The following is a 144,179-nucleotide window of genomic DNA, read 5'->3' as shown; positions in this document are numbered from 1 at the left end:
CATCGCGGGACCCACTCGGACCCTTTTGACCACGAAAACCAAAAACGACCAAAATGATCCAAATGAGTTTCTAAGGGTTTTAAACTTAAAGAAATATCTCAAACAAAAAGATCGTGACACATATCCCATGTATAAAAAAAATAAAATAAAAATATCCAAAAAAATATATCTATATTCAAAAAATTCCAGATGTCACATAAATATTCAGCACACACTAAGAAGTGAAACTGCACCATACCATTATCTACATATAAAAGCAAAACTTCACAAGACAAAGGAATCGTCTGAACTCCTTGGCTATCTTACACATGTCAGCCATTGACTCTGAATCTGTTCCATTTGATAAAGTAAATGAAATCAAGTACAGATTGCACAAAATGAAAACATAGAGAGAAACAACAAGTAATAATTTCCATAATTTAAGCCCAGAAGTTAGATGAGGGTGATACATTCAAAAATTGGACAATACTCTCAAATTTTCATTTTGTTTATTTATTTATTTATTTTTTTGCTGATTCCATATGCTATTCAAACCTTTACGTTTCTTGTGTGTGTGTGTGTAAACCTGCTTATTTTTTTAACAAAGTCAAATTTATATTCTTGCCTTGCTCTGAGGGAGCCTTACGGTGTGGTTGGCAAATGCTTTCTGGCTGCGTGTATACTTCACAATATATATACACATACATAGTAGCAATGTGAAGTCTGAAATGAAGATTGGAGTGTACTGAGACAGAAAAATCTCAGAAATCTTTCCACCTAGGCTCGGCAACTGTGGTGTTGCGACACAGGGGACTATCGGAATCCTAATTGACCCGCCTGTTAGGATATGTGTGCCCTAGCATAGCAAATTCTAATTTTGGATTGTAGAAGTCATGGTTTCTTGTCTGGATATTATTATTAAAGCATTATACAATTGGTGAATAGAATGTATTAGTTTTCGATTCTTTATGGAATTGATGGTGTCCGCTTGATTACAAAATATATTTATATATGTATGTAATGGCAATTAATACTATGATATAAATTAGTAATCATAAATGGTTTAAAGTCGGTAATTATGGATGGACATTTAATTAGTTAAGACTTAAACCGAGTCCACGATAGATTGAAATATATTGCGAGAGCTGTCGTATGCAATTGCTCTCTATCACAGTCATGGTTTTTGACTCTCAAGCATGAGAGAAGTATAGACTCTTTTATTAATTAATAATTACTTTGATTTGCTCGGCGGATACCTCGGGATCCTTAGATCGACACTTTGGGTAGTTATGTAATTAATAATTAGAGGTCTATATTCTCAATATTTGCATCAGTGCTATTTGTATTTATTTTGTTTTGATTATGGTTGATCACAAATTAAATTCGAAGGCCTTCGTATGTTTTAGACAAATGTTTTATATATATATTTATTTAATAAATTATTATTATTTTTTGTCAAATAAATATTTTATTGTGATCGAGCCGGAAATAATCAAAGGTAACAAAATAATTATATTAATTATGTTGTCGGATTGATGGCTTTAATTATCCGATAAATAATTAAGCATAGAGGGGTCAAAGTGCAACATTGACTTAGAGGTTATTTACTATTTAATTGGAGTGCAATTAATTTCTTTTAGTGGAGTAGAAATTAATTTATGAATTAATTGAATTGGGTCCATGGTTTAATGGACCGGACCAATTATTAATTTATAAGAGCCAAGAAAATAGTAAGCCCAAAAGGATTCTCACCAATAGCCCAAGTTGATATTGGAGTCATGTTAGGATTGAGAAAGTTGAATTAGAGATGGAGAATGATTTATTGTTTCCTTATTCTTATTTTATTTTGCCTATATATACATGAGTTCATGTATATTTTAGGTGTGACTTGGAGAACAAGAAAAAGGAATACACTTTCTCTCTCTAGATTTTAGGGTTTTGTTTCTCTTCTAAAGGAGGCTACCACCAGCCTAGATTCCAAGGTCATTCATCAAGGCATATTGGTGATTCCCAAAGGGAAGATAATAATCAAAAAGAAGGAGAAAGGATCTTGCTAAAGGAATCTACAATAAGTGAGAACATTCACTTTAGAGGAAAGTTCAAAAGGTTTACTCAGACCTTTGATGTGAGTATTCAATCTGTTTATTGAATTATGCATCATCTTTTATTTATCTTTGCATAAAACTTGTCTCCATGTAATGAATCAAGATCTATGATTGCAAATCCCTCAAAAAGTTTTAAAAATTTGCACGTTTCCCAACAGTGGTATCAGAGCACATGGTTTGATTCATTACTAGAGAACATGTGTTTATAAAAATCATATTCATGGATCCAAATTATATATACATATATAAAATTATTGATATATGTTGATGTATGATTTATTATGTTGATATATATTAATACATGTTGATGTATGTATAATTGTGAATGGATGATGATGTGTGTTTGGGCCATGGATGAAGCTTATAGGTATATGGAATGTAATTTTATTTTTGGATGAATGTAATTAAGGCTTTGTTTTAGCCGTTTGAAAATTCAATGATGTAATTTAATTTTTTCCATTGTATTTCAAATTGTAAGTATTAATTAAAGCCATGTAATATTCATCAAAGGATGCTATGAAGCTTCAAGAGGGTCCGAAAAGGTTAAATTATGCTTCAGTAATTTTCTGGAATTTTTTCGAATTTTTCGGGAATTTTTTGAGGCTTAATTTAATTTTCTGGGATTTTTTCGGATTTTTTGGAATTTTTTCGGCGTTTTTCCGGTAGCCGGAGCTTCGCCGGCGGCGAGAAGAGGCGTCGGAGGTGGCCTGGATCACGTGTGGCAGTGGCTTGGTGAGCCTGGCGCGTGTTCCACACGCGCCAGGAGTGGGCTGATCAATGACAAGCTGGCGCGTGGATCTCACGCGCCAGCCAAGGAGGAAGGCGCGTGGAGGCGCGTCCCACGCGCCCCAGGCGCGTGGGAGCGCGTGAGGGTGCATTCCACGCGCCCCAAGCGCGTGCCAGCGCGTGGAGGCGCGTGGGAGCGCGTGCAACTTGCCCTAGGCGCGTGCCAGCGCGTGTGGGGTCCTCCGGGCTCGTTCCGAGCGGCGTTTTGCTTCTCCTGACGCGTACAAGCTTCCTATGGGTGTTTACAGACAGTTGAAGGATGCCAGTACAGCAAGAATAGTTTTTAAATGTTAAAAGCTGAATCCATTGGCCATTTATATTGCTTCTGTCTATTATTTGATGCATGGAATAATTTAATAGTTGTTATAATTGTTCATGCATTGGATCCATGATTTTTAATTAAATGGCTTGATTTATATTAATTAAATTATGAAGATAAATTGGATTAGATTGCTAATTAATTTGAGGGCATTTATTGGGAAACAGAAAAATTATTTTTAAAAATTATTTTTTGCCTCAAATTAAAGATTAGTGAATCATTTAAAATCCATATATTTTCTAAATTTAATTGGATTAAAATCAAGGCGTTTTGCATGCATTAAATCATGAATTAAAAACCCTAGTTTTATATTATTAAAAATTGAGTGGGAGCGGGGATTTTTATACATTACCCCATGGCCTTCGTAATTATAACCATTATGATTAGATCTTTAAAAATAAGGCTCCACGCATGATTTAAAGAGTCTAGATTACAAGAATGGTTATCTCACGAAAATATATTTATTAAATAACCATTATAGTTAGATCTTTAAAAATAAGGCCCTACGCATGATTTAAAGAGTCTAAGCTATTAATGGCAATATATTTAATATTTGTGTTTCCGTTGGAGCATTAATTATGTTATACACTCAATCTAAAATCAATAGTATTAGCTCCCCAACGGAGTGGTCTATACTAGGTGATTTTAGAAAGGCTAAATCTAATCGGGAATTATTTCATATTTAGATAAGGCATTGTCTAAAGAGATATGGAAATAATGAGTTATTCTCGTCAATAAGCAATAATGAATTCCGCCAACCGGATAAGTTATTGGCATATTGATTGTCCGATTTTTCATGCAATGTGGTTAAGGGACCCACAATTAATTAATTGTTTTATACTTGCATGATTATTATTATTCACTTTATTTATTGTATGAATGTTTTTATTTTCAGATTTATCATGACTAGTCCATTCAGTCCACTTGCGAACATACTAAAAGAAAATCGATTAACTGGACCTAATTATATCGATTGGAAAAGGCAACTAGATATTGTACTCACATATGAGGGGTTGAATTATGTGCTTACTACTCCTAGACCTTCTCCACCTTTGCCTGAGGATCCTCCTGAGGAGCATGAAGTATTTAAGAAATGGAATAAAGCAGATGAGATGACTAGGTGCTACATTCTTGCTTCACTCTCGAATGTACTCCAAAGTCAACATCTTCAATATCTCACTTCTGCAGACATTATGCTTAACCTTAAGGAAATGTTTGGGCAAATTGGTAAGAGCGCACGCCAAAATGCTATGACAAATTTGATGACCATTAAGATGGTCCAAGGTACTTCAGTTCGGGAACATGCTTTAAAAATGATTGGTTTTTTAAATGAACTGGAGATCCTTGGATGCAACTTGGATGGTGAACTTCAGGTTGACATGATTATCGCTTCATTGCCAGACTCATTTAACTCTTTTAGGGTTAATTATTACATGAATAAGCTTGAGTACACACTCGCTGAACTATTGAATGAGTTGGTAACTTTTGAAGGGATAAACAAAAGCAAGGGTGCATCTATCAACTACACTCAGTCTGCTGGACCATCTACTTCTAGGCCCAAGAGGAGGGGCAAGAAAAAGAAGAAGGATGGTGCCAAAACTGTGGTTGTGCCAAACAAAGTAATCCAAAAGGATAAGGGAAAGAAGAAAGTGCGGGTTGAAGGCGAAGGAAACTGCTTCCATTGCGGTCAACCGGGTCACTGGAAACCTAACTGCCCAATACTTCGCACACAAGGCAAAGGAAAAGGTATATTCATTGTTGAGGCATGTAATGTGGTTGAATCTATAGATTCCTGGTGCATAGATTCTGGAGCCACTAATCATGTTTGCAATTCATTGCAGGGATTCCAGGAGTCCAGAAGCCTCAATGAAGGAGAGATATACTTGCATATGGGATCTAATGCCAAGGTGGAAGCTAAAGCAGTGGGAGTGGTTCATATGCAGTTTGATAGTGGGAGGAGTCTTATTTTAGAAGATTGTCTTTATGCGCCAAATGTTAGGCACAATTTAATTTCAGTTTCTTCGTTGGTTTGCAAAAATTATATTTTTACTTTTGGAAAAAATGTTTTAATTAAATTAAATGGTTGTGTTATAACTTCTGGTGCATTGAAAGATAATCTATATGTTTTAACTCCTAGCTCATATCAAATGCAAAATTATGAATTAAATGCAACTTCATCTAGATTGAATGTTAAAAGAAAAGCAGTTTCTCCAAACTCATTGTATCATTGGCATCTACGATTGGGTCACATCAATCAAAATAGGATTCAAAGGTTGGTTAAAGAAGGTTTATTACCTGGTGAGGCAGAGGAGCCTATGCCAACTTGTGAATCCTGTATTGAAGGAAAGATGACTCGAAGGGCTTACTCAGCCAAAGGAGATAGAGCCAAAGAACAATTAGAGTTGGTGCACACAGACGTGTGTGGTCCCATGAACACCCAAGCGAGAGGAGGGTTTGAGTACTTCATCACTTTCATTGATGATTATTCACGTTTTGGATATATTTACCTAATGCGACACAAGTCAGAAGCTTATGGAAAATTCCGTGAGTTTCAGGCGGAAGTGGAGCGTAAATTAGGTAAACTTATCAAAACACTTCGATCTGATCGAGGAGGTGAATACCTCTTGGGGGAGTTCAAGGATCATATGGTCAATGAGGGTATTGTGCGCCAGTTATCCGCACCTGATTGCCCTCAACAGAATGGAGTGGCAGAAAGGAGAAACAGAACTTTACTTAACATGGTTAGATCTATGATGAGTTTTGCTACATTACCTCTATCATTTTGGGGATTAGCCTTAGAATCAGCGATGTATATTTTGAACTGTGTTCCATCCAAGGCTGTTTCAGGAACGCCATATGAGCTGTGGTTTGGACGTAAACTTAGTTTAAATCACATGCATATATGGGGGTGTCCAGCACACGTGCGAAAGAAACAGGCAGACAAGTTGGAAGCAAGATCAGATGCATGCTTATTTGTTGGCTATCCTAAGGGCACTAGAGGTGGATTATTTTATGATCCCAGGGACAATAAGGTTATTGTCAGCACTCATGCTGTTTACCTGGAGGAGGATTATATTATGACTCACAAACCTAGTAGCCAGATAGTGTTAGAGGAGATGGTTGGCACGTCAGAGATACCCCCAGTGGACACACCTAATATAAATACTGAGAATGATGAGACACAAGAAGTCCCTGTTGAATTACCATCATCTAGTACATCGATTCCTGCACCGGTCCTTCGGCGTAGTGGGAGGACTATCATCCAACCGGAAAAACTCACACTTTTGGGTGAGGTCTATGAGGCCGTCCCCGATAAGCATGAGTCGGACCCAGTAAGCTATGCGGAAGCGTTGACCGATATAGATGCGAATCGTTGGAAAGATGCCATGAAATCAGAGTTGGAATCGATGTATTCTAACAAAGTCTGGGATGTTGTAGAACTTCCTAGTGGGGTTCAGCCCATTGGTTGTAAGTGGATCTACAAACGAAAGAGAGGAATGGATGGGAATGTTGAGACATTCAAAGCTAGACTGGTTGCCAAAGGCTTCACTCAACGTGAAGGTATTGATTATGAGGATACATTCTCACCAGTTGCAATGCTTAAATCTATTCGCATTCTTTTGGCCATTAGTGCTTATTATGACTATGAAATATGGCAGATGGATGTTAAGACGGCATTTTTAAATGGCCATCTTGAACAAGACATCTACATGAGGCAACCAGATGGTTTCGTGGTTAAAGGTCGTGAGGACTGTGTATGTAAGTTGAATAGGTCTATTTATGGACTTAAGCAAGCTTCACGCACATGGAACATTTGTTTTGATCAGGCAGTCAAATTATTTGGCTTTGAACAAAACGTGTTTGAACCTTGCGTTTACAAGAAAAAACAGGGTAATGTCATCATGATTCTCGTTTTATATGTTGATGACATCTTGCTCATTGGTAATGATGTAGAAGCATTGTCATCAGTTAAAAGGTGGTTGTTCAATAAATTTGAGATGAAAGATCTTGGAGAAGCAAGCTATATTCTTGGGATCAAGCTTATGCGAGATCGGGTTAAAAAGAAAATAGGCTTGTCTCAAGAGTCTTACATTGACAAAGTTCTGATCAGGTTTGGAATGGAAAACTCTAAGAAAGGGTTTTTGCCATTTAGACATGGGTTGGCTCTTTCTAATGACCAGTCTCCCAAGACTGATAAGGAAATTGAGCAAATGAGGCGGATACCATACGCTTCGGCAGTTGGTAGTCTCATGTATGCCATGGTCTGTACCAGACCGGACATCTGCTACTCAGTAGGGATTGTCAGTAGATATCAGTCCAATCCTGGACTTGATCATTGGTCAGCTGTGAAGAATATCTTAAAATACCTTAGAAGAACTAAGAATCTAATGCTCATTTATGGAGGTGATGATCTGGTTCCAGTCGGATATACGGATTCTGATTTTCAATCAGATCCAGATGCCAGGAGATCTACATCTGGATATGTGTTTAAGTTCAATGGAGGGGCAGTTAGTTGGAAGAGTGTCAAGCAGGGTTGTACTGCTGACTCAACCATGGAAGCAGAATACATTGCAGCCTCTGAGGCAGCAAAAGAAGCTGTTTGGTTGAGAAACTTTCTAATTGAACTGGAGGTTGTGGAGCATATAGATCGGCCTATGACGCTTCATTGTGATAATAGTGCAGCTATAGCCCAAACCAAGGACCCAAAATTTCATAAAGGAACAAGACACATTCAGAGGAAACATCATGTGGTCCGTGATATAGTAAAGCGAGGAGATATACTTGTGGCCAAGATTGCATCGGAACATAACCTTGCTGATCCATTCACAAAGGCTTTACCGATCAAGATGTTTGATCGTCATATGGAGAACATGGGAGTTAGATGTGATTTGAATTGGCTATAAGTGCAAGTGGGAGCTGTTAGGATATGTGTGCCCTAGCATAGCAAATTCTAATTTTGGATTGTAGAAGTCATGGTTTCTTGTCTGGATATTATTATTAAAGCATTATACAATTGGTGAATAGAATGTATTAGTTTTCGATTCTTTATGGAATTGATGGTGTCCGCTTGATTACAAAATATATTTATATATGTATGTAATGGCAATTAATACTATGATATAAATTAGTAATCATAAATGGTTTAAAGTCGGTAATTATGGATGGACATTTAATTAGTTAAGACTTAAACCGAGTCCACGATAGATTGAAATATATTGCGAGAGCTGTCGTATGCAATTGCTCTCTATCACAGTCATGGTTTTTGACTCTCAAGCATGAGAGAAGTATAGACTCTTTTATTAATTAATAATTACTTTGATTTGCTCGGCGGATACCTCGGGATCCTTAGATCGACACTTTGGGTAGTTATGTAATTAATAATTAGAGGTCTATATTCTCAATATTTGCATCAGTGCTATTTGTATTTATTTTGTTTTGATTATGGTTGATCACAAATTAAATTCGAAGGCCTTCGTATGTTTTAGACAAATGTTTTATATATATATTTATTTAATAAATTATTATTATTTTTTTGTCAAATAAATATTTTATTGTGATCGAGCCGGAAATAATCAAAGGTAACAAAATAATTATATTAATTATGTTGTCGGATTGATGGCTTTAATTATCCGATAAATAATTAAGCATAGAGGGGTCAAAGTGCAACATTGACTTAGAGGTTATTTACTATTTAATTGGAGTGCAATTAATTTCTTTTAGTGGAGTAGAAATTAATTTATGAATTAATTGAATTGGGTTCATGGTTTAATGGACCGGACCAATTATTAATTTATAAGAGCCAAGAAAATAGTAAGCCCAAAAGGATTCTCACCAATAGCCCAAGTTGATATTGGAGTCATGTTAGAATTGAGAAAGTTGAATTAGAGATGGAGAATGATTTATTGTTTCCTTATTCTTATTTTATTTTGCCTATATATACATGAGTTCATGTATATTTTAGGTGTGACTTGGAGAACAAGAAAAAGGAATACACTTTCTCTCTCTAGATTTTAGGGTTTTGTTTCTCTTCTAAAGGAGGCTACCACCAGCCTAGATTCCAAGGTCATTCATCAAGGCATATTGGTGATTCCCAAAGGGAAGATAATAATCAAAAAGAAGGAGAAAGGATCTTGCTAAAGGAATCTACAATAAGTGAGAACATTCACTTTAGAGGAAAGTTCAAAAGGTTTACTCAGACCTTTGATGTGAGTATTCAATCTGTTTATTGAATTATGCATCATCTTTTATTTATCTTTGCATAAAACTTGTCTCCATGTAATGAATCAAGATCTATGATTGCAAATCCCTCAAAAAGTTTTAAAAATTTGCACGTTTCCCAACACCGCCATGGTCGGCGAAAACAGCAAATTGGAGGAAAACGGATATGGTGCGGAACTGAGATGGCAAGCACGCGAACGGTAATGGCGATGACGGCATCGAACACTACAATTGAGCCATCGAAACCCATGGCGGCGACGGAACAATTTATTCAAACATTCTCTCTCTCTATATATATCCTCTCATACACACACATATGTACACACATATGGGTCTCTCCTTCAAAGACTTCAACTTTGCTATTAGTCTGGGTGGTTGTTGAAGATAAGTTACAGAGAGAGTGAGTAGAGAGAGTGGTAATTGGTGGTGGCCGGCGGCACTGGTGGTGGTGAGAGGGAGGGAGAAGAGGTATATATATACATTCTATATTCATATGGGTGGCCGAGCGGAAAAAAAACAACAATATGATGTACATGTAGAGTATATAACGTCCCGTACATTTTAAAAAGTCACTGACATTTAATTTCGGAGCAACTAGTATAATATATATATAGAGTGTATAACAATTTATGTATTATAAAAAGTACCTAACATTTAATTTAGGAGTAAGCAACGATCTCAATACTTAAAAGACTAAAGTGTTCCTTTATAATATAATTAAAAAATAAATAAAAAACTAATTAAATGTAAAATGACTAAACTATCCCTCTTTTCTTTGGAGTTTTTTCTTCATCATCGTTACTACCGGTAATGGAACAACGACGATGACAACTTGATATGTCCGGCGTCGATTTAGTGTGTGTCTATATATATATATATATATATATATATAAGGGTAATATATATAAAGGCATTATTAGAAGAGATATGAACATTTTTAGAAGAGATGTGTTATTTGCCCAAAATGTAAACATTGGGGGTGTTTTCCCACTTTACCCTATTCATATATATATTTAGAAATTTTTAGTCTTTTTATTTAATTCTTTAGATTATAGAGCTCTTTTGAAAAAGTCTAAAGGGTGTTTAAATCATTTTACAATATCTGATACTTGTGCAAGTGACGATTGGGGTAGGAGTGAAAGACTAACAGGTCGATTTTGTCAGAAAATGCAGATTATGACAATAAATCCAGCTTACTAATTGTAAAACAACAAACATTTGCACTATGAATGATAGTTTTTCTGAAAGTTATTTCAGTATGATATTTGGCGAAACCTTAGGAGGTGTAGTGAAATTAACCCTTTCTTTTCACTTTTTTTGTTAAATTTTAATTTATTATATATTAATGAGCAAAGTATAGAAAACCCCCCTCGACTTGTAATATTTTCATCCTCTAATTTTTTTACTAAAGAACCCCCCCCCAACTTGTAACCCTTTCCAATAAATCTTTCTTATCTAATTTTTTACCAAAGAGATCCCCCTCAACTATCTAAGGAGGTAAAAGAGTTGATATTTGAATCAAAATACCCTTTTATTTAAATCTTAATTTTCTTGAACTTCAGAAATTCATATCTCATAAACCGTGCATCAAAATATTGCAAATAATATATGCACAGAAAGTTTATACAATAAGAATTCCAGAAATATAAGATTTATTTATCAAAACTTCATAACTAGAAAGAAATAGACAATCTAAAAATCTACTGCAACAATCTTATTTTATTTTATTTTTTATAAAATACTCGGTTTATTTGCATGAAAATTTTCAGAATTATTCATTTTCATATAAAGCATAACATATAAAAAAATTAGCCCCAATAGAGACCGAATATTCATTTCTATTTTTTAAAAAATGGGGAGTCTATAAAAGAAGAGTAATGATACTTGCACCGATTTGTTGCAGTGAATTATCTAACCGAATGCTGCTGATTAGTTATTTATACACAATACATGTAAGTGGAGAGTCCACTTCTTTATTTATATATAAATGGATCAATTAAAAGAAGATTGGCATGTAAGGTACTCTCACTAGGCATCATTTTGTTTGAACTGGGCAACTAGATTTAGGAGGGATGGTCTTATAGGACTGTTGCTGTAATGAGTAATGACTGAGTTTTCTTAATCCCTAATTTCAATGAATCTGTTACTTAATAAGGTTTTTCTATTGAGCGTTTAAATTTCAAACCAATAAACGTCTTAGTAGCGGTAACTATCCTCCCACATTTGATCATATTCTCTAAACATATCATACTTGAAATAAATATATGACGTTAAACATGTTGGGAATACTCAATGCGGCCATTCAGACTGCTGTCATACCTATTACTTAGACTGTCTGCCTTCATCTTTTATTTTTGTTATATTTTAAAATAAAATAACACACCTAAATCAGTTCTAATTAGGTATAAAAATATTTAAATAGATATTTTATAAATTGATTTCTTTTAATTAATTTTTTTTAGATTTCTACTTGAGTTAGGGGACTGCATTTATAATGCACAGGTAGGAATCTCCAAAATGGAAATAGACAAAAAAATAATAAAACTGTATGTTTCATTCAAAAAGCTCACTGCTATGCAGCTATGCTGCAATTCCAACATTTTAGGATGACTAAAAACAGCCATTAGGTTTAAGTCTTCTGGCGAAAACAACCTAGACATGCACATAATAAAGGCCACATACTGGTTTCATTGAACAAAATTAACAAGTGGTACAAGCAGTCCTCCAGCAAACATAGAGAGGGTAACACACAACTAAAAGGCGCAAAGAAAAAAGAATGCCGAATAGAATACAAAGTAATGCATGTAGCCAAAAAAGAAAAAAAGAAAGCAATTTAGAGGGCTAATGAAGAATCTGATAAGCCAACCAAGAAACCAGCTAACAAAAGCAATACAGAGAAACTACAAGGTCTGCACCAGTAATACATATAAATGGGGCATCTGAAAGCCATAAACATTCATTCTAGTAGAATTAACCTTATGCCACCATAAAACATGACAAAAGCAAAGCATAACCAGGCTAGCATATGTGTAGGCAGAAGTTTCTAGGATCATCAGGAAGAATCCAGTTCTGTTTAGTACGTCTATTTACTTACTGAGCTTTCAGTAACCCCTTCCGAGCTTGAATGCCTAAATCTGATAAGAGTCTTCAATTACTCTGTTAACAATCCGAGTTTCTCTTGTAGTTTTAGAAAATAACCTATAATTTGATAAACAGTAGATGAAAGAGCCAGTATGCAAAGAGAAGATGGGATCATGGAACAGTAAATCAGCTAGCAAAGATGTGAAGTGTGATATTTGGTTGAAGGAAGTTAAAGACAAAAAATTGTTGGAAATATTATCTGCAACCTTGGCTGTCATGGGCAAAATCCAGAATCATCATCATCGCCTTAATCCCATATGAGCGGAGTCAGCCACATGAATTTTCTCTCTCCAACCTTTTTTATTATATGCCATTTATGTTCTAACTTTTTAAAGTCATTTTTAACAACCCCATCCCAGGGTAAACCAGAATCATAAATGATCCTACAACTGGTCCAAATTGCAACCAATTATCAAAGAAAAGAGATGCATTCCTGAGAATAAATTGGTCCATATTGCAACCAATTATCAAACCAATAAAATGTATTCTGACCATTACCCACTGTATGTTTTATACATAACCTAAATGGCTCTGTTAGCTACAACAACTTCCTCCAAAACCATGAGCAATTAGGAGGAATTTTAACATCCCATAGGCTCCTATCTTTAAGAATAATATGATGGACCCATTGCACCCAAAAGGAAGAAGAAGCTGACAGATTTATTCCAAAGAGACATTCTTAAGGCCTAAGCCACCCTCTTGAATATCACAAACAACTGAACTCCATGCCAATCTAGATAAAGGCAACGAACTTAAGTTCATATAGCATAACTTGCTACAGAAGAATCCTTTTGCATGCTAAAAATGAGACATTGTTGTCTTGCATGACGTCTCATGACATCATGTAACAGGTAGTAACAAGTAACGTTTGCTCCAATGATGAAAATAACATGATGAGACCCTGAATACAAACAGTCAGAACAGATAAGTAAATTCAGATGTGTATAAACTATAGAGAGTAATGCAGCCGGATATCATTAAGGAACAAAAAGGCTAAACCTTGTTCTTTGTCAAGGTTGGTAAAAATAGTTTTATTGCTTGTGTAATGAATGCAAATAAAACTCTCACTGGATTATGCAAGTAAATTGGTCAGGAATAACGAGTTTGATGCAGATGGATCTCTTGGAGGAGGAGAGATCTAGCTCTGTTGATTGCGGCAAAGCAGAGGCATATGTGTTCCTCAAGATCAATGAGCTGGCGGAGGAAATTCTCATGGTTCTTGTGGAGTTGCTTCACCACTTCCTGAATGGGCTGTCTGTCCCTGCCCCTCTCCAATCCAAGGCGAATGAGAAGCTTGTCACCCTCAACAGCTGTATACAAACGGACCACAAGGCGATCAATGGTGTCGAGGTCATTGTGCAGGACATAAGTACCCTTTGCTGCAGCTTCAAGCTGTGCCAGATGGGCCATCTCTTTCTTAGTTATCTTGCATGGAAGGAATGAACTAAAAAAGGGGCAAGCCACAAGGGTGACAAGTGCATGGGCAGCTATGACTGCAGCAGATATGGCAACACCTACGACAGTGCCAATGAGACAAATGGCGGAGCTAGTGGTGGCGTGGCGAAGGAGACGAACCCTGGAGCGTGACTTACTGAGACGGTGGTCGAGTTGTTGCTTAAGCTGGGAGAAACAACAGCGCATGTCATTGAAGTTGAAGGAGTCAGAGCAAGAGAAGGGGTTGTCAAGGCGGTCGAATTGGAGGAAAATGTCAAAGGCACAGTCGCACTGGGACTGGGTGAGGGTGTAGGAGTCAGAGTCTAGGGGAAGGACATTGAGGAGATTGTGGAGAGGAGCATAGAGGGACCGAGCATGGCGGACACTGTCATAGAGGAGGAGGCACAGATGGGAAGTGTGTTCACTATGATCAAAATAGGCAGAGACAAGGCGGGTAAGGGTGTTGGGCCGAATAGACTGAAGTGACTCTTGGACACAATCTCGGTTTGGCTGCAGGACCTGTGCCAACAGCTGGTGTCCTTCATTGCACTCTTCTTGTCCTGGATCTGGGTCATGGTAACAAGCGTTGCTCTGATGAATCTTATCCCGTATCTCGCTGTAGGAACTGGTCTGTACAGCAAGGGTGTATTCTCGAGTGAGGTTGATGGTGGGAGAAGGCTGTGTGCTCGACCTCGGTGTTTCCTCAGCCGAATTTCCTGCAGTTCATTCACACAATTGAGTAACAATTTGTCTACCTCTGATGAATGCCAGTGTGGAAGGCTAGTTACAGAGTTTACCTTGTGGGGATGATGAGGAGGGATGTTGATTTGTTGTCGCTGTCAACGATGATGGCCTCAGACAACGCATCATTTGACGGTGCCCTTCTAGCCGGGTGACCACTGAGTTCAGGCGCTGGCATTCAGAAGTCCAGTGAAAGCACAACAAATCTGAGGAATCTAAAAAACACAAGGTCAAGCTTTGAGTCCTCATCTTTTATAATGAATGCACAATAACATGGAAGACAATATAGTTATGTAGGAAGACAGAATGGTGGAGGTCAAGATAAATTAGGCTATGAATATGATGGCAGGTATAGATTCACCTCCTCAAGCGGTTAGAACTGAAAATCAGGAAATTGAAACTTCTGAATGAACAGAAAATTCTTAGGGGTTTCAGAACAAACCACATATAACCACACGTCAGTTTCTATAAGATTAGCATCAATAGTGTATCTAATCTGAACAAAAACATCTACATTATCCCAGATTTGGATGCTCAAGTGGAATTTGGGATGCAGTTAGTAATTCATGATCTGGCATGGGTGTCATAAAACTAACAATTCATGATCTGGCATGGGTGTCATAAAACTAACAATTTTTTCCTCCTTTCAAGATAAAGGTTTAATATAGAGATCATCATTCTGCTTCGAGCGTTCAAGTCGCATTACAATCTAGACCTATCAAATAAAAGAAAAAAAGGAGAAACAATGCCCTCGGAAAAAAGAAAAAGAAAGACAATGAACTGGAAAAACAACCACCCAAAATCTAGTTTACGGAGAACTTTCAAACTAGAAAAAACACAAATTGCACATAAGTTGAGAGGATTACCCCCAATTAGTTTCAATAATCAATTTAGTAAGTAAGGAAGACAGCTTGCACATATTTATTTATCTCTCAGTTAAGCAATGAATTTCTAAAGTATCTATGAAGAACACAGTGTATCCACATCATTTCAAAACAAATTTAAAACTGATCTCCTCCATCACCTCAAGCAAATGATAAATCAAACATGTGATTACTCCTTCTACCACACATCAATCAATAATTCTGGAACGTTTCACCAAAATAACGATTCTCCCCAAATATCAGAAAAATCCCAAATGAATTGATGCATATCCCTCTAATATACGTAGATGTAGACACACGAATTAAATTTGCCAGAATTGAAAGTAAAAATGGAATGGAGAAAAATTCATAGAGAACCCCAAAAAAATCCTTCAATTTGTGAAACTAACTATATATATGTTTGTAAGCACTAGCAAGTTTGTACCTAGTTCAACAGTGAATAAATGTATTCTGACAACAAAAAATTGAAGTTGAGTGGGCACTGATTGAAGCAACCGGGTATATGTGTGTGTATATATGTATGTCAATCTCGGAGAAGGTCCCTGAGGCGGTTCTTGACGAAGTCGTTTCGGGCTTTGGTGCGAGCTTGTTGAGGGGCTGCGTTGGCGAAAGAGAGGTGCGCTCCAACGGCGAAGAGGACGACGCCGGTGACGAAACAGACGCCGGTCACGGCAAGTTGCTTGGGCGTTGGTGGGTACGACCACACCACCATCTTCTTCTTCAACCCGCTATTGTGTACATACACTAGCGTTAGGCGTGTGTGACTCGCTCTTCTTTGTTGCCCACTCGCCAACCAATTAGGGTTACTCGGAAATGGGCCCGATTCTCATGGGCTAAACCTAAAGGCCAAGGCCCACAACTAGCATGTTAAAACTTCGCTTCTTAACCGAGATTCCGGGTTTGATTTCATTAGGCTTTGCATTGAAATTTGATAATTGATAGGAAATTGAAGAATTGTAGATGGTTGGATAGTAATGATCTCGAAGAATTCCAAGATACTTGTTTAGAAGAATAAATAGAAATGACAAATTTCAAATGGTCACTGTAGATTAACCAGACAAGAGTGTATATATATATACATATATGTACATATATTAATGTGTATGCTTAATCTTAATTTTTTATTTCACCTTACTAGTAATTAGTTATTAATTTGTTTTTATTAACGTATTTGTAAATTACTTCACCTTAATTGTCCCACATCAGAACAGAAATACATTATAGAAGGATAGTCCAGCTGCCAGTTCTGTTCTTGTACGAAGCCAAAGTAGGTTGCAAGAACATGAGATAAAATTAAACCGATGCTTGGGTGGGATCCATCTCTCGGTCTCTATTTCTTTTATCAACAGCATATTTACCACAACAAAGAATATATCTTATATATATATATATGTGTGTGTAATTATCTCCTGCTCATCGATGAGCAAGAAATTCATCACCACCACGTGCATATATCCAAGTAGTGAGTTCAATAACAAATAACAATCATAACAATGAAAAATATAAGTTTAAAAACTATAATTAAAAAGATACACTTGCATAATTTTTCTGCAATTAATTACTGTCAACTTATTTTGTTCTCACAGATCTGCATGATCTTTTTTAACAACTTTCTTTCTCATATGGTTTCTATTTCACAAGTGATGAGAGATCCAAATTCTAGATATAAAAAACATGGCTATCTAAGAAAGAGATTGCCACAACAGCATGAAACGCAGCTCCAATGGACAGAGCATCCTCATCAATAACAAAGTAAGGCGAGTGCAATGGCTCATCCGATTTTAGAGTCTCATTCTTTGTCCCTACCACAAACATTGCAGCGGGGAACTTCTAAGAGTAGAAGCTGAAATCTTCAGAACCCATGGTCACTGGGAGTAGCTGCATATTACCTTCCCAAGTAAGATCTCCCCAACTCTCTTCCCGTGTTCGTACAGTGCCTCGTCATTAACCACTACCGGATGAGGCATTGGTTTGTCTTCCAACACAGCACTACATTGATGCACAGCTGCTTGCATCTCTATCACCTGCAAGAGGATTAATTTTTCCTAAGCTCTTTCATTTTGTCATAAATACCGAAATATATTAAGGTTAGAACACGATCGAGCATTTTACCTCTTTGATCCTTTCCTGTAAGTAGGAGAGACCTTGAGAGGTTAAGCTTCTGTAAGTTCCTGTAATTTCAACCGTATGTGGGATCACATTTCCGGCTTGGCCTCCATGTATGGACCCAACTGTGACTACCTGCACAATTTGTGTAGGATGAAATTTATTGCTCTCTTTTGCTTCAAGAAGATCGACACCATTGTCAAAAAAGTATATATAGGAATGCAATACTAGAACCAAATATCAAGAAAGATCAGGATATGGCAAATGTAATTACAAATATTTGGACAATGTATATGAATTTACTTGATCTGATTAATTAGAGCATATATATCCATGCATGCACCTGTGTCCATATACTTGCATGCATACAAGCAGTCAACACAATACTACTAATGATATATATGTGAAACAAATCTAATTATGAAAAATTAGCAACAAAGTGTTGATGACCTTTAGACTCAGTGAGGACCTGGATCCAATAAATATAATTCAGGTCTTGTTGAATCTGCTTTGATGGATAAAACTCATTTTGGTTGACACAGGACAAACCCTTAATCCCACTCCCGCCCCTCCTAAGTGCCATTCCAAGTAACTTTTATGATAGCACAACTTGCAACAGTAAATCAGCTAGAAAAGACGTAAAGTGTGATATTTGGTTGAAGGAAGCTAAAGACAAAAAATTGTTGGAAATATTATTGGCAAGTTGGCAACCTTGGCTGCCCTGGGCAAAAACCAGAATCATCATCATCATCATCCTTGCCTTAATCCCATATGAGTGGAGTTGGCCACATGAATTTTCTCTCTCCAATCTTTTTTATTATATGCCATTTCACCAATTATGTTTAACTTTTTAAGGTCATTTTTAACAACCCCATTCCAGGGCAAATCAGAATCATAAATGATCCTACAATTGGTCCAAATTGCAACCAATTATCAAACAAAAGAGACGCATTCCTGAGAATAAATTGGTCCATATTACAACCAATTATCAAACCAAAGAATGTATTCTGACCATTACCCACTGTATGTTTTATACATAACCTAAATGGCTCTGTTAGCTACAACAACTTCCTCCAAAACCATGAGCAATTAGGGGGAATTTTAACATCCCATAGGCTCCTATCTTTAAGAATGTTATGATGGACCCATTGCACCCATAAGGAAGAAGAAGCTGACAGATTTATTCCAAAGAGACATTCTTAAGGCCTAAGCCAATCTAGATAAAGGTAACGAACTTGAGTTCATATAGCATAACTTGCAACAGAAGAATTCTTTTGCATGCTAGAGATGAGACGTCGTTGTCTTGCATGATGTCTCATGACATCATGTAACAGGTAGTAACAAGTAATGTTTGCTCCAATGATGAAAATAACATGATGAGACCCTGAATACAAAGAGTCAGAAGAGATAAGTAAATTCAGATGTGTATAAACTATAGAGAGTAATGCAGCCGGATATCATTAAGGAACAAAAAGGCTAAACCATGTTCTTTGTCAGGGTTGGTAAAAATAGTTTTATCGCTTGTGTAATGAATGCAAATAAAACTCTCACTGGATTATGCAAGTAAATTGGTCAGGAATAACGAGTTTGATGCAGATGGATCCCTTGGAGGAGGAGAGATCTAGCTCTGTTGATTGCGGCAAAGCAGAGGCATATGTGTTCCTCAAGATCAATGAGCTGGCAGAGGAAATTCTCACGGTTCTTGTGGAGTTGCTTCACCACTACCAGAATGGGCTGTCTGTCCCTGCCCCTCTCCAATCCAAGGCGGCGAATGAGACGCTTGTCACCGTCAACAGCTGTATACAATCTGGCCACAAGGCGATCAATGGTGTCGAGGTGATTGTGCAGGACATAAGTACCTATTGCTGCAGCATCAAGCTGTGCCAGATGGGCCAGCTCTTTCTTAGTTATCTTGCATGGAAGGAATGAACTAAAAAAGGGGCAAGCCACAAGGGTGACAAGTGCATGGGCAGATATGACTGCAGCAGATATGGCAACACCTACGACAGTGCCAATGAGACAAATGGCGGAGCTAGTGGTGGCATGGCGAAGGAGCCGAACCCTGGAGCGTGACTTACTGAGACAGTGGTCAAGTTGTTGCTTAAGCTGGGAGAAACAACAGCGCATGTCATTGAAGTTGAAGGAGTCAGGGCAGGAGAAGGGGTTGTCAAGGCGGTCGAATTGGAGGAAAATGTCAAAGGCACAGTTGCACTGGGACTGGGTAAGGGTGTAGGAGTCAGAGTCTAGGGGAAGGACATTGAGGAGATTGTGGAGAGGAGTATAGAGGGACCGAGCATGGCGGACACTGTCATAAAGGAGGAGGCACAGATGGGAAGTGTGTTCACTATGATCAAAATAGGCAGAAACAAGGCGGGTAAGTGTGTTGGGCCGAATAGACTGAAGTGACTCTTGGACACAATCTCGGTTCGGCTGCAGGACCTGTGCCAACAGCTGGTGTCCTTCATTGCACTCTTCTTGTCCTGGATCTGGTTCATGGTAACAAGCGTTTCTCTGATGAATCTTATCCCGTATCTCGCTGTAGGAACTGGTCTGTACAGCAAGGGTGTATTCTCGAGTGAGGTCGATGGTGGAAGAAGGCTGCGTGCTCGACCTCGGTGTTTCCTCAGCTGAATTTCCTGTAGTTCATTCACACAATTGAGTAACAATTTGTTTACCTCTGATGAATGCCAGTGTGGAAGGCTAGTTACAGAGTTTACCTTGTGGGGATGATGAGAAAGGATGTTGATTTGTTGTCACTGTCAACGATGATGGCCTCAGGCAACGCATCATTTGATGGTTCCCTTCTATCCGGGTGACCACTGAGTTCAGGAGTCCAGTCAAAGCACAACAAATCTGAGGAATCTAAAAAACACAAGGTCAAGCTTTGAGTCCTCATCTTTTATAATGAATGCACAATAACATGGTAGACAATATAGTTATGTAGGAAGACAAAATGGTGGAGGTCAAGATAAATTAGGCGATGAATATGATGGCAGGTATAGATTCACCTCCTCAAGCAGTTAGAACTGAAAATCAGGAAATTGAAACTTCTGAATGAACAGAAAATTCTTAGGGTTTTCAGAACAAACCACATATAACCACACGTCAGTTTCTATAAGATTAGCATCAATATTGTATCTAACCTGAACAAAAACATCTACATTAACCCAGATTAGGATGCTCAAGTGGAATTTGGGATGCAGTTACTAATTCATGATCTGGTATGTTCCTCTGGCTAATAAGAGTTTCAGTGGTCAAAATCAAATCCACCATGTGACCAAGACGTGATCGTATACAAGCTACTTGAAAAACCTAAATTATGGCATGTAAGGGTGTCATCAAACTAACAATTTTTTCTTTCTTTCAAGGAAAAGGTTTAATATAGAGATCATCAATCATCATTCAGCTTCGAGCATTCAAGTCGCATTACAATGAAGTCGCATTACAATCTAGACCTCTCAAATAAAAGAAAAAAGGAGAAACAATGCCCTCGAAAAAAAAAGAAAAAGAAAGACAAAATGAAACAGTGATTTATGAAGTCAGACATCAACTGGAAAAACCACCCCCCAAAATCTAGTTTACATAGAACTTTCAAACAAGAAAAAACACAAATTGCACATAAGTTGAGAGGATTACCCCCAATTAGTTTCAACAATCAATTTAGTAAGGAAGACAGCTTGCACATATTTATTTATCTCTCAGTTAAACAATGATTTTCTAAAGTATCTATGAAGAACACAGTGTCCCCACATCATTTCAAAACAAATTTAAAACTGATCTCCTCCATCACCTCAAGCAAATGATAAATCAAATATGTGATTACTCCCTCTACCTCACACCAATCAATAATTCTGGAACGTTTCACCAAAATAACGATTCTCCCTAAATATCAGAAAAATCCCAAATGAATTGATGCATATCCCTCTAATATACGTAGATGTAGACACACGTGTATGTTTTTAACAATATCAAAAATATTAGTCAATTAAATTTGCCAGAATTGATAGTAAAAATGGAACATTTCAGTATACCCTAATTCTATACATAGGGTATATATCAACAACAAATGAAATGGAGAAAAATTCATAGAAAACCTCAAAAAAAGCCTTCAATTTGTGAAACTAACTATATCTATGTTTGTAAATACTAGCAAGTTTGTACCTACTTGAACAGTGAATAAATGTATTCTGACAACAAAAAATTGGAGTTGAGTGGGCACTTATTGAAGCAACCGGGCATGTGTGTGTATAAATATGTATGTCAATTTCGGAGAAGGTCCCTGAGGCGGTTCTTGACGAAGTCGTTTCGGGCTTTGGTGCGAGCTTTTTGAGGGGCTGCGTTGGCGAAAGAGAGATGCGCTCCAACGGCGAAGAGGACGACGCCGGTGACGAAACAGACGCCGGTCACGGCAAGTTGCTTGGGCGTTGGTGGGTACGACCACACCACTATCTTCTCTTCAACCCGCTATGTCTACACACACTAGCGTTAGGCGTTGTTAGCGTGCGTGACTCGCTCTTCTCTGTTGCACACTCCCCAACTGATTAGGGTTAATCGGAAATGGGCCCGATTCTCATGGGCTAAACCTAAAGGCCAAGGCCCACAACTAGCATGTCAAAACTTCGCTTCTTAGCCGAGACTCGGGGTTTTATTTTTTGCATTGAAATTTGACAACCGATAGCAAATTGGAGAATTGTAGATGGTTGGATAGTAATGACCTCTAAGAATCCTAAGAGATTTGATTAGAAGAAGAAATAGAAATGACAAATTTCCAATTGTCACTATAGATTAACCAGAGTATATATATATACATATATGTAATTATATATTGATGTGTAATATGTAATTATATATTGATGTGTATGCTCAATCTTAATTTTTTATTTCACCTTACTAGTAATTAGTTATTAATTTGTTTTTATTAACGTATTTGTAAATTACTTCACCTTAATTGTCCCACATCAGAACAGAAATACACTATAGAAGGTTAGTCCAGCCGCCAGTTCTGTTCTTGTATGAAGCCAAAGTAGGCTGCGAGAAGATGAGATAAAATTAAACTGAGGCTTGGGTAGGATCCATCTATGGGTCTCTATTTCTTTTATCAGCTGTATATTTACCACAACAAAGAATATATATACATATGTGTGTGTGTGTGTGTGTGTAATTATCTCTTGATTCATCACCGCCATGTGCATATATCCAAGAAGTGAGTTCAATAACAAATAACAATCATAACAATGAAAAATGTAAGTTTAAAAACTGTAATTAAAAAGATACACTTGCATAATTTTTCTGCAATTAATTACTGTCAACTTATTTTGTTCTCACAGATCTGCTTGATTTTTTTTTACAACTCTCTCATATGGTTTCTATTTCCCAAGGATTGAGAGATCCAAATTCTAGATATAAAAAACATGGCTATCTAAGTAAGAGATTGCTACAGCAGCATGAAAAGCAGCTCCAATGGACAGAGCATCCTCATCAATAACAAAGTAAGGCGAGTGCAAAGGCTCATCCGATTTTAGAGTCTCATTCTTTGTCCCTACCACAAACATTGCAGCGGGAAACTTCTGTGAGTAGAAGCTGAAATCTTCAGATCCCATAGTCACTGGGAGTAACTGCATATTACCTTCCCCAAGTAAGATCTCCCCAACTCTCTTCCCGTGTTCATACAGTGCCTCATCATTAACCATCACCGGATGAGGCATTGGTATGTCTTCCTTGAAGTCCAACACGGCACTACATTGATGCACAGCTGCTTGCATCTCTATCACCTGCAAGAGGATTAATTTTTCCTAAGCTCTTTCATTTTGTCATAAATACCGAAATATATTAAGGTTAGAACACGATCGAGCATTTTACCTCTTTGATCCTTTCCTGTAAGTAGGAGAGACCTTGAGAGGTTAAGCTTCTGTAAGTTCCTGTAATTTCAACCGTATGTGGGATCACATTTCCAGCTTGGCCTCCGTGTATGGACCCAACCGTGACTACCTGCACAATTTGTGTAGGAAGAAATTTATTACTCTCTTTTGCTTCAAGAAGATCGACGCCATTGTCAAAAAAGTATATAGGAATGCAATACTAGAACCAAATATCAAGAAAGATCAGGATATGGCAAATGTAATTACAAATATTTGGACAATGTATATGAATTTACTTGATCTGATTAATTAGAGCATATTTATCCATGCATGCACCTGTGTCCATATACTTGCATGCATACAAGCAGTCAGACACAATACTACTAATGATATATATGTGAAACTAGTCTAATTATGAAAAATTAGCAACAAAGTGTTGATGATCTTTAGACTCAGTGAGGACCTGGATCCGATAAATATAATTCAGGTCTGGTTGAATCTGCTTTGATGGATAAAACTCATTTTGGTTAACAGAGGACAAACCCTTAATCCCACTCCCACCCCTCCTAAGTGCCATTCCAAGTCACTTTTATCATAGAGCTACAAGGTTTGATGTATCAAACTCAATCCAGCTTTGTTACAAATTTCTATTACAGCTGCAAATTCTAGTATTTTTTAATTGTATTTTTGAATTGCAGGGCTTCTGGGGATGCAGGTTATGCTTCTAACTTACTGTGTGGTGGCACTCAAATTAATTAATAGAATAGCACCATTAATTTAAGAGGAAAAAAGAAGAGAAAAGAAAAGAAAAGAAGAGAAAGAAACAGATTATTACTCCGGCCTCAAGAGGATCTGTCTCTCGTGATACTATCTGTTGGAGAGAAACGATGGCCAAGGAAGCAGCAAGAACTGGGTCTCTAGCTTTATGTGGAGTTGCAGCATGCCCACCTTTTCCTTGAATAATTGCGGAAAACATTCCGACACCTGCGAGCATTGGACCAGGCCTTGAAGCAACAGCGCCGGTGGAAATTATTGGGAGGACATGTAAACCAAAAATGGCTTGGATGTTATCAAGAGCACCATGTTGTAACATATGGTAAGCCCCAGCATAGCCCTCTTCTCCAGGCTGGAAAACTAGCTTCACGGTCCCCTGTTGTAATTAATAATTTATTTATATGCAAAAACAACTGATCAGTAGGATTTAATTAATTAATTAGCAAACACAAGTAGTAATTAGTATTGAATGGATAGTAGCTAGATTCATTGATTCCTTCCTTCTTAATGAATGTATGAGTGATAGTAAATAAAGTTGCATACCTTGAGTTTGTCTGTCCTGGCTTGGAGTAACTTAGCTGCTCCTAGCAGCATGGCAACATGAGAATCGTGACCACATGCATGCATTTTTCCATCAATCTTGCTCCGGTGCTCCCAATCAACCAGTTCCTGTTCCAGATAATAATAATAATAAAAATAATGTTGGTTTCATGGGATTACAAATTATAATAAGAAACTACAAATTCATATTGAATCAGAGGAACTCGATCTTAATTACTGTCTTCACTAAAAGCCCATAAATCAAAAGTACAACTCAATTAAGTTTGCTGAATCTTTAGGCACTCTAATTAACCACATGGCAGCATATCAACACGGTTCATGTAAGCTAAGCAATATGAGAAAACATAATTATAAAAATAAATAAGATTGTTTAGGAAGCAATATGAGAAAAGATCCATGACCCTAGAGTTACGTTTATGTTAGCTTAAAAATAAAGCTAATTAATGATCTAATCTACTTTTGCACACAACTAACTAGGTATTGAACTATTTTGGGGATCTAATTTGCACATTTGCCTAAGAATGAAAACAAAGGACATGCATCAAACCCAATTAATAATGTCTAGAGAGTCTCAAATTGCTAGGTACAAACTCCACGTTCGTATCGCTAAAGAAAGATTATTAGTTTCATGATTTTGCACTGTTTTCATTATTAATTCAATTTCTCACCCACCTGATCAAAATTGTTGCCTGCCATGCATTTATAAGACAAACACACAAATTAAGAGAAATATAGTGTATATTTATATATTTGAGAGAGAGAAAGGGGTACAGTAAGTAATTAACCTGCAAAGGGAGGGCATCCATGTCAGCTCTGAGAGCGAAGAATGGTTGGGCACCCGAGCCAACAGAGGCAACAACACCAGTTTTGGCGACAGGCCATGTGTAGTGGATGCCGAGCGAGTCGAGCTCAGACCTGATGAGTTGACTCGTTCTGTGTTCCTCAAATCCTAACTCTGGGTATTCATGGATTCTCCTTCGGAGCCCTCTAACCCAACTGAAGAAATCGGGCTCTCTAGCTGATTCCAATAGTTCCCGACCCAGTCGCCCAATTTCAGATTCCGAATAAGTCGACTCAGCTACTGTATCCAACGATGAAAAACTGGAAATCAGCAACAAACAGACCATGAAGAACCTCATCATCATCATTGGATCCATCGTGAGTTTACACTAAGTTATCAATTTGATTGATAGAGGTCTTCTTGTAATTATTTGAATGAAAACCCTTATCAAATATACTGTAATAGCATTGGAGAAGAAAGAGGAAGAAGATACAGAAAAATGGAGTACTACCTCACTCAGCTTCAGCTATTTATATAAACTAAATAGCGGGACCCACATCACAAAGCACCTGACTCACCCATGTGTGTGTATATATATATATAAATTTAAAAATATTAAATATTTTAAATGTTATAATATTGTTAGTATGTTACTGACCGTTTCTTATATATATATATATAAATTTAAAAATATTAAATATTTTAAGTGTTATAATATTGTTAGTATGTTACTGACCGTTTCTTATATACTACAACTTGGGCATATTATGGATTTTTTTATAAATGAGATCCATACATAGTTCTCGGTGCCATAAAATATTTTATTTTCATCTCAACTAAAATACCAAACTACTCTCAATAATATACAGTGATATGTATACATTTTTGGAGCCCGTGTCTCACCCCTTCTCTCTCTCCACTCGCTGTCATATATACAACCTTCAAACTTTGTTTGGATTAAGGGATTTAGAGTAATTTGGAAATAAAAGGATAGTGTATAATGTGTTTGAAAGAGAGGAATTTGATAGAAAATAAATGATTAGAAAGGATATTTCTTCAAATTCCTAAACTTGAATCCTCTTAAATTTGACAAGATTTGAAAGGAAATGATACCAAATAAAATTTTCATTAAAACAAAATTAGCCTTCAAAATTCAATATACAAAATGAGTTGATAAATCCGAAACAGAAGAAGACGGTCCATGTATTTGAAACAGAGGAAGAAGGTTCATAGTATTTGATGCATCGAGGTGAGCTGATGAATCTGCCCCGGTAGATTCACCGTTGACTCAGGACGGCTGATGAATCTGCTTCCGACGTTTCTGATCTCCAAACCCCTGTCCATGGACTTGCCTCACGATCACCAATTTTACGCCCCCAATTAACAAGCAATAAAATGATTTTTGCATCTTAGACACTTGAGCCCTAATGCAAAGAAACAACATTGCCTTATGCTCCAAATTTGATTATTATTTTTTTCTTTCTCCAAACAAGAATATTATCTATTTATGACTATCCCTTTCCCTTTCTCTCCTTTCTCTCTCGTAGCTAATGTTAACCCTTAGGAGCCACGATGCCACTTCAGTATCCTTGGCCTCACCGCCGGCAGTGTCGAGCTCGAAGAAGAACCTGTCGTTGTCGGTTGAGGACTTCATGGCGGAGGCAGAGTCATAGAAGGGAACCACCGGGAAGCGCTCGTGGCGGTGGGCAAGAGGGTTGGCAAAGTGTATGTCACAGTCTCACGTGACGCACAGGGTGGCGGCGGCGTCCTTGCAGGTGACGCTCGCCGGAGCCTGCTGAAAGACCTCACACATTCCATGCGCGCGTGACGCGACGAGAACTTGTTGGCCGCGCATGGACCTTGGAGTCCCACCTCTCACACAAAAACGCCGAGTGGGCTCGGCAGAACAGAGTCGCTGACATGGTGGTGAAACTCCGACGAGAAGAAGAAGGACGATTTCTGTTCAATTTGGTGAAAATTGCAGAGATGGAGAGAGGAGAAGATGGGTCGTGTTTATTTGGGGATGATATGGCTATGGTTGTGTGCGAGTACCTGTGTACACATATTTAGAGACAATCAATTGAAATATAACTGTAGTTTTCTTCTATAATTGTATGATTTCATTTGAGCAACAAGTAAAAATTTATTGAAGCACTGATGATGACTAGTTTGTAAAATTCAACAGTCAACAACAAGGGAATCTACGTACATCATCCATTCATTTAGATGAGTTTAATTTTGTTAATTTTTTTTTGGGAGAGGATGAAACTTAACCATTTTTTGTAATAAAAATCTGTCATTCCATGTCTTAATTTCAATGAAGTTATAAAAATAATTAAATACATTTTTTTATATTGCAATTGGGTAGAAAATTTCAAGTACATGGTTGGTCACATCCAATCGAATTTGCGTGTTTATCTTAATCAACACGATCTTCAGTGTCTAGTAGTCTAAGACGTTCCAAATGGTCCGTCCAAATCCCACATCGAGCATGGTATTGGAAGGACAATGGGGCCATATAAGTGGTTTAATTTGTGATTCTAAGAGAGAGATTAGACTAGAGAGTGAAAGAAGCTACATCTGGAGTACAGGTGTAAGGTTGCCACGAAAATGTTAGCAAATTTAAGCAAAAACCACCCACAAAAATAGTAAAAGAAAAACCTTTTACGTTTGTTATCCAACCACCGTCCACTCCCCTTTTGATTTTACATCCATATTATGACCATTTCTTTTTTCTTTTTTTGTTTGGGTTAAAACATAATAGTAATAATAATTTGACAATGCAACTACTTGAAAAAGACTTGATGGTTGATAACATTCACAACTAATTTCTTTTATAGCTTTATGTGTGTGTGTTGTTAAGTTCCTTCAGGATTCCTTTTTTTTTTTTTATGTCTCTGAACAATTTATCTCCAAGGAGAAATACTCACTTCAGAAGATCACCGAGAAGTCATCCATCACACAAACAACAAATATGATTGAAAATTGAAATGGTTCTCATTAACCTACACAGTGACTGTGCGTTGAATATGGGAGGTTGAAACCAATAATATTCCCTGGTCACAGAGAGCTAACCACTAAATCTCTTGCCGAATTGGCGGATATGGAAGCATATATAGATTTAAAAAGACAAGCCACCACTTTAATGTGCATCATAATCACAATCCAACAATATATATAATTCATTCGGCCGTGCATCACATTTTTATCATGGTTGTTGAGATGCCGATGCTCCGTATCTGTGTCTCTGTCACTGATAATGGGCAACCCAATCCACACTACAATTACTGACTAACATGATTCCGTTAGATAATCGCTAGCCTCTTGAATGGACATGTCCAACACTTAACATGGAAAGGAGGATGACACTCTAAATTATTAATATATAGGGGCTATGATCGAATATTTCAGATTAAACTTGGGTCATTGTTTAGTGAATAAGAAATCTATAACCATCCTCAAATAAATTTCTCTTCCATGCTTTAGACCAATGTCCAGCGGGATACTAACTGCATTAAATTGAACTACAAGTCAATAAGGTAGGCACACATCGAATATTTCAATAAATAAAAAATAAAAAATACGAGTGAATGATCAAGACAATTGTTAGACAGCATAGCTAGTGGAAATTGAAGATCAACGAGCCATTAACATTGACAAAAGACAGGAACATTTGACACTACAAATCTTAACAAAAGTAAGACACAAATACAATAACACCATGACACCAGCTGCCATATATTTTAAAACACACAACTAAAGTAAACATGAAAATTTTACTTTATGATAAATTAATGTAATTCTTTTTATGACTGTGATATGGAATTTGTAACTGATTAATTTCCAGTGTTCAATAATCACCCATGTACTATAAAATATACATATAGTAAAGACATGACACATACGCATATAAATGTCTGTACAATTCTATACATGTATATGCATACAATTATACATACAAAACATAATTTGGTGATTCTTCTCCTTGTTTCATGCCATCATTTTCTATAATATATATATTTTAAAAATAAAAAATAAAGAAGTTAAAACTTTTCAATATGTTTTGCATAGTGCTTTAATTTGGTTTTTGGTCGTGATTATACTTTTTTCCTTTCTTATAAGAAAGTCATGCCCAAGAAGTGTCAATCCTGTGTCAAGAATTCAGATATTTCATTTTAGTATGATGGACAGGTGCAAACCGTGCCAGAAAGCACTGAGAAGACTGCAAGGGGAGTTAGTGTCCCAAAGATGTCCGACACAGACACGAGCCACATGATTCCTTATTCAAAGTATCTGTGCCTCCTAAGTCACATGATGATGAATCTGACAAATGTTGCTCATGTATCAAATTTATGTGCATGTTTTTTGACAGGTGTCTAAAGTGTTCAAGAAGCACTACAAACAGTTCTCCACTTCTCCTCTCTATGCAAACGTATGTGCTTAGTCAAAGGGGTGCACTGTTCCCTCTAGGCAATGTTCTGTACATGTAAAATTCATCAATCCCAAAAGAACAAGACAGCTAGAAGTTAAGTATACTTCCTGGGCTTTTCAAATGGACAGGAAATCAGTATGATAATATGTTGGGAGATTAGAGGAAAGGGACTTCAGGAAATAGTGGGAAATTAAAAAAGACCAGAGAAGGTTTGAAGAGTCACACCCTCTTCTGCTTTAACAATGCATGCAATAAAAATTTGTATGATTACAAAAGATTTATAAACTAGTGATCAATGAGTGTGATCCAAATCTGGGTTTTAGAAAGAAAAAAAAAAAAAAAAAAATGATTTGGAATTGTTAATAGGGAACTCTTAAGTGTGTGTATGTCTGTACCTGCTTGTATTGAAGTGCTCTAAATTTAGTGCCAGGGTATAAGTTGATTAACTTGTATAAATGTTTGTAATAGTTATTCTATCCTATCAAGATTTTCCATTTCAAAAGTCAAGAAATCTAAAGTTCTTGAGTTTGAAAAGAGTCTTTTTCTCTCCATTGCATTTCTCTATAAATGATTTTCCATTGCAAATCTCAAAAGTGTTATGGTTTTCATTTCCAGGAGCAGACATACCAGTTATTGAAGAGTCTCGACGTAATGGTCTTCCAAGTAAGAGATGGCAACTGCAGCATGGAAAGCTGCTCCAATGGGAAGAACCTCCTCATCAATGACAAAATGTGGCGAGTGTAGCCGTTTATCTGATTTTAGGGTTTCATTCTTTATCCCAATCAAGAAAAATGCAGCTGCCATCTTTTGTGAATAGAAACTGAAATCCTCAGCTGCCATAGTCATTGGAACATTGTGCACATTCGTTGTCCCAAGTAAGACTTCTCCAATACTCTTTGCATGTTCATACATTGCTTTATCATTAACAGTAGCTGGATAAGGTCTCACCTTTCCCTCCATAAAGTCTACCAGAGCAGTACACCTACACACAGTTGCCTGTGTCTCTATGACCTGTTGCTAAAAATATGTTATCATCTAAGATGAAATATGAAATTCTAAAAGCTTAGAAAATGAATATCTAGTATTTATTCAAAAGAAACTTCTAGGAAATACAATTGCTTGGGGGTGCAGCCTTCTAAATCCCGATCACTTAATATATTTATACATATCAAGAAAAGCAAAAAATCACTTACAGCAACTGTAATGATTTTAACATCTTCTTTCAAGCAATGAACTAATTGCTTTATGGTTTTCAATATGCAAATCAACAGGAGGCCCAAATCCGAACTTGTCTAAAATCTAAATATAAAGCCGAAATCAGGCAACCTGGTTTCTAGTAATTTAGGTTGTTCAGTTTGGTTTTGAGTCGCCAAATTTGATAGCCAGTTATAACATTATAAACAATGTTGATAACTTTTCAGAACATATATCCAAAAGTTTGATTGTCTATTGCATATCATTGAATATGATTATTAACTATAGCCTCCAAAAGCTTGATGTATAGACTTGTCAAAGAAATGTTTTGAGAATAGTTCATTTTCCTTAAATACACCCTTAAAAATACCTCTTTTATCCTTTGTCGAAGGTTGGGTAGTCCTTCAGATGTCATACTCCGATAACTGCCTCCAAACCTAACAGACACTGGAATTACATTTCCTGTTTGACCACCATCAATAAAACTGACTGTGACCACCTGCATATAGTTGGGAAATGGGAAAAAAAAAAAAAAAAGGATCCTTATTAGATCTGTACTTCCGTTAATGGTCCTGAACATATATATATGATGTAGTAGAAGATGAGAATAAACTGTCATGGACCATAGTTAAGGTTTCAGGTACAACTAAATTAATGTGCACCCACCCATCCTTCAGTAGATGGCTGGTAAAAGTTAAAACAGATACCAAGCGTGCCATGAAACTCACAGTTGGTAAAGAATATAAGATAATTACCTTGGCCTCAAGAGGATCTGTCTCTCGTGAAACAATCTGTTGTAGTGCAAGGATTGCCAAGGATGTAGCAAGAACCGGGTCTCTAGTTTCATGGGGTTCTGCTGCATGTTCACCTATTCCTTGAATTATGGCTAGAAACCTGCCTGAGCCAGCAAGCAGTGGACCAGGTCTTGACCCCACTGTACCAGTGGGCAATTCTGGCCAAACATGGAGCCCAAAAATAGCTTGCTGTGTATCAAGAGCACCTTCTTTTAACATATGGTAAGCGCCAGCATAGCCCTCTTCCCCAGGTTGGAAGACAAGCTTCACAGTGCCCTTCAGATTAAAAATTTGGACAATAGTTCAGTTTAGACACACCAACATAGGTGCAGCCACATACAAATGCACACAAGAACCCTCTAGGACAAAAACCTAATTTTGAAATCCTCATCTTTGGTCTTTGATGAATTTGAGATTGTAAATTTACCTTAAAATCATCCCTTTTGTGCTGAAGTAACTTAGCAGCTCCTAGAAGCATAGTTACATGAGCATCATGGCCGCACGCATGCATTTTACCATTGATCTTGCTCTTGTGCTCCCACTCCACCATTTCCTTTGAAATAACAATGTCGGTTTAAAAAGACCAGACTTCATCAATAAAGGTAATTATTTCTAAATTACAAAAGTTACCATTAGAAGCTAAATAAGCAAAAGCAAGAAAAAAAAGAGAAGGCTCATAACTGCTGTAGTTAATTACATCTTTTTATTCAGTCACTATTAGCTTCGCACAAGAGTTTACAAGATATTGTTATATCTCAATTCTTATACATAGCTCTCTGCAAATGAATTGTCCAAACAAATGCGAAGTATCTGCAATGTCAAGGTCTCACAACTATCCAACTCTAGAAATTACAAAAAATTAAGGCAAGCATGGGGGCATTTGATATGCTTCTCACCAACTCTCCCTCTAATATGCAAGTATACATTACATGGACTGATGGACTCTTCCAAAAATGCATGAAGGAATGGATAAGTGACACCAGGTGGTAGAAAACAGTGGCAGCAGCCTTTTAAAGTATATAAAAGGCATGGCAAGGAGGGTTCTAAGGCTCAAACCTTAATTTGGCACATGCTAGACGATGGGGGGTCCACTTGGAGTCTTTCATAATTAGGGGGTTTCGTCAAATTGCATAATTTTGGTAATTGCATCAATTATGGTGAAATTGCATTGTTTTAGTAAATTGCATCAAGTTATTTGTTACTTTGTTATGCTAGAGTCAACTTTTGATTACCTCCATTGTAGGGTAATCCAAGGGTCATCAGTTATTATAAAAAAGATACTATGTAATTCTGATTTCTCAGTGAATAAATGAATAATCCATTGAGATTTCTTTGTGAGTGATTCACAAGTTCTGAAGGTGTGAGGCCTTCTCTAGGTGTGATACCTAGGCCCTGTTGGAGTGATTCCAATAGGTTTATTTTGTTATTTCAATCATTCTGCTCTACTAACGACTCTTGAACAATAGCTCTGTTTATCTGAATTTCCAGCCCACAACTCTTGGCTGCTTTCTTGTATTTGAGTCTGTTCTTGTCCTACATCAGTTTTTGGTATCAGAGCCTTCATCAGTTTTTCAGTTTTTGGTATCAGGAAATGAAAGATCGGGTAGTAATCAGCGAGATGAGCTGCTTGTGGAGCAGCTTAATGGGTTGAATGTTCGATTCAAGGAGTTAGAAGCTCGAATGTGTCAACCTATTAACAATTTTTCTTCTGGTGAACAAGTAACTGCATCCAGTACAAATGATGGCAGTGGTCGAGAATAACAACATCCTTTAAACGTGCAGCAAAGGCAGAATGTGAGGGCTGATCCACCACCACACCCAATGTTCGAGTTTCCGAGAAATCTCCCGGGAGTGAATTATCATGAGCCACGTGATAACGCTGGGGATATCACAAAGAAAATTAAAATGGAGGTGCCAGATTTTGAAGGTAAGGCTGATCCTACTGTATTTTCGGATTGGCTTGCTTCGATTGAAGAATATTTTGATTGGTGTGATATAAGTGATGATCGTAGAGTGAGATTTGCTAGAATGAAGCTTGTGGGCCTAGCAAAAATATGGTGGACTGGTGTTGAAGGGGATATTAGGAGGCTGGGACAACCACCAAACAGCAAATGGCAAGAAATGAAGGCAAAGCTTCGAGAGAAATACATGCCAGCCAATTACCATGATAAGCTAATGTAGGACAGCTTTCTCATATTTAGTAATTTTTATTATTTAGATTTCTTATTTATTTTATTTTTACATTTTTTTATAGGAAGATTAGTTTTATTTAATTTCTTTGACGAATTATTTTCCTTTTGTTAGTAGGTTTCTTTTATGTTTTTAGTTTCCTTCTAGTGTTGAGTTTTCTTTTATTATAAATACGTGTACTACCGAGTGCAGAATTAACTTTTATTCAATCAATTATCAATACAATTATCAGATTTCTCTGAATTTATCTCTTATTTTGTGGATTCAAGACACCCTACTTTGTGGATTCAAAGTAACCCGTTCCTTGTGAACAAATTTATCGCTTCTGCTTACATCACAAGCTGTGTGATCAACTTATCAATCTAAAGCAGGGCAGCATGTCAGTCGCGGAATATATGCAAAGATTTGACGAGTTAAGTCAAGTTGTGGAAGACCCGCGACAAACACTTGCAAGATTCAATGATGGTCTAAGGTCTGATATCAGAAGGGAATTGCTTCGCCAGTCATTATATGGTGTTGAACATGCTTTTCAGGTTGCATTGGACATGGAGGAGTACTTGAGTTATCAAACGGCTCGAAGATCTGGATATCAAACCTGGGAGGCAGTACCCAAGAAGTCCAGTGACGGAAATCGCAGCACACAATCAGCAGCAGCACAGCCGAATGGTGGAAATGCCGGATCAAAACTGCCCTTTTCTAACATGGCTGATCCTAAAGGGAAGAGTATTGTGGCTAGCAAAGGTAGTGGAAGGGATAACAAGTGCTTCAAATGTGGAGAAACAGGTCACGTGACATACCAATGTCCAAAGAAAAATTTACACATTGGGATAATGCATGAAGAAGAGCCGGAAGAACAAAGGGGACAGGATAATGGGAACATGTTTGACTATGGGATCTAGAACCCTGATGATCTAAAAGAGGACGAAGATGTTCCATCAATCTCCGTTGTGAGGCACATCCTTGCAGCCCCTAAAGTTGAAGATAAAGATTGGCAATGCACATTTAATTTTCAAATGCTAGTTCGTTGTGGGAATCAAGCTCGAAAGGTCATTATTGATGGCAGAAGTTGCATAAATGTTGTGTCTGCAGCCACGGTTGAGCGCCTCAAGCTTTCAGTCCAACCACATCCACAACCATTCAAAGTGGCGTGGATAGATAGTACTTCTATTCCGGTAACTCAACGTTGTCTCGTTTCTTTCTCTTATGGAGATTATAATGATTTTGTTTGGTGTAATGTAATTCCCATGAAAGTGACACATATTCTCCTTGGGCGGCCTTGGATTTATGATCGAGATGTGTATCATTGTGGGAAGGAGAATACATACACTTTCTTGTTTAACAACAAACAAATTATTTTGAAGCCTATGTCTTCAGCGGAAATGGAGAAATATAAAGGTGGACAGGCTGTAGATGATGCGAAAAGCAAGAAAAAGTCCCGCCATCTTCTTTCAAAGAAGAGGTTTCAATTGAAAAGTAAAGAGACGGGTGTAATATATGTTGTTGTAGCAAGGGAAATCAAAGAAACTGCTGATGTTCGTGATTCTTCAATGCCATCAGAGGTCGTCAACTTGCTGTCAGATTTCTCATATTTGTCTCCCGAAGATCTCCCTAATGAACTCCCTCCTCTACGTAATATCCACCATGCGATCGACTTTGTACAGGGATCTCCATTGGCTAACCTTCCAGCTTATCGTTTGAATCCAAGCGAACATGCCGAGCTTCAGAGACAAGTTAATGAACTGTTGTCCAAAGGATTTATCCGTGAAAGCTTAAGTCCTTGTGTTGTCCCAGCTTTGCTCACACCAAAGAAGGATCGTAGTTGGCGCATGTGTGTTCACAGTCGCGCCATCAACAAGATTACAATCAAGTATTGGTTTCTTATTTCTTGAACCGATGATTTGCTAGACATGGTGGCTGGTTCTTGTACATTTTCAAAAATAGATCTGAAAAGTGGCTACCATCAAATTCGCATAAGGCCCGGGGATGAATGGAAGACAGCTTTCAAGACAAAAGATGGACTTTACGAGTGGCTTGTTATGCCATTTGGTCTTTCCAATGCCCCTAGTACATTCATGCACTTCATGACTCAGGTATTGCAACCCTTTATTGATCAATTTCTGGTTGTTTACTTAGATGATATTTTAATCTACAACAAAACGAGGGAGGAACATATTTCCCACCTTCAACAAGTTATGAGAGATCTCCGCCAAGAGAAGCTTTACATGAACTTGAAGAAGTGTTCCTTCATGTTGCTGAGTGTGGTGTTTTTAGGCTTTGTTGTTTCTTCCAAAGGGGTAGAAGCTGATCCTGATATAGTGAAAGTGATTCTAGATTGACTAATTCCCAGCACATTGCAGAAAGCACAGAGTTTTCTCGGGCTAGCTTCATTCTATCGGAGATTTATTAGAAATTTCAGCACAATAATGGCCCCAATCACCAATTGTATGAAGAACAGCCAATTTGTTTGGACAATGGCAGCAACACAGGCTTTTGAAGAAGTGAAGAAAAGAATGACTGCAGCTCATGTTTTGCGCCTTCCAGACTTCTCAAAAGGTTTTGAAGTTGCATGTGGTCACTGGTTGGAATTGGAGGCGTGCTCAGTCAAGAAGGACATCCAGTTGCATATTTTAGTGAGAAACTTAATGAAGCAAAGCAAATGTATTCCACTTATGACACAGAATTTTACGCTGTGATTCAAGCACTTTGCTATTGGCGTCATTACCTTCTTTTAAGGAGTTCGTGTTGTATTCTAACCACGAGGCCCTCAAATATATTAACTCCCAAAAGAAGTTAAGCCACCGACATGGAAAGTGGGTTTCATTCTTGCAAGAGTACTCATTTGTCATCAAACATAAAGCTGGTGTTGAGAATAAGGCAGCCGATGCACTTAGCCGAGTTGTTCATATTCTTGCCTCCATGGCTGTCCAAGTTATTGGTTTCGATATGCTTAAACGAGACTACTTATCTTGCATGGACTTAGCATCGTACATGCTAATTTGATAGCTAGACAGTAGGGTACATATCCTGATTATTCGGTGCATGATGGTTATCTATTCAAAAGAACTCGACTTTGTTTGCCTAAGACGATACTTCGTGAACATGTGATATGGGAGTTGCATGCTGGTGGGGCAGCAGGTCATTTTGGAAGAGATAAGACCATTGCCATGGTCAAAGATCTTTTTTTTTTGCCAAGTTTGAAATGGGATGTGGCCAAAATTGTTGCTCGTTGCAGAACTTGTCAAATATCCAAACGAAGAAAGAAAAATACAAGTTTATATACGCCGCTCCAAGTCCCTTATGAGCCGTGGCAAGATTTAAGCATGGACTTTGTTATTGGGTTGCCTAAAATAAGTCAAAGTCATGATGCTGTATTTGTTGCTGTGGATCTTTTCAAAAATGGCACACTTCATTCCTTGTTCCAAGACATCCGATGATGTCCACATTACCAAGCTTTTCTTTCAAGAAGTTGATCGGCTTCATGGATTGCCAAACACCATTACAAGGCTGAAGTTTTCCTCTTCTTTTCACCCCCAAACTGATGGCCATACGAGGTTATTAATCACAGCTTGGGTGACTTGCTTCGTTGTCTTGTGGGTGACCATATTAGTAGCTAGGACCAGATTGTTCCTATGGCTGAATTTGCGTACAACAGTTTTGTAAACAGATCCATAGGGCACAGCCCCTTTGAGATTGTGACAGGTTTATGTCCTCGGAAACCAATTGACTTAGTGCCTTTACCAATTGTGTCACGCTCTAGTGCTGAAGCTAATGCCTTTAGAAAGCAAATCAGAGACATCCATGTGGAAGTTCGAAGGAAGATTGCAATGAGCAATGAAACTTACAAAACACAAGCTGGTTTGCGGAGGAAGTTTGCTGAATTTGAGGAAGGAGATATGGTTATGGTGTGAATAAGACCGGAATGATATCCTAAAGGTGTTTATAAGAAGCTTTACGCAAAGAGTGCTGGCCCGTACAAAGTTCTCAAGAAAATTAGCTCCAATGCTTATGTTCTTAACCTACTAGAAGAGATGGGTATCAGTAAAGTCTTCAACATCGAAGATCTCACCTTGCATTTAGGCCATTTTGCTGATCCATTTCTTGTTGATCCTATCACTTGCCTACCCCAGCCCCACGTTTAAAGGAGGAAATAGAAGATGTTGTTGATCACCAACTTGTTTCAACAAGGGCAGGTGGTTATCAAAAATTCCTCGTTAAGTGGAAAGGACGGCCACTTTTTGATTGTACGTGGATTAGCGACAGTGAGTTCCAACACCTAGCTCCAGACCTCTATGAACAATTTCTTGCATTTACCTCGCCGGGGTCAAGTTTTTCCAAGCCGGGGAGAATTGGTAGAGAATAGTGGCAGCAGCCTTTTAAAGCATATAAAAGGCGTGGCAAGGAGGGTTCTAAGGCTCTAACCTTAATTTGGCACATGTTAGACGATTGGGGGTCCACTGGAGTCTTGTATAATTAGTGGCATTGGCCAAATTGCATAATTTTGGTAATGTCATCAATTATGGTGAAAATGCATTGCTTTGGTAAATTGCATCAATTAGATTAAATTGCGTCAATTGAGTTATTTGTTTCTTTATTATGCTAGAGCCAACTTTTGATTACTCCATTGTAGGGTAATCCAAGGGTCATCAGTTATTATGAAAAGGATACTATGTAATTCTGTTTACTCATTGAATGAATGAATAAAAATATCATTTGAGATTTCTTTGTGAGTAATTCACAAATTCTGAGGGTGTGAGGCCTTCTCTAAGTGTGATACCTAGGCCTTGTTGGAGTGATTCCAATAGGGTTTTTTTGTTATTTCAATCCTTCTTCTCTACTGACGACTCTTGAACAATAGCTTTGTTTATTTGAATTTCCAGCCCACAACTCTTAGTTGCTTTCTTCTATTTGAGTATGTTCTTGTCCTACATCACCGGGACTACTGGACAAGGGCAGGCATATTCAATAATTCAAATTTACTATATAAATGTACATGAAATTCTAATTATGTTCCTTTTTTTACATTATCTTTTACATGAGCCAAGTGCCTATGTTTTTTTTTTCATAAATGAAGTGCCTATGTTGAATACAATTAATTACATAAAAACATTATATTACTCTAAAAAATATAAGAAAAATAGAATAATATGAACATCTAAATGTATCCCCGTGAGCCTGGTATTGGGGATTTTATAAATCTGACATTGACACATGTATGCAGTCAACACACGTATCCAAAATCCAAGTAATACAAGCCATTAGGACCTCATATTAGGAACTAGTCATAATTTATCAAATTTTAGGGTATGCCAATATATGACTTGTTTTGAATTGCCAAGTATTTGCATATTCAATCTCATTTTCAGCAATTTTATTAGATTTCAGAAGATACCATTCTCACATTATTTTCCAGTTGAGAAAAAAAAAAAGAAGATGAGTCGAATTTATCCTCAAACTTCCCTTGTATGGCCAATTATGGAAAAATACTTAGAATTTATTTTAATCTAATTTAGTCATCCTGTTCCAATCTGATGGACTGTGACGTTTCCGATTTTTTTTGCCATTTTTTAATTTTCTGAAAATTTTGTTGCCGCAAAGATATTTCTGTCATTTCACGTTTTGCATACGGGATTGTGGTTGGGTCCAATTGCAATTGGTACATTTAAATTCATGTGGACTAAGTGGTATGTGCATGTGGTGCATTGTACATGTTATGTGGTGTAAAATTTTGTGACAAAAGAATAATGGAAAATCAAAATTTGAAGTGGAGGGACCCACCACTAATGCATTAGTGTTTAGAGACCACTCCTTCTCTCTCATTTTTCTCTCTCCCCGTTTCTTCCTCTCTCTCCCTCATTTCCCTTCATTTTTCTTTTCTTTTGGAAGCCAAACTTTGGATCTTGATTTCTCTCTCATTACATGGTAGATTTAAGTGCCGTTTGAGGCAAAACGGAGAGCACGACGAACTCTACACGTGGGTACAAGCAATTTCAGTTTTGGTGCTCCCTAGAGACTTCGAAATTTGGACCCATTTTGAGGGTTTTCACAATTCTAAGAGGTAGGGGTTTCTAATCCATGAGTTTTTGCCCCCTAGTGAATTAATCCTTGTTAATTGATGCTTAACATGCTTAATTGAGTTGATTACCTCTAATAATGATTTGGTTTTGTAATTGAGATTCATGTTTATGTGTATATGTGGTTTTGTGAGACAAACATGCTTAGATGTTGATTTTACATGCTTCAGTGTTTATATCTTGGTAGAATTTGTTATATGGAAAGCATGTCTATGTGTAGCTTCCATTATGCTTATGGTGCTAGTAATTTCTTTGTAAATTGTTGAATGGAAGCATGTTAAATTGTGTATTGTATGAATCTTTCATGTATCATGGCATCATGAAAGCATATGATGATCATGCATGTGATTGGGTAGCAAAATGGGAAAGAAATTGTTTGATACAAAAGGGGAACTTTTGGGGGAAACAAGTTTTGATGAATAAAAGTTTTGAGAAAACCCAGTCGTTGCGGAGTCACCAACGGGCCGGTAGGTTAATGTAACCTAGAGAGAACTAGGGAGATTGCCCTAGCGTGGTTGAGCTATCGAGGCCCCATAATGACGCTGCGGAGTCACCAAAGGTCAGGGACAGTAGCCCATCCTTCTCTCGGCGCTGCGGAGTCACCAAAGGGGGTTACATTAACAGTTTGAAATTGGTGGATTTGAATTGTTGAAAATGGGGAGCGACATTAACATGCACTGCATTTCATTGCTCCATATTGATTGTGTTGAGACTGTATATTATGTTGTATTTTCCCTACACAGTATGACCCCAATTCCTATTGTCCTATTCCTTGTTTGGGTTCACGGGGACACAAGATGCGTATCTTAGGTGCCACCTACTGAGCAATTTGCTCACCCTATATATTTATATTATTTTTTTTCAGGTCTTGGAAATTAACCGGTGGATGACAATCCACCTCAAGCTTGAAAGTTGTTAGAAGGTTGTTTGTTAATTTGTATTTTGACCATTCTATGTATATTCATAGTTGTGGAAATGTAATTAAGTTAGTATTCATGGCCTTGTAACTTAAGAATGAACTTATCTTTTGTTTGATGTAAATGAAACTAATGGAATTATGGTATATATATTTCCATGCAATTGTATCATGTAACGTTGTAAGACAGGGACTTTAAATCTCAACCATGTATTTTGGGAATGTAATTATGATAATTTAGATTAATTGGTGTGTGGATGTTCCACCATGAGAGGAACTAAGTAAGGCATGGTGAATGGATGAAAGGGATGTTAGAATGTATTATATGTTTATTGTGTTGGGACAGGTTAAAAAATTCATTTAAACAGGTTGTGGTAGGCCCATTTTTAGGGGAGGTTATGCCAATTTTTTTTTAAATTTTGGCATCAGCTAGGATCGTTACATGGACAAACGTCATGTGAACTTATGCAAGTTTAAAAAAGAAGGGGGTATCTTGGCATTGGTTCCTCTTCATTATGGACAACTAAGCAATAAAGTCTATTATGTGAATATGAAAAATAACAAAACCGACCATTTGTTCATTAGTCAATATAAGAAACAATTCATTTAATTAAATAAATGAGTCCACAAGTACCATGCTCAACCAACAACTCTCACCATAACATGTAAAAGAACCACAACTAATGTCTCGTGTTTACAGCACCATCACTGGCCTTTGAAACAGGATTTAGTGACTATGAGTACCATACATACATTGCTATATTGTGACATAGCTATAGATGGAAGAATAATTGTTAGATAAAAAATTAATAATAAAATAAAATATAAAATAAAAATAAAGGATGCAGTAAATCTGGATTGAGCAGCCACTAGATAGTTCCTAACCCTGAGTTAGGGATCATTTCCCATTCCCAAAGCAAGCAACAACCTTTGTGGTTAAAAAAGTGGCAATCACCCGCATACTCTTACATTGATTTGGCACATACTCCATGGAGCGGGGACTGTTGAATTAGCACCGTAGACAATTAACATCCATAACGGAGAGAATTGACAATCAACACTTGATAAAGTAATTAGTCACTACCTAATTCCAACATTTTATATACTCTATTAACTAAAATTCCTACTAGATAAATACATTGCTAAATAGCCTTGTTATTTTCTTCCTAAGTTGGTAATAGCAGCCTTACCAACGTTCCTTGTCTTTGAACTTTAAAGGTCCAGTATAGCATATGAAAAAGTTTTTTAACCAAAGTATAGAAACCTTAAGCTACCCCTGCTCTAAGTTTATTTAGAGTGCCTTTAAGGTACATTAAAATGATCATAAATTCTACTCAAATGGAAAGAAACAGGGGCATTGCATTTATTTACTGTTTGGACCTATTAATCGCATGTAAAAAATTTCATATCTTCCCTACTCACCCTCTATCTAACATGTGCATGCGGACATTAAGTTGCAAACACACACGCACCCCCTCTAGTGATTGGAATACTTGGGACTTGTTTGGCTATGGAGAGGGCATCATAATCCATGACTACCACATTGTGACATTTTTAAATTTGTCAAGGACCCCCACAAGTTAAGTTTGTTTCACACAGATTTAAACATATCTCAAACATGACATATGTGAAATGCGGCTGAAATGGTGACAGCCCAGAATCATAAAATAAATGTTTCTTCCTAATAATGTTGTTGTGTTTTCAATATGCAATAAATGATAAAAGGGGGAAGAGAGAGAGAGATAGACCTGAATAGGGAGGGCGTCCATGTCCGCTCGAAGAGAGAAGCTAGGTTTCATCCCTGACCCAATTGAAGCGACCACCCCAGTAACTGCCACAGGCCATGAATACTGAATTCCAAGCGAGTCGAGCTCTGATCTGATAAGTTGACTTGTCCTGTGCTCCTCGAAACCCAGTTCTGGGTACTCGTGTATTTTTCTCCGAACCCTTTTCAACCAACTGAAGAACTCGGGCTCTCTCGCCGATTCAAGTAGGTCCCGAGTCAATAACTCAGTCTCCGATGCCGAAAGAGCCCCCACAGCCCTTGAGTTACCATATAATAATAATAATATCATCAAAAAACAGAGCCACTCGCATAACCACTCCATTATGGATATACAATTGATGACAGATTGAAACCTTTGGAGTATTAACCTTAGCTTGTATGTAGTATTTTATTTGGATCCCTAACCTCTCCTCCTCTTCTGGAGCTGTGAAAGCCACTGTTGGACTTCCTTTAGCCGTCACTATATCTAATTTAAAATTCACTTGATAAAAAAACCAAAGGAGAAAAATGGTTTACAGGTCAATGATAATAGCTATAAAAGAATCTCAAAACTTCTAAACCATAAAATTCCATTCCTCCTAACTCTCCACATTTCTATCCCTAAACTAATTCAATTATATAACATTCGTATATTCTTTTATCTCAAAGATGATTGAAGGGATTTCAAAAGATATTTTTTCCTATTTTAACAACTGTTTATAGCTCAAAATCATAAGAGTAACATAATACATATCCGATATGTTTATAACAAAACATCGTTCACACGTCTCAAATGTGCTTTTAATTATTTTTCAAAACACTCCTATAACAAAAATATTATTTCTGTTTAACCAAAAACAAAAAGCTTAAAACAAAACGCATACTTGTATAACCTTTACATTCTTAAATAAAAGAGTGGAGACATTTTTGTCTCTAACCTAACTTAATTTTATACTAGTAACATTTTCATCCTCAAAAGAGAAACTAAAGAGGTGAAAAAATTTCAAGTACACTTCTAAAAATAAATAAAACTCTTGACATCTGTCTAATAAGTTCTTAATCTATACTTCTAAACACACAAATGTGACGAAATTCTTATGCTAAGTTTGTATTGATTTTGGTTTGAGGAATTCTTTCAGGTACAATTGGAACACCATGAAGGATGATGGATCGTGTGTGATGTAACCCCACGTCTAGAATTTGGTTCCATATATAAAAATACCCTCGTAGCATTCATTATCACAGGGAAGTATAATGGTGCGTGCTGTAGAATTTAAGTACTGATTTGCAATGTTGAAGGTACAAGAAGTAGTAGTTAATTACGCGTTTTGACAATTAACGCTATCCAAGTAAGATATTGCAACTGCAGCATGGAGAGCTGCTCCAATAGGAAGAACTTCCTCATCAATAATTAAATGAGGTGAATGCAGCCGTATTTTATCTGATTTCATTGTTTCATTTTTGGTCCCAATCATGAAAAATGCAGCTGCCATCGTCTCCGAGTAGAAGCTGAAGTCCTCTGCTCCCATAGACATTGGAATAAGGCGTACATTGGATTCCCCAACCAAGAATCCTCCAATCCTCTTCGCGTGTTCATGCATTGCTTCATCATTCACTGTTGCTGGATAAGGCCTCAGTTTCTCTTCCATGAAATCAACCACTGCACTACACCGCTGCACACCTGCTTGCGTTTCTATCACCTGTATATAAGCAGCACATAGTAAGTCGTCTAGTAGTCTCTTTAATTTAAAATGTTGTTTATATTAAGCTTTGTCTAACTGCCCATGTAACATGTATGGTTTATGAAAAAATGTGGAGGTTTACAATTTTTTTTCATCTGGCACTGGAATCTGTCAACAATTGTTTCTAGTGATCTACAGCGTAATAAGATAGAATTTCCAATGAACACTGCAATGCATATATATATTAAACATCATACATGATCTACAAAGAAATATAAAGACATTGGATCCAAATATTAATTTAACATAATCTAGATTAATTATAAGGATCCTTTGTTGAAGGGTTGAAGCTGTTTTCGACACACATGTAGATAGATACCTCTTTTATCCTTTGTTGGAGATAGCGGAGGCCTTCAGAAGTCATGCTCCGAAAAGTGCCTCCAAATTTCACTTTCTCAGGGATCACATTTGCTGCTTGACCACCATCTATGAAACCAACAGAGACCACCTACATATATAGTTGAAATGACCAAGAGAAAGGTATTATATCTTTAATTATTTCACTATGGTAGACAAGTAGACATACAAATGTACAGAAACACCCAATTAAAAAGTAGTGTTTAAGAACCATATAAGGAAAATTACCCTGGCCATAAGAGGATCTGTTTCTCGAGAAACAACCTGTTGCAGAGCAAGGATTGCCAGAGAGGCAGCAAGAACCGAGTCTCTAGTCATATGCGGGCTTGCTGCATGTCCACCTTCCCCTTGAATTATAGCTACAAACCTGGCTGAGCCGGCCAGCATTGGACCAGGTCTGGATCCGATGGTACCAGTGGGCATATCTGGCGAAACATGTAAACCAAAAATAGCTCGTGACTCATCTAGAGCACCGTCTTTTAACACATGGTAAGCACCAGCATGAGCCTCTTCTCCAGGTTGGAAGACAAGCTTAACAGTGCCCTTGAAAAGAAAATTAATATTGCAAGCAATTCAGCTAACCTAAAACACACATAAATAATAATGAAACTCACCAATATCTTTGTTTATCATGTATTATGTGACTGTAAATTTACCTTGAGTTCATCTTTTCTGCGTTGAAGTAATTTAGCTGCTCCAAGCAGCATTGTTACATGAACATCATGGCCACAAGCATGCATTTTACCATTGATTTTGCTCTTATACTCCCAATCTACCAATTCCTAAAAAAATAAAATAAAAAATTATTGTTGATTTCAGGATCAGTTAAGAGTACTTAAATAAGAAATTTACCTTTTTCATAGTACTAGAAATTTCACAAGACTCATTTGAAACTTAGAGAGGAAAAGCCGAAAGGAAAATTGCAAGAATAAATTCCAGTACTTGTCCTAACAGAAGCATTTGTGACCATGATGGTAAGCAATCAAGAAATATAGGTATACCAATGATTTTGAATATAAAGATTCAAATGGGATTTTTCTGGTAATGGTTCCTGGAATTATGGTAATGGGAATTTTAAACCTCTGGTTAGCCGTTTCCAAGCCCCTTTTCATGTTTATATATTATGGCTTCGGCAAATATCTATCAGGCCAAAACCGTACAGCTCAGCTATGTACCTGCACTTTGGCCTGTTGAAGTAAATGCAGTTTCTGTGACTTTGAGGCATTTTTTTTGTCACCCCACTCTAAAGAGTTTGTTATCAGGTTATACAACAAAGTCTACCAATATTGAACAGATTTCATGATCTCTCTGTGAATTTATGATTAAGACTCAGAAAAAGAAGAGAATTTGAACCATCTGAATACTTAAACGATTAAGATTAATCATTCCGATTTAATATATTAAACTATTGGAAGTTTCAGAATTATTTCCTTATATTACAATCTTCTCAACATGGCCCAATTACATGGTCAGTCTCCTACCCCACCTTTGATTTATACGTTCTAAAATAGAATTGAAACAATGTCTAACACTTTGTCACGTCCTATAAGCAAAGTAGGGAATGAGATGGTGACTGGTTTTAGTTTTTAGTTTTAAAAATTTTGTGATTATAACCAGACGTTCTTCTTCCAAGAGAGAAAAATAGAGGGGTTGATGACAGTTTGATGGACTTCACAAGAAAACAGAAAGCCCTATATATATTTAATTATCACTCAAAAACTTCATCACTCAAAATTTTCAGTTTTATCAAATGCAACAAAATTGACACAAAAATAAGGGAGATGCTACTGAGACTAATAAATTATCCCCATTTTACCATTCACAAAAATCAATCCCCTCACAAGCTTTGTATATTACTTGTACAAATTAATAAGCAACTGCAGCTTGTCGAATGAGTTTTATGCAATAACTGCATCATCTTTTCTCAGAACATTTGTTGAAAGTGTTTTTTAAGTCCAAAAAGAAATTCAAAGTTTCATTTGAATCAAATGATTATATATATATATAAGCAGTAGTCTCCTTTATTTTTAGTATGCAACAGCTACGAGAGAGACAGAATGAGCATGATGGGACTTTTTAGTAATTTCACTTTTTTTTTTTTTTTGTGGCTATATTTGTTTAAATAGTGGATTGATTATTTGATTTTAATGATCAAAGGAATAGTCACTTATTGGGTGAATACAACATTAAAGCTAGAGAAAGAGAGACGTGAAAAAAAAAAAAGGAAGGATAATTTTGATAAGTTGGAAACAAATTAATTTGTCAGCTAACCTTGATTTCAAATCCAGTGCAATTTTATCCAGATTTTTTTAAATTGGGATATTTTCCCTGTGGAAATTCATGAAATTTCATTATTTCTAATCTAAACAATAGTTTTAAATTCAATTCCTTTAAAATCCAGTTGCTGCAAACACGGTATTAAGGGCATAAATGACTTTTCATATTTCTGAAGCCAGTAGAAATTAAAAATGGGATCATAGCCGGAGGAATTTTAGGGGCATAGGGAGAGTAACTACCTGAATAGGGAGGGCATCCATGTCTGCTCTGAGAGAGAAGCAGGGCTGCTGCTGCTGCTTCCCAGACCCAGCAACTGCAGCCACCACCCCCGTCTCAGCCACCGGCCACCGGTATTCGATACCGAGCGAGTCGAGCTCTGACCTGATGAGTTGACTCGTCTTGTGCTCCTCAAAGGCAAGTTCTGGGTACTCATGGATTTGCCTTCGAACCCTTTTCAGCCAATCCAAGAACTCGTCCTCCCTAGCCGATTCCAATAGCTCCTCACTTAACAACCCAATCTCCAATTCCGAACATGCCCATGTGTATGAACACCACCACGTTGACCATACCAGAAACAAAGATACCAAAATGTTTATGCGCCACTCCATGGCATCACAATTAAAAATAAATCAAATTTTGTGAGCAAAACTTTGTAATTTCATTCAAATACTACTTCTAACCTAAATTTATACTACGATGAAAGTTCTTCTCGGAGAAAACTAAAACTACTATTTAATTTACGTATTTTTTTTTCCATAAAATAATACGGCCAAACTAGTAAGTTCCAAACGCCAAGTATCAACTCTGTTTCTTTCTTTATTCACAGTAACAATAAAAAAAAACACAGGATAGGATCCATCTCAAATTTTGAATGTATTTTAACTTTTCATATGCCAATTATAATTTGAGGCACATAACCTAATACGCATTTGGATAATAATTTGTTTGATCCTTTCTAATAATTTTTTGTTGGCAAGAATCACACACTGCTCACAAAAATAGCACATCTCTATGTATGTTGATGAACAATTAAGACCCAAAAAAGAAGTTGCATACTAGTAACTATTTTAGCCGGATAATTCTCGGTAATCTGAATTTAGTCAAGTCTAGTAAAAGAAAATATGTTATTTTTTTTGTACTATAAAGTTTAGGTGGCCTTCAAACACACAGACAGAAGAGGGTAAACAAATTATAGAGAGAAAATTAAGGAATAATATATAATGAATTGAAATGGAGATAGAGTGTTTTATGTACCTATTATATTTTTGTTTTTACATTATTATGTACATATATTTCGTTTTTGCTTCACTTTTTGCTAATGATTAAGTTTGAAGGTTGATATGTTTCTTTAATTTGATTCGTCTGCTTATGTTTTCTGTGCAATTAAAATGGGAGACATAAATTAATAAAGATTTGCATTTTGGTTGGTTCATTTTGTGTTGTATGTAATCCAGAATCTCAAAGCAAAATTTTGTTATCGTATTCAAAAATTAATTATTTAGTTATTATATTCAAAAATAAATTAAACCACCCACTACTTCGTCACTGCATTAAATAAAAAATAATAATATTTATTTACCCTATAAAAGTGTATTCTATTTCTATTTTTTATATACACTTTTTGTATTATTACGTTTTGATTTTAAAAAAAAAAGATACGCAGTTTTCGATTATAAAAAAGGTTTACACAATGTTTTTATTACATACGCCCCTTCCACAATTACTTTATTAAATTAGCAGAGGATGAGAGAGGCAAGATTCTATAATCGGCTGGGATCTTGCCTCTCTCATCCTCTGTCATTCCATCTCTTCTTTCAATATTTACTTTTGTCATCTAACTCAACTTTAAAGCGTACCGAAGAAAGTCGTATTTGAAGCTTATCCAAGAAAGTCGTATTTGATTTATACGGAGAACTCTAGGCCTATTTGACTTAAGGTATGTTTTAATATATATTTCGTATTGCTTATATTTTTGTTTTTGAGAATACAATGTCTGAAAAAGTTTTTCCTATTCTCAGTCAGAATTATTCGTCATGGTGTTCTCAATATGTTTATTGTTTAATATATATATAATTATAGATATAAATATATGCTATAATATCTGACGAGCTTGGCACGGCGAGCAAAAATCACTTTATATTTTAGTAGTTATATGATAAGGATAAAAATAATAGGCAACTCAAAGCCAAAAGAGAAATAAAATAAGGGTAAGGGATTTATCTTACCCAAAATCTCTATGGAATCATAAAAAAATATCTGGTTACCATATGTAACCAGAGTTACCATTCCTGTAAGAAGGGAACGATATCATCTTGGATCAAGGAGAATCTCGCTTCAATAACTGCTACCATTAATGCTTCTATAAAAGAAAGGATCAGTCAACGTAAAAAGGTACGTCATAAATTTTATATGTAATCCTTATCGGATATTAAATTGTCAAGTACTAACTTGACCGTCGGAGTGCACATGGCCCGCACTACGCCGATCATCACTTTTTTTGTCTTGTAGGAATCGTCACGAGCTCCGGAGTGTGGAGATTTTTGGCATCAACAGTTGGCGCCGTCTGTGGGAATGTATATTAATCCCAACAAATCATGGTTCGTACAAGGGAAATCTACGACAAAACTTAAAAGCAATTCAGTCTTTACAATCTGGCTTTCTCTAAAAGAAAGAGAACAGTTCATGGATTGCATGGCCAAAAGCAAGGGTATAGTTGCTCAATCCGGTAAAATTGCTGGAAAGCGCCGCTCGACCACTAGCAGTTGTTTCATCATCGTTATTAACAGGATAAGTTTCATGCATTACGCGTATATCAAAATATATGTGTACACTTCCTCACATGATTTAAAGAGAAACAATTTTTTATGTGTTTCCAATTGTTTGCAAAATATTGTTTACCTACATAATGATGTAGTTCATCTGGGGACCCTTCGATAAAATACTACGCTTTGCGGGTACTGTTCACAAAAAAACAAAAAAAAAAAAAATTTGTGGGTACTATTCACAAGGTGTAAATATATATATATATATATATATATATATATATATATATATATTTTGTGAGTACTATTCACATGAATAGTACCCGTGGGAATAGTACCTACGAGTACTTTTCACAGGGTGTAGACAAAAAAAAAAAAAAAAAAAAAAAAAATTTATTTTGTGAGTACCCGCGGGTACTGTTCACAGGGTTTAAAAAAAAAAAAAAAAAAGTTTCTTATTCTAGAGAACAATAGCCAGCTCCATTGATGATTTTGGTCCTATGATGCTCAATGATAAGTTTTTACCTTAATTGTACCAATTCTATATATATAAATATGTATATATATTATCCGTTCAAACTGTACATCTGTCCTTTTATTTTTGCTTTTCTAACTTTGGAAATAGAAAGAGAACATTAGTGTTCCTTGTGCGTGAGAGGCAAGCTTGGGAATGGGGGCAGAAAGTTAACCTCTCTTATTAAAGACACGAGCTCACGAAACTCTGGAAAATCCCCTCCCATATTAAAAGGATAAGTTCATGAAGCTCGTAATTGCCATTCCCCGTATTATAAGGGATTAATATACAAGCGCCCCGTACTATAAGGGTCCGAGCTGAATGAAGCTCGTAATTGTTGTCCTCCATATTAAAAGGGGTCGAAATCAACTTGTAAAATATACTTCCCTTTTTAAAGGGCAAGCTGAATGAAGCTCGAAAAATATATTTTCCTTTTTAAAGGGGCGAGTTGAATGAAGCTCATAATTACCATCCCCGTATTATAAGGGATTGATATAAAAGTGTCCCATACTATAAGGGCCCGAGCTGAATGAAGCTCATAATTGTTGTCCTCCGTATTAAAAGGGGTCAAAATCAACTTGTAAAATATACTTCCCTTTTTAAAGGGCAACCTGAATGAAGCTCGAAAAATATATTTTCCTTTTTAAAGGGGCGAGTTGAATGAAGCTCATAATTACCATCCCCGTATTATAAGGGATTGATATAAAAGTGCCCCATACTATAAGGGCCCGAGCTGAATGAAGCTCGTAATTGTTGTCCTCCGTATTAAAAGGGGTTGAAATCAACTTGTAAAATATACTTCCCTTTTTAAAGGGCGAGCTCGTAAAATATATTTTCCTTTTTAAGGAGCGAGCTGAGTAAAGCTCGTAAATATACTTCCTTTTTTTTTTTAAAGGTAAGCTTATTTAGCTTAAGAAAGCCTACTCCCTCAACTCATGAAGTTCGGGCAAATCTTAAGAGATCAACCAAAAAAAGGTCGCCCAACAAGGGTTAACCTAAAAATAGATTGATTTATGCCAAAGAGACGTCACTCAAAAAAACACTTTTGACATTCTCGATACTCAGTGACGGAGCCAGGATTTCAAGTCAGGAGGGGCACCATGCAAAATATATATATATATATATATATATATATATATATATATAAACATTACAAATATAAAATAAAAAAGAAGAAGAAAAAAAAAATTCAAATATGCATGTTAAAAAGATGAATTTTAAGAAGTAGAAATTGAAAAAGGAAAGAAAAATAAGAGAACTTTAAAAGAAAAAAGTTAAGAGTTTCAATTGAAAAAGGAAAATTTAACTTTTTCAAGAAAATTTAAGAAATTTGAAGAGTAAAAAAGAAAATAAATGAATAATTTTAGAAACCACAAAATTTGGGGGGGCACTATATAAAATTTTTCATATATATAGAAAAAATATAAAAAATCACTATATATATTATAGATGGCGGGACTAGGCCAGAAGGGGCACTGTATACAATTTTTCATATATATAGAAAAAATATAAAAAAATTCTACATATATTATAGAGGGCGGGGCTAGGCCAGGAGGGGCACGTGCCCCTCCTGGCCCTTCATTGGCTCCGTCCCTGTCGATACTTGACAAGCAAGCACGAGAATGGGGGATAACTGATAAGGATAAAAATAGTAGGCAACTCAAAGTCAAAAGAGAAATAAGATAAGGGTAAGGGATTTATCTTATGCAAAATCTCTATGGAATTATAAAAAAATCTGGTTACCATATGTAACCAGAGTTACCATTCCTGTAAGAAGGGAACGATATCATCTTGGATCGGGAGAATCTCGCTTCAACAACTACTATCATTAATGCTTCTATAAAAGAAAGGATCAGTCAACCTACAAAGATACACCATAAATTTTATATGTAATCCTTATCGGATATTAAATCGTCAAGTACTAACTTGACCGTCGGAATGTACCCGGCCGGCACCACGCCGGTCATCACTTTTTTTGTCTTGCAGGAATCGTCACGGGCTCTAGAGCGTGGAGATTTTTGGCATCAACATTATCTATATTTTTGTTTTTCGTTTGTTTATCCATCCATGGCCTTCTGCCACTTTGATTCTTTGATGGCATCTTCAAAAATTACTAGATCACAATCTGAAAATAGAGCAAAATGAGTGAGAGCATCATCATTATGATTAATTCCAGGTACGTTATAATCCTCCATCCATGTTGGCCTTTTTCTATTACGTTCTGGACGTGTGCTTGCTAGTGGTGAACCCACCAGAACTTCAGAGTTAAGCGTGCTTAACCTGGAGTAGTACTAGGATGGGTGACCCCCTAAGAAGTCTCTGGTCCGAGGGAGCAAAAAAAGGACAATATTGTATATGGATAGAGTGAGGGTCATTATAAATGATATCAAAGCATGACCCAGCCAGAAGTAAACTCATTGATGATAACTCTCAGTTCTCCTACCACTGGAGGTGTAGAGCAAACCAAGTTTGTCACTTATGTTTTGCTGATGATGTTATTATGTTTTACCATGGGTCATATAACTATCCGTATTCTTATTAAATTCCTATGTCCCTCAAATAACTATTCATTTTCAGCCCTTCCAATCTAAAAATATAATTTTCAATCTTCTCTCTATATGTATATATAGAGTGAGAAGAGAGAGAAAGAGAGGGGAGAGAGAGAATGACACAAATTTGAGTTGGTTAAGGAACAAATTTGAGTCGGGGGAACGATACTTTGCCACCAAATACATTTTTGCCACAAATAAATCTAGCAGGGGAATCTTTGAATGATGGAGAAGAAACCAGAAACGGATGAGGATCAGAGATTCAGAGTAAAGCAAACAAACCCGATAAGTGGAAGGCTGGAAAATTGATATCACAACAAATTGTGATGTGTGCCAAACGGCCCAAACTTCCTACGTGTCGAAATTATAAGAATGACAAATATATATATATATATATATATATATATATATATATATATATATATATATATATAGATATATAAAATTTGGAATAATATATAAAAAGGGTATGTCAATTTGTTTTAAGCTTGGTTTATTATAAGAATGTTTTAGGTAGAAATCAGAATTTCATTTTATGGGATGACAGGTAAATTGAATGAGAAAGACATTTGAGCCATTTTAGAATGATCGGAAAGTTTAAAGAGATTGACAAGTTAGCCGTTTTAGAATGGGTGTGAGAACGGAGGCCGAGGAGACACATACTCTAGACCTCAGGAGTCTGAGGATACCAGTCAAATAGATACCTCGGATATTAAGAATCTGAAGGTATCACTAAATTCCTCTAAGGCACAAAGAGCTGCCGAATATTAAATAGATCAATTCAACAGATTACCAATAATTTCAAATAAAGGAGGAATAAACCTGATTTTGATCAAACCAAGAAGCCGGAGACACGGCGGTCTGATCCGAAAATGCTGCCGAATATCCCGGCAGCCCCAAAAAATTACAAACACGTCTTCTGACCCTTAGTGCATGAAAAAGACTAAGGGAATACACCGGAAAGATACCTCGAAGAACTGACGGTCCAGAAGATGTATCAGCCGATACAAGTGCAAAGACACGTCCCTGCGGTGCCTGTGCCTGAGAACTGCCACCTTGAACACCTGACTGCTGCACTGACATAATAGGAGTATCCCTTCTGACTGTTCTTGAACCCTAAGAAGACATAGCAGGTTGTAGTGGTGGACATAATAGCAGCATTTGGTCTCCATCAATCTTTTAATGAAGAAACACGGTTCTCCAACTTATTTTAGCATTACAATTAATGGCCTAGCCAAACAACGTTATGACAGGTCAATAAACATTTGAATGTCATACCTTGAACGGACTTTTATATATATATCTTTATGGTACCATAATATGAGCTTGAGTCTCAAGATCATGGTTAGAGTACGTATATCGCCTAGGATGAATAACTGGACATAGTTGTTGTTCCCTGATAGGTTTAGATATACATGACCACGTTATGTGCGATTTGCATGTTACCTTCTATTCAGGCTAAGACCAGATGAAATGCTAGGAAGAATTTGAGTTTTTAACACCTTGAGTTCCATTGGTCTACCTAGTACAATCTACATGAGAAAAGTTATTGGCAGGGCAATTTGCAATTATCCATATAAAAAAAAAAAAAAATGTCCATAATTTTTTATATACTTGAAAATTTTCTCTAGATAACAAAACCAGCATGAAGATGCAGATTCTCTCTGCAATTGTCAAGGATATGCAGTGATAAAACATAATTGATTGATTGTTTCTTTCAATAGGTAAATGTTGTGTTTAGAATACCCTGAGTAATAGTTCTATTTGCATAAACGGTTTCAGTTTGATTAATTTTTCAGTGGTTCATTTTAAATTAGAAAGAGATTGTGCTTTGATTTATTTTTCAAAAATCTCTCATTCTGAAAGTTAAACAGTATCTTTCAGTGTTATTCTTAAATTGAAAATTCATACCATGGTTTTTCTTTTTCTTTTTTCTCCCCCTTTTAATTGTTTATTCACTCTATCGAGTCTATCCCAATTACTTCAAACTATTCTTTTTAAATAGAAAAAATTACATTCCAATAGGATTCATACAATGATTATTTTTTTCCCTTTATTACCGTTAGTCATTGAAATTCCTATATCATTTGAAGCTTACCATAATTGATTCACTCCATCCCAATTACTCTAAATGTTCTTCTTAAATAGAAAAAATTACATTTCAATATGACTCATACATTGATATTTTCTTTCCCCTTCTTTAATGGTTAATCGATATTTGTTAAGTCATATCTTTTAAGATAACTATAATTATATCTGCTTAATTAGATGAAAATTAGTAATTTTGTTTAGAAAAAGGTGTTATACTATAATTATACAACTTTCAGTATGAATCACATTCAAGTAAAAACACTGAAAATAAAAATCCAGGCCTAACTAAAGCACATCCTTACTTTAAACCCTTTTAGGGAAGTATTATATATATATATATATATATATATATATATATATATAGACACACACATCACTCCTTTAAAACACAAACACGTTGGATTGGAGACAAATTTCCTCTTTCCTTAAAAAAAATAAAAAATAAAAAAAAAAAAAAAATTGGTCTTTTAAAAGTTAGTTCCTTGTTCCTTTCTAATCCTTGAGGCCGATTATACAATTTAAAACAATTATTTTAATACAATAATCATTTTCCCGAAGAAAAATTACCAGTTTTAAATTAGTTTATTCTTTCTCCCTAAACCTTTGACATTATCTCTTTATCTTTTCTTTAAAGCATTCCTATCTTTTTCCATAATCTAAAAAAAAAACTAACGGGATGCACTTGGAATGGTTGTTATAATAAATAAATAAAAAAAGAAGTCAAAAATGTATGAAAAGTCAATGTTTGTTATTCATTTTATTGATTTCTTATTACTATATATATTTGTATTCACTTTTCTTTATATATAAATAACTTTAAAATAATCTAAATATTAATCATGTTAGTGTATATTAGCCTATTGAGTGATACTGTAATACTATCATGATGCATCATGTTTTTATTTCTCTTTTCTTTTTCTTCTCTTTTTTTTTTTTGTCACTTTTTTACAAAATTTACCAATTATTAAAATTTCTAAAAAATATCATACCCCATTTCAATCAACTAATCATTTATTCCTGATTTTTTTTATTTTGTGGGTTATTGAATACAATACTTAAGTGGTACAAATTTATCACCTATTTTTATTTTTGAGAGTTTTGATTTCATTTTCCTAATTTCTACTTATCATAGTCTTTTCTATTTCATTAATGATTAAATTTGGCCTTTTTTCCCTAGAATTTTCACTATCATCTTAAATTACTTTAAGCTTACTTATTATGTGGAATAATTCAATGAGACACGAAAGTTTCGTCAATTTCATTATATGCATGAAACTTAAATCTATTTTTTTTTTTTTATAATGCTAACCTAATTATGTTTATATCCTTGATGAGTATAGGTCGAGCAAAATATAGTGCTAATTTCAAATAAAAGGAGGGAAAAATTACAAGTGAGTGGAAAATTTATACTTTACAATATAGTTCTTTTATCTCGCTTTTAGTTAATAAAAATCTTCTATTATGTTGACTAATGTGTACTTTTTTTGTACATTAAATATTAAAAATTTTATTAAGGTTTAGAATAGTTTATTTTTTCTTATTGTTAAAACCATTTTCTTATTTTATTTCAATGAATATATAAAATGCAAAAAAACTTATAATTAGAAAAAATATCATCATTTTTGTAAAGTAAACCGTTTAGTTAGACACATAAATTTTATATGAAACACCAACTTAATTTACTTTATATTTTCTATTATTAGATTATTATATGCAACAAGATTATATTTGCAAGGTGAACCATTCAATTAGATACATAGATTTCATATGAAAACAACAATTTATTTACTTTATATTTTCTATTATTAGGTAGAACAATTCAATAAGACACGATAATAGACACGATAAATTGAATGCATATTATAGAAATAGTTTTAAAAATTTGTCGCCTAACCAAAGAGACAGCCATATTCGAAATGTAAGAAATTCAATAAAGAAATGAAAACGAGTGGCAATTGACATAATACATCTAAGAATGATAGACTTCATGGCCAGGATTTTAAGTCAAAATTGAATAACAAATGTATAATTGTTTACAATACTTTTAATTCACTTATTTATTTGTTTATATATATATTAGCTTTAATTACGTGCAACTGCACGTATGAGTTTCTAATATATATATATATATATATATATAAAGTAGGATTTTGTTATTCCATAATATATCTTGTGGCCTAGAAAGCACAAATACGGATAAGGAACACAGATACAACACAATACGGGTACGACAATATGGTAAATCTCAAAAAAAAGATACGAGTACAGTATCATACGACAATAAAAAAAATTAATAAAATATATATATATATATATATATATATATAATTAATTTTAGGTCATTTTTTAAAATATATTATAAATCTAAATGCAATCAATAATACTCCTGTAACATAAAAGTTCATTTCACAACATATAAAACTAGATCATTTGGTCATCACTTAATAAAATTTAAAATATTTTTAACAATTATATTATGTTATTACGGTTGGAAAAATTAAACAATTATACGAGTTAATTTCACTGACGTCCCCTTAAGTTTGGCCAAATATCACCCTCAAACATCTTTCGAAATTAACCATCACTCATACCACAATTTTCTTTTTATAAATCTAAATGCAATCAATAATACTCCTGTAACATAAAAGTTCATTTCACAACATATAAAACTAGATCATTTGGTCATCACTTAATAAAATTTAAAATATTTTTAACAATTATATTATGTTATTACGGTTGGAAAAATTAAACAATTATACGAGTTAATTTCACTGACGTCCCCTTAAGTTTGGCCAAATATCACCCTCAAACATCTTTCGAAATTAACCATCACTCATACCACAATTTTCTTTTTGGTTACTTTTTTTTTTTTTTTTTGTTAAATAGGTGCAAAATGACAATTTTATCCCTATTTTTTAAATCTATTTTAATCCAAAATATCAAAAGCCTGAAATAACCAAATTGCCCTCATTTATTACTCTATCACCCCCAAAACTCTTCATCTCATTCTTTTCTCCATAAATATATATTTTTTGGTGTACATGATTAGATATATATATATATAAAGAATTTTTTTTTTTTTTTTGATAAGTCTATATAAAGAATAATTTTAAAAAATGATTACTATAAATTAGTTGGTTTTAAAAAATAATTATAAATTAGTTGGTACGAATAATGAGAAATATATATGTATATATATAAAGAATAATTTTAAATTTATAAAATGTAATCAATTTTTTTTTTTTTTTTTTGGATCGTTGGACATGAACTCACAAACACTACTTACACACTCACTTTGAAAACACGGATCCTCCTCATCCACTATGAGATACCACTGGACTAAAAAACCCTTGGTGGATAAGTTTAAAATATTCAGTGTTGTGTGTGTGTGTGTGTGTGTGTGTGTGTGTGTGTGTGTGTTGGGGGGGGGGGGGTCCACAATAAAGTAAATGATGACTTCCAAAGTAAGCTTTATATCTTGGCGTGTGGAGGAAGGCTGCACTTTTGAGCTTACATTGAAAGCTTCTATTTGTGCCTATAAATACTAGTGTAACTATTGCTCTGTTAGATACTTCACAAAATACATCAATAAAAGCTCATTTGCTCTCTCATCTCTCTCTCTCTGAATATTACTCTATACATACATATATATTTATTACACATTATCAACACAAGCTCTATCCATCTGAGATTTGAAGAAGAAGTTTTCTCTCCCTCTTTCTATCCCAACTATATATCTCTTTTGTGACATTAGCTTTAATAGATTGTTGGGTTGGTTTGCTTTATCGAAGAAACTAATATTTCTAATTCCAAAGGGTAAGAAAATTTTAATTATGGATTATTGTTCATAAAATAAATTTGTTCGCTTAAATGATATATGTGCTTACACTATGGTTAGTTCTACCACCTTTATTATTTAATAATCTACTAAGTATAGTCGGTCTTACCACCTTTATTATTTAATGATTTATGGTCGATTTTACCTCCTTTATTATTTAATAATTTATTCATTATGGCTGGTTTTACCACCTTTGTTATTTAAATAATTCATATTATATTATTATTTCTTTTAATGTCATTTTATTTATTTATATACTATTCTAAATTATATTTTTATATTGTTACATCTAGTTATTCAAAAAATGTCAAACTTGACAAAGTTGGAATTCGTGGCCTTGGATATTTCTGGCAAAAATTATTTATCTTGGATTCTGGATGCTCAGATCCATTTAGATGCCATAAGCCTTGGAAACACAATTAAAGAAGAGAATGATGCATCATTACAAGATAAAGAGAATGCCATAATTTTCCTTCGGCGCCATATTAGTGAAGAACTAAAAACTGAATACCTCACTGAAAGAGATCCATTGTGTTTATGGAACAATTTGAAAGAAAGATATGATCATCAAAAAACAGTTTAAAAACTGTGGCTAAATATAACTCTGTCCTATTTAAAATCAGTTTTACATTGAAATTATGTGGTGATACCATTACTGATGAACTTTTGTTGGAAAAAACATTCACCACATTTCACGCCTCGAATGTGCTCTTACAACAACAATATCGAGAGCGTAGATTTAAAAAATATTTAGAGCTAATATCATGTTTACTTGTGGTAGAGCAAAATAATAAGCTTTTGTTAAGAAACCACCAGTTTCGTCCAACTGGATCGACACCAATCCCTGAAACATATGTTGCCTCATCCCGTGGTCATGGACACAGACGTAGACGTGGTCGTGGTGGTAGAAATGGCTATAATAATGAATATGGTCGTGGTAAAAATAACTACCATAATAATGAATATGGTCGTGGTAGAAATCATTCGTATTACCGTGAAGGATATCAATCCTCACATTTTCGCAATCAGAGATCCACACCATATTCCCAAAGGAGAGATCATAATGAAATGAAATAGGTAAAAGGGAAGGATGTGGCTCAACCTCCTAAGGCACATGATAATATTTGTTATCGGTGTGGCATGACAGGGCATTGGCAAAGTATTTGTCGCACACCTAAGCTTCTGGCTAAACTTTACCAAGTCTCAATGAAAGAAAAGGGGAAACAAAAGGAAATGAATTTCTTTGATTATGATGAGCCAGTTGATATCACAAATCTGAAAATGAATTTCATTGATCATAATGAGCCAGTTAACATCACAAATCTGGATGTATCAGATTTTTTTGAGGACCGTGATGGAAAAATAGACTTCCTGATTGGTGATGAAAATGTCCACACCAATTAATCATATTTTCTTTTCATGTTCTGTCTACTATGTTTTTATTTCCTTGTATTAAAGTTTTTATTTTCTAGTTTGTATTAAAATTTTCTTTTGTTATAAAAGTTTATTTTCTGATAAAGAAATTTGCATGAATAGGAATGGATCTAACTAGTTCCAAAATAAATGGAGAAGATATATGTCTTGCAGATAGTGAAACGACACACACAATCCTTCGAGATCAAAAATATTTTTCTCACTTAACTCTGACAGACGCTAGTGTCAGTACAATATCAGGTTCCACCGACTTGATTGAAGGCTCCGGACAAGCCAACGTCATTTTACCACATAGAACAAGATTACAAATCAATGATGCCTTATATTCTACAAGATCTTGGAGAAATCTGTTGAGTTTTAAAGACATGCGTCGTAATGGGTATCATATTGATACCGCAAATGAAAGAAATATGAAATATCTCTACGTTACTTCCATTACCTCATGCAAGAAGCAGATAGTAGAAAAACTCCCTGTTTTCTCTTATAGGTTATACTATACAACCATTAGGATAATTAAGTCTAATGTTGTGATACATAAAAAATCATATAACTCAAAACTTTTTATGCTTTGGCATGATCGACTTGGTCACCCGGGGAGTACAATGATGCATCGAATTATTGAAAATTCACATGGACACCCACTAAAGGATCAAAAAAATCATCTTACCAAATAATCATAAATACACCGCCTGCTCACAAGGTAAGTTGATTATCAGACCATCCCCTTCAAAAGTCATTGTTGAATTTTTCCCATTTTTGCAACGAATTTACGGAGATATATGTGGGCCAATTCATCCACCCTGTGGACCATTTCATTATTTTATGGTCTTAATTGATGCATCAACACGATGGTCACATGTTTGTCTGCTTTCTACTCGTAATGTTGCATTTGTTAGACTTCTTGCTCAAATTATCAAATTAAGGGCACATTTTCCTAATTACCCAATTAAAACAATCCGTCTTGATAATGCCGCTGAATTTTCTTCTCAAACTTTTGATGATTATTGCATGTCAGTTGGAATTAATGTTGAACATCCTGTTGCACACACTCATTCTCAAAATGGTATGGCCGAATCTTTTATTAAAAGACTTCAATTAATTGGTCGTCCTTTACTTATGCGAACAAAATTACCTGTTTCTGCCTGGGGTCATGCCATATTACATGCTGCATCATTAGTTCGTATATGACCAACTACTTATCATAAGTACTCACCATTGCAACTTGTTTTTGGTCAATAACCAAATATCTCCCACATACGAGTTTTTGGTTATGCTGTATATGTTCCATTTGCACCACCCCAACGCACTAAAATGGGTCCTCAATGTAGACTTGGAATTTATGTTGGTTTTGATTCTCCGTCTATTATTAGATATCTTAAACCTCTGACAGGTGATGTCTTTAAAACACGATTTGCTGACTGCCATTTTGGTGAGACTGTTTTCCCACCATTAGGGAGAGAAAAGGTACAGCTGCAACGTGATCTTACTTGGAATGCCTTGGAATTGTCTTATTTTGATCCTCGCACAAATCAATGTGAACGAGAAGTTCAGAGAATCATTCACTGGCAAAATGTTGCAAATCAATTACCTGATGCATTTACTGATACAAATAAAGTAATAAAATCACATATACCAGTTGCAAATATTCCAGCACGAATTGTTGTCCCTGAGGGACCTACTGTCAGTAGTAAATGCATCTAAAACATACCTGAAGCATGGCAGATCAGTCGGTGCAAAAGATATTGTTCCTCGTAAGAGGAAATCACAAAGAAAAGCTGTCACTCCTGAAGAGGCCACAAAAGGAGCAACAGATATTATTGAACAATCTGAGATAATAGCCTTTGATAAGGCGGAGGCTCTTGATGAGCCTCAGGTACCTAAAAATGATGAAATTATAAATGTTGATAAGGCAAAAACAACAGATAATGATATGGGCCTCGATGAGGTACATGCCCTTGATGAGGCACAGGTACCTAAAAATGATGAGATCTCATTAAATTATGAAACGAGATGGAATAGAAATGAAATTGTTGTCGACAACATATTCTCATATTTCGTTACTTTTGATATTGATAATGAGGATCTGGAACCTCAAAACGTCGAAGAATGTCGATGAAGAAATAATTGACCAAAATGGAAAGAAGCGATACAAGCAGAGCTAAATTTATTAGCTAAATGTGAAGTATTTGGACCAGTAGTCCAGACACCTGAGGGTGTAAATCCTATTGGGTACAAATGGGTATTTGTACGAAAGCGTAATGAGAAAAATGAAATCGTGAGATACAAAGCTCGACTGGTAGCTCAAGGTTTCTCACAGAAACCTGGTATTGATTATGAGGAAACATACTCCACTGTGATTGATACACTCACATTTAGATTCATAATGCATTTGGCAGTCATTGAAATATTGCATATGCATCTCATGGACGTGATTACAGCATATTTATATGAATCACTAGATAGTAATATTTATATGAAAATCCCAGAAGGATTTAAAATGCCTGAAACAAAACCACATAATATGTACTCGATAAAATTACAGCGATCCTTATATGGATTGAAGCAATCTGGACGAATGTGGTACAATCGCCTTTGTGATTACTTACTCAAAAAAGGGTATGTAAACAATAATATTTGTCCATACATTTTTATTAACAAATCAGAATCTAGTTTTGTTATTGTTGCAGTATATGTTGATGATCTAAATCTTGTGGGAACATTGGACGAGATCGAAAAGACGACCACTTATTTAAAAAAAGAATTCAAAATGAAAAATCTTGGAAAGACAAAATTCTACCTTGGGCTGCAGGTTGAACATTTTTCGAACAGTATTCTCATCCATCAATCAACATATATAGAAAAGATTCTAAAACGTTTTCATATGGATAAAGCCTATCCATTGAGCTCTCCAATGATTGTCCAATCACTTGACATCAAGAAAGATCCTTTTCGTCCTCCAGAGGATGATAAAGAACTCTTTGGTCCTGAAGTACCCTATCTCAGTGCGATTGGTGCTCTTTTGTATCTTGCAAATTGCACAAGACCTGACATAATTTTTCCAGTCAATTTATTAGCAAGGTACAGTTCTACACCAACCCGCAAACATTGGAATGGAATCAAACACATATTGCGATATCTACGTGGCACAACTGATATGAGATTGTTTTATTCAAAAGCATCAAATTCTCAATTAATTGGATATGCAGATGCCGGCTATCTCTCTGACCCACATAAAGCCTATTCACAAACAGGATATGTGTTTACCTGTGGCGGCACTGCTATATCATGGTGAGCTATGAAACAGACAATGATTGCAACTTTTTCAAATCATTCTGAAATACTCGCAATTCATAAGGCAAGCAGGGAATGTTTTTGGTTGAGGTCAATGATCCAACATATTCGAACAACATGTGGTCTCTCATCAATAAAAGAAAGCCCAATAGTATTATATGAAGATAATGCGGCATGCATTGCACAGATGAAAGAATGGTATATTAAAAGTGATAGGACCAAACACATCTCACCAAAATTCTTTTATGCGCATGAACTCCAAAAAAAAGGGTGATATTGTTATTCAGAAGATACGTTCATGTGAAAATCTAGCAGATCTATTCACTAAAACACTTCCAACTACAACATTCAAGAAGCTGGTGTACAACATTGGAATGTGTCAACTAAAGGATCTTCAAGGTTGAACTAATGAGGGGGAGCAATTGATTGAATAGGTATTAGCATACTATACTCTTTTTCCTTCGTCCAGGTTTTATCCCACTGGTTTTCCTAACAAGGTTTTAATGAGGCAGTTTTAATCTATGTAATACCATTTTCAGATACACAAGAATACTGTACTCTTTTTCCTTTGCTAAGGTTTTATCCCACTGGGTATTCCTTAGCAAGGTTTTAACGAAGCATATTCTTTATATATATGTGGGGTCCACAATAAAGTAAATGATGACTTCCAAAGTAAGTTTTATATCTTGGTGTGTGGAGAAAGGCTGCACTTTTGAGCTTACATTGAAAGCTTCTGTTTGCGCCTATAAATACTAGTGTAACTATTGCTATGTTAAATACTTCACAAAATACATCAATAAAAGCTCCTTTGCTCTCTCATCTCTCTCTGTGAATATTATTTTATATATACATATATATTTATTACATACAGTATGTTATTAACTTATTCCGTATTATGGTTGGAAATGTATAGCGAGTATCCGTAGTATCGATATTTATAAAATGTATATACTAAACCTAGGGATGTCAATTTTTACCGTCCCGCCCCGCTAATAACGGATATGGGAACATTTTTTATACCGTTGGGACGGACATGAATACAAATTTTGTACCCGTCGCGGGTCATGGGGCAGGTAAGGGTTCAGTATACATATCCTAGGAGCCCCGCCCTGCTAAGCATATAACTATATTTAATATATATATATATATATATATATATAATATTAATAATTTATTTTAGCAGCTTATCCAGTTACTTTGTATTATATTTGCTTTTGTTTTGGTTATGGTAGAAGTTGGAGTTTAGAACTTCTTGTGATTTGATTGTATTAAACTTTTATTTTTATTTATTATATATATGTTTTTCATACTTAAATAGCAGGAGTTTAAATTTAAAAAAGTAAGAAAAAATATATATATTAATAGTACAGGCACAAAAATACAGTAATTTCCAACGGGGCGGGACGAGATTTAAAGAAATTCGCTCCAAACCCCGTTGCCATACCTGACTAAACCCTCCAAAGTTGCCATACCTGACTAAACCCTCGAAAGTCCTCACTCTCTGTTACGCTATATATCTAAAACCCTAACATCCGTTTTTATTTCTTTTTGAAAAGAGAAACCCTAACATCTTTCTCTCCCCCTAGCGCATCATTCTCTCTCTTCCAATTCCAAGTTTCAACCATGGGGCGTGTCCGCACGAAGACGGTGAAGAAGTCCTCTCGGCAAGTAATAGAGCGTTATTACTCGAAAATGACTATGGATTTCCACACAAACAAGAAGATATTGGAAGAAGTGTCCATAATACCCTCCAAGCGCCTCCGCAACAAGATCGCAGGCTTCTCCACCCATCTCATGAAGCGCATCCAAAAGGGTCCTGTTCGGGGCATCTCTCTCAAGCTCCAGGAGGAGGAGAGAGAGCGACGCATGGACTTCGTCCCCGACGAGTCCGCTATTAAGACTGATCGTATCGAGGTCGACAAGGAGACCATCGACCTTCTTGCTTCGCTCGGCATGACTGACATGCCCGGTATTATGCTCAAACAGGACACCCCTGCCCACCAACTGCCGCCGTACGTTGCCGGCCGTGGCTACGGTGCCCCAAGGAGGTACTGATCGGGGCTAATTAAGGGCTTTTGCTTAATAATTTATTTTGTCTCTTAGAGACTATTTTTACGTTATATTTTTAATCGGATGTTTTACTTATTTATTTATTTTTAAGTAACGGGAATAATTGTTACCTTGGAGCAATTTTGATGTTATAAGTAATGAGTTTGTTGGAACAAGCAATTTTTTTGTTAATTCTTATGGGCATTTGTCCTCCTCCATTGAAAATTGAGATTATAATTTATGGGGGAAAATGGCGAATATATAGCTTTTTTTTTTTTTTTTTTTAGCAACATTTGTGGATTCATACTTGAGATGATCTTAGGTTCTAGTTTTGAGATCTGTTGAACGGTTTTGTTGTTATGATTTTGGGTATTCTCTAGTTATATGGTAAGAATGCAAAAATTATTGTGGTTTATTTGCTGAGAGGTTTCAATCATAGTTGTTTGATAAGAGACTCTGGTTGTAGATGCAAGTTTTTCTTACAAAGACGGCTTTTGACTGGTAGTTGGTAGACTTAGTTCTTTGAGAAAGGATACTATTGATAGTTTCAATAGGTTGGGGGATGTTAAAGTAATAAGTAACTTAGGTTCTATTTTGTTAGAATTAGTTTGATGATACTGTTGGTAGTAATAATTTGTTTGCTTGGGATTTACAGATTCATTTAAACTATTTTCATCTTATCATTTTTTAATTTGTTTGTTCTTGTTCATCCTTTATGGCATAGAATGTTTGGTTACTAGGAAACAAGAGTGTGGCAGTAAGACTAGAAAGGATAGAATTAGAAATGACCACATCCGGGAGATGGTTGGAGTAGCATAAATTGGAAATAAAACAAGAGAAAATTGGTTAAGATGTTTTTGAAATATGCAAAAATGACCTTTAGAGGCGCCGGTTGGGAAGAGTGATGTAGTGCACATTGAAGGTAATGCTAAGGAAAGAGGAAGAAAAAATTAACGTTGGAAGAGTTAGTAAAGAAAGATATGATAGCTTGTGTTATGGCTTTTCAGACAAAGCAGAATGGAAATATAGGATTCACGTAGCAACTAGCAACCCAAAGTGGTTGGGAAAAAGGTTTGTTGTTGGTTCAATTAGGACATTTTAGTATAACTATTTTTCTTTTTTTCTTTTTTCTTTTTTTTTGTTGCTTCTTGTCAATTTTGGTATAATAACAGAGATCAGTGTTTTATATCGAGTTTTTATTAGAATTTTTTTTTTATGTTACAGTTTTTATTTTAGTTTCTGGCTTATGATCGGATCATAATGTATTTATGGTTTCTTCAGGACCATTTTGATGTTTGTTGATGATCATTAGCTTAGCTTCTGGTTTTAAATGGAGATTATAGTGTGAATTGAACTATATTTGATTAATTTTCGTGTTATGTTAGGAATTGAGAATGGAGATTGTAGTTCATTTTAAGTTGTTTGGAAATATAAATTTTGTCTACAAATTATCACTGATACTAATTTTGGCTTTAGTTCGTGCCTTGCTTGGTTTAGATGTTCAGATTTTATTTTTTGTGTGGACGTTGGTTGATAGATTTGTGAAGGTGATGGAGAAAATCTATTTCTTGTTGTGAAAAGAAAACATGCTACATTTATTTCTTGTATATTGCCTCGTGAGCATTTGATATATAGCTTAAAACTCATTAATCTCTATTCAGTTGTTGTTTAGCTTTGGCCCTGGATTTTTAATTGAATCTTCTATTGTTGGTTAATAGAGTTTCCTTTGTGTTATTTAACAAGGATTTTTATAATGGAGAGACGAATTGGTTCAGGTAAAAATATATCTATTTCATTATGTGGATCACCTTTATTCCCAACAAATGGTGTTGATGGATTTAGTTTGAGGTATACTCTTGCATGTTTATATGGCAGCCCTTATTATTATACACCTCTTCTGCATACTCTTATGATACATATGTAGTTTGTCCTATCTGTGTTTAACTTTTTTATGATTGGAGTACTGGGAGCAAGTTATTAGGGGTGCACAAAAGAACTGTAGAATCAGAACCGGAATTGTGAGAATCGGAAATAAGGAACCGTTGAGATTCAGTTTCGGTTCTGGTCTCACGGTTTGATTCCAGAACCGAACCGAACCGTAATATATATATTAGATTATATTATTAATATTAATAACTCTAATTTATATACTTTTAAAACAAAATATTTTTAGGGCAAATCATTTCACCCTAGTTCTCGACTCTGAACTTGCCCTCTCTCTCTGTGTCCGTCTCTCTCTCTCTTTCTCTCTGTTCGTCTCTCTCAAACTGCAAAATCTACAAGAATCAGAAGTTCAAAACCCATATATTTCAGATCTACAAAATCTACGAGAATCTGAAGTTCAAAACCCTTATATTTCAGATCTGTATGCAAGAATCAAAAGTTCAAAACCCATATCAGCATATCATTTCAAGATTGTTCGAAAAATCAAAACCCATATCTTTCAGTTTCCATCGCCCGCTGTTCCAGTTCAGGTTCGCCGTTCGCTATTCGCTATTCGCTATTCGCAAGCTTCAGCCGCTGTCTCTCAACTCTCAAGCTTGCCCCCCTCTCTCTATGCAACTGCTAACTTGTATGTATGGGTTTTCTTTTAATGTTTTTTTTTCTAAATCAAGGTCTGTAATTCTTGTTTTGCAAACTAAAATCAAGTGTAATCTTTTTTTTTTTGTGTATGCATATATATATATATACATATATCAAGGTCTGTAATTCTTGTTTTGTAATCAAAACCCATATATATTCTTGTTTTGTAATCAAAACCCATATATATATATATATATATATATATATATATATATATATATACCATGGCTGGAGATTTGCGAAGCACTTGTTGAGGATTTAGCCGCTGTCTCAGCAAAAGTCTTCTTAGATCTGGTCTCAGTTTGGTCAACAGTTCCATGAAATTGAACCGGTTTCACGGTTCGGTTCCATTGCTCACGGTTCCGGTTCAGGTTTCGGTTCCAGTTTCATTTTTTAGGAACCGATTCCAGTTCCGGTTCCGATTCCAGTAGGAACCGTACCGAACCGAACCGAACCGTGTGTACCCCTACAAGGTATGTGTAGTTGATGATAATTTGAACTTTTATTTTGATGTTTTTTTTTTTTTTTTTGGTTGTCATCTTTGTTTGACTTGACAATATAATCGAGCAATATGATGATTCTGATATTTAGTATAATAATGCATTTTGTAATAATAAAAAGGTTGGAAGAAGCAGGGATTCTTCATGACTTTGGTGGTGGTTTTAACATACGTATCACCCATCCCATGACACATACTATATTTTTACCTCAATATGGACTGATTGTTTTAACTGGCGAGTTGTACATGAAAGGACTTGATTGCCATGTTGAATCGTCTTAAAGACCATTTTACAGGGTGTACTTCTGCATATTGTATTTTGTGTTCCTTTCGTAGGGAAGAAAAAGAAGAGATGAAAGGATAGATGGGACATTTTAGGAAAGAGATTGTGTCTTTTTTTCATTTTGGTTATGAGAAATTGAAAGATAAAGTTTTAAATTATTTTTATATATCTAATAATAAAAATAATTTAAAACCCAAAAGGAAATTTTTTTTTATTTTATATAATTTAAAACTTATATAGTTGAGGATAGTATATAATTTAAAACTTCTATAATAGTTCACTTCTCAAGAGTTAAACATATTTAAACTTTTATAATGTTGCTTTAGGCTCTTATTCTAATTGCTAATTGTATATAAGAAGAGAATTTGATGGAGCTAATTAAGATGATTAATCCAACAACTTTGATCTCTATATTAATGTAGGAAAGTTAGGTGAATGATCTTTTAAAATATCAGTAACACGTAGCCTCATTGTGCAAGCTTAAATAAATTTTTGGAAAAATTATATTTTGGTGACCAAAATTAAACATAATTGCTCTATAATGACCTTAAAGTCAAGAAAAGGTGAATAGTGACCAATGCTGAAACTTAATTGATATTGACTGACCATTTGATGGTTTATTATCTAAATAACCTTCTCATAATATATTATTATGTAAGTGGACAAATTTACTCTCTGCATTAACCTAAATAAACAATTAATTAAATTGACTAACAAAAGACTGATAGATTATTAGCGTGAGTCTTTGAAGAGAAGACCAAGATGGGAGAGAACTGAACACAAATGTTCTACATCGTTTTCTTCAAGGTTCTAAGAGGTAAGACGAGAAAATTGTAAATTTTCTTCTTATTCATTATTTTCAAAGGATAGTTATTATACTTTATAAGTTGATTTGTTTGAGAGATCTTCCTTAAAATATAAGATTGTAATTTTTAAGATTTTTTTAATATTACTGAGTTATAGTTTAAGAAATAATGACCATTGTTGATTAATTTCAAAATTTTGCCAACTGTTTATGAGTGTTTCAAAAGTATACACGTCAATGGTTTGCAAATATGAAGTTGTTATTGAGATTGTCTATAGCCCTAAACACATCCTTGTATGTAGGCATGAGTTTAGAATCATCCAGAAAAGATGATATATTAAAGCAACAAAGTGAAAAGGGACCCGCCAAAATATTCTATAAAGAGCATTTTGGGATAAAACTTGTTTTCTTGATTTGCCAGTGTAAATGTTTTTGTTTTCACACTGGAGAGCCTTGAAAAATAGATAAATGGTGAAAAATAGATAATATTGATAAAGAAATCTTAATTTTTTAAATTGGTAAATTGTAAACTAAAAAGGAAAAAAGAAAACGTTGGATTAGAGAGAGAGAGAGTAGGAGGATGAATTCAATGAATTATTATTTGTATTGGATGGCAATTTTGTCACTAAAATTTATTTTGAAAATATTTATCAAACATTTAAATGTTTTTGACCAAATTATCCTCAAATGGTCACTTAAGATCAATTAAGTTTTAACATTGGTCACTATTCACCTTTTCTTGACTTTAAGGTCACTATAAAGCAATTATGTTTAATTTTAGTCACTAAAATATAATTTTCCGATAATTTTTCATATGGGGTAATGGAAATTAATTTAACCAGAATCATCACACGTTTGAATCATGAATAACTAAAATTTAACAAGTGGGTTGCAAAAACATGTAATAAACAATGCTAATTACAAACAAAATAAAATGATATTGTCAACAAATAAATAATAATTGCTTGTTTACCCTTTGGTGGAAGGTGCTGGCAGAGAAGGAATGAATACTCATCTTCACACCAAAATAAAATCAGAGCAAATTATTGGAATGGCTTAACTTTGTCATCATAATTGTTATTGAGAAGTGTATGTGCCATCCACTTAACAAACAAAATTGTTCTTGAGAGAAATGGCTTGGGTTTTTCTCAATTGTTGGAAGTAAAGTACTCCGTAGTATCGGAAGAACCCAATGAATGCAGCTAACGGGGTGGCCTAATTCAAGTGACTTCCAATGCATCCAACGGCAGGTGCATGCATTGGGTTCAGATATCATGTGATGTTGCGCTTTTCGGGTAAAACAACCTTTCTTTCTTTTTTTCTTTTTCTTTTTTAAAAGATATTGGAGTGATTGCCAAGATTACACCTATTCTCAGCCTTCCCATCTTACCATCCAACAATTAATTATACAAGTTTATGACAAGGCAGTGGATGAATGATAAATTATTATATTGCACTAGATCATTGATACTGGTCACCAATTCTATTCAAATTTTTTGATCCATAAAATGATTTCGCAAAAGTTTATCAATATAGAGTTAAAATCATTAATCCCCTATCTATTTTTAAAATGGTGCATAAGTAAAATTTTTAAAAAATTATGAACTAACAAAATTTGTGAAATTACTTCAAGCCCGTGACTAACTTTTTAAATAGGTTGTGAAATATTAAATTTAACCTCACTGTTTAAACAACAGTCTAAATTAAATTGGCACATTGAATATTAAATGGTCTTAGACCATCTAATAATTTATTGTGAAAAAATATTTTCTCCAAAAATATCGCACTAGGCCATGTTTATGTGGCGGACTAATTTACCCTCGTTCACTTTAAAAGTAGGCTAACCTAGTCCACCTATAAATCATTTTTCACGTGAAAATTTGAACTTTCAACAATCCTAAAAGCGAGAAAATATTACTAAGCTATTTGTTCATGGTTGGTGAAATGAAGACAAGTGCTATTACTTATTCATATGAGGTCACTAAATTGTCTTCAAGCACAATCAAGGACGGATCCAAAAATTGTCAAAAGAGTTGGCTAATATTCTTTTGGTTGGACTAATACTAGTAATATTGTTTTCCGCTGAACTACAATTGCCTTTAAAAAAATAAAAAACAATAATAATAATTTGGATGGGCTCAAGCCCACTAGTCCCCCTAAATACGCCCCTGCACCAACACATCCACCCTTGCACAACTTTGCCTTTACAGAAACTCCTTGTACAATAGTGACAAGATACTATGTATTCTTTTTTAGTTTAAGATATAAGAGAGAAACTTACGGTTTCCTTCAATTTTTTTTTTTTTTTTTTTTTTTTACATGTTAGCTAAAAATACTTTTGGTAATTTTTGTTATCATTTGAATAATTATATAAATATTATCAGTGGGTGAGACATAAATTAATAAAGATTTGCATTTTGGATATTTGTTGTAGGTAATGTAGCATGCATCTAAAAGTAAAAATTTGTTATATATTCAAAACTTATATAAACCATCACTAATTCGTCACTGCATTAAATAAAAATAAATAATAATAATAATAATAAGAAGAAGAAGAAGATTTTGTTACAGTAATACGGAGTAGATAATATCGGCATATAGGATTTTAACCAACCCCCAAAATATATATAATATAGGTTTTCATTCGCCCGCCCCCTATAAATTGCAGAAATACCAAACCATCCGAGTCCTCAGTTCCGCAAACAGAGTAGACTAACAATCTCTCTATTACGTTATATATATATATATATCTGAAACCCTACCATCCTTCTCTCCCCAAAACCAAAATCAAAACGTTGCTCATCATTCTCTCTCTTTCAATTCCAAGTTTCAACTATGGGGCGTGTCCGCACGAAGACGGTGAAGAAGTCCTCTCGGCAAGTAATCGAGCGTTATTACTCGAAAATGACTCTGGATTTCCACACAAACAAGAAGATATTGGAAGAAGTGTCCATAATACCCTCCAAGCGCCTCCGCAACAAGATCGCAGGCTTCTCCACCCATCTCATGAAGCGCATCCAAAAGGGTCCTGTTCGGGGCATCTCTCTCAAGCTCCAGGAGGAGGAGAGAGAGCGACGCATGGACTTCGTCCCTGACGAGTCCGCTATCAAGACCGATCGTATCGAGGTCGACAAGGAGACCATCGACCTTCTTGCTTCGCTCGGCATGACTGACATGCCCGGTATTATGCTCAAACAGGACACCCCTGCCCACCAACTGCCGCCGTACGTAGCCGGCCGTGGCTACGGTGCCCCCAGGAGGTACTGATCCGGGTTTTGCTTAATAAGTTTGTTAGTCTCGGTTTCTGTGGAGACTATTTTTAATCTTATTTTTTATCGGATATTTTTTTATTTATTATTTTTAAGTAAATTGAATAATTATTACCATGTTGGAGCAATTTTAGTGTTATAAGTTATGTCTTTTTTATGTTTCTTTTTCAATAATAGAGATTTTAGAGTTCAATAATGTGTTTATTGGAACAGTGTATTTGTCTTTATTCATTGAAAATGGAGATTATAATTGATAGGAAAATAAATTTGAGATTATAGTTCTATTTTTACCTTTTAGCAACATTTGTGGATTTATCTTAGGGAACGGTTTTGATGTTATTATTTTGGGTATTTACTAGTTTGATTGTAGGAATGCAAAAATTAGGGTCAAGTGCAAAAAATCTCCCAAATTATGGGGAAACTTGCAACTAACCTCCTAGATTTCTAAAATCCAAAAATGCAAGGAACCTCTTAATTATGTAAAAAAGTTACGGTGAAAGGTGAAAGTTGACGTTAAAAACTAGTTGACTTATTTTAAAATACGATCCATCATCTCTGAGAGGTGAGCAAGTTCCGGTGAAAGTTGACGTTAAAAACTAGTTGACTTAAAATACGATCCATCATCTCTGAGAGGTGAGTGACGGCATTGTGGGCGAGCTCGGAGGAATGTGCTTAGATCGGCAGCGAAGCGGCAAAGTGATAGTGGCAGAGAGCGTGAATAGCTGTGAAATTTACGGACGGAACTTCGGTGGTCGCCTGTAAACTTGGAAGGGAGTGCAGCAACGAGGAAGCAAGGATGGTTGTGTTGAGGATGGAGTCACGGCTGGTGAAGCATGTGTGGTTTATGGATGATGGCAATTAGATGACACTAGTGCAATAGTGATAGCGGCAAGCTGCTTATTAAGTTTTGCAATTTGGTCGCTGATGAAGACCAAAGTTGGGTACTGCTAGTATCATTCTCTTCTTTTTTTTTTCTTTTTTTTTATTTATAAAGTTGGGTAATCTATTATGCAAGTCTATATATTCATGCATATGCATGTTTGTAACTTCCAAAGTACATATATCTGAACAATTTTTTCAGTTCCAAATACTCCTACTTTAATGTTGCAAAAGAATGCAAATGTTCTTACAGGTAATGCAATTCAAAAAAGTAAATCTATATACTCTTTAACCTCCATATATACAAACCCATTTCAATAATCTTCTTCAACTTCCAAAACCAGCGAAATCTGTAGGAGAAATAATGTTGGGTTGTCCAAACCAATTTAAATATTAAATGCCGCCAATCGATACGTTTAATCATCTATTGGGTTCTATCTCCAAGCTCGGATGCTATTTGGTTGTGTTTTTGCTGTATAAGAACATGGGTTTTGCTGGAATCGAGCCTGATTTGTGTACATTGAACACTTTGATCAATTGTTGTTGTCACTTGAATAATGTCCATTCTGGGTTTGGTCTTTTTGGGGAGATTTTGAAGAGAGGTTTGAAGCCAGATCCAATGACCTTCAGTACACTGGTTAAGGGTTTGTGTATGGAAGGTAGAGTTATGAATGCAGTCCAATTATTTGACCGCCGTCATTACGAAGAGGAGAGGAACGAAGGCCGGACCAGCGCTGGGTCGGTTCCGAGAAGGAGCGGTGGGTCAGTTTCTGGAGGGGGAAGCTGCCGCGCTGCTTTGCTACTGCCGCCGACAACCTTTGGTCTCCGCCCATATTGCCCGCTTTCCTGTTAATCGCCGGCGTGCGCAAGCCGCCGTCGCCAACGCCGGGTCTGTCACCGCTGTGCCAGTCTCTGATTTGCGCCGAAATCGCGACTTCTCTAGTTACTGTTCTGCACCGCCGAGCTCTCCACCGACCGAAATCTCCACAACCGTGCTCTATACCGTCGAGCTCTCTCTCGCTCGCCGGCTGCCATCACCTTCACCCCTCTTTCTCTCTCGCTCGGCGGCTACGACGATGATCAATGCAATTTTCGACGGCAGCGTATGGTTTCTGATGACGAATGAACAGTACATATATATATCTATATATATATGTGTGTGTTTATGCAGAGCTGTTAATAAGTCAATTTAGGAGGGTAGCATCGTCTTTTTTCTTTTCCTGTGGCCTGAGTGGGCAAATTGTAAAGGAGGTTTTTTTTGTAGTTTCATACGAGTAGTTGCAAAACTCCCATATTTCAGGGATTTTTTTGTACTTAACCCCAAAAATTATTGTGGTTAATTTGCTGAGAGGAACTCTGGTTGGAACCATTACGAAGACAACTTTTGACTGGTATTTGGCAGACTGTCTTTGAGAAAGGATACGATTGATAATTTCATTGGTTGGGGGATGTTAAAGTAATAAGTAATTTAGGTTGTATTTTGTTAGAAATAGTTTGATGATACTGTTGGTAGTAATTTGTTTGCTTGGGTGACTTACACATCCATTTAAACTATTTTCGTCTTTTCATTTTTAAAATGAGCCATACTTTATGGAACCTTGGCAACTAGGAAACAGTATAGTCATAAAGTGAGTGAGGCGGTAAGACCATAAAGTATAGAATTAGAAATGACCACATCCGGGAAGATGGTTGGAGTAGCACAAATTGAAGATAAAACAAGAGAAAATCGGTTAGGATGATTTCGACATATGCAAAAAAGACCTTCAGATGGGAAGAGTGACATAGTGCGCCTTGAGGGTAACGCTAAGCGGAGAGGAAGACCAAAATTAAAGCGGGAAGAGTTAGTAAAAAAAAATATGATAACTTGTGCTTTGACTGAGATTATATTGCGTTTTAGACAGAGCGGAATAGAAGCATACAATTCATGTAGCCAACTCCAAGTAGTTGGGAAAAAGGTTTGTTGTTGTTGGTTCAATGAGGACATTGTAGTATAACTATTTTTCTTTTTTCTTTTTGTCAATTTTGGTATGATAATGGGTATCAGTATTTTATATAGAGTTTTTATTAGAATTTTTATTATGTTACAGTTACTTTTATTTTAGTTTCTTGCTTCTGTTCGGATCATAGTGTATTCATGGTAGCTTCAAAGCCATTTTGATGTTTGTTGATGATTGTCATTATCTTTTGGTTTTAAATGGAGATTATAGTGTGAATTGAACTTTATTCGTTTAAGTTTTGTATTATGTTAGGAATTGAAAATGGAGATTGTAGTTTATCTTATGTTGCTTTAGAAATATAAATTTGGTCTAAAATAGGAAACACTGGGATGTTATGACTAATGGTAATTTTGGGTTTAGTTGATGGCTTTGGTTTTTAAGATGTTCAGATTTTATTGATTATTTATGTTTATTTTTATTTTGTTGTGGACATTTGTTGATTGATTTATGAAGGTGATGGAGACAAATTATTTTCCTTCTTGTGAAAAGAAAACATGCTTCTTCTTTCATATACCATTGTCACCGATTTGTATGTAGACTTGTGAGCATTTGATATGTTGATTTGAGTGGGTTATGTTGTTTTAATCTTAAAACTCATAAATCTCCATTCAATTTGTTGATTAGCTTTGGCCATGGATATTCAATAGAGTTGTGAATTCAAATAATAGTACAGCTTCCTTGTGTTGTTTAAAAAGACACAAGGAATTTTGTAGGCGGTGACAGGAATAATGGAGAGACGAATTCAAGTATGGGTTTTTTGTTGTAATGTTTGTGGGAGGGAGGGGTTTGTTAAGAATAGAATACGATGATTGTGTTATTTAAGTAGTAATGCATTTTGTAATAGTAATAAAAAGGAAGGTTGGAAGAAGCAGTGATTGTTGATGGGTTTGGTGGAACGAACATACATATCAATGATCCCATGACAGATATATTTACCTGTGTTGAGTGGGAAGTATAATGAAATATGGACATATTGATTTAAGTGGTGAGGTGTCCATGAAAGTGAGTTACTCTCATGTATTATTTCTGAAAGAAGACCGTTTATGGGTATACGTAATGATTTTGTGATTACTACAATGCATATGGTATGACGGGGACTTGGGAAAAATGATACAGTTGAGGCAACAACTTCCCTCTCGTTTCCACCACTTTACATAATTAATTATACGTTAATGGGTAGTCACATGTTTAGTATGTAGATAAGTTGTTGGCTTAGAATCAATTTTGGGTGAACTTAGTCTCGTGCTAATTTATATTGTGTGATTAAAACAATATATAGGTAGCCTATACATTGTTGGTTGCCTTCAAAAGTGACCAAAGTGTAGTATCACTAATACTCCCACCAATTCATTTCATCGGAATCTTATAAGACGGGCATTAAGGGGCCTAGTTTGAAATTATTTTATTTTATTTCCAATTAAATGCTTGACATCTCTATTTCAACCATACTAAATTGGCTTTTAAGTACATTAAATCACAATGTACCAACCCTATTAAGTGAGGACAACATTTTAGGGGTAGCGACTACTAATATTGTTGAGAAAGCAGAAGTGAGATGACTTATATTAATTATATGGTATTGTAAGGTTTATTTTTATTACAATAACCAATATATATATATATATAATTTCTTATAAAAAAATATATATAGAAAAAGGGGAGGTACTACACCTATAAGCAGGGCGGAGCCAATGCATGCCCGGGGCAAGCCGCCCATCCCCTTATATATGTATCAATTTTTTATTATAATTCTTTATTATTATTATGTAGTTGAAATTTTAGTCTGGTCTCCCTAAAATTTTTATTTACTAAAATTATATCTTATTTCCTTTTCTTTTTTTTTTTTTTCTGGCAAACAAAGACCATTACATAGATACATTATTACAGGCATTCATAACAAGGAGTATAAGAACCCCAATGTACAACCAGAACCACATCAAATTGAAGATGCATACACAAAAACGTAGTCACACTGTACACAACAAAAATTCCATGACAACGGTACGGCACACGAACCCATTCAGACAAAGCAGCCATGATATCAAAACCCGTAGGAGGCCCCATGGGGTCTACTACTTTTAAGGTCAACCATGGATCAAAAAGTCGACTTGGGCCGAAGGATAGATCCAACGAGGCCCAAAAAACAGAGTTGGGTCCACACTAGAAACTGGGCAAGAAAAATATTTCAACCCACGTGATAATGATCAATGTCTCCACTACAGGTATCGATGCGCAAAACTCCAGTCAAAGCTTCCTTTGCACGCCTCGCTGGCACCGTAATGGTGAAATTAGACTTCAAAAGCTGATCAGATGACAGCCTGGGTGGGTCCCCACGCCTTCGAGAAAGATCTGAAGACGGGAACTGGAACAGACTGAACCACGCCGGCGACGAAACGTCAGTCCTCATTCTGGCGACAATAAAATAACACCGGCCACCCAAGATATCCCCAGACCATTCCTTACTTCACCAACCACTTCTTCTTTTTGGGATTCAACCAACTAACCTTGTCATCAACATTCAATTCTTCTCAATTTAAGACAAGACATAATTTGCTCTACCAGCAGTGTTGTGTTGGTATATATATATATATATATATGGTTTGAAGAAGAGTATTTATTTCCTTACAATAAATTTCTTAATTTAATATTTATAACTTATTAATATACTAACATTCTAACACTGTCCACTGGCTCAATCTCACAAATAAGTAATAAACAATCACATAAATATCACACACAATTTGACAAATAATTCCCATCATTTATCAAAAAATTGCGCTGTTCCATTAGTCCTCCTTAATAAGGAGTTAAAATGACAATATTGTCCATATGTAAAATGATTTATATTCCAATATTATATTATACTAATAAAAGTGTACGGTATTGTTTTGGCCAATCAAATAGAGGCCGGAGCTCTAACAAAATTGCACAAAATTATAGTAGAGTATTAAAACCAGAGGTTAAGTGCCAACATAAACCACCCACAATCAAACATCAACATTATGAAGTTACCAACTTCCAATTAAATTCAAGACACAGATTTAAATCCTCAGGGAGTTAAAAAAAGTGTTAAACAAATAATCTCTCCTATAAATCTTCAACTTCTTTCTACTCTCGTGGATACAAATATATTTCTATTATATATACTTATTTGTTTAGACATGCAGCATGCTTATGATTATGGTAGGACTTTACATGAAATTTTTACATATGCACCATGCACCTATATATTACTTTGAGAATGTATTACATTTCTTTCAAAATGTAACACTCGCTACTTTGAGTATATATACTTATTTATTTGGAGTATGCAATACATTTATTTTAAAATAATGAGCATTGCATTCTTGAAGTAAAGAGTGTTAGAGTGTTTGGTATTTTGTATTTTGATGAAGAACAAAATACGAAAAGCATGTATCAATTTTGTATAGATTTAAAACTACTTGAACTTTCGACATAAAATTGTTAATTTCCAAATAAATGCTTGACAACTCTATTTCAACCATACTAAATCATGATAAATTGGCATTTAAGTACATTAAATCACAATGTACCAACCCTATTAAGTGAGGGCAACATTTTAGGGGCAGCGACTACTAATATACTAGAGAAAGCAGAAGTGAGATAACTCATATTATTTATATGGCATTGTAAGGTTTATTTTTATTACAATAACCGATATATATATATAATTTCTTATGAAAAAAATAGAAAAAAGGGCAGGTACTACACTGGGCAGAGCCAATGCATGCCCGGAGGCCGGGTCAAGTCGCCCATTCCCTTATATATGTATCAATTTTTTATTATAATTTTTTTTATTTTTTATTATGTAGTTGAAATTTTATAGTATGGGCCCCTTAAAATTTTTATTTATTAAAATTATATCTTATTTCCTTTTTTTTTCCCCCTCTTTTACTCTTCAAATTCCTATAATTTTATGTATGTAACTTTTTTATCTTTTCTTATTTACATTTATTGTTGTAATTTTATAAACTCAATATGGTATATGAGGTGCGTCAGGCGCGCCACGTCAAAATTGTACCCACCCAATCAAATATAATATATTATCTAGTTATGAATAATTTTGCAAATAGGTGAATCAACTTTTTTTTAAATGATACATTGTCATTAATCGGACACACCAATAACTTAGAATACCCAGCGCACTCAATATCTACTCGCCTAAAGATAGCACTGTACAACATTGGTACATGGTATATCTATCTAAGAATTTATAGGGTTGTAGCTGGATCTGTTGGAAAATGGGGGTTTAGCTTTAATTAATACATATACACACACAGCAGCAACACCGACTATCTAAGCAATGAATGAAGGTTTCCTGCACTTGGTATTATATATATATATATATATATATATATATATATATATATATATTGCCAATATTTACTCCATTGCTAGTAATGTTTTCCTTTTCTGCACCCATCTTGGGATTTTTCCAACAATTAATACATGCGCTGCCCCTTTACTCTCTCTCTCTCTCTCGTTTTCTACCATTCCAGCTCCTTCAATTTAATTCAACTCTCCTCCTCCTCTGTGATCCACCTCTCACCCTAATTAAGTCAAGCTTTAAAGTGAACCCATCTCTCTCCCTTTGGAACTCCTCTTATATGTGTGTGTGTTCGTGTAAGTATATATAATGGCCTCAGAGGTTAAAAACCAACAATCACACCCACTTCAACAAGACCATGTTAGTGTTAGCAGTGATGGTCTAGTAACCGATTACAGCCTACCCAGTCTCCGTCAAACCATCTCGGTCACCCTTGATCTCTTCCACCCTTCCTTGCATACACAACTAGAAAACCCTTGTCGTCTTCATACTCCGAAGTTATTCTTACTCAAGGTATATATATATATATATATATATATACATCTTAATGTGATCAAGTTTATAATATATAGTTGGATTAATTAAATTGTTCCTTGATATTATTAATGTCCATTTATTTATTTAATTCTTTTAGGCTGCTGGTGATCAGAAGAAGATATATATATATATATATATATATATATATATATATATATATAATCTCTTACACGGAGTTATAGCTAGTGTGCGGCAAAAGAGGTACTTGGAAGCAGGCACAGGCACAACCACCATGAGCCACAGAAATGGGAAAGAGTCAAAACTTGAGTTGAAGCTAAATTTATCGCTGGCCGGCAGGGCTAACCCACCCCCTGAGTCAGCATCATCAGAGTCTCCGATATCACCGCCGCCAAATTCATGCGTCTCTTCAGAGATCAACCAAGATGGTGACGAAACCCTCAGTTACACCACCAATAGCCCCGAAGCCACCTCCATGATGCTAGTGGGTTGTCCACGCTGCCTCATGTATGTTATGCTCCAGGAGGAGGACCCCCGGTGCCCCAGATGCAAGAACACCATTTTGCTGGACATCATCAGTCAGAATGCCACCCCCACCGCCACCACCAGCACCAAGAATACCAAGAAAGCTAACTAGCTAGAGTAGACTAATTACTCTTTCAAATTTCTTATTTCTATACTTAATAATATTTGGTCATCAAGGACTTTTTGTTTTTTGCCTTCAGGTGATTGTGTTATTTCTACTCCACTTTTAGCTTGTTAGGTGCAAAGTGGAGCTTTCAATAATACTTTTTTCTCTCTGAACCATTCGGTATGGGCAATTGGGTGTGGCAGTTTAGTAAGAATTCTCTCTCATTTGAGAGAGTATATTTTATAGGATATAGTCCGCACAATCTTTACGCTATTGCTATTTTTAAATCACAGCATCCTTACCTCCTACTTTTGGTGGTTCACGTATCTTCCCGTTCCCTCCTCAGGAAGACAATGTATATGACCTTAACTTCAATGCCCAAATTTTCTTACAAAATTTTTAGGTGTCCTAGCCTTTTGTGAGGGTTTTATCATCAATCACATCATAGCCATGCGATTAGATATACGCACACAGGTGTTAATTTACATATGTATGTGTGTAAATTACAGGTAGGAAAGGAAAGGAAAGGAAAGGGTTTAGTTGGGTTGTGCTTGGTAGTTCCAGCATTGAACAAAAGGACAGATAACTATATTAGATTGAGAGACTATTAAAAACAAATGAATGCAAGAGTAATTGAGACAGTTGAAAATAATGAGAGGGACATTAAGTCAGATGATAAATACCAAATTTAGTTCTCATCCTCCCTCGCTATCTCTTGTTGCCAATTTGGCAACCCTCTCCTCTCATCTCCCCTCCCCCTCACGTTCACCTAGCTACTCATTCAATTCAACACACCTTCATTTTTTCAACCTCCTCTTTTACTCCTCTCGTTTACACATGCAACTCTCTCTCTCTCTCTCTCTCTCTCTCTCTCTCTCACACACACACACTACTATTGTTGAATTTTTTAATACAAAATCAAGGCTGTGTGACGGACCTATACTGTGACCGTGTTAGATAAGGAATCGAAATGAATACATAGACATAGTTGTGTCAACCTAATCTTCTAAATCAGCCTCAAAAACTCAACTGAAAAATCATTTCAGTGCTATTCTAATTACCTGTTGATGCTCAAGCTCTCTACACAGCAATCCCAATCCAAAGTGTCAAAATGCCGAAATCACTGCAAATTATGTCATAAGCTATTTAGTGTTAAAGCCACAATCAAAGATCCCAAGGCAAATACCCAACCTGAAAACAAAGTCCTTATTCAGACATCCTTCAAAAAGTAAATAGAGGGAAAAACAAAGAAGCAAAATTTAAAATAAAATAAAATAAAATCAATTCCAAGGAAAAAAAAAAAAGTAAAGCATATTATACAATTGTCATCATTGGTTCGTGTAAGATGATATGGATTCATTTCTCCTCAACATGCATAAACAGCAACTAAACGGAAAAATCTCACCATATTTTGTTTTAATTTAACCAAAGGGAGAAAGCAGAAAAGGAAAACAATAAAATAAAACATGGTATCATTTGTTCCATCAGAATATCCGTATATTACTATATTAGACAATTAGTTGGCCAATGTGGAAACCAAATTTGGGTCCACCTTCAACGCAGGCATTGTATGACAGTATCCCTTTAAATTACATAGATAAAACAACATAAATCCATCATCATGTGAAGAGCTCCAGAATATCATAAAATCCCATTAACAATTTTATAAGCATTATGGACATTACCCATCCATGATTGCAGAATACTGCGACAAATTTCTTTCTGAAGAGTGTGCCACTGCTTTGCATCCCAAACATTTAGCAACCACGTGTCATGCCAAGATAGTTAATTCTGGAACACTGTGTTTATCTTAAACCTCTGTTGTTGAGGTAATTGACGTGAGCTGTTAAGAAAATGGAAATAATTCAAGTATGTCGGCCAACAATGCACCACTCCAACTTTTGATGTCAGATAGGGACCCGGTGGATTCTTTGATCTTCCCTTGTTTCTCTGTTCCTGCAAATAAAAAACCATTAACCCTAAATCAGATGAAAGGTGCAAAGAAATTAGGGGGGCTTTGGGCGAAAAGTAATTAGCAACAGAACCATAACTCTCTTTGGCATGTACCCTAACAATTCTCGCCACAGAGGGGAGCCACATGTCAACTACAAGACTCCATCCTAATGTGTAAATATCTAAAACTCTAGTATGTACTATAGACCAAATTTAATCCCTTAATGAACATAATCACTTGTTCAGGCCTACATCGTGTGTATAGTTTCTTTTTCTTCCTTTTTGTCGACAATGGTGGTTTCAAATCTCTTAGAACACACCATAATCTACCACCGGGCACATGCAATCCTCCAGTCAGGTGGCTCCAAGGGATCAGTGTTATCAAAGGCCCAAGGCACACTAAGGCACTATAGGTCCTTTGGAGCTTAGGTGCAAGGCGAGGCGCACGCCTGAGTGAAGCGAGGCGCACAAATGAAAATTAATTATTATTAAAGCATATTCATATTCCATATTAAAGGCGCAAATGTTGTCAAAAGCACACCTGGGCACACAACAGGCACAATTGTTGCGCCGGTAGCCTAGGTGCGCCTTTAACAAAACTGCAAGGCATTCAAACTCCTAACCTCCAAGATGTGAGGTGAAAACCATGTCATTAGGTTATATCCCCTTGGGGTTTCTATTGTTCTCAATTAAACATTGCAATTTTCACTTCTGCACAGTATGTGCAAGTTCAGTTCCAACTACTTCTCGTTGTTGTTGAAATTTTAACGCTTCTACTTTATAGCCATGTAAACTGTTCATGTGGTTGTTCGGTCAATTCCTAATGCATGACTGCACCAACTTAAAATACCTTACGACATTTTCTGGTATGATGAAGCTAATTAGAACCATCTCCTTGTTTTGGAAATTTGACATAATCCTGAACATGAAAAAAATCTTTTTCTCGTTCATTTATGAGTTTCAGTATAAAACATTAAGGTCCATAACAAAAGAGTTATTGTAGCCAGGTGATATAGGATAGAATCAGAAAGCTCAAATTAATATGGCTTACGTATATGTTTATGGTGGGAAAGCTTGTATCTATTCAGAATGGTCTTACAAAGGTTTGTCAACTTTGTTGAACTGAAGGGTTAGAATTGGGCTTTCTCACCTTATACGGCACTAGGGCCATGTTTTTAAGGTGGAAAAGAATGAATGGAATGCCCTCCCTTTCCTGTGTTTGGTGACCTTAATTGAATTTGGAATGTTTGTTCGCCGACAATTCCCAAAAAACTAGAATGCTAATTCCTCTTCATAAGTCAAAGAATGGGCAATCCATCCGCCCAAGTTAAAATCTAGCCCCCTCTTCCCATAAAAAGTACAAAACCCTCATCTTCTCCATGGCATCTATGTTCTTTTCTCTCTTTAAATCCACCATCCTCCAATTACCCATTGCTTCGCATGGTTTTTATTGGACATGGCCTTCTATAGATTAAAATTTTATAAATTTTGTATATAATATCATTTATTACTACATAAATTATGTTATATTTTAGAATAAATTACACCGAGTACTCCTATAGTTTGTCTTAATCACACAGACCTCCCCTATGGTTTTCAAAATTACTCTGACCCCCCTAAAACGAAAACCTTGCAACACTGACCTCCCTTTTTAAGGGTCAGCGATGGTCAGCAACGGAAACTGTTGGTGTCACGCACTTAACATTACTAGAATGTCAGTATTGCCCTATTTCGCATTAGAAAGACTATTTTAACTATCATATGTGATTATAAATTACCAAAACACATTCACCTTTTCAAATATAATCGTTATAGCTTCTTTATACATACGTACATAAATACATACATACATATATATATATATATATAAGTAGAAATATATAAAAAGAAGAGAAAAGAGAGAATTGCGTAAAGGCTTGAATGAGATGAATTACTCATTCACAGCTCTAGTATTTATAGATAAAATGAGCACATGCTCATATTACAAGAAAGGAAACTAAATCAAATCAAAATCAAATCATAACTTATTCTAAAGCATATTCTATGGCATATTCTATAGCATAGTCAACTCTCTACTATTATGGTAAGTCATACCATAAATCGTGGTATCATATATATGCTATTATATGCATAGTCAAATCTCTGCTATTATGGTAAGTTATTCTATAAATCGTGGTATCATAAATGCTAACAGTCCCCCTCAAGTTGGTGCGTGGATATCTGAAACGCCCAACTTGGACAATGCATTCTCAAACACAATCTAGCTGACGCCCTTTGTAAGAATGTCTGCAAGCTACTGAGAGCTTGTGACAAATGGAGTGCAAATTTGACAAGATGATCTTCTCTCGAATGAAGTGACGGTCCACCTCTATATGCTTAGTCCTGTCATGCTAAACGGGATTTACTGCTATGCTAATGGCAGACTTGTTGTCGCAGTAGAGTGAGAATGGAAGCAACACTGGAAGGCACAAGTCTGTCATCAAGGTTTTTAGCCAAAGCAACTCACCTACCCCAAGAGCCATAGCCCTATACTCTGCCTCTGCACTAGATCGAGAGACAACATCCTGCTTCTTACTGCGCTAAGTAACCAAGTTACCACCAATAGTGGTACAATAACCTAAAGTAGACCTCCTATCTGAAATTGAACCTGCATAATCAGCATCTGTCCAAGCCTCAACACATAAGTAACCATGATTAGCAAACAAAATACCACGGCCTGGACACCCTTTTAAGTAGCGAAGAATCCGAAAAGCTGCATCAAGGTGTGGGGCACGAAGAGAGTGCATGAATTGACTCACGACACTCACGGCATAAGCAATGTCAGGTCGAGTCATGGATAAATAGATGAGCTTCCCCACAAGTCGTTGATACTGACCAATATCTGACAACAACTCCCCCTCAGAATCAGCCAACCGATGATTCTGCTCAATCGGAGTATCAGCAGGACGAGCGCCAAGCTGACCAGAAGTAGAAAGCAAGTCAAGAACATACTTGCGTTGAGAGATGAAAATGCCAGTCTTAGAGCGAGCCACCTCAATGCCCAAGAAGTACCGTAGGGGACCAAGATCCTTAATCTCAAACTGACGGCCAAGATAGCTCTTAACCTCATTAATTCTGGTAGTATCATCGCCGGTAAGAATAATATCATCGACATACACAATGAGAGCAACTGTCTTACCGCCTAAATGACGTAAAAATAAGGTATGATCAGCTGCACTTTGATGGAAACCAAACTTGAGCATAGCAGTGCCAAAGCGATCAGACCAAGCTCGAGGAAACTGCTTGAGGCCATATAGAGAACGACGAAGACGACATACCATACCAGAATGAGCAGGAGAACGAAAGCCCTGAGGAGGAACCATGTACACCTCCTCCTGCAAATCACCATTAAGAAAGGCATTCTTGACATCTAGCTGAAATAGAGGCCAAGATCGAATTGCAGCAACGGAAAATAATACACGGATGGTATTCATCTTGGCAACAGGGGCAAAAGTCTCTTGATAATCTATGCCATAAGTCTGAGCATAACCCTAGGCAACCAATCGGGCCTTGTAACGAGCAACTGACCCATCTGGATTATGCTTAACTGTAAACACCCAACGACAACCCACAACCTTTCGTCCAATAGGTAGCGGAACCATGTCCCAAGTCTGATTTTTCTCAAGTGCTTGTACTTATTCTGTCATAGCATCACGCCATTGAGGTTGTGCTAGTGCATCTACAACACTTGAAGGAACAGGAACCGAGGCAACAGAAACAAGAAAACTCCGATAGGAGTGTGAGAGAGCATAATCAAAAACAAAATTAGAAATAAGGTAAGTACAAGAACGCTTATCCTTTCGAAGAGCAATGGGGCGATCATCAAGCGAAACAATAGCTTGAGAAGGCGGAGCTAGTGCCGAAGGAACAGGGCAGTCGATCATGGGAGTAGAAGCTTGTACCTGTTGTCTCCGACTATAAACCTGTGAAAAAGGAACAATTCCCCCTGCTGGAGGGGTATCACGGGGAGGAATTATAGAAGAAGAAACAGGTAATGGTAGAGGAGTTGAAGACGGAAGAAGATGATCATCCATTATATTCAATGGGAACCATTCACTCTGAGAACCAACTGAACCACTATGGTATGGTGTATGCTCAAAGAAAGAAACATCCATAGATATAAACCGCCAACGACTGGGAGGATGGTAACACCTATAACCTTTTTGAGAGTGAGAATAGCCCAAAAATACACACTTCAAAGCCTTGGGGTCAAGCTTTGTACGAGTTTGCCCCAACTGCTGAACAAAGCACACACACCCGAAGACTCGCGGAGGAATCAAAAATAGAGATGAATTGGGATGTAAGATTGAGAGTGGGGCTGCAAAGTTAAGAATCCTAGAAGGAGTCCTATTAATGATGTAAACAGCGATAAGAACTGCATCTCCCCAAAATGACTGGGGAACATTCATGCCAATGCAGATTGCTCTAGCTAAGTCAAAGATGTGACGATTCTTTCTCTCAGAAAGACCATTTTGTTGAGGAGTTTTAACATTAGCCAGCTGATGCTCAATCCCAATTTTTGTACATAACCGTTGTACCTCCCCATAAGTGTACTCTGTACCCTGGTCAGATCGGAATTTTTTAATGGTACGACCATATTGAGTTTGAACCATTGTCATAAAATTTTTAAAAATGGTGTATACCTCATTTTTGGTTTTCATAAGATAAACCCAAGTAACACGACTATGATCATCAATGAACAACACGAAATATCGAAATCCAAGACTAGAAGTAACTGGGCAAGGACCCCATACATCTGAATGAACAAGATCAAAAGGTGTTAAAGCAGATTTATTACTACTAGCAGGGTAATTGGAACGAACATGTTTAGCCATATGACATGTTTCACAGGATAAATCTGACACTGCCACGTTGCAAAATAAGGAAGGAAATAAATGTTTCAAATAACCAAAAGAAATATGTCCTAAACGCATGTGCCAACGCATAAGCTGGGCTTCATTAGATGAAACAATATTAGAAAATGAAGCTGAATGCGCTTGAGGTGACAAAGGAGCATCCAACAGGTATAAACCGTCAACTTCACGCCCACTACCAATCATCCGTTTCGACACCAGATCCTGAAAAATACAATGAGAGAGAAAGAACATTACACTACAATTTAATTGTTTGGTAACACTACTAACAGAAATAAGATTTGTAGTCAACTTTGGAACATAAAGTGTATTTGACAAAGTTAATGAAGGAGTAACTGATATGTGACCCTTCCCAGCAATGGAAGATGGAGAGCCATCCGCAAGGCGGACCTTGCGTTGGCCAGAGCAGATACTATAAGATTGGAAGAGTGAGGACATACCAGTCATATTGTCTGAAGCACCAGAATCAATGATCCATGGTGTTGACACCAGATCCTGAAAAATACAATGAGAGAGAAAGAACGTTACACTACAATTTAATTGTTTGGTAACACTACTAACAGAAATAAGATTTGTAGTCAACTTTGGAATATGAAGTGTATTTGACAAAGTTAATGAAGGAGTAACTGATATGTGACCCTTCCCAGCAATGGAAGATGGAGAGCTATCCGCAAGGCGGACCTTGCGTTGGCCAGAGCAAATACTATAAGATTGGAAGAGTGAGGACATACCAGTCATATTGTCTGAAGCACCAGAATCAATGATCCATGGTGTTGAAGATGTAGATACGCTATGTGCAGACGCAATAGTACCTGAGTGGGCATAAGTGGAGGTTGGCTGAGATGATGCCTCCATTTGGTTGAAGAATTGCTTGAACTTGTCCAAATCAGCTTGAGTTAAGGTAACTGTGGCAGAAGATGTACAGGCAGGGTTGTCAGGAGTTGATAACGAGACTGGTTGTGTAACGGAATGTGCAGAAGATCGAGGCTGTTGTTTCTGTTGCGGTGGACGTCCATGTAGAGCATAACAACGAGATTTGATGTGACCAATTTTTCCGCAATGGTCACACCGTCCACGTTGTCGTCCAAGAGGAGGACCGATGGTAGTGCTCTGAACTGACTGGGATGGTGAAGTTCCTGAAAGGTTGGGAATCTGAACTGCTATAGCAGAACGATCAACAGAAGCAACACCTAATGGATGAGTCCGGCGGCTCTCGTCTGACAACACATAGGAATATGCATCCTCAAGAGTAGGGACTAAAGATAAGCCCAATAAATGAACACGAGCATACTCAAACTCGTCGTTCAAACTCGTCGTTCAACCCGGCAAGAAACTGAAACACTCAATTCTGCTCCACAATTCCTGCATATAAAACTGCATCATCTGGATCCTTCCAAGACTGGAAGGAATCATAATATGACATCTCCTCCCAAATAGCACGAAGCTTGGCAATGTAACCTGAAACTGTCAAGTCACTCTGAGAAATCCTGGTGATATCTCGCCCCAGTTGGAAAATTTGTGCATTATTCTGCCTCTGAGAATAAGTACGTTGAACTGAATCCCAAATTTGCTTAGCAGTCTTCATAAACATATAGCCAACAGCTATGTTTGGTTGCATCGAATTGACTAGCCAAGACATAACCATAGCGTTATCTGCAAACCACTATGGATATGCCTTCTCTGACTCAGCTAGCTCTTTCTCAGAACCAGTAATATAGCCAATCTTGCCTTTGCCACCAATGAACATCTTGGCAGACTGTGCCCAAATCAAATAGTTGAAACCATCCAACTTCACTGTGGTGATTTGAAGTCCTGGATTTTCTGATGAGTTGGTGGGAACAATGGCACCACCACCCACAGAGCGTGAGTCAAGAGAATTAACAGTCGAGGACCCTGAATCTGCCATAATCTGTCATACGATAATAAAAAGAACTCTAAAAAACACCACAAATTCTGTTAATAAATCAAAAGGACTCCTCAGACCATTAACAATGTCTCCTCAGACCATTCCCAAAAAATCCAAATACATACCTTTTTTTTAAGGAGCGCTGCCCGCTTACATATAGCCAGACAGCCTCCTTCTTAATATTCGGAACCTCTTTGTAAACTAATTTGTTTTTACCCAAGCCCTTCTAGGTGTTGGAAACCAATTATCCCAATTTCCCCAATCCTAGATGAGTGAAAAAGAAATTGTAAAACTTAAAAATACCTGTTTTCAATCACAAAACAGCAACACAGAAAAACATGTGTAGGCAACGTCACACGATGTCACAAACAGCCTAAGGTAGTTGTCACACAAGTAGCAAGGCTGCTGAAAGGTGTGGAAAGGTGTTGGCTCTGATACCAAGTAGAAATATATAAAAAGAAGAGAAAAGAGAGAATTGCGTAAAGCTTGAATGAGATGAATTACTCATTCACAACTCTAGTATTTATAGATAAAATGAGCACATGCTCATATTACAAGAAAGGAAACTAAATCAAATCAAAATCAAATCACAACTTATTCTAAAGCATATTCTATGGCATATTCTATAGCATAGTCAACTCTCTACTATTATGGTAAGTCATACCATAAATCGTGGTATCATATATATGCTATTATATGCATAGTCAAATATCAGCTATTATGGTAAGTTATTCCATAAATCGTGGTATCATAAATGTTAACAATATATATATAACAAGAACAGTTGCTTGACATTCTTCATGGCTGGCTTCTCGCTGTCTTTGAATATTTGGGAAACGACAATGGCGTAGTTGTGTGGAAGTAAATCAGTAGTGTATTGTGTGTTGAATTTCACAAGTATTATATTGGGAACAATCAGTCATTGTGTTTATTATGGTCTGAACTGTGCCAGAGAGTAGTGGCTTGAAGCCAGAATAACAGTTTTTGCCGCGGTGAGGTCAGAGAGAAGCTCCTCGTGGTTGGTACATATGGATTCCATTTGACAGAAATATCAGCTAATGTTCCAAAGGACCATTTTATCGAACTGAATTAACTGAGTTGCACTAAATTTTATTGCGATTAACATAATGTTAACATCATTTTAAGAGAGTGAAACCAAAGGCTCTTGGTTCCATTGAATAAATAGAGCAAAAGCCCCAAAAACACAAGAAAACCAATCTCTCTAACAGGGTGAACAACAAATGTCCTCAGAAATTTGTTTCCCAACTTCCCACTATTATATATATATATATACACACACATCAATATATATATATATATATATATATATATGCATATATATGACACGTTGCAGCTCTATTTTAACAGAACAACAAAACTAGCTTAATTCTGTCTCTGAAGGATCATAAATTTGATGAGCATTGTTCCATCTGTTTCCCCATGTACCAAGTCAAAAGATGGACTTCAAGCCAAGCCAGCCACACTTGTTTCCCCATGCCCCGACCCTTCAGCTTCTATTTCGCCCTTTTGTTCAAATCCGCCTTCTCAAGTATCTCATTTATTCATTTCCTCCCTCCTCTCCCCCACTCAAGTTGTTTCAAGGTCTATCACCACCATAACTTGCCACTCGTACCACAGCTTCAATGAATGCTATTTTCAACAATACAGTAACGCAGTTTGGCAGAATTCATTTGACTATCCAGAGAAACAGCAGTGAAGGCACAATGACAAAGCTCAAGAAGCATGTCAAGCACTCCTACGTATTTTAACCATAATCAAGAAAAAAGAAGAAAAGTTGTTTAAGTTTTTAAAATCTGAAAGACTTCCATCTCTCATTAAAGTTATATGTAATTACCCCCTAAAGTTCATGAGCACAATAATTATTAAAATAGATTCTCATACACATGCTCTAAAATTCACTGCGATGTCCAGCTGTCAATCTTGACTTTCTGTAATCCTAAAGTACCTGTCACTACAACTGACTTAGCCATATACAGATGTCAAATAATACATAAAAGAAAAAGACTGCAAAATAAGGATCAGGTTTTACCAACTGGCTAGTGGCCCATGACAAATTAGCAAATGCATAAAGCCAATAGGTTTACAGGAATTACTAACAATGCAAGACAAAGTCGTGAAGCACGAGCAAAAGAAAAATTTTAAACCCTTCAGCACCACAAAAAGAAACGTCACTAAAACAATATCATAAAAAATGACAATGACTTAATATAGGATTGAATCCAAATGAAACTTATGGCAAACGTTTACCTGTACAATGTCATCCTGAAAAATTCTAGAATTTTGCATCTGACATGTGAACAAAATGTAGTAGTAAACGGAAGAGATAATTTGCCTCATCAACTGATGGAATTGCTCAAGAGTTGTCTCGACCCACCTCTCCCCACCCACTACTGCTTCTTATGTACTTGTCAACAATACCAAATTCTTCATTCTGAGCAATCCTCTGGGCATAATTCTCCATTGAAATAGGGCCCTTTCTAAGTCTCCTATAATAAATGATCTCCCAAGGCCACAAGCGAGCAGAACCAAAGTAAGCCTCCACCGGTTTATCCATTTCATTTTCTTTAGGGTGTTCCAGGCCATAGTGTTTCAGAACCATGTCCAACTCCTCTGGTGATATGCTGGTTAAATTACCTGAGCGGGATTTTACAGAAACTTCCGAGTCAGGCTTTTTAGTTTGTGTCAACATATGTCCCGTCATGAGGACATTTGAATTTTGAAGATCCCTCAACCCTCTCAAACTATGAGGGGACAAACTCGCAGTAGCATAATCACCCTTCTCTAAAAGCGGAGTACCTGAATTTTTCACTTCACGTGGAATCCCAGGCACGCAGTTTGTATCATCATCCATCAGCTTAGGATGATTTTTGTCCATGTCCGCTCCTATCTTGAAGGGTGCTGCTGCATTTTCATTTTCCATTTCAAATGTCATATTTTCAGGTTCATAATTTTCTGAACCTACACCACCATGTACTTCTTGTCCTTGTTCAACCAAAACTATCTTGGATTCAGGACTATTAACACCCAACAAAGAGCCCTTCTGATTCATCTGTGCCTTATTTGTAGAGGATGGCAAAGGTGTGCCTATGGATACAGACAAAGACAAGGATGTAGGAGACGAGGACCTCGACCTTGGCCTGGAGTTATAGCTTTCAGACCTGGAATGTTGTGATGTTGAAACAGACCTTGATCTGGAAGAATGGGAACATGTTCTGGAACTTTCTGATCTTGATTTTGAACCAGAACTAGACCCAGATGGAGACCTTGAGAACTGTGAGTGTGAGTGTGATCCAGATTCAGTATAATCAGAATGTTTAGAAGATGAAACTGGACCCCTTGCTCTCTTCACATGATGTCTTTCTGGAATTCCACTTTCTCTCCTACTTTGCTTCTTTTCCCTATAGTGCTTTCTCGGAGCCTTTCGAGTTCCCTTTCTTATTGGAGAATTCATACTCCTTATCGATCTCCGATGCCTTCTTGAACCAGATGCCTCCTCATCATTCTTGTGTCGCGTCATCAATGCAGCATCTCTACTTAACTGCAGCCTCCGCCAATACTTGCGTCCACGACTTCTCAGATCACCTTCAACTTTTTCCCTAAAATTCATTTCTTCATTTTGCCTACGATCAAAGCTGCTCAACTTCTTTCTCCTGAATGCACTTTCTTGGGGACAATTAAGCATTTTGTGACCCAAATCCCCACAAATGTAGCATGCCTGCTGAGGTTGTGTACCATCTGGACAGTTAAAAGCTGCCTTAACAGTTTGCTCTCTCCCTGTTTTCTCCCGTGACTTTATCAGAGCAGGTGAATCACCTGAAGGGCTCTCCTGATTATTTTCATTCCCATCCCTTCTGTCATCACCACGATAAGGTTCATAGCGATCAAATTCCAATCCGTTTTCAACCCCAATTACATCCAATGGGTCACCAACTTGTTCTTCCCATCTATCATTGTCCAAGAGGTTAGGTTCAAAGCTACCACCTTTTTCACTCAAAGCTTCCCTGAAATTATGGTTTTCTTCCCCTATGTACTCCTTAATATCGTCCTGATGGTAGCTTGTTACTTCATCCATCATATCAGTAGAGTTAAGTCTTCCACCATCACTATCTGGATGCTTGAAACCCTTTCTGTAATCTCGTCGACCATTTGAACCCAGTTTCCGAGTGACATACTCTTCTCCTCTTGCAGATTTCCTTCCTTGCTGTGTCTCGTGAGATCTGAGACCTCTTGCAAATCTCTGCAAGGTGGGTCTCGGCTGCCTGTTTGACCATGAAATCGTTACTGGCTCCCCACAGATGTTCTTGCCCCGAAGTGCTCTCAGGGCTTTCTCTGCATTCGCAGGGAAGTCGTAAACTACAAAACCAAAACCATCTTTCAGCTGTATTTTACACCGCCCAAACCTCCGAAAAACACGTACAAGTTCATCCCTATGAAGGCGGGATGATAGATTACCAAGATGCAAAGACATCTGCACCAAAAGAAACTAAAATCACTTCACATATCTAAAGTTGTATATGATATTAGGAAATTGTAAGCGTAGAAATTGGCTAATGAGATGTATATAGAAATCATGTTTGCACTTTGCAGCACAGGAAAACAGACACCTTGTTGACGGATAATCTGTTAGTATTAAAAGAAAAGAAATCAACTTGTTTTCTACCTAGGTATCATTTCAAAAGGTCCTTTTTCTCTTTCTTTTTTTTCTTTTTTTTTCAGGGGAGGGAGATTGGGTTTGTGGTTGTATTTCAACTGCAGAACACACCAATATCACTAATATTTAGACTAAAGAAGTCGCCAATGTATGTCCAACCGATTATAAAAGAAATCAACTTCTTTTTCCCTATGAAGCGCTTTCTAATACTAAGGGGTAGAGGTTACACATATGACGAATTTCATAATATTTTTATATTTCAACTAAAGAAAATCCCAATATCACTAACGACACACACCTCACTCAACAACAATAATTTACAATCTTTTGATCTCAATATAAATTAAAATATATAACTAACCATTAAAAAAAGTACTCAAATAAATAGGGACATCATGGAACAACATCAAACATGATTGCTTTCAGTATCATTTGTCATCAAAACAAAGCCTTATATCGAAAACATATTACCTCAAAGTGAAAGTTGTGGGGATTGTATGCCCTAAAAGTCAATCCTAGAATAACTTATCAAAAAAAAAAAGTCAATCATAGAATAGAGAGATCTAAATTCATTCGTTTATTATGACTTGAAATGTTTGCAACCGGTGATGAATTTGAGCACATCATCTGCAAAATTTCATATATGACTTCTATTAGACATGGTGTTGTGTCCTAGATCACATAATTCACACATGGGGCTTCCGCTGCCGAGCCCTGCGTGCGAAATTGCGAGTTGGGAGCAAATTCACCCAGAATCCGCAAACTTGATTTATAATGTTAGCGAATTGAGTTTTGCAATTCGCGAATTCTGTGCAAATTTGGGTTCAATCTAACCATCAAGCCTTTAAAGGCTTGTTTGAAGTCTAGACTTTCACGCCCAAAGTCAACTGTGCAACTACTTTTGATCATTTAATGATAAAATAAAAAATAAAAAATAAAAGAGAGATGCACACGTAAGAATTGAACTCACAGCTTGTTGAAAGAAGCTTAAAATACTTACCACTCTATGATCCGCCTCTTTTGCGGCACACGTTGCACAATATTTAAAGGGTCGCGAGCGAAAAACACCCCTATGGTATGCATATAGTGTGTATAACCCCCTATATATTCTAAAAAGTCCCTAACATTCAATTTTGGAGCAAACAAGGACCTGAATACTGAAAAGACTAAAGTGCCCCTCTATAACCGAATAAAAAAATAAGTAAAAAACTAAGTAAATGTGAAATGACTAAACTGACCCTCTTTTCTTTTCTTTTTTTGGATCGGTTCAGTGTATATATATATTTAATATATATATATATAAGGGCATTATCGGAAGGAATAAGGGCATTTTTGGAATTTTATATCTAACAATGATTCAAGTCCTTCTTTGCTCATTTTTCAAACTTAACGGACTTATATACACAACATAAGCCCTTCTTTGCTCATTTTTTCAAACTTAACGGACTTATATACACAACATAAAGGATAGGGTCGTTATTTGCCCAAAATGTAAACATTAGGGGTGTTTTTCCCACTTTACCCATATTTAAATAGAATTACTTCTTATATTTAATTAATAAAATCAATATAGATAAATATATAGTTAAATGTATGATTATATTTAAAAAGTCCTATATTTAAAATATAAAAAAATAATAATAATAAAAAATATATTATAATAAATTAGTATGATACTATATAGTGATTACATGAGAAGTACATATCGCTCTTTAGAACACATAATCAAAATTACTTTCACTTATTTTGATATGTTTTCTTATCTACTAGATGCAATGGCTCTAAATTCTAAGCTATTTACATAGACTCTTCAAAAGTAGGTGAGATATCCGTGTCGGACACATAATACTTAGACGTGTATGGATACGTGTCCAACATTTTTGGTTAAGCATGCACCTGAAAAAATATCCAACAATTCGATTCTACTATATTATGTTTCAAATTGAGTGATAAATACCTATATTAAATAAAGACATTATTTTACTCTAAAAAATAAAATAAAACTATTAAATAATATGAATATTTAGGAGTGTCTTTGCGTCCTCTATTTGGGGATTTGACATGTCCAAACTCCAAAGCTCAAATATATACCTACAATGTACCCAAGTCATTATAACACAAATCCTAAGAGATTTGGTTTACTCAGTTGTTGATATTAGTTGCTTTAATTTACCAATGTGTAAGACTCGTGTGGGGTACAAATACTCAATATGGAATTCCACACTCCATCTGAGAGTTAAATATCCCCTTGACTTGATTTAATTAAGTTGATCGTTGAGTTAGTGGTAGCATGTATTTTAGTAAAATATTATTAAAATGGAAATAACTGAAGCTATAGCCCTAAATAAAGGGGAATGAAAATATAGGATTCTAGTTGCCGACCTAAAGTAGTTAAGAAGAGGCTTTGTTGAGTTGAGAATTGGCTAAAACGGATTCTGCAACCAACAGGCCTGTGGCCTAGCGATATAAGGCTCCTACTTCCCAAAGGGAGGTCAGGAGTTCGAACCTCAGTGGAGGCAGTGTGTGTGAGTCTCAACTAGGAAAAAAAAAAAAAAAAAAAAAAAAAAAAAAAAAAAAAACGGATTCTGCATATTCTATGTATAAATTATTTATACCTGAATTTTTTTTGTGAAAATAGTTTTTATTTAGTGATCATAACAATTATATTGGGTTCTAAGGAATATGATATGTAAGTACAGTATTTAATTTTCCATCGCGTCTTTACAAATATCAAATAGTTGAGGGATTTATTTGACAATATTTAGTAGGACGGGACTTTAATGTAATTTTCTTGACCCTAAAGTGCAATTACAAAAAAATTATGATTACTTCTAAAATTAATTATATTAAGAAAGGGTTAAGATTAGCTCAAAATTTCTCAAGTCCAACTAAAGCTAGGGATTAGGATTCCCTATTAGACCCCAGTTCCCACCTCTAGCCCAAGTAGCATTCTATATAACGTAGTATGTACATGATCATAAATATTTTTAGGGTTGACTGCAAAAAAAAACACCCCACTGAAGGACTATTAGCTAGTTGCAAAATAGGTCCCCTTTGTTGCAAATAACTCTGTAAACTATTAACAGAAACAATACCAGAGAGATATTTGCAACAGCTTTGAAAATTCTTAGAGCTTTTGTTGAATAAATAGTGTAGGGGTTTTTTCTTTTTCAAATCGATTGATAGTTAAATGAATTTTTAGCAATTTAGCTTAAAGGTATAATGGTCATAAAATAAAAAATACTAGCCATCCATCACACGTGACAACTTTTTTAAACCACAATTTGGCGGCAGGGGACGATTTGAAGGATTAGTCTAGTGAAGTTTTCTGCAAGAAGAGTGATATATGTGTGTGTGTGTGTGTGTGTGTGTGTGTGTGTGTATGGGGTTGTGTGTGGTTTCGGCAAGGTGTTCAAGGGTGCATTAGGAAGCCATAAAGTGTTCCCTTAAATTGAACGCACATCCAATAAATTTTTAAGAAATCACTTTCGTTTCCTTCAAATATACAGTGTCAAGTCAAAGCAAATTTTAGTTTTTTTTTTATCTGACAAACACTAGGGGGAGGGGGACTCGGGGACTTGAACACAGGCACACCCGCAACACACTCCCTCTGCGGGAAGCTCTACTAACTAGGCCACACGGTAATGCCCCAAAGCAAATTTTAGTAATAAGCTAAAAGTACAAGGTATAATATCAGTCTATGAAAAAATCTAACACCTAGATTCTTCAAATTTGATGTTCATGAATTAGAGGTGCAAAGAGAAAATTTATCAAACAGCTGATAGCATAACTAAAACCACCCAACAAGCAACATTTCACACTCTCTACGCATAGTAAAGTTTTTTGTAGTTGCATAGATTTGTCAAACATGATAGAATCACATGAACAAAACCCTATCATATAACCAAGCCACTGTTTTAAAGTGACAGACAAAAGAGGGGGAGAGGAGAAAATCAAGAACGTCACGTACCTGTAGTTGATTACAAAATCGAGAGTGATAGTTTGATGAACCTAAGAGCGCGCTCTCTCTCTCTCTCTCTAAAAAGTTCGAATCCGCATAGCACGGCAGCGATATTTTATCACTCCTAGCATCTTTAGTTGAGACTGGACCTGAGACGCGTTAATCTGCACAGATGCACCTACGAAGAAATACTAGTCTGGAAACCTGGAAGACGGATACGGACAGATTTTTCATTAAAAAATCCATCCTTATCAGGGCCAACTTGGTCATGATGGATTAGTGCCCCATACAGACACTTGTCTAAAATTAAAAATAATAATAATAATAATACTAATACTAATAATAATGCTCGCCTTCGTCCAAAAATAAATAAATAAACGTCCAACTGAAAATCTAAAGTATTATTTTTTATACCATTACTAATTTAACCTCTTTTTATTAAATTTATAAAAAATAAATTATCATATTTATGTATTTGTCAATTCATTCACTGTCACTGTAATAAAAAATACTACCAATGGCAATTACAAAAACTTAAGCATTTTCCAAGAGTCACGTCACTATTTTGGACTATCCAAATTTTAACTTCTTTTTTTTTTTTTTTAATTAAGCTGGGTGTCCGAGATGACACGAATTCTTAGGACTCCTTAACAACCCGACTAATCTCCGAGAACCCGAAAGGGCGCCTCCCCACCTGAGCCGGGTAAGTCACTACAGAAACAACGGAGACTAGTCACAAAGAATACCCAGCGGGACTCAAACCCCAAACCTTGGACTTGCAAAGTTCCAAAGTTCAGCTATTAAACTGCTGGGCCATATCTGAAGTGGATCCAAATTTTAACTATTGCATGTGCTCCAATGGTGCATTTTTGTACTCCAAAAATAATGTTTTTTTAATATTTTTTAACTTTTCCCTAAACGGCTATATTTCTAAGAATTCTATTTGAGTGAGCATCAGTATTTATTGTAGATGTGAAAACAAAGGCAAATTTTTTGAACAAAAAAAAGGGTAATTTGCACTCATGTATTCCTTAAAGACAAGTAAATACGACCTTAGGTATTTTTTGGACAATGACACCCCCCAAATCTGGTAAACCGAACAAAGACACTCAACCATGATGAAAGTACATATTTACCCTTTGACCACCTAAAATGATAAAACTAGCCTCAGTCAATATACACCGCATGTATACATTCTTCTATTTACCCCAACAGCACCCACCATTGCCACCGTCACCCACCCTTTAATGAGAAACCCACTATTACCACTACAACCTCCACTTTTCACTGCCACCACCCACCATTGTCACCACAATATAAACCACATATTTAGTTTTTTTACTATCCATACATAAATTGAATTGGGTTGAATCAAACATACATACATATGTGTGTGTGTGCGCGCGAGCGTGTGCATGTGTTTGTGTGTGTGTGTGTGCATACACACACACCACACCACAGCAAATCTATTTTAGTCAAGCTCTTCAACAATCCTCCCGTACTGGTACACAATCGCAATATCCAATTCATTTTCTTCTCTGGGTTGTGAGCTACATTTAATGAATTGATTTTGGTAATTTTTGTGTCTTTAGGAGAGGGTTTATTTTTTAGCAACTAGGAGTTGTTTAAAAATAAAAAAGAAAAAAGAAAAGAGTACTGGTAAACTCACTTTTGATTTCCTTTGACTATTATGTGCATATGGTCGGCAAATGAGATGACTGGTTTTGCAATTATACTTGGCCATAATTGAGTGGACCCAAAAAGTTTTGAAGTTGTTTTTTGTCCGTTATTTTATTTTTTTGCTGGCAAACAAAAATATTTTATGAACATTATAGCAATAATTACATGAAGAGGAGCACACTTAAAGCAGAGAGACAAATACATTGATCTTTGAATGTTACCTTCCTAATATGCATTACCATGGGAAGACTTTAAGCTTTTGTATTACGGTAACAGACTATAAAAAATGGCATAATGTTACTAACAACATCCAAAAGCTAGGCATGTTTTATCTTCCACCGCAGTATATAACATCATACCAGACGTAGTGTCCCATCCCAACAGCATTCTAAGATCAAAAACCATGGCAGCCCATAGCACTAAAATATCTCCACCTTGTACAACAACATCACCTAATGATAGATTATGTGTAACAGAGAGAACAAAGTCCTCTGGAAGAAACTGAATCCACCAATCCGTAAGAACATGACTCCGGGAAAGCTGGATAACAACATTAACCACCTCGCATCTCTGTCCATAAATAGAGTTAACCCAAGCCTAGGGGAGAACCTGGAGTGCCATATGGATATCAAAGTGACAAGAAAGAAGCGCCATCAATACACAGCATAAGGCAGCCTCATAAAGACATAGCACCGCTACCAAGATACCAGCAACAACACCTTTCAAGATAAATTCCGTATAACTCTTAAAAACTTTTCCATTGCCTCCAGAATACATGGGAATGAATAAGAGGCATTCTTGATACGTTTTAACTCAAATAAACCAGGACCCAACGTAAATCTGCCAACCGACAAGGAGAGAGAACCAAAGAACCCTCTACAAAATGTAGATAACCAGAAAGTCCATTTGGGAGGTAAGCCATCAAACCATTCAAAGCCATATCAAACGGACCAACAGTGAGAATTAACTCAGAATGGGCCTCATCAACCCCAATAATAGACCCTAAAGGTGGCACTTAAAGGCATTAGGTGAAGCGAGTTCATAAAAGCTCCCAAGCAGGCACTGGCACAAAATATCTCTTTCTTTGCGTTTCCCTTACGCAAGGAAAATAATAAAAGGAAATGATGTGATTGTGGGCCCAAATGCAGACCATATGTTGACGAAAACAATACACGTGGTTGATTGAACAAAGCTACAAAGAAGGGGATATTGACGTTGATTAGATGGAGACCGGCAACGGTAAGGAGTTCTTCAACGCCGGCACCATCAACAGGCACCCAACAATAAACTGGAAAAACTCCTAAAATTGCTAGACACCATGGTTCCTCCTTGTACCCTTGTTCAACGTAGGGCTGCAACTCGGGCGGGTTGGGAGGGTTGGAGACTTGATTCGGGCTCAGCCCATGTAATACCCTTAATTTTAAAAAAGATATTCCTGGTATTTAATGGTATTTAATTTATTATTTAAGTGCATTTTATTTGATTATGTGTCATTATTTTTTTTTATTAGGTGCTTAATTGTTTTCTTTTGTGGTGATTTAATTTTAGTTATTTGATTGGAATTACTTGTTAGTATTTTAATTATTTAATTGGCATTAATGGTTTAAGTGTAATTGGTTTAGTTATTTGATTGGAATTACTTGTTAGTGTTTTAATTATTTAATTGGCATTAATGGTTTAAGTGTAATTGGTTTAATTATTCTATGTGTATCTTATTTGGTTTAATTGGGTTTACTAATTATTATTTTGTTCAATTAGATTATTTGTTAAGTATTTAATGGTGAATAGGGTAATTAGGTAAATACATCTAACTAGGGTTTTAATTACAGTATAAGATCGAAAAGCTAGGCTGGATCCCCTAACATAGTCAATTCCTCCATGACAGCTCTGTCTTTTGCAGTTGTTCTTTCTGAGAGAGAGGCTACTTCGCCTGGGAGCCGGTGACGAAGCTTGGAAGAACAGCCACATGGAGCAGGCTTACGACTTTCTGCCAATGCCAAGCTCTGAGATTGACATAACTTTCCCGTCTTCCTCACCTGATACGGAAAGAAGAGTAGGGATATGACTCGGACTGAAGAGACCGTTTTATATTATAGCCGTCGTAGGTTTCTACGTTAATTGGATGGGCCGGTTAGGATTGTGAGTTGGACTTAAATGAATCTAGGGTTTAGGAAAACTCTATAAGTATAAGGTAGACGTCTGTGTAGGGTTTTTTTAAACAAAGCACACGTTTTGTGGAAGTGGAGAAGGAAAAATGCTGTTTTTCACATTCTGCCAAGGTTTGATCAAAGCTCCGATCCCACTTCGTCCATGGTCCGATCGAGCTGAATTTTGGAGGAGAGGTTCACGACTCAGTGACGCACAATCTGAACGGTGGAGATCAGAGTTTGACCTCGGGAACAGTGATTCATACTCATAAACAGTAACTGGGTCGCACAGGTTTTTTTTCCATTCTGCCCAGATTTCATCAAACATCCGATCCCGCTTCGTCTGTGGTCCGATCGAGCTGAAATTTGGAGGATAGGTTCATGACTCAGTGTCGCACAATATGAACGGTAGAGATCAGATTTTGAGTTCAGGAATAGTGTTTCGTACCCGTGAACAGTAACCGAGTTTTGGAACTCGCCGGGATTTTTTAAGAAGACGACGTTGAAACTTTGAACAAAAGTTTCTGAGGCAAGATTTTATCCTTACTCTTTCCCTTAGGCTTCATACTCTTTGCACTCTTAAATGATTCCAGGATTAATGAAGATTAAACCAAACTAAAATGATATCTGTTTTGCTATGAAACTGGTAGTTACAGTAGTGTTGTATGCTTGTTCAACCTAGACTAAGCATGTTTGTGGATGCATTGTGGTTCTGTGGTTCACGTTTTTCCTTACCACTGCTAGTATAAATTATTGGAAGGATGGGTCTAGATGATAGCTATCTTAACTTCTGTAATAGCAACTGTTAGAACTTAAATACTAGGAGGATTTGAGTTTAACACTAGATCGGTTTTGTGGAACACTATAATTTAAGTATGTCTACATACATACTGTGAATATTGTTTTAATGCTTACATTATCACAGTTAGTATCAACTGTGGAGGTTAGGATTTTGTGATACATACCCTACATATCTGTATGTCATTTGTAAGGTGTTAAATGGAAGTTTTAATTAATTCTGTCTTTATATCAGATTAAATGGAACAACTTAAATTGGGCATGTATATGTTGTTGTTGTGACCCTGTTTATCAATGCTTATTTTATCACTGCTAACATTGAATGTTGGATGTTGGAATTTAGTTGATATATACTTGATTTATTGGTATTATTGACTACTGGAGGATTGGAAAGTAGGCACCGGTATGGGACAGTGGCATACTAAGGATGGGTTTGGTTTTTAAAACAATACCATTACCCACCTACTTGGAATAAGGATGGGATTAACTAAAAGTTAAGTCCCGTGGATTTGTATTGTCATGGCAACTACTTGTTGAGCGGCAATACCAGGGATTTTGGATGGATTTTATATATGTACTGTTATGGTGCCTCGGTATGAACTTGAGCCTCAGGACCGATGGCTAGGGAGCGTATATGCATCAGGATGTGTAGCTGGCTACGATGGTTGGAGGTGTACCCTATTTAGGTATAGGTACATATGCCCACTTTGTGTGCGTTTTAGCATGTTACCTCTATTCAGGTTGAGACCGGTCTGTAGTCCAGTGAGAGTCTTTTAGTGTGACTATATATATATTTACGGACTATCAGCTATTGTTAAATTGTTTAGGATGTACATGCGTATCGGGGCTCTGTTTGGATTGTAGTAGTATAGAACTTGCGCGTGGGCCTGACCCACTTCTATTTTTTCAGGTACACGACAGTTCCAGGCTTAGACGTGTTCGTGCTGAGCAGAGGTCTCTATTCACTCTTCCGACGATGTAGGGCTCTCTCTATAGTTTTATTTCTGGACGTTTATTACAATTGTTCTATCTTCCGTTTGGATGTTTAATAGGGGTCCACTAGAGATGGATTCCCAAGTTGTAAACTGATGGAGTTTTGGAGTTTGGGTTTGATGGATTTTTATAATTATAATATTTTGCGGATTCTATTTTAGTTCCTTCCCGCTTTAATTTCATTTCTTAATTTATTTTGTATTCCGTGTTCATTATAAAATATTAATTGTTTGATATTCCCTCGGGTTTGGGCTTGGGCCTGATCAACCCGTGTCTCGGATCCGAGGGGTATCACAGCCCATGTACTAAATTTTTTTCCCAAGCCTAGCCCCCGCCTAGAACCTAATCCTAGCCACCCAAGCCCAGCCCATAATTAACTTGTCCAACCCAAGCCCACCCATGAGCCCACGCCTCTGTATTCAGAATGCAAAAAATAAGTAATCTTGTGCAGCTACAAGGGCTTGAACAACATTCTTCCAAAAATAATCTCAAACACACTACCAACTAAGCTACTATACACTTGTGGAATAATATAGTTTTAAAATAAATATACCCTTTTCGGGCTTGGGCTGCGCTTCGGGCTTTATATAATATCAACCCAAGCCCAGACCGAATTTAATTCGGGCTTAGAATATCTAGCCCAAGCCCATACCTAGAACAGAAAAATACTCCCCAAGCCCTGAAAATTTTAGGCTGGGCTCGGGTAAATTCGGGCTGGCCCGGCCTAAGTTGTAGCCCTAGTTCAACATATGACAAATGGATAACAACACGGTTGATCTAATCGATGACAACCCTGTAGCAAAATCACCATCATCGATGCATAACAGACATTTGACCTAATCAACACTGGAGCCTTATAAAAACGCAGCAACAACCACGCAAGAGACCCAGAAACATAAAGAGACCCCACAACAAATAGTCACTTATGGAGAATTCAACCAAATCCAACCTGGTTTATATAGACATTGGAGAACAAAAACAAAGAGATTGAGACCAGAAAATGACTGACAAACAAACATAAGGTCCCAATTTAGGATGCGAGGCCACACCCCGATATGTAGGTAGCAAGCCCCATGAAAGAAACCCACAGGATCCCAAGGTTAAAGAAACCCATGAAACTAGAACTGCCCCCAGGATCCCATGGTTAAAGAACGACAACATCCTGTAACTTAAACCAGGGAACACTGAAAACAGTTGGCATGCCCTTTTTTGACATGATAACACCAACCTAAATCGGAAGATACCAAAGATAGGAACAGCTCACTCTCTAACCATGACGTCTCGATAAAACGCGAGAAACTCTGCACTTGCAGAGAAGCCTCTACACAGAGAAAACCTTTTATTTTGTAGTTTTATTCCTTCTTGAGTTAAAACTATACCAAAAAAATTAATTAATTCTTTTTATATCTCTATCTTTTTTGGAGATAGAATAATACCGTAACGATGAAACTTTTTGCACAAGATTAGACTCTGTTTGGATTGGCTTCTAAAACGCGGCTTTTGCCTTTTTGGATCTAAAAGCTATTTTGGTCTATTTGCAAGTCTTGCATGAGAAAGAAAGTAATGGGTGAGGAAACAAAGAGTTTGAAGGGAAAGAGATGGAATATTTATTAGAGAGAGAGAGAGTATTTATGAAGAGATTGAGAATAGAGGAAGAGGAAAAGAGAGGAAACCGAGAGAGTAGAGGGTTAGAGAAGAAAGTTGGCTAGAGTTGGAAGTTTTTTTCGACGAGGTTGTATTTTGGATTTATTACAAAACCTTAAGGTAATTCATTGCTCTTCTATTCCCCTTTGAATTCATAAATTATTCATCTCGTTGCATATACTATTGTGTTATCTGAATCATGCTATTATTATGTATGTTTTTATTTTATTTTATTTTTAAAATTTATGAAGTAATTTTGGATTTTTAATTTTAAGTGTGTAATATATGTTGTTAGTGAATTATATGATTCATTTATGGTATATGAATGTTATTTAAGGTTTCTGGAATATTTAGGAATTTTTGTAGATTTTTCTGGACTATTTTAAACAAACTGAAAATTCCGGCTATAGAATTTGGTATGGTGCAGTGTAGTTCGTTACAGCGCGTGCAAAATAACAACCATTGATGCGAATAATGAAGTTAATAATGACGCAGTGTGACGCGCACATCTGAGCTCAAAGAGTAGCCAACAAAAACGTGTCATGTGTCTCAATGGTATTGCGCCACTTGTTTCAGTGAGAGTACGCCACATGTGTGGAGCTTGTCTTTTAATTCGGTATGGGTGCGCTCATAGTAGCGTTTGGAGCTCAGCCTATTGTTTTGTCTGTTTTGTGATATGAAATTGAAACGTCCATAACCCAGTTATTTTAAATGCAAATTAAGTTATTCTTGAGTTCAAATTTAAGAATTTTTCGCTAGCTTTCCAATGATACTAATAATATTTTCATATTCCTATCCTGTTAGGAGATATTTACATTTTAGTGAGACAGTGTCGGAAAATTATTTAAAATGAGATGAATTATTTATGGGAAACCATTTCTATAGGGCCTTGAACCTCATAAAATGTTTATAGATGTTTGGTATAACCTTAATAGACCTAATAATCACTACAGTGATGGTCACATTAGCCATGTAGACTATTACGGGTTTAGTTTCCGTAGTTTACACCAGGGCTTTCGGTTCGGGTTTTAGATTATTCGCAAATGTATTGGGTCCTTCGGGGTGCGACAAATATTATGTTATTAAGCATTTAGTTTTTTATTAGTTTATAATATTTTAAATTATTAAATGGAAATTTATTTATATATATGGTATTAATCATATTGTAATTTATTTATTTATTTTATTTGTGGATGTACTAACCATATTATTTTACATGCTGAGTGCATTGAGAGATGTAATGGTATTAACCATATTATTATATATGCTGAGTGCATTATGAGACGTAAAGGGGACTGACTAATAAATACAGTTTTACAATTCCCTACATGTATGGTTAAGTTGCCAAGATGTGATTGATTTGTCTTGGGATATGGTTTTATATTACCAGGCATGGTTGAGTTACCTATTTATTTTTGTATTAGAGGTATTTACTCCTAGGCATGGATGAGTTGCCTAATGATTAGGATTTGTGGCGTATATTGCCCAGTGATGTGTTACATGTATGGTTATTGCCCGGTTAAATTATAGACACTTAACCATCATATATAAGTTCTAAGTGGTCATCGTCTATTCCGGTTGTGGTTACCTATACAGAGTGACCATCTATTAGTGTGTATGTGTGATTATATATTTATTTGATTCTCTGACTGGGTTGTAGTATAGAGGATTTGCTCGTGGGTTTAACCCACCTTTTGTTGTTATATTTCAAGTCCTCATCAGTTCCAGCCACATAGTTGAGGACTTAGTTGTCTGTTAAAGTCATCCATCATCTATTCTTACTGTTTACTTCAGGGTAGAAGTTTTTATTTATTGTTTAAACTTCTGACTTATTTATTTCAGTTTATGGAGTTTGATGTAAGATTATTTATTTACTTGTGGCCCACATGATTTGGATATGTGACAAATTACTTGGTGGCTAAGTAAATAGATATCAATTAATATTATTTATTTTTAGTCAACTTATAATTACCTTTTTGGTAATTACTTATTGGAGAAGTGTTTTCCTTTCTTATTCCTTAATTTGATGGAAAATAGAATTATGTTACTAAAAGGAAAACTGGTAATTTCTCTGCCTTTATAAAAGTGCACATATCCTATCAATTATGTACGCTAATAAAAACAATACGTATAATATTTATGTATGCAAAAGGCTAAGAGAGAGAAATTGGTTTTCCACGCTTTGACTATTGCAGTTTAGCATGTTATTCGTTCCGCAAAAAAGATCTCGACGTTTGCCTTGATCTCTTCGAGTTTTACAATTACATATCGAAGTATTTATATCTAACTATTTATTTATGCATTATAGATATGTAAAAATCATGAAATTTTAAGATATGGGATTTATGTAAATTTGTGATTAATGGTTTTCACGAATTATTAAAGTTTACATTTTTTGGATTTAGGGATCCTTCATATGGGATTCCCAAGTTGTATTATGGAGCTTTTAATTATTTATAGATGGATGGATTTTAATTATTACTTAAACTTCCTTCCTGCTTGAAATTTTCTTTATTATTATGTCATTTTGTACTATGTGCTTGTTTAGTACTAATTGTTTTAATATCTCAATATTTTTGGGTGTGAACCTGATCAACCCACGATTGGAAATTTGGGGTATCACACCTAACCCTAAAGTTAGGTGAATCATGTATAATATTGTGTCGTGCGTAGATGTGTAGGATTGTTATCTTCATATATGCTCATGTTGATGCGACGTGCTAGTGTTTTCGCTGTGTGTGATAAAGGAATGATTTGATTCTCAATAACAGTCGACCATTTAGTGAGTTGGAGGGAATTAATTTTTTTTAATAGTACCAAAGGTTTGCACTTACTCCATATTTATTTATATTAATGGTAAAAGAATTACAAAAATTACCCCTTAATGTATCTTGTATGGCAATGACATATAATACTACTGGATACTTCTAAAGAAAATTTAGCAATTAAATTATAAACGTGATGAAAGTATTGGAATCAAAATGGTTATGGGGTTGTAGGGAAAGTAGGACTAAAATTGAATATATGAAATGTAAATTTAGTAAAGAGTCATATTAATGATCTAATAATGGTCACCTTTCAGAATCAAGGGATGTATAGTGAACAAAGGGCCATTAATACAAAAGGATCTACAGATAGATGGTGATATATTTTGTAGAACTGAGTATCGACACACGTTGGGCAAAATGGAGGCAACTGAGTGGTGTTATGTTTGATAAATGACTATCATATAAAAGAATAAATTTATAAAACATATATTAGGCCATAAAAAAGAAGAAAGATCAAAGAATTTTTGTTACAAAAATGATGATGTTAAAGACGAATGATACAACTAACTAAAAAAACGATAAGGTTACAAATTAAAGTATGTGAGAGAAATTAGGTTACAAATTAAAATTACGTTGTTGTTATAAGCAGAAATTATTTTACATCAAATCTAGATTAAAAGTAAAGAATATAAATGGATGGAATTATTTTATATTAGATTTAGATGGAAAGTGAATAATATAAATGGATGGGTATCTAACATTACCCGATAACTTAAATTTATAAATAAATGAGAATTAATATGTAAGATTCAAAATAAAAAATAAAAATAATATAAATAGATGGATATGCATCAATGCACGACAAAGGTTAACTTATATAAAGGATAGGAGGCATATCTCGACAATTATGAGTATGGTAATGATTTAAGGATCGAAATTTTGATTGGTTGGTAGGAGCCACCACTCCTCTTTATCGTAACTTACGAGTATTTTGGGGAAACTTTTTAGGAAGAAAAAGAAAAACATAAGCCAAGCTCAGCTCGGTTCGGTTCGGTTCAGTTCAGGACAGCCCAATGCCTAGCCGGTTCAACTTAGATTTGGGCCGAAACAAGTCCACTTTATTCCTACCCTACCCTACTTACTTGTAAACAAGCTGGCCTCATCGCGTTCACTCGGCTCCTCAGAATCTTCTTCCATTTCCGTCTCTGACTCTCCTCTTCTACATCTCTTGCTCTGAGTAGAATTTTATAAACTTCGATCAGATCGATCTCTAAACAGGCATACTTGTATTTTCATCCATGACGCTTGGCTCAGGAGGATCGAGTGTCGTGGGTTAGTCTTCGAACCCAAGATGGTTTTTCTTAATCGTCTTTCGATCTCATGTTTTCTGTTATTTATTTGCCAAATCTGCTTATGGGTTGTGAGATTTAATTGTTTTGATTCATATTTTGCGTAGATGATGTTCTGGTTGTGTGTTATTGACTGATTGGCCTCAAGTGATGTATGTATATTTTTACGTCTTTTTTTTTTTTTTTTTTTTTAAAATTTTTTTCGTTGTGATGGAATTTGTATGTTTTTTTTTTTTCGTACGAAGAACTTACATATTGTTGTAGTGGATATCTTTGCTTATTTTCAATTCGAGAAAAGTCTGCTTCTCGGCCAATCTTCGTTTTTTTTTTTTTTTTTTGGTATCTTTATCATTTTTAAATGAGTCCTCTCTGTGAAACTTCCATGTAAAATCTTACCTTAACCACAAGCGTGTTTATACAATACATGTATCCATGAGTAGAATATGAAAATCCTAAAAAAGGTTTGCAAGAGATCCTTAGCCATGGTGAGAGAGGGGCTTCTACTCTATTCTATTTTTTATTTGCATTTCTAAGTCCAATTGGGAGGCCACAACTATAATTGAGTGAGAGTAGGGACCAACCCCATATAAACACCCTATACAATCCTAATCTATAATTGATTGCCACTAAAATATCCAAAAGTCTAGGCATGTTGGGAAACCTTATACTATCCATGTTCAATCCAAGTAAGATGTACCAGTCCTTTTTTTTTTTTTTTGTTTTCTTTTCCTGCAGACTAAAATAAAATGACTAATAAAATGAATGTCCTTAATTGCTTATTTGTTATTAGTTCTTTAAGGATGTAGTTCCCTGGCCCGGCATTCTCTTGTAAGGAATGGAGAAAAGGCCGCCCTATCTTACACTTCCTCATTTTTATTGATGGAGTTCATGGCTTGATCAGTTGAGATTTCTAGGTGAACCCTGAATTGACCAACAACCTTGATTCAATCTATCCAATTTTCCCAAGTACAAAAATGAGAATTTTCGAAGTAATTTTTTCTTCTGCTTTGCCAACATCACTTGTTTTATGTGCAATTTTGTTATCCGTGATTAACTAGATTAATGGTAAATCATCTAAACTAGCCTTTACCCAACCTAAACTTAAGTTCTCTGAGTATCCCTTATGTTAACTAATGTGTATTTGATCACGTGAAGAATGATGTTGGTGTGTTTTTCCAAATTCATCTTCATTTTTTTAATCATCTATTAGAAATGCAACTTCCTTGATAATGTGGTTCAGACTCATGACCTAATTGACATTTTGTTTAACATTTCCTGATCTCAGATATCTATTAACATGGATTTCTTTGAAGTTGTAATTATGGAGTCTCACTTTTCCCATCCTTTTCTTTTTTTGCACTAAATTTGGTTATCTATGGTCCTAATTCATGTAGTGCTATTAAGATAATACTAATAAAGTTCAGTCTTAATCAAAGTAGTGAGAGTATGATCAAGTGTAATTGCCAAAAGAGTTCCAATGAGTCATCTATTAACTGAAGATAAGTAAAAGAGACTGGTTTCAAATCCTTTAAAAGTGTGAAAATTTAGTGTAATCAATTATGTTTCTTAATTTTAGTTTTTGTTCATCAATTATACTCCCTACGTCCTAAAATTGTTCTGTCTTTGAAATTCCAACTTTTAGGGGGACATACATTCAATGCATTGACCCTTTTTAACATTTCAAAACTACCCATTTAAAGTAAGTTTTAGTTGGGGTATGTTTTAAAAAACTTGAGGATATTTTGGTAAGTAAATTATCTTTTTGCCTTGGTTATTCAATATGGACAAGAATTTTGGGACATCCAAAAATGAAAAAAGGGGGATCAAAATTTTGGAACGGAGGGTGTAGTGGAGTACAAGAATTAGATTTCTAGAAGTTACATGAACACAAATCACAAGATCCTTACAAAATAAAATAATATAAAAGTTAAAAACTCCTAATCTTAAACACGGCTGACAATAATACAAGAACATAAATTATAAGGAAAAAGTACATGACCTCAAGCCTATAGCGATACACCCGTGTTTTCCAAAATTAATTTGACCTCCCTTGACGTTTGTGTTTTGGTAACACTTCCCCCCTTCATCGGAGTTGACCTTTAGTCAATGTTTGAAAACACCGAGAACAAATCTAATTTCAATTTTATACTTCAAATATGTGAAAAAGATTATAATACCCCTTCAACAATGTTGTGAATCACATATTTATCCCTATTATAATATTAACAAGAAGATAATATTGCCCTTAGTTAGATTATGTCTACATATTTAAGTATTTAACAAATCTCATTTACTAGTTATATAGCGATTACCAAGTAATTTTTACTTATTTATTACAATTACCATTTTATACTCTTAGATAATTAATAAATTATAACCACACACGATGAGGCATCGTCTTCTTCATCCTGTTCCCATACAATCTGTTAACTTTTAGAATTGCACTCCAAACCCATCCACAGTGAGACTTCGCAGACACCACAGTCCTAAAAAAAAAACACCAAATCTGTGTTCCTTGAGTGGGTGAGGCCTTAATTCAAGACTAGGCCGCCAACTGGTATGAACCGCAGCACAAAACAAAACCTTGAAAATTACAATTTCTGTGCTTGCTACGAAGTCTGATAATGCCCAACGATTGAATTAGAGTCGTTTCAATCGTCATTGTTTGGCAATGAGAGAGTGCAGTCCAAGAATTGGATCATGTAATCGAGCTGCTTACTGACTGAGACAACATCTTTTGGCCGAATAAAACTCATCGTCCAACAAGGAATCGTCGAAATCAGTCAAACACTCTCGGGTATGAGAACTGCTTTGATCTTCGTTGAGAATGAATTGCCTAACTGCTCCGTGTAGTTGATTTGTTCTTCCTCTTTGTTTTTGAGTCCCAATTTTTCATTGTAACAATGCAATGTTACGTAGAGGCACTACTCAGTGATGAGAGCAGATCGGTGTTGTCGTCTTCAAGTGGAGCACCTTCCCTGGAGTTTCTAGAGCTAGAATCTAGAGAGAGGGACAGTTCAGATAATTAATAAATTATGATTATACAAAATAAATCTAATCCAATTAATCTAATTATGAATTATTTATGGATGAGGAGTATTGTTGACATAATGAATACTGTATGCAGGTGCTTAAGGGCGTTTAAATGGGATTTTTTAGGGTTGGTTTGATATCTGGCACAACATTAAAGCATGCTGTGTCTACGACCATTCAAGTAGAAAAGGCTACTTATCATGTTCCTAAATAATATAATGATTAGATTTGCATATTTTCTTGAAGTATCTTTATTTAAGTTTTTCTAGTGCAGTAGTGCTCATGGTAGTAGTTATGTGCCTAGTAGAGAAGCTTCTTCACTAGTGTTTTTAGTGCACTTAGGCTTCCAAATAAAATTTCCTTCATCTTATTAACTTGGAGACTTAAGAAAAAGTCTAATTATTCAACAATGCATATTTCAATTTCTTTTCTCTTCTCACTACTAGACCTACGAGTTAGATGTTGAACATAAACCACAAATTAATTAACTTCTACTCTCCATCACATAAAGTTCTAATTCAGAAGGTAAGCAGTAATCTTCTTATACCAAGTTCTAGAATCTTGCTTCAAACAATAGAGAACTTTTTAAAGATGGAGCACATACATTTGGGTGATGCTATGTTACCTGGACTCGCCAGGTTAGCCCAGGGTGTCCATGTCTTTACAGATGCCGACACAGGACAGCCTTCTGCAACCATCGGGCACAGCTGATGAAGACATGCTCATGGAAGATTGTATCGGTGGACGCTTGGAGGGATCTGAACTTTTTTTTCATGTCTCTTTGTTGGATTGGATGTCTTCTGTCAGGTCCATGGAGGCTACTGTTCGAAAATAGGGTTTTTTGAAGGTTGAAGCCGGTGGCTTTCTTCACGCGCAGCTGAAACATTTCAGAGACTTTTCATATGTCTATTTAATATCCCAGATGCGTGGTAGAGAATGATCACGTTTTGTTCGTTGCCGCCAGCTGTTTGCTTATCACATTGGCCCTGTGCAGTTACTTAACCTTTTTAACTATTACATTTACTTTTTACTACAACCACTTACTTTTCAAATAAATAAATGTTATAAAAGACCATGTATTGTACCAATTAAAATATGAAAATCAGACGGTCTATATATATATATAGTAATGATCTCTTGCTCACTGGTGAGCTAGAAATAAGCATGGTAACCGTTAGATAATTCAAGTGTTAAAAAGGTAATTACCAAAAAATATAACAATTATATCCACTAGTTGCTATGTTTGGTGTGGATAAATTTCTTGTTCACCAGTGAGCAAGTGATCATTTCTGTATATATATATATATATTTTTATATATTTCTTTTTTATTTTATTTTTTAGAGTGAGGGTAGGACAGATTGTCTCTTCATTTAAAAATATTAATTACTCTTAAATAATAGATAAATGACCTATTCTTCTTACCACTGTTTATTAATTATAACCGTGTCCAAGTGCCCATGTCCAACTTTTGGACTCTTTTTAGCCGAGTTCCCGTATCCCATAATTTGAAAGATGGATGAATCCGACTTCTAGACATGCAACCGTATCCGACACCCGTACCCAGTCTGGGTAAAATAGGGGAGATGCGGATCTACAAATCTGGTTGGACTATTCAAGTATGTTTCTTCCTGAATCTGAATTGTACTAATTATAAGTGCACTCTTAACACCCATCTAGTGCAATTTAATTTCCAATGGCAGGTCATCAGCTCCTTCATTGATTAAAAAATGCAAGTTTTGCAGAACAAAGTCCCATCCCTTTCAAATCTTCAACAGGGGGGCATTTCACCAACTCTGTTTGTCAAAATTGTATTAATAATTCTGATATGGTAGATCACCTGTTTTTCAGTTTCAATTTTGCTCAAAATATATGGAGATCGATGGTGGAGCTTTTTAATTGGGAGTGAAGCAGAGTGGCAAATTTTGATTAGTTAGTGCAATTTTTTGTATCCCGGTCGGCTGCTAGTTCTCAGAAAAGCAAAATGATGAGGTTGATTTTTACTTGTGTCATTTGGCAATTGTGTGTACTAGAAAACAAAGACGTGATGGTGTATTTTTTAAAATGCCCGAGGATGCAAGGCAAAATATATGGAATGTTGCTGCTACATTGGGTGCTCAGTTGCATGATCTGGTTGGGATGTTCAGTTTCTGGACATGGCCTGTTAATTGTCCTTTTTGTAGCTTTGCTGTGTATGAGCATATGTTTTTACCTTTTGGTGTTTTATTTTATTGCTCCCTTTGTTTCTTCTTTTTCCTTTTGTTTTTGATAGCCAGATTTTGGAAGTTTGCTTTCTTAGTGGTTTAGCTCTTGTTTTAACCTGTCTTTGTATCGCAGAGGTTTGTCTTTCCTGTTTTTGTTTTGCTGCTTTGTTGGTAATAGAATGTTGCTTAGGAAAAAAGGGGCAAGTTTAAGACATGTATTTTAGTTTCCTGAAGAATGTACCAAAGACATGTATTTTTGTTTCCTAGTTTTGGCATGTAAAAGTTTGATTTCATATTGGGAACTGTGTAATTTTTCAAAACTGGCCATCTCTTGATCAATACAAGCATTTTTTTGATCAGCCTAAAACATTATCTGCCGTGGTCGCCTTTGATCAATTGTCCTCTCAATCCTCATTTCAGTCTATCAAGTTCATGTTTCAATCAGTTGAGACTTATATGTTTAGCCTGGGTAAGTCCACACCATTGATTGAATTGATCAAATTGTCCCAAATACAAAAACCTATTATTTTTCACAGCATTTTTATCATAGTTTGTTAGACTCACTTGTTATATGTTCAGTTATTCATCCACAATCAACTAAGTTGATGTTAAATCATCTAAACTAGTCTCTAACAGACCTAAACCTCAAGTTCTCCAAATCTCAATTACTGTTATCTAATTTGTGATTGAATGATGCAAAGAATCAGGTCAAATTTTGTTTTCATTCTTGAGTTATCTTTTGCCATGTAGCTTCCTTGATATGGTGACTCAGTCTCACAATCAATTTGACATACTTCCAGCAATATTGTTCATAGAATATATCAGTGCAAGACATTTCGTTCTAATAAATTATCTGAAGTCTGTTTCAAATGGCAAAAGCTTGCTCAAACAGTCAGGAATCATTTTATGAGAGCTCATATGTGATTATCAATTTATGATCTTATACTATTGAATTAATTTGTTGGTAGAAATGCTTTGTGACTTGAAATGCGTAATTGTGAGTATCAAAACGATCTTATCCTGTGTATTAGTGAGTTCCGGAGAAATTTTGTTCACGGTCACAGCAATGTAGAAGGAGGCTTTTTAAGGGATTCTTGGTGCTCATTTACTAAAGAAAACATGGATGGTAGCAATAAAATATTTTTTTGCTGGGTGTCATTACTAAAATATGCAATTAAATTAGTTTCCAAACTCATAATTTTCCCATTTTCTTTTCAATGCGAGGATGATTTTTAATGACTTCCGAATTATACTGAATACACATTTTAAACTTATTTAAGTTGAAGATTTGGACTTTTCAAGTCTTTTAGTTTCTTGCAGTCCCTCGAAACTTCAGATTGCTTGAGGAACTTGAACGTGGAGAGAAGGGTATTGGAGATGGCACTGTGAGCTATGGAATGGATGATGGAGATGACATTTACATGCGCTCTTGGACAGGCACCATAATTGGTCCGCATAACGTAAGAGCCCTTTTCTCTCTTTATAATTCAATTTCATACTTGCTTTAGGGATATCTTCGCTATTTTTTAGCGTGGTGTGGTGACTGCTGCTGATGAAACTCAAATCACACAATTATTTTTAACACTCCAAAAAAGGAAAAGAAAAAAGAAAGAACTCGTCATTAACTTGTTACCATTTCATTCAAACTTGTGAGTCTACATATTGATGCATTAGGTTTTGGTCCTTAGTTTCAGTGTCACTCGAAAAGGAAAAAAAAAAAAAAGAGAAGAATTTCACCCCCTGTTTATGCTTCTTTACATCACTGAAATTTTTCGGAAAACTTACTGATATACTTGTATGGAGAAAAGTGGGTGAATGAATAATCTGCCATGTTTAGCCAAGCTTTTAAGGCTGTGGTCTTATTTTTTTATTTTTTTTATTTTTATTTTTTTTTCTTTCAATTCTAATGTTTTTAAGGAATCCTTTTGAAGTGTCTTGTTGTTGGAGAACTCTTAACTCTAAAGCGATGCTTGTGAAGAGACACGATATGAAAAAATAATATAGCTGGACCTTGCTTAGGCAAGTAATTAGCTGATTATCTCAAATAAGTTTTAACGAGCTTTTAGTCGGGCAGAGTCACATGCTTCCTCTCTTGGGCTATGTAGATATCTGATCCAATCTTTAATTTTTCTATTTGACTCAATGCTGTCATTTGAATTGATAAGCACTAAGAATAATCTCTATAATTTCTCTTCCAAAATTGACGGATTTTTTTTTAATCAATATGTATTATGAGCTAATAATTGTGGTTAAACTGAAAGGTATTAGTTGATATTTGTGACTTCTTCCCTATATAGATAGCTTAAAGTCACGAAAATGTTTTTGTTCTTGTTTCAGTCTGTTCATGAAGGTCGCATTTATCAGTTGAAGTTATTCTGTGACAAAGATTATCCAGAGAAGCCACCAAGTGTTCGGTTCCATTCTCGAATTAACATGACCTGTGTCAACCATGAAACTGGAGTGGTACAATTATTATCATTTTACATTTAAATTGATGTGTGGTTTGTTTATGCTTTCAACTCTAATTGTGTAAAAATTATTGGTGCATTCTGTTTCAATTCCTTTTGTTGCTTTATGTTTTTTTTTTTCTTTTTTTTTTTTTTTTGCCTTTTTAATTTATTTGCTTCTCTTAAAGGGAAGCCAAGGACTGAGAATGTCATTGACAGCTTTCTCTAACCATCCTAACAAAACTAGGACATTATATTCGGATCATGTTATGTACTTTTTAGTAATTATGATATTGATAATTTAAATATAACTGTAGTATTAGTTGTTTAATTGTTTCCCCTCTATTATGTGTTTTTCTTTATCGCTTCTATCTTCTTTTCTTGACAAGTATCTGTATCCATCTATCCCTATAACTATCATTTCATTAAATTCCCATATGCCTCTTAATGGATTTGGTTGTTTTACAAGCCAAATTGACCAGAATTGGTTGTGATGCTTGTTTTTAATTCAGTGCAAGTTGTACCAAAATTATGTTTTGACTTTAGGAATCGGGGATTCTTACATTATGTTAGTTATTTGGTTTTTGGTATAATCAACTTGACTTTTGTGTCGATGAGCTATATATGAAGTTTTATAAATATTGTCGAACAGGAATACTAAATTTGTGGACAAATAGAAAATGATAAATTTCTTTGTTATCATCCCTGTGCCAATATGCTGATGATGGGAAGTCCGAGTCACTTGTTTCTTTTTTATGGTCATATAGCTATTGAAATGGTTGACAAGATATTATGGCATTCAATTGGTACAGGTGGAATCGAAGAAGTTTGGAATTCTGGCAAATTGGCAGCGAGAGTACACCATGGAAGATATACTGACACAGTTGAAGAAGGAGATGGCAGCCCCACAAAACCGTAAGCTGGTTCAGCCTCCTGAAGGGACTTATTTCTAGTTTAAGGACTATTATAAGATTTTAATGGACGATTTTGCATTATACTATATGCATATCCATGGTTTGTAATGCCGTGTTGAAACTCGAAACCATATGGAAGCTAAAAATCTACAGGGGAATGCCTCAACAAGCTCTCTCCCGTTAACCCCCTTCATAGCTTCTCAATCTTTGTTGTCCTCCTTGTCTTATGTTATTAAACTGTGCTGCGGGGATGCTGCTGTTTGATTAATGGGACTCTTCTTCTGTGTCAAATATTGAATATATTTATCTTTTTAATGGGCGTATTAGTATTATTTTTGCAGCTTAAGGGGCGTATTAATTCTTGCTATATTCAGCTTTTGGAACTTATTTCCGTTTGGCTTATTTCTTACCTTTCAATAAGTCGAGACTTATCTAAATATAAAAATGTCTAAGAATATGTGGTCCAAATTTGTAATTCTGGAACAACTTTGATGTTGATGTGGAGTTCTCTGTTTCATTATTTGATTGATCTGTGACAAATCTATCCGTGTCCAGCAAGTCAAAACAGTTTCTAATCAATGCTTTTAAACAGTTTCTCTGTTTCATTATTTGATTGATCTGTGACACAGTGAAATTTAGAATTGTATATAATACAGTGACAACGACTTGGTTGGTTGTGAAATTTAGAAACAGAGGAAATGCAGGCTTTTTGAGTAATGCAAGAGGACAACTTTCAATGGGCTCACTCAACTCACCTTTTACTTTTATCCAAACCACATACACCGTGAAACTTAGAGAAAGATGTATATATATAATATACATCTATAAAGTGACAACGGCTTAGAAATTACGCAGAAAATGCAGGCTTTTAAGCGATGATAGTAGAGTACAACAACATTCAGTACTGGCATGGCCTCAACTCATCAATATCATTATCCATGACTTAATTGTAAAGGTTGTGAGAGTATAAATGCATGCAACAAACACCCATCACTCCCTTGTTAATCCATTTATCGATCCCCAGTTTTGGTTAAACACAGTTCAATAATACAAACACCGACACAAAGTGAAATCGATCTAATGGATTAGGTGTTTATTACCTTGACATATTGCAAATAATAGTATTTTGTATGAGTTTATGAAATCACACCATGCTAATTAAGCTGGTTTAATTAGCAACATGAAGATTAATTAACTGAATAATTGAGGGATTGACAAAAGTAGCGTTATATTTGAGTGGGATGGAAGAAGTAGATTATGTAGAAAGCTTAAAATAAAAAGCACATGTATGAAAGGTCCCCACCAGTAGTCAGTCCCTCTTCCTCATCTAACTTTTTTCATCACTGTTTTTAAATCTCATCTTCAAATTTTAACTCTCTGACTATCCATTTAATGCCACCACATGCAAGTACTTACATTCACAACCCACATTTCTCTTCAAGCCATTGTTTGCAAAAATAAATAAATAAATCAAATGAAGCTTCTCCCTTTTCCCTTCAAGAACACTACTGAAACCACCCCCTCATGGCCATGGCGGCCATCCTGTGGAAACCCTAAAACCCTGTCCTTCCGAGCCGGCGACAACATGTACAAGACCATAAACTCAGCCTACGTGGATGATTCGACCGGATTGGTTGACTCACCTGAGTCATCATCATTCACCAACGTCTTCGAGTCAACCACGGTAGAGCACTCTCAGTCCCAGATTGAGACGGTGATTCGCGGGTTACGGTCAGAGAGGCTGTTCTTTGAAGCAGGAGCAGGAGAGAGTAGTTCGATAATGGAGGAGGCAAAAACAGATGGGACGTCGTCGTTTGTGTTGAAAGAGAGTGTGGTTATGGAAATGGAGTCTCATGACCCTTACTTGGACTTCAAGAAATCAATGGAGGAGATGGTGGAGGCTCATGGGTTGAATAATTGGGATCGTCTGGAAGAGCTTTTGAGTTGGTATTTGAGGGTGAATGGGAAGAGCAATCATGGGTACATAGTTCAAGCATTTGTTGATTTGTTGATTAATCGTTCTACTACTCTTGCTACTTTTGCTTCTCCCAATTCTTCTACTCTTTCTGATGATGATGATCATCATTCTTTTTCTGCTGCTACTACTGTTACTCAATCTCTTACTCTTTTGTCGTTTTCTTCTTCTTCTTCTTCTCCTTCTACTACTCCTTGTTTATCTTCATTAGAAGCTGAAGATGACATACAGAAAACACCTCTTCATAACGTTTCATCATCTTCCTCTTCTTTGGATGTTTGATTAATTATGTGAAATTTTGTAATTAAACTACCAGTTTTATTTTTTTTAAATTCTTTCTACTTCATTAGATTAAGAGATTGGATATATTGTACGTTGACTAGCATATATATAGAAATACAATTAATTAATTAATTTAGTTTGAATCCTGTCTACTTCATTAATTTACAATGATTATCTTTGTTTTGGTCTTTTTCTCTGACAGGAAATGTAATGGGTAAATGTTTTTGTGTTTTTTTTATTAAATTACTGTAATTAAGATGGTTTGAAATTTATTTTAAGAATTCATTTAACTTTATTTTACTTTAAAAGAAGTCTGTCAAAAGTAGTGCTCAAATATTATATATATGTGTGTGTGTGTGTGTGTTTCTACAGAAAGTGCATGGTTGCTCAAATATGTGCTCAATTTATTGTAACAAGATTACAAAAGACAACCTTCTGATACATAAGTTTGTGTGGTGATCTGCATGAAGTAAGAACACAAGAAATCCAGCCAGTGGAAAATAGAAAGAATTCTAATTTAAGACTCGACTACTTTACGAAATTTGTCCTTGTTCTTGAAGTGTTTTTTTTTTTTTTTTTTTTTTTTTGTGGAAAAAAATTTAATTAGAGAACCATAAAGCAGTCATGATAATCAAATCTCCTGCATCCATTGTTAACTTCCAAAAAAATAATCTTATCCATTGTTGAATGAGATGTGGGCATTCAAGAGATCGACCTCATTGAGTTGCTTAATTTGGACAATATATTCCTGCAGTGGAGATGGTCCAAAACATTTATATATATACTTGTTTTAAAAGCATGAAGTAGATTTATATATAGTTTTGAGTAATGAGGTTGTGAAGCTAGAGCTTCCTTCAAAAGCATTCTCCTTCTCCTGTTAACAATTAACATAATAATTGAAATTGAGCAGCACGTAGATATATATAATAATAATAATAATAATAATAATAATAATATATGGTATGATCACACACACTGATACAATATAACCAAAATATATCACTTGGATACATTAGTGTGATGGATCCGACGGAGCATATATATATGCACCATTAATTTGATGATGTGTAGGTAAGAAGTAGGGACCCTGCTGCAGTGGGTCTTGAGATAATGGTGTGATAGTGGCCGTCCATTTCAAACGGGAGTCATTATCATTTGATAGCTACAATTCGAAGTGCATAAATTTGGCGTAAGTGGTCCTATGTATGTGCTCAATATCCCTGCACCTGCAATATTATCATTACCCCAGAAATTGAGAATACAAACATATATTATACTCCTCTATATATATATATATATATATATATATAAATTTAGAGATGGATATATGTCTAATATAACATATATGGTATCTATATATATAATTGTGAGATGGAGTCAAATACTTGTATATAGCTAATGCTACTTTTGGTATGCAGGAATGGAATGCTCATTCCAATTATTCCTTTACTTGGTGTATAGGAATGGAATGGAATGGCCATTCCATTGGAATTAAAATCCATTCCTGGGAATGAAAATCCATTCCACAACTAAATTTATGGAATGGCCATTCCCAAGTAATTTATTTTAAAAAATTGAGTTTTCAAAACACCCTCATATTCCATATCCAAAAACCACCATTACCTTCCACCACAATCATCTCCACCTTTCACCACCACCACCACTACCACTGCCTTCCACCATCACTGACTTTCACCATCGCCCACTACTTTCCACCACCACCACCGCCACCGCTACCGCCACCGTTTGCCGCAACCACCGCCACCACCTTTCACCACTGTTATCGCCACCACCTTCCACCACCACCACTGCCATTGCCTTTCACCACCTTCCACCACCACTGCCGCCATCGCCTTTCACTACTGCCACCACCTTTCACCACCACCACTGCTACCGCCTTTCACTACCACCACCGCCACAGCCCTACACTACCACCGCCGCCGCCTTCCATAACCACCAAAGCTGCCACCATCACCTTCTACCACCTTTCATTACCACCTTCCACCATCACCACCGCCACCACCACCACCTTTCACCACCACCATCGCTACCGCCACCACTACCACCGCTGCCGCTGCCTTCTACCACCGCCACTGCCACCATTTATTTTTTAAAAAATTATTAGAGAATATCAGTTTGTTATTTTAATTTAATTTATTTGTTACTAAGAGGGATATTTTTGAGAATTCAATTAGAAATTTATTCCATTATAAATTTTAAATTGGTCCAACCAAACACTAGAATGGTCTTTATCATTACATTCCTACACATTTCATATTTTCAACCAAACAATAGAATGAGAATGATTATTTCATTCTATTCCCACTTGTATTTCATTTCATTCCTGCACACTAAACGTAGCATAAGAGTTTAGAGAAGGAACAAGAGATGAGTACCTGCAGGCCATTCAAATTTTTGATGGCTAAAAAACTTGGATCTCAAAATGAGAAGAATACAAAATATTTATCGGGTATATGGTAGGGCAGCCTATCACCTCGATCTGTCCTCACTGGCTATGTAAAACAATCTAATATCTCTCTCTCTCTCTCAGTATATATACTCTCTCTCAGTATATATATATACTGAGAGAGTGAAATATTCTAATATGAAATATTCTAATAAGCGTTTCATGGAAAAAACAAGAAAATGAAATATTCTGCATGTGGGTGGGGACTGGGGATGAATGTTCCCTGCCTGCGGAAATGCAAAATGGTGGTCCTGTCTGTGGCTGTGGGCGTGCATTTGAATTGGAGAATTGAATCATATATTTATTTGATCCACCAAGCAAAAATTAACTCGAATATTACATATACATGAGTGAAGAGGTACGTACATATATTCCTATAAAATGTTGATTGGATAAGCTCGGACGCACCTCATCCTATATATGACATGATATATATATATATATACCTCTTCCATATAGAACAGAGTCCTCCGGCGAAGAATTCTTTTACTTTAAAATTTAATTACTCTTTTCACAAACTCAACTCATTTTTTTTTCTCTCTCTACAATTCTCTCTCTCTCTCTACCTCTCTACCCAAACCCATCTTTATTTAGAGTCTTCAAAACCTAATTCACTGTTAGATAAGAATTCCACAACTTGACTAAACAGAGTTACTATATCAGTCACAATTCTAAAATAAAAGCATCACAAACGGAAAATGAAACTAATTTTAATTTCGAACTACAAATCCAACAATTTTCACCTTGGCTCAAAATTCATCTTCCCATGCTTGTTCATATATAACTCACATCGATTGAAGATCTCTTCACCTTGAACCTAACATCTTATTTCTTCTTATCATTTTTCGCTGTTCCGCCACACTCATCTATTCCTAACAAATTCCAAGTTCAAATAATTTCGCATCATCAAATCGAGTTCTTGTTACTTATGGAATAAAGGTTGGTGCTCTTACAATTGTCAAGACTTCTTCATTCTCTTGAGGTTCTTGATTCTCCAATCTCGAAACAGGCTTTCATTTTGTTTTTACAATTACTCCACCTGGCATAGCATTTCCCAATAAAATATAGAGTTTATTGATGTCCCTTCCCTAAAGTATAGCACGTGGTCCCTTTCTAATCTTCATCAATCCATTCTTTACTTCACACCCTATTGGAATCTAATGCTCCTACAGAGATCACATTTTTTCTAACAGTTGGAATATGACGTATATTCGTTAGAGTTCTTACTAAAGCATTCGTTATCTTAATTTTGATTCTTCTAATTCCAATAGCATCACAATAAACATTATTCTCTATAAATACCACACCACCTACAAGTTTGTAAGTAGCAAATAACTTTCTACGAGAACACACATGAAGAGAACAAGCAGAGAATTAAGTATTTACTCCTTAGCTTCTCCCTTGTTATCAGTGATTGATAATGCTTCATCATTATCATTTCATTTTTTCGAATCCTTAGCGACAGTAGCAGCGGATGCACTTGATAGGCACTGAATATTGCATATTTAAGCCCTTAAACGTGTGTATGTTAAGGCTTTAAGTGATACTTATATTCGATTTTTATACTGATTTTTTATTATTTGTTTTCGTAGGTGATTTCCCGAAAAAAACCGATCAAATCATGACTTTAAAAAATAAAGCGATAATCTTAGAGCCTTTGGAGCTGTTTTAGACCTTCCGGGATGATTCAGAAATCAAAAGGGCGGAATCGGGAAAATTATGAAGAGTGTGCTCGAGCACACATTATAGTGCTCGAGCACCATTGCCATAGTGCTCAAGCACCATTGAGAAAAAAGTGAAAATTAGGCTAAGTGTTGGACAGAAAGACGCTTCAGAAATTATTTGGATAAATTTGGCTAAGTGTTGAAAGTAGTGCTCGAGCACACTTCTTTAGTACTCGAGCACACTTGAAGAGTTCTGGACCTATTTTAGTTTTTTGGGCATAACTTTTTACTCGAAACTCCAAATTAGGAAAACTAAGTGGCTATAGAAAGAAGACTTGAAGGCCGTCGTTTTTATGTACGTCTAATAGCAATTTCAAGATTCAAACTTCAAGTATGTCAAAATAGCGTTACAAAACTGCATGTTGAGACAGTGCTCGAGCACATTTGCATAGTGCTCGATCGAGCACTATCATGCCGGGACTTAAAAAACAGATTCTAAAAATTAGTCTTTTTGACCTAGACAGGCCCAAATGTCCCCAGAAGTCCTAAAGCCTATCCAAGATCAGATTTCTCCTATAAAAGAAGATGAAAGGCCACAAGAAAACCTCTCTCTTTCTCTCTCTCTTCTCTCTTTGGTAATTTTTAGATTGAAGATTCCAATTGGCAGTTCATGGAGATGATCTCTACACCAACAATGATCGATGACATATATCCTCTCTCTCCATGAGTAGCTAAATTTCATCTTATGGAATTGATGTAACCGTAGCCAAGTAGCATTGTTTGATTGTTCTTAACTTTGGGGATTTTTATATGTATATTAATTGCATGGTTTTGAGTAATTGACTTAGTTGTACTAAGCAGTTGGGTTTTAATGATTATAATCAATTTTAATGAAATTAATCTTTTGACTTAGAATTGATTTTATTATAATTGAATTCAAACTATTTTTATTGTGAGAAATTGACGACTAAGGGTTTCTTTTAACAGTTTAAGTAGTGATCATGTAATGGTGCTTAATTGAACATGTATAAATGAATGTTTTGATAATTCATGCCTAGGGAAAACGACTTGTATTGCACCATAGATTAGAGTAGTTAGGTAGACAATTCGTGCCAACTGAAGATGAGTTATAGCTTAGTATTTATTCATATATGCCTTTTTAATTGAATTAAAGTGTGCATGTAGCCACTTGATTGCCGAATATACATAAATTTGAATTTCCTCATAGTTGAAGCAATTGACCAGGTTATGGTCCCTGACTTATACAAGCTTCTTCATACTAGATATAATAGTTGAAGAGTCGAACTATAAATTGTTTGGTTTCAAGTTGTTTAATAAGCAAATTTCATAAATTAGCTTAAACTCAACTCGTTTTCTAAGTTAAGTGGATGTTATGTCCGACTATATATGTGTGAACAATTCAAATTTATTGACGTATTAATAATTTAAAAAGTTAAACATAAGTGTTTCCATGCATAATATTGCTTGTTAAAATGAAAAATGATTTTGATTTTCTACAATAGAAGAGGAGAGAATGCACGTTAATTGGAGGAGGTGACATTATCTTTTAGGGAAATGAATATTGCACCGAATAGTTGCAGTGCATTGTTAAACCTTTTCTTTTAATTGGTCAATTATGTAATAAATAAGGAAGTGAAGCCCTCCACTTAATTGTATCACTATTTTAAATAAGGTGTGAATATCACTATTTTATATTTTAAAACATTACGGGAGGCTAAACGTTATTCATTTTCTTTTACCTTTTTTTTTTTTTTTTTTTTTTTTTTGGGGGGGGTAAGTATATATATATATATATATATTCCAATATATATATATATATATATATATTCCAAAATGACTGTTTTTCTTATTTAAATCTCTGTGTTGTGAAGATAAGATTCACCATTAGACCAAAGCACACCTAATTGGAATAGTTGAATTTATTTTGACAAGACGAGCATTAATTCTCTGTGTGTATCTACTTTAGTGACCCATGACATCTGGTTTAAATATGAAAGATTAAAGGGTCGTTGTTTATAATAAAAGTTTGGATTTCATTGATCCTACTACTCATTGCGATTGATTTTATTGCAAGGACAATTATTAAAATTTCTTCAATGAAAGCAGTGTCATATAAATATGACTCATAATCATGACCGCATACAGATACATACATGTAGTTAATGACATTAAAGTAGTCTGGATTCTGGACGGTCTCAATCGATGAGTGAGTGGGTGCATGGGCTCAGCACTTGCAATGAACTGGCCCTAGAAGTCTGATCTTGAGAAAACGACGGCGACCATCGATATAGATTTCCTAATTCGGTATCGGTTTTGAAATTGGTGAGAAAGTGACCTATGAATGCCATTTTCACTTAATTAGTAATTAAACTAAAGAACCATATATATAAATAATCACCAAACGGACCATATTTATTAGTATTTGGAAGGAATGAATTTGTTGGAGGTTAGGGAATTCATGGCTTCAAATATATATACACACGCTTAAAAATTGGTAATGGGCGGGCATTCCTTGAAATTGATTTTAGATCTTTGGTGGAATGGGGACCTCATTAATTCAAGACATTTGGCACTAGCTAGGTTCCGTTCTACTTTCATGCATCCATCATCAGTGAAGTGATTCAAAATGTTAAATTAATGTCAGAAATCGATAATGAAACCTAGCTCTAGCATTTGAAATTTGATTTCTGCTACTTGTATTCATTCCATCAATCCCATCATTGCACTATTTGGAGCATGCATCTTTTAAATCATTCTGGAATGTAGAGACGTACCATATATATATACGTATTAATTCTTCAATTGTAATTTTGGTCAAAGTTTTTGGAAATGTATATTATGATTTGTTGTCATTTAGTAGTAATTTTTTAGTGGGATTGGAGTAATGGAGTTCTATTAGTGTTAGTAACTTTATTACAGCTTATAACAATGGTTCGATCATCATCACCCACCAGATTAATTGCTGCTAAATAATTACTCTTTGAGGAGCTAGCAAAATGTAGGTTAAGGCTAGCTGATAGATGATATTCACTTCCTCCATTTGGAAATTGTAGGTGGTGGATTAGGAATTAATGCATGATATCTCTCTATCAAGGCTACCTATCCAGGCTGCTCCATGGATTACTTGGAATTAATATATGTGGCTGATAGTAATATATATGTTGCCGAGAGGATCGAGAACAAGATCTAAAAACAAGTCAAAGGTCAGCAGGCTACTGCCTAACACACACACACACACACACAGGAGACTGGAGAGAGAGGCCCAGTGTTAATAGAGTGAGTTGGGAAATGTACAAACAACAGGTCAGTCGACTCGATCACAAAAGTTAATGTTTTCATTAAAGCCCATTAAACCAACTGTTTTGATGATATACCATTAATATAGCTAGTTTTCAAATCCCAAGTAACGTCTATCTTTTACAACCAAGACAATTACTACTACATACATCTCGAAGGCCGGTTAGATTTTGACCAGACTCACAGGGCTACGTCAGTCCATCCCCATTCACTTTACTACTTAGTACTTCTCTCTCCACTGCAGTACTGCACTATCCAATTTGAATGTCCCTCTGTCTCCTGTGTTTAGTAAAATAGCCTATACAACAGAAAACAATCTACACAGCCATATGCAAATCCATATCAAAAGACCTTGTAAACAAGATCGCAATTAACATTATCTAATCTAAAATCCAAATACAAAACCTTAAGAATATAATAAAAAGAAAACGCAATCAACATTCTCCAGTCAAATTATATCAAATTAACACAACACAAGTACACTAGCTAAATATTACCATTTCATTCCACTATATATACACGCACAGATTGAAGCTAGCTAGTGACATAACAGTAGATTTTATTGATCAATCTCAGTCGTGAGTATAATACATTACTGAGACAGCATACATCATTTCACGTGCATGATGTAAAGGTTACGTGATTGACTTGTGTACACCATGCAGTTTAGGATACAATATATATAATATATCGATTCCAATATATATATATATATATATATATAAGATCATGATGACAAGAGCACCCCATTCCATATCTCAGTGAAAGCTCTAACAATAGTACCATAGTGTTGAGGTGAATTGAGCTGCAAGAAACAGTTGAGAAGCTCACGAAGATCGGTCTTGGAATAAATCTCCTTCTCCATTATCATTTGAAGCATGGATCTTCGGAAGTCCAGATACGGGTCGTCCGAGTCTTTTTCCACCGCCACGCTCTCGCCCCCGATCCTCCCAAAGCCTTGGAGAGCTCTCATGCTCCTTATATCCGTCGTCTCGGTGGTATCGGAGTTACACGAGTACGGGGTGTCAATGGTGGGAGAGAATGTGGTTGTGGTGTCTTTGTCCCATGAGCTTGAAGGAGTATGATAGTGTGTGTGTTTTGGGTAGTAATTAGTGGGTGTTTTACTTTTTTGTGACGTCTTTGGCTTTGGGTGGAATATGTTGGAGAGTCTTGGCCTTGTGCAACTACTACAACCTAGGCTCACATTGACCCTGTTGAGAAGAAGCTTTCTCTTGATCTTGTTGGTGGACATTTTAGAGAGAGAGAGAGAGAGAAGCTTTTGAGGTTAATTCTTTAAGTGTGCCCAAGCTCTGTATATATATATATATATATGAGGGGACCGGGGTGAGGCATTTGACTAATGACATGGGTATGGTAGTAGGGCAGTGGGCACTGAGCTGTTCAAGTCTCTGCATGTTATATAAATTGCTGTGAATGTGAACATATATGGAGGGTTCCTTAATGCTAAAATGTCAGTGATTTAATTGACACACATACGTACACTAGCCTGGCCTGCGACAGATCACTAATCTCGATCTAGACCATATATATATATATAATTTTTTTCTTTCAATAAGATATACCTTCTTTTTGGTAGCAGCTGCCCTCATTTTTGCTAATAACAGCAGTACAACAACTACATAAGTATTTATAAGGTTCATTCATCATTTCTCACCAAAATTAATATATATATATATATATATATATATAAGTTATAGTAGTTTATAATTAGTTTTCTCATCAAGGGTCTAATTCGTAAAAATACATCAATATATGTAGGTTTTACCCAAATCCATGTGTGATGTTTTTTTTTTTTCTTTCAATAAGATATATATATATATATATATAATTTTTTTCTTTCAATAAGATATACCTTCTTTTTGGTAGCAGCTGCCCTCATTTTTGCTAATAACAGCAGTACAACAACTACATAAGTATATATAAGGTTCATTCATCATTTCTCACCAATATATATATATATATATATATATATATATATATATATATAAAAGTTATAGTATTTTATAATTAGTTTTCTCATCAAGGGTCTAATTCGTAAAAATACATCAATATATGTAGGTTTTAACCAAATCCATGTGTGATGTTTTTTTTTTCTTTCAATAAGATATATATAATTTTTTTCTTTCAATAAGATATACCTTCTTTTTGGTAGCAGCTGCCCTCATTTTTGCTAATAACAGCAGTACAACAACTACATAAGTATATATAAGGTTCATTCATCATTTCTCACCAAAATTAATATATATATATATATATATATAAGTTATAGTATTTTATATTTAGTTTTCTCATCAAGGGTCTAATTCGTAAAAATACATCAATATATGTAGGTTTTACCCAAATCCATATATATATATATCTTATTGAAAGAAAAAAAAAAAAACATCACACATGGATTTGGGTAAAACCTACATATATTGATGTATTTTTACGAATTAGACCCTTGATGAGAAAACTAATTATAAAATACTATAACTTTTATATATATATATATATATATTAATTTTGGTGAGAAATGATGAATGAACCTTATATATACTTATGTAGTTGTTGTACTGCTGATATTAGCAAAAATGAGGGCAGCTGCTACCAAAAAGAAGGTATATCTTATTGAAAGAAAAAAATTCCACCTTTACACTATGCATGTCAATAATATATTATATAATTTCAAGATGTGCGTTGATGTATGTGTTTCATCATTTCATTTCTTTAATGTGTTCTATGTTGAATAATAATAATAATAATAATAATAATAATGTGTCGTATCTATCATATATATGTTACTCGTTTTTAAGAGTATGTACCTTTAAAATGTGTTATGATATTATATTTTTGATATTGATCTTTAAATTTGGGCTCATATCTTCTTTGGTACGGTTGATATTGATTTGAAATAGTTCATAACAGGTCAGATTTTTTTATCCAAATTCATATCATCAAATTAGTGATATTGTGTGTTTTGGTACTGTAGCGGAGGAACTAAAGCCGAATTTTCCAAAACAAAATTTCGTTACAAAATATGGTTCGGATTTCTACCTAAAACATTTCTACAATAAGACTGTTGTTTTGATATTAAAAAATATATATAAAGCCTACAACATATCGCTGGTCAAACGGACCCTAAGTATTAAACATTAAGGTAAAGTGCAAGAAACCCCCTTATACTTTCAGCAAAAAAACACAAAATCTCCCTGAACTAAGTAATGCCCCTTGAATTATTCAAAATTTGCAATTTAAGGAAATATTTTAAAATCACCGGCACCAGAGCTTTCCGGAAATATTAAATTACCAAATTGGCCTTAAATGAACTGACACCGTTTGGAATGTTTATTATAGTTTCTCAAGTAGCAATCTTAAAAATCAATGATATGGCGACAACGCAACATCTTATCAATAATCTTCACTTACCTTTCAACGTTTTAGCGCCAAACAACTTCCATAGAGACTTCAATCTAAGAACTTGACTCTGTAACTCAATTTGGAAACCATAGCTCATTCCATACAGATTTACACTACTCACTTTAGCAGCCAAACAACACCACTTGTACCAGACCCACCTATATACAAGCCACACACGCATATATATATGGCAAAAATGCAAAAAACCCCCCTGAACTATTAGAAATCGGCAATTTATCCCCCTGGACTACAAAAATGAACAAGTCAGTACCACAACTATCCAAATCGTTCAAATTAACCCCTGAAACGTAATTCCGGCCACTTTCCGGCCGACCTCAATGTAGATTTACAAAACTACCCATCGTAATTAAGAAACAAAAAATGAAAATAAATAATAAGAGTGAAATACCGTGAATGCCCTTTATGGATATACACTTAATTTTCCCAAACGTTGCCTAAGTGTTGAAGTTGTAACCCTGTCGGTGCTTAGAGAAGAGAAGATCCAAGGTCGCGAATCTAGGGCTTTTAAGTGCTATGAAGACTAAGGGTCTCTGAACTCCGATTTGAAGGAGTTATTTTGTGGTTTTGGTGTTTTGTATTGAAGATTGAAGAAATCTGAAGTCTCAGAATCGATCGTGCAAGAAAGAGGGTTGAATCGTAAGTGTGCTTACTATTCTAAAAGTGCAATTTACTTTCAAAATAGCTACTTTATGTATTATTTTCATGTTATTTTGATGTTATTGTTTGTTAGGGTTACTGAATACTAAGTGTCACTAAATTTCTAGGGTTTCTGACATTTTTTCTATTAAGGGTTTATAGTAGAAATTTTTGCATGGGTATGGACTTTGTTTTATATTGTGATTGTTGGTAGGGTTTCTGAAATCTTGATTTCAACCTTTTATAATGCATGAATATATATATATATATATATATATATATTATACTGTTAGCGCAATAATTGAGATATTGGCAAGCATGTGCGTATTTTTTGTCTATATAATATACATCGGTCATTATAATGCATGAATTCTTTTGGATTTTAATGGTTTTTTTGGTACTGTCAGCACAATAATTGGATTTTTTTGGTACTGCTTTTATGTTTCTTAAAGTGTATTGACCCCACTGTGTGTCATTGCGTTGTGCTTTTGGGGTTTGGTTTTGCTTTTTGTCCATGTGTTGTAGTTGTTGTCATTGTCTTGTATTTGTCATCTACATAGTTTATTGCATAAGTAGGTCATTGCCTTCTGTTTTGTTAATTTTAATTGCAATGCTAATTAATTAATTTTGTTTTTTTGTTAACAGATCATGTCTAGGTTAGTTAGTTTGGAGGTACACCATGGAGGATCTTTTGAGGGCACACCCCTTAATTATACAGGTGGCATTGTAACTTTGATTCATAATATAGATCTGGATTACTTAAATTATTTTGATCTGAATCATGTGGTGAAGAAGCTTGGGTATGATGATATGAGGATTGAATTATATTATAGGAATCCAATGGTGAGCAGTGATGAAGGGATTAAACAAATATTAAAGGATGAAGATGTTTTGGGTTGCATTGCTTGTCATTAGAGGTTTAGTTTAATTAAAATGTTCATCATCTCACCTAATATTGAAGTGGTTGATGGGGAGGGGGGTGGATCAGAGCATGCTGAGTGGGAAGATGAAATCCTAGAATGGGCTACTGAGGTGGCAAATGGTAATGTTGAGTTGTCAATGAACAATGGTGATGGGGAACAAACTTTAATTGATGCTGAGATAGAAGATGGTGAGATAGAGCATGGGTATGATGCTGAAATAGAAGATACTGAGATAAAGCATGGGTATGATGCTGAGATAGAAGGTGCTGACATGGGACATCTAGATAATGAGGTGGAGGCTACTAATGTTGAGATGGAAGATGAAATGGCACATGAAGATGGTGAGGTGGAGCCTACTGTTGCTGAGAACAATGAACATGCCAATTCTGGGGTGGATCTTGATGACCTTGATCTGCATGAGAGGGAATACAATTTTTCTGACATTGAATCAACATATGCTCCAAGTGATGAGTTTCAAAGTTTAAAGGGCTCATCTGAAGATGAAGATGAGGAAGAGAATAATGACGGAGGTTGGCAGAATCCAAGGGTTACTGGCTTTGAAATGGGAAAAAAATATTAATTAGCAGAAAAGTTCAAAGTGGACTTGAGGGCTCATGCTATCAGTGAGAAATATGACATTAGATTTGTGAAGAATGAACGAGAAAGAGTTACTGCCAAATGTGTTTCTGACTGTGGGTGGAGGATACATGCATCAATCAACACTGAAGATGGCAGTTTTGAGATAAAGACATTCAAATCAACTCATCATTGCTCTTATACTAAAATTAATAAGCAAGCATCATCTTCTTTCTTGGCAAAAAAATACATGGAGACCTTGAGGGATGAACCTGCATGGAAGACTGGTGCAATGAAGAAGGCTGTTTTGAGGGATTTGGATGTGATTGTTTCTAGCTCCAAGGTTTATAGAGCAAAGAAGAAGGCAGTCTCACACATTGAGGGGAACCATGGGTCACAATTCAGAAGAGCTAGAGACTACTGCCATCTAGTTCAATCTACAAACCCTGGTAGCATTGCAGTCACCACTATTGACAGACCAACACTTGAAGAGCCTGCAAGATTTGAAGGGTTATTCATTTGTTTTGAAGCAATGAGTAAAGTTTTTTAGAAGGGTGCAGACCATTCATTGGAGTGGATGGATGTTTTTTGAAGGGTCCTTACAAAGGCCAACTGTTAAGTGCACTTGAGGGATGGAGACAATGGGATTTTTCCTATTGCTTTTGCTGTGGTAAGATCTGAAACAAAGCAGTCATGGAAGTGGTTCATGGAACAACTAGAGAAGGCTTTGGATCCATTACATTGGTTTACATTTATGTCTGACAGACAGAAGGTAATAATTTAATTTAAATTTAATTTACGTTTTTTTAAATGTATGTTTGTTTCCATGTTCATTTAATTAATGTTTATATGTTTCTTTCTTTGATATGGATTAGTTGACATTTTTGCAGACATGTTGCATGGTTGTCATCATAGATATTATGTAAAACACACGTATAAAAATTTCAAAAAGAAGTTTAAGGGGGTGAAGTTAAGAAATGAGATGTGGAATGCATTACGTGCACTTACTGAGAGTGTATTTAAGTATCACATGCAGATTATAAAGAACATTGATAAGGGAGCCTATGAGTGACTTGCAAATGTGCCTCCTAGGTTATGGTCAAGGCATAAATTTGAGGATAATTCAAAGTGTGATTTAGTTGTCAACAATCTCGCTGAGACATGGAATGACAACATTGGTGATGCTAGGGATAAACCACTCATTACTATATTGGAGTGGATTCGTGGTTATTTGATGCATCGCAATCAGTCCAGAAGGCAGTGGATTCAGAATTAGACTGGGTTGTTGTGCCCTACTATAGCAACTGACTTGAAGAATCTAATGGATGACTGCAGACATTGTAGTACCACAAAGGCAGGTGATGATATTTTTGAGGTTTACTATAAAGGTGTTAATGAGGGTGTTGACTTGGCAAATAGAACATGTAGCTGTCGAGAATGGGATGTGAAAGGTATACCATGCATTCATGCCATTGCATGTATAATATCTGAAAGGGGGCAGCCTGAGAATTATGTGGACAGTTGTTATCATAGGGAGACTTATTTGAGGACATATAACCATATTATATACCCTATGCCCCTTAGGAACTTGCAACGAGAAGTTGGCACTGATCCTATACACCCACCTATTGTTAAGCCTGTAACTGGTAGGCCTAAAAAGGTAAGAAAAAAGGCAATTGGTGAGGTTAGTAAACCTGGTGTTGCTAGCAGAAAAAAAAGTATCTAAGGTGTGGAAGATGTGGGGAGACAGCCCACGACACTAGGACTTGCAAGGCAACTGAGGCAATACCTAAGAAAAAAGGTCAAGTAAAAGGTAAAGCAGGTAAATCTCGACTGCCTGTTGTTTCTGGTGTACCTGCTGTACTGCCAGACCATATAGATATACAAAATGAAGCTGATGTAAGAGGAAGATGAGCTGGTGGTAATGAAGCTGATGGAAGAGGAAGAGAGCTGGAGGTAATGAAGCTGATGGAAGAGGAAAAGGAGCTGGAGGTGGTGCAAGAGAAAGAGAAGCTGGAGGTAGTGCAAGAGGAAGAAGGCCCGGAAGGGTTATAGCTACCACTGAAAGGCAACTACAGGAGGTATATTGTTTAAATTATTATATGTTCTCATAGTTTATTATGATTTCACCATTGTAGTAATATTTATCTTTTTTTTTTTTTTTACTTAGGTCATTACAATACCATCAAGATATAGGACTATGCTGAACAATTTGAGGAGTAGCCAACCATCATCATCATCAGTTGACTTGAATGTCTTATGGAGTAGTCAAGCATTATCATCATCAGGAAGGTATATATATTTAAATTGATTTCCATAGTAGTGAAGTTCATTATCTCACTGTAATTCCAATGTTGTTAATTTTTTCTTATGGCAGACCCACTACAATGGATCCAAGACTTTAGGCACTATTGGGTTTAGAGTATGCAGCTGATATTTTGGTATATTTTGGTAGATGGCAACATACAACTTTTAATCCCAATGTTGTTTTTTGCTGTGTTTTGGGGTATCTAAGGTAGATGAACTATGTTATGGAAAAAAAACAGCTTTTTTATTTTGGTATGTTTTGGTCTGTGATGGTACAATGGTTTATGTTTGTGATTGTACAACGGTTTATATTTCTTATATTATAATGGTTTATTAATTATGACAGGTCTGTGCAGTTGTGTTCTTTTATTGCAGTTGTGTGACTTTTACTATTTTTATGAACTTTATTATGTTGCTAGGTTGGTGTAGTAAGGACTTTATGATGTTGGTAGGTTGGTGTAATAAGGAATTTGTGTTATTTTTCTCAGGTGATCTCACTGAGCACTTAGTGTTGCTGCTTATTCAATTGTGTGGTCATGTGATACACGAAGACAATGTGCATATATATTTTGTCTGTATGTTAAAGAAACCTACTGTTAGCAATGTGCACATGATGAAAAAAATATAAATAACTTCCAATTATATTTATTACATTACATTATATTGACTAACCATAAAATTAAGATCATAATACCACATGATACAAATCCTAACATAAAAACATTGAAATTTGTCCTCATAGCTACAGGTTGTTCCACTTCCATGTCTCTCATTGCAACTTGATCTCTCAAACATGATATTGTCCTCATAGCTGCCTCTCTTTCCATTATGCTCCAATTAAGTTCTCTTTCTTCTTCATTATGTTGGGGATCTATCCATCTTAAGAACCCACAGGACCACATCGGATAGCTTCCACATCCATAGAATCTTCGCCCTAAATTCGCAGCAGTTGTTGCTCTTCTCAAAGGAGATTTTACTCCACAATAGCAATACAAATCTTCATGCATTTTACCATGATATGGTACATTATTCGAGCTTCTTGAGCTCATGGATGCCTACAAACAATTTATACAACTTCATAAATTTATACTCACTATATACCTTCAAAAATAATTAATTAAAGAGTAAACACACAATTATATATATATATATATATATATATATGTTTTATCATATATAATGTAGTATTGGACAATACACGACTCTATATATATGCTTACTATTAATTTTATTTTTTTAAGTTTTTATATATTATTAAATGTAATGTTATATTTACTGGAACATATATATATATATATATATATATATATATATATATATATATATATATATATATATATATATGTTTTATCATATATAATGTAGTATTGGACAATACACGACTCTATATATATGCTTACTATTAATTTTATTTTTTTAAGTTTTTATATATTATTAAATGTAATGTTATATTTACTGGAACATATATATATATATATATACATAAAAACTTAAAAAAATAAAATTAATAGTAAGCATATATATAGAGTCGTGTATTGTCCAATACTACATTATATATGATAAAACACACACACACACACACATATATATATATATATATATATATATATATATATATATATAATACAGACACGCACACACACACACATATATACATATATATTTACATATATACATATATATTCTTACCTTAAACTTTGTTCTTCAAATTATTGGAGTATTTGGTACAGAGGTGGAGCAGCAACTTAGAGGATAGAGAAAGGCAAATGAACAAAATAGCTACAACTGGGTTCATTTATAGGCAAAGGGCTACAACGGTAATATTCCAGGGCAATTTTGGAATTAAATGAAAAAGACAGTCACGTGCTGAGCTTGTGGGCCGGAAAGTGGCCGGAATTGCGTTTCAAGGGTTAATTTGCACGATTTTTGATAGTTGCGGTATTGACTTGTTCATTTTTGTAGTCCAGGGGGGTAAATTGCTGATTTCTAATAGTTCAGGGGGGTAAATTGCACTTTTGCCTATTATATATATATATATATATAGAAAGAGTAAGAAAGGGATATGCATAGACCCACCTTGTCAATCCCTTCACCGAATTCAAATACGGTCGACTTTCATCTGCACCTTCGATCGCAATATTGAGAATTTTTTTCCTGATTTTTCAAAATTGCCAATTTGTTTCCTTAATTGCCTCCAAATTTTCTCTCTTTGGCAATCTTAACCGACACCATCACAATATATATATATATATATATAGTTGAACATAGGCCATGGATCTTGTATACTGTTGATTTGTTAGTCCCAATAAAATAATGTTAAGCCATTTCAATGCATACTTGGTTTTTGGAAAACCAAGCGAACCCAAATAAAAGGGATTTTACAAATTTAATTGTGGAGAAGGAGTAGTTCAGATTGGGATTTGTTTGTTTGTTGCGGGAATGGTACAAGTGCGGTGATTTATTTATTAAACAACTTAAGACACCAATGGTGAAGAAGATGAGCGTGACTGGCATGACTTGTCTTGTTGTGGTAATTAAAAGATGGAGTACATGTAGTTGGAGTTGGAGGGTCTCTTTCTTCCATTGGAGTTTTGACGCACTCTATCTGATCATTTTGTGTGTCGCTTCAGTTGGGGTTGCAAGGTGAGACCCCCACAGGGATGGCAATGGCGATTTGTGAATTTGGGGTTTCGTTAATTATCCTATAAGTAATAAGGGTAGTACCAGCATTTTGAAATTATAACCTAATTTACATGATAATCAGATGACGGAACAATGTCATCTGGGTTTTTTTGCAAAAATTAAAATAATTTAGGGTGTTTTCTTTTAAAATAAGAGTTCAAGGGGTTTTCTTGTAAAAAAGAGTAAAAATTAGGGTTTTTTTTTTTTTTTTTTGTACTTTACCTTAAAAATTATTAAATTAATGAATGGAGTTCCCAACATTATGTAAAGTAACCGTCCAAAACTTTAAACAACCCACCCATGAGTAGCATGGTAGGAACGGGTGAGATTGTATTCGGCTAGTTTCATCTACTAGAATTGTAAATAAACTAGAAAATTCCATGATCCACCTGTACTTTAAGATATATATAAAGTATAATACACGGCTTATACACTACTGCTAGGGAAAAGGAAAAGCCTAGAGTTAGAGATGTAGGAAAAGCCTAGACCCTAGAGTTTGTGAACTAATTAAAGAGAGTGGGGCCTAACCCCGGCCAGCCCATCAAAATTCACAAGGTAATTAAGTCCAATTCCCTAGGGTGCTCTCGAACTCAAATTGTACATGTTTATGTAGTACATACATATTTCTAATACATGTATTAGAATTTGGTCATCTATTGCAAGAAGTCCTCCACTCCAGGGTGATTGTAAATTTTGACAAGCCATCGTGTGTTTATGTATTAGAAAAGCATTGATAAACAATGAGTAATGTTAAATGTCAAGTCCTTCGTAGCCAAAACTTGGAAGTTTTTTTCTTTCCTTTTGAGAGGCAGAGGCATACATCATTAGGCGGGCTGAGAGAATTCACCCTATCTAATCATGCATCTTAATCCGCGACATAACTCATCCATATGAATATGAATATGAATATGAATATGAACTCAAAAACATTCTTCCGTCAGCTAGATCCGGATCCAGTGGCTAAGCTTCCCTTTACATTGTGAAAATTAAACATATAAGTATTATTATTATTATTATTAATCTGCTTTTAATTTGTTAAGTTAATGAAGATCGATTGGTCCGTGCAGCCCAGCCCTCCTTAAATATCAATGGAATTTTGTGATAAAATTAGAACCATATATATATATAGACGTACGGGTGGCTTAGAAAACCATTTACATGCGATATGAATGAGAGCGGATTAAGCATTGAGTGTCTCTCTCTATCTTTGGAGCAAATCGATCTACAATTGTCAACCATATTTGGGATATTAGCTTGTTCGGCCTTAATTTATGTGGATTCAGTGGCATGAGAAGGATGGTGTACTTACTTGTAGGTGCAAAATTTCGCCCAACCAATAATGATTAAGAGAAATAAAAGAACTCACTCAACAAACAATAAAAATAAACAAGAACAGTATATAGAGAAACGTAGAATTACTTGTATGTTCGGATCCCTTTTATTGGAGGTCTTGGCCTCTATTTATACATAAAAAGTAGTAGAGTTATGGTAGGACTCGCATTGCTTGTCCTCCAATTCTTTCTATGTAGACATTCTTTACAATTAGAGTTCTTTCCATTGTTTAATTTTCCATCCATAGAACTTGCTTTGTGTAGAACTTTCTATTGCAGAGTTCTCCTTTTATGGTAAATCATTCAACAAGCAGGATTCGTTCATTCTTGAATAACTGGGCTGGCTGTAGCATTAACCGGCTGGGCTTGAATAATGAGCCGGATGTTTAATATGAGCAGATTGGGCTAACACTTTCTTGATTTGGCCCGGATAAAGGTAAGAGGGCAAATAACAGTAATCTTGGGCTAAGAGTACATTCAATTTGGGTTTGAGCATGATGGGCTTTTTGGAAAACAGATTTGTGCCCGTGATGACGTGGAGTAATCTTATTGGAGGGGATTTTTTCCTTCCACACTTTGCCCTCGATTCCTTTTTAATTAGATTACGGCTCCTAATTAAAAAGGAATTGAAGTTGTGCAGTTGCCACTTTCGCACGAGGCATTTCCATTTGTGTCTATTGTTATTCTGACTCAAAGACTTCTTCAAGACTTGCTTTTGTTTTCACTGCGCTCGTTTCGTCCCTTGCGTTCTTCGCATTCTCATATCACCAGGTTAGTTCTTCATCTTCTTCTTCCAATCTTGCATTATGAGTACTTCGACTACTCTTGAACATATAGAAATCGCGGATTCTGAATCCACCCCCTCATCTTCCCTTAATCTCATTAGGGTTCCTCCCCTTAGGGTTTCGAACTTCCTTAGTTCTGCAAATGACTCGGCTAATCAGCCGGATGTTTCCCCAGTCTAGGCTGAGACATCTACCTCTGGGTCGGATAGTATTTTTACTAAGGAAGAAAGAGATGCAATTTTATCTGTTCGTCGTATTAAGTTTTCCATTGAATCCATAATAGAAGATTTTGAGATTCCCGAGGAGGTAGAAATTGTAAAATACCTTAAGGGTGCCGATTTTTATGCCTGCGAGGGCGTCGGGGATGACGAGTTGCTTCTCTCTGTTGGGCATCTCAACGCTCTTCGATTCCCCTTCACCCTTTTTACCATTTAGTTTTTAACAAATAAGGGATTGCACCCCTACAAGTAAACCCTAATTTCATTCGAATAATCTCGGCACTCCTAATTCGTCGATGGTTAGAGAGTCTTGACCTGACTCTGGCTGACTTTCTGAACACTCTCACTATTTCCAAGCATGAACCGAACCTGGTCGCTTCTATTTTACCTCTCCCTTGCACCAGAGGATATGTACAGACCTCCCTACTTCTGAAAAGAAGTGGAAAGAGGGGATGGTAATTGTTAAAGGGAGATGGGCTATACCTCAATCGAGCAAACTCCCAATCCCACATAAGTTTGGGAAGTTAGGTATAGAACGTCCCCCCTCTCTTTATAAAGATTGTTCTAGCTGTTTTCCATGTCAAGTCTTATTTTTTTGGTATATTTATGAGTTTCTTGGTATTTTTTCAGTGATATTCCCCTCCTTTGCTGCCAAGAAGAGGCTTTCCTTTTGTGAAGAGCAGGCTTGGAAAGAGCCTTCTTCTCTTGAGGACTTGCTTACCTCCGCAAACCTTAAAGCAATTGCTTCCAGAGCCGTGACTGCAGACCTCATGGACCTCTCACTTCCCTCTTTTGATAGCTTCTCAATGACTGAGGCAGAAAAACAAAGGGCTAAAGCTTTAAAGAGAAAGGCTACAAAGAGTGCCCCTTTGACTATATTGCGCTCAAATAAACAAGAAAAAGAGATTGATGAAATTCCTTTGCACAAGAAAGTGAGGTTGACTTCTTCTTCAACCACGAAATCTAAGAGTGCTTCCAATCCAAAAAGTAAAGGAAAGAAGACTGAAGAGACCGATCTTGAAGAGGAGGTCAGAGCTTACATCTTGGCTGAGGCTGGGGCACCTTGGACTCCTTCTTTCTCGAGGGCTGACAAATCAATCCTCCATACCGATGATTCTATGATCACTGACCCATCTGCGGCGCTGGCAATTGCTCGGGGAATGTGGCTCCCCAAAGACGAAGAGATTATTGGTAGAATGGGATTGGAACAGCTACTCACTTCTGCCCCTGTTCGAGCCATAAAGGTTTGCTCTTCCCTTCTTCTTCCATTTCCGTAATCATCTTGCCACTTTACTTACATCGTTATTGCTACTATCTGATGATGCAGGGCCTGTATCACACCATAGCTCTTTGTGCCACGCTGAGGCTCAGTCTCTCTCCCTTCAGAAGCTGGAGAAGGACCTCAGCAATTCTGAGAAGAAGGCATCTCATGCCATTACAAATGCAAAAATTGCATACGAAGCTAGGGATGTTTATAAGAAGCATCTGACTGCTTCTGACGGGAAAGTAGAGTTACTAGAGGCTGAGGTTCAGCGTTTGAACGATGCCCTTAGCACCTGTATTATTACAGGGAAGCAAATGTAGGGGCGTTACTCTAGCTTAGTGCGCTTGTTTAGCGCAAAGGCCTACAGGTCCGGCTTTAATCAAGGCTCAAGTGAAAAAATGACAGATCCTGAGGCCTTTGATGCTCACATGGGGGTGTCTTTCCACTATGATGAAGGTCCGAAGGCTCAAGAAGCTGAAGTGCTCTTTGCCGAGATGGTGAAGGCTCATCCCGAAGTCCCTCTGGCTCCAAGTGCACCAACTCCTGCAGTTGCTCCTGGCCCCTCAATTCCTCCAACTTCAAGTCCAGCTGTGGTGGATGCTTTTGAATCTGCTCCGTTTGATCCGAAGAGGAAGTAGGATCATGTAATCCTGTTTTTGTAATGAAACAATTTTTGGAATGATATGACTATGTTTTTTAGGCTGTGACGCCTTAATTTTGCCTCGATTGAATATTCCCGAACGCTTTTACTATTGCACACACTTTGCTGAATGGGAATGTTTTAAGAAAAATACCCTGCCTGAGGGTTCTATATTTGTTATAGTCTGAAGTAAAAATAAATAAGATGTGAAGAAGGGACCTCCTTTGACAGTTTACCTAATACTGGAGGGTTGTTTTTCCCACTAGTGATTTAACCGTCAAGGGAACCATTCTTGAAATGGATTTGTGTGGAGTAGATATGTATATACTCGTTTCTTCTTGTATTTTGTCGATATGGGATAACCTTCGGACACTTAAGGTCCGTAGTAAATGAATTACTCCCCGGCGCTGAGCCTGAGGGGAAGTTTGCTGAACCGGACACTTAGGATCCGTAGCAGATAGAGTACCCCCCGGCGCTGAGCCTGATGGGAAGTGTGCTGAACCAGACACTTAGGGTCCATTGCGAATGAATTACTCCCCGGCGTTGA

General features: G+C 35.8%; 11 protein-coding genes and 1 pseudogene across 25 annotated transcripts; 4 read left to right on the top strand and 8 right to left on the bottom strand.

Moving 5' to 3' along the window:
• Nucleotides 1-12,153: 12,153 nt before the first annotated feature.
• Nucleotides 12,154-16,388, bottom strand: LOC132313765 (UPF0496 protein At3g19330). Of its 6 annotated transcripts, none has more exons than XM_059812702.1 (3): nucleotides 14,781-14,938; nucleotides 13,618-14,699; nucleotides 12,154-13,450 (listed from the first exon to the last, which is right to left on the bottom strand). In XM_059812702.1, the coding sequence occupies exons 1-2, from the start codon at nucleotides 14,851-14,853 to the stop codon at nucleotides 13,639-13,641; spliced, it is 1,134 nt and encodes a 377-aa protein (XP_059668685.1). In that variant the 5' UTR covers nucleotides 14,854-14,938; the 3' UTR covers nucleotides 12,154-13,450; nucleotides 13,618-13,638. The 6 variants fall into 6 exon arrangements, 3 of the variants coding, with proteins under 3 accessions (XP_059668685.1, XP_059668683.1, XP_059668684.1); XR_009483464.1 differs by having other exon boundaries at nucleotides 12,156-13,450; nucleotides 13,549-14,699; XM_059812700.1 differs by lacking the exon at nucleotides 12,154-13,450 and adding an exon at nucleotides 16,033-16,168 and having other exon boundaries at nucleotides 13,473-14,699; nucleotides 14,781-14,939.
• Nucleotides 16,389-17,093: 705 nt separating this feature from the next.
• Nucleotides 17,094-22,236, bottom strand: LOC132313764 (UPF0496 protein At3g19330-like). 6 transcript variants are annotated; one of them, XM_059812699.1, is made up of 4 exons: nucleotides 20,432-22,236; nucleotides 19,266-20,350; nucleotides 17,721-19,098; nucleotides 17,094-17,632 (listed from the first exon to the last, which is right to left on the bottom strand). In XM_059812699.1, exons 1-2 carry the CDS (start codon nucleotides 20,502-20,504, stop codon nucleotides 19,287-19,289), a joined length of 1,137 nt encoding a protein of 378 aa, XP_059668682.1. In that variant the 5' UTR covers nucleotides 20,505-22,236; the 3' UTR covers nucleotides 17,094-17,632; nucleotides 17,721-19,098; nucleotides 19,266-19,286. The 6 variants fall into 6 exon arrangements, with proteins under 6 accessions (XP_059668682.1, XP_059668677.1, XP_059668676.1 ...); XM_059812694.1 differs by having other exon boundaries at nucleotides 17,721-17,849; XM_059812693.1 differs by having other exon boundaries at nucleotides 17,721-20,350; nucleotides 20,432-20,576; nucleotides 21,876-22,236.
• Nucleotides 17,268-18,067, bottom strand: LOC132314785 (IAA-amino acid hydrolase ILR1-like). Its single transcript, XM_059813606.1, has 4 exons — nucleotides 18,058-18,067; nucleotides 17,721-17,941; nucleotides 17,498-17,632; nucleotides 17,268-17,438 (listed from the first exon to the last, which is right to left on the bottom strand). Exons 1-4 carry the CDS (start codon nucleotides 18,065-18,067, stop codon nucleotides 17,268-17,270), a joined length of 537 nt encoding a protein of 178 aa, XP_059669589.1.
• Nucleotides 22,237-22,907: 671 nt separating the features above from the next.
• On the bottom strand, nucleotides 22,908-26,194 carry LOC132313763 (IAA-amino acid hydrolase ILR1-like). The gene is made up of 5 exons (XM_059812692.1): nucleotides 25,693-26,194; nucleotides 24,890-25,015; nucleotides 24,408-24,722; nucleotides 23,574-23,702; nucleotides 22,908-23,485 (listed from the first exon to the last, which is right to left on the bottom strand). Exons 1-5 carry the CDS (start codon nucleotides 26,062-26,064, stop codon nucleotides 23,111-23,113), a joined length of 1,317 nt encoding a protein of 438 aa, XP_059668675.1. The 5' UTR covers nucleotides 26,065-26,194; the 3' UTR covers nucleotides 22,908-23,110.
• A 2,451-nt stretch (nucleotides 26,195-28,645) lies between these two features.
• On the bottom strand, nucleotides 28,646-43,647 carry LOC132313761 (IAA-amino acid hydrolase ILR1-like 3). Its single transcript, XM_059812691.1, has 6 exons — nucleotides 43,034-43,647; nucleotides 32,536-32,661; nucleotides 32,070-32,384; nucleotides 31,685-31,813; nucleotides 30,748-31,131; nucleotides 28,646-29,197 (listed from the first exon to the last, which is right to left on the bottom strand). Exons 1-5 carry the CDS (start codon nucleotides 43,391-43,393, stop codon nucleotides 30,751-30,753), a joined length of 1,311 nt encoding a protein of 436 aa, XP_059668674.1. The 5' UTR covers nucleotides 43,394-43,647; the 3' UTR covers nucleotides 28,646-29,197; nucleotides 30,748-30,750.
• Nucleotides 43,648-44,124: 477 nt separating this feature from the next.
• LOC132313760 (IAA-amino acid hydrolase ILR1-like 4) lies at nucleotides 44,125-48,156 on the bottom strand. Its single transcript, XM_059812690.1, has 5 exons — nucleotides 47,666-48,156; nucleotides 45,806-45,931; nucleotides 45,378-45,692; nucleotides 45,112-45,240; nucleotides 44,125-44,750 (listed from the first exon to the last, which is right to left on the bottom strand). The coding sequence occupies exons 1-5, from the start codon at nucleotides 48,032-48,034 to the stop codon at nucleotides 44,370-44,372; spliced, it is 1,320 nt and encodes a 439-aa protein (XP_059668673.1). The 5' UTR covers nucleotides 48,035-48,156; the 3' UTR covers nucleotides 44,125-44,369.
• Nucleotides 48,157-65,366: 17,210 nt separating this feature from the next.
• On the top strand, nucleotides 65,367-73,589 carry LOC132313759 (uncharacterized; annotated as a pseudogene).
• A 6,884-nt stretch (nucleotides 73,590-80,473) lies between these two features.
• On the top strand, nucleotides 80,474-81,956 carry LOC132313758 (uncharacterized). Its single transcript, XM_059812689.1, has 2 exons — nucleotides 80,474-81,130; nucleotides 81,252-81,956. The coding sequence occupies exons 1-2, from the start codon at nucleotides 80,927-80,929 to the stop codon at nucleotides 81,747-81,749; spliced, it is 702 nt and encodes a 233-aa protein (XP_059668672.1). The 5' UTR covers nucleotides 80,474-80,926; the 3' UTR covers nucleotides 81,750-81,956.
• Nucleotides 81,957-82,376: 420 nt separating this feature from the next.
• LOC132313757 (uncharacterized) lies at nucleotides 82,377-99,407 on the bottom strand. 4 transcript variants are annotated; one of them, XM_059812687.1, is made up of 5 exons: nucleotides 99,158-99,407; nucleotides 92,784-95,004; nucleotides 92,566-92,681; nucleotides 83,429-83,699; nucleotides 82,377-82,866 (listed from the first exon to the last, which is right to left on the bottom strand). In XM_059812687.1, exon 2 carries the CDS (start codon nucleotides 95,002-95,004, stop codon nucleotides 92,890-92,892), a length of 2,115 nt encoding a protein of 704 aa, XP_059668670.1. In that variant the 5' UTR covers nucleotides 99,158-99,407; the 3' UTR covers nucleotides 82,377-82,866; nucleotides 83,429-83,699; nucleotides 92,566-92,681; nucleotides 92,784-92,889. The 4 variants fall into 4 exon arrangements, with proteins under 4 accessions (XP_059668670.1, XP_059668669.1, XP_059668668.1 ...); XM_059812686.1 differs by lacking the exon at nucleotides 92,566-92,681 and having other exon boundaries at nucleotides 82,377-82,934; XM_059812685.1 differs by lacking the exon at nucleotides 92,566-92,681.
• A 10,917-nt stretch (nucleotides 99,408-110,324) lies between these two features.
• LOC132313756 (ubiquitin-conjugating enzyme E2 variant 1C) lies at nucleotides 110,325-119,463 on the top strand. Of its 2 annotated transcripts, none has more exons than XM_059812684.1 (4): nucleotides 110,325-110,510; nucleotides 117,083-117,222; nucleotides 118,100-118,225; nucleotides 119,022-119,463. In XM_059812684.1, the coding sequence occupies exons 1-4, from the start codon at nucleotides 110,477-110,479 to the stop codon at nucleotides 119,160-119,162; spliced, it is 441 nt and encodes a 146-aa protein (XP_059668667.1). In that variant the 5' UTR covers nucleotides 110,325-110,476; the 3' UTR covers nucleotides 119,163-119,463. The 2 variants fall into 2 exon arrangements, with proteins under 2 accessions (XP_059668667.1, XP_059668666.1); XM_059812683.1 differs by lacking the exon at nucleotides 110,325-110,510 and adding an exon at nucleotides 116,204-116,231.
• A 947-nt stretch (nucleotides 119,464-120,410) lies between these two features.
• Nucleotides 120,411-121,508, top strand: LOC132315113 (transcription repressor OFP13-like). Its single transcript, XM_059813871.1, has one exon. It carries the CDS (start codon nucleotides 120,598-120,600, stop codon nucleotides 121,378-121,380), a length of 783 nt encoding a protein of 260 aa, XP_059669854.1. The 5' UTR covers nucleotides 120,411-120,597; the 3' UTR covers nucleotides 121,381-121,508.
• An 8,048-nt stretch (nucleotides 121,509-129,556) lies between these two features.
• Nucleotides 129,557-130,081, bottom strand: LOC132314784 (transcription repressor OFP6). Its single transcript, XM_059813605.1, has one exon. It carries the CDS (start codon nucleotides 130,079-130,081, stop codon nucleotides 129,557-129,559), a length of 525 nt encoding a protein of 174 aa, XP_059669588.1.
• Between the last annotated feature and the right edge of the window lie 14,098 nt (nucleotides 130,082-144,179).

The sequence above is a fragment of the Cornus florida genome, unplaced genomic scaffold (genome assembly GCF_030987335.1).
Source record: "Cornus florida cultivar Cherokee Brave unplaced genomic scaffold, ASM3098733v1 CherokeeBrave_3.0.0_Hap2_Chr06, whole genome shotgun sequence".
In the NCBI taxonomy this organism is placed as follows: Eukaryota; Viridiplantae; Streptophyta; class Magnoliopsida; order Cornales; family Cornaceae; genus Cornus; species Cornus florida.
This window is presented reverse-complemented; position numbering and strand designations above follow the sequence as displayed.

Excerpts from the sequence above, each read along its gene's own strand:
- LOC132313758 (XM_059812689.1), top strand. The coding sequence starts at position 80,927 with ATGGCCTCAGAGGTTAAAAACCAACAATCACACCCACTTCAACAAGAC. Across the intron at positions 81,131-81,251 it reads CGAAGTTATTCTTACTCAAG|GCTGCTGGTGATCAGAAGAA; the intron begins GTATATATATAT and ends TAATTCTTTTAG.
- LOC132313761 (XM_059812691.1), bottom strand. The coding sequence starts at position 43,393 with ATGGAGTGGTTATGCGAGTGGCTCTGTTTTTTGATGATATTATTATTA. Across the intron at positions 31,814-32,069 it reads CAGATCCTCTTGAGGCCAAG|GTGGTCACAGTCAGTTTTAT; the intron begins GTAATTATCTTA and ends AACTATATGCAG. Across the intron at positions 31,132-31,684 it reads TTCGACAAAGGATAAAAGAG|GTCATAGAGACACAGGCAAC; the intron begins GTATTTTTAAGG and ends TTTTAGCAACAG.
- LOC132313764 (XM_059812699.1), bottom strand. The coding sequence starts at position 20,504 with ATGATGCGTTGCCTGAGGCCATCATCGTTGACAGTGACAACAAATCAA. Across the intron at positions 20,351-20,431 it reads TTTCTCATCATCCCCACAAG|GAAATTCAGCTGAGGAAACA; the intron begins GTAAACTCTGTA and ends AATGAACTACAG.
- LOC132313763 (XM_059812692.1), bottom strand. The coding sequence starts at position 26,064 with ATGGATCCAATGATGATGATGAGGTTCTTCATGGTCTGTTTGTTGCTG. Across the intron at positions 24,723-24,889 it reads CCAGGACAGACAAACTCAAG|GGGACCGTGAAGCTAGTTTT; the intron begins GTATGCAACTTT and ends TAATTACAACAG. Across the intron at positions 23,486-23,573 it reads TACAGGAAAGGATCAAAGAG|GTGATAGAGATGCAAGCAGC; the intron begins GTAAAATGCTCG and ends ATCCTCTTGCAG.
- LOC132314785 (XM_059813606.1), bottom strand. Across the intron at positions 17,633-17,720 it reads TACAGGAAAGGATCAAAGAG|GTGATAGAGATGCAAGCAGC; the intron begins GTAAAATGCTCG and ends ATCCTCTTGCAG. Across the intron at positions 17,439-17,497 it reads GGGAGATCTTACTTGGGAAG|AAGTTCCCCGCTGCAATGTT; the intron begins GTAATATGCAGC and ends TTCTACTCTTAG.
- LOC132314784 (XM_059813605.1), bottom strand. The coding sequence starts at position 130,081 with ATGTCCACCAACAAGATCAAGAGAAAGCTTCTTCTCAACAGGGTCAAT.
- LOC132313756 (XM_059812684.1), top strand. The coding sequence starts at position 110,477 with ATGACGCTTGGCTCAGGAGGATCGAGTGTCGTGG. Across the intron at positions 110,511-117,082 it reads AGGAGGATCGAGTGTCGTGG|TCCCTCGAAACTTCAGATTG; the intron begins GTTAGTCTTCGA and ends AGTTTCTTGCAG. Across the intron at positions 117,223-118,099 it reads CCATAATTGGTCCGCATAAC|TCTGTTCATGAAGGTCGCAT; the intron begins GTAAGAGCCCTT and ends TTCTTGTTTCAG.
- LOC132313757 (XM_059812687.1), bottom strand. The coding sequence starts at position 95,004 with ATGTCTTTGCATCTTGGTAATCTATCATCCCGCCTTCATAGGGATGAA.
- LOC132313760 (XM_059812690.1), bottom strand. The coding sequence starts at position 48,034 with ATGGAGTGGCGCATAAACATTTTGGTATCTTTGTTTCTGGTATGGTCA. Across the intron at positions 45,932-47,665 it reads TGGATGCCCTCCCTATTCAG|GAATTGGTAGATTGGGAGTA; the intron begins GTAGTTACTCTC and ends TTATTTTTTTAG. Across the intron at positions 44,751-45,111 it reads TCCAACAAAGGATAAAAGAG|GTGATAGAAACGCAAGCAGG; the intron begins GTATCTATCTAC and ends GCTTATATACAG.
- LOC132313765 (XM_059812700.1), bottom strand. The coding sequence starts at position 14,853 with ATGATGCGTTGTCTGAGGCCATCATCGTTGACAGCGACAACAAATCAA. Across the intron at positions 14,700-14,780 it reads CTCCTCATCATCCCCACAAG|GAAATTCGGCTGAGGAAACA; the intron begins GTAAACTCTGTA and ends AATGAACTGCAG.
- LOC132315113 (XM_059813871.1), top strand. The coding sequence starts at position 120,598 with ATGAAGCTTCTCCCTTTTCCCTTCAAGAACACTACTGAAACCACCCCC.